The 139625-nt window shown below is 57.6% G+C and overlaps 4 protein-coding genes, 1 long non-coding RNA gene and 1 pseudogene across 11 annotated transcripts in view; 3 read left to right on the top strand and 3 right to left on the bottom strand.

Moving 5' to 3' along the window:
* LOC123566881 (uncharacterized) overlaps nt 1-8832 on the top strand; it is an 11727-nt gene extending 2895 nt beyond the window's left edge. Inside the window, exon 3 of the long non-coding RNA XR_010578141.2 lies at nt 8537-8832. This is a non-coding gene — a long non-coding RNA (uncharacterized lncRNA). The remainder of the gene's footprint in view (nt 1-8536) is intronic.
* Nucleotides 1-57011, bottom strand: part of KNDC1 (kinase non-catalytic C-lobe domain containing 1) — a 65636-nt gene extending 8625 nt beyond the window's left edge. Inside the window, exons 1-26 of one of the 7 annotated variants that reach the window (XR_012418306.1) lie at nt 56679-57011; nt 49148-49346; nt 48489-48547; nt 32787-32933; nt 32294-32411; nt 29496-30211; nt 27508-27622; nt 26034-26105; nt 25888-25949; nt 19719-19877; nt 18481-18558; nt 17862-17955; nt 17139-17301; nt 16375-17060; nt 16057-16201; nt 15185-15270; nt 13856-14238; nt 8790-8883; nt 8615-8712; nt 8218-8432; nt 5736-5849; nt 4916-5088; nt 4628-4807; nt 3289-3495; nt 2523-2605; nt 2128-2278 (exon numbers count right to left, since the gene is read on the bottom strand). Coding sequence is in view for 6 of the 7 variants with exons in the window: in XM_065521663.2 (XP_065377735.1) it covers nt 2128-2278; nt 2523-2605; nt 3289-3495; nt 4628-4807; nt 4916-5063; nt 5736-5849; nt 8218-8432; nt 8615-8712; nt 8790-8883; nt 13856-14238; nt 15185-15270; nt 16057-16201; nt 16375-17060; nt 17139-17301; nt 17862-17955; nt 18481-18558; nt 19719-19877; nt 25888-25949; nt 26034-26105; nt 27508-27622; nt 29496-30211; nt 32294-32411; nt 32787-32933; nt 48489-48547; nt 48838-49342 (4878 nt within the window). In the remaining variant the exon portion in view is untranslated. Of the gene's footprint in view, nt 1-2127; nt 2279-2522; nt 2606-3288; nt 3496-4627; nt 4808-4915; nt 5089-5735; nt 5850-8217; nt 8433-8614; nt 8713-8789; nt 8884-13855; nt 14239-15184; nt 15271-16056; nt 16202-16374; nt 17061-17138; nt 17302-17861; nt 17956-18480; nt 18559-19718; nt 19878-25887; nt 25950-26033; nt 26106-27507; nt 27623-29495; nt 30212-32293; nt 32412-32786; nt 32934-34084; nt 34231-35529; nt 37019-48488; nt 48548-48837; nt 49347-56678 lie in introns of those variants that run through there. The other 6 variants (XM_065521663.2, XM_065521660.2, XM_065521661.2 and 3 more) reach the window with 6 other exon arrangements.
* Nucleotides 57012-84858: 27847 nt separating this feature from the next.
* Nucleotides 84859-122509, bottom strand: ADGRA1 (adhesion G protein-coupled receptor A1). The gene is given in 7 exon segments (XM_074003120.1): nt 84859-88195; nt 89117-89215; nt 113311-113456; nt 117015-117138; nt 118675-118802; nt 120129-120160; nt 120163-122509. Coding segments are annotated over 7 exon segments (1905 nt in total). The 5' UTR covers nt 120356-122509; the 3' UTR covers nt 84859-87012.
* LOC135965214 (uncharacterized) lies at nt 121923-124000 on the bottom strand. The gene is made up of 2 exons (XM_065521659.2): nt 122658-124000; nt 121923-122554 (listed from the first exon to the last, which is right to left on the bottom strand). Exons 1-2 carry the CDS (start codon nt 123863-123865, stop codon nt 122527-122529), a joined length of 1236 nt encoding a protein of 411 aa, XP_065377731.1. The 5' UTR covers nt 123866-124000; the 3' UTR covers nt 121923-122526.
* A 3133-nt stretch (nt 124001-127133) lies between these two features.
* Nucleotides 127134-134202, top strand: LOC141407630 (uncharacterized). The gene is made up of 3 exons (XM_074000861.1): nt 127134-127246; nt 128237-129127; nt 132015-134202. Exons 1-3 carry the CDS (start codon nt 127134-127136, stop codon nt 132082-132084), a joined length of 1074 nt encoding a protein of 357 aa, XP_073856962.1. The 3' UTR covers nt 132085-134202.
* Nucleotides 130527-131818, top strand: LOC102143483 (uncharacterized; annotated as a pseudogene).
* Nucleotides 134203-139625: the final 5423 nt, after the last annotated feature.

Genomic DNA, 139625 nt, shown 5'->3' with positions numbered 1-139625 from the left:
TCAGATTCTGAATTTTAACAATTTTCTGGGGTCCTGAATTTACAAATGTGAAGCTCAGTGTCCTGGAACGTTCTGACAGCCCAGCCATTGATACACAATACGTCAAGACATCGTGTATCTAACACTCGTTAGATGGATGAGTGTGGTCTCACACGAGTGGGTCTCCGGCGAGGTCTGTCCCCTCCCACGTGGAGCTGAGGGGCCCGTCCTGAGTGATCCGCGGCTCCCTTTTGCTAACGGGGATGCGGCAGGAGTGCCGAGCTCTGTCCCGGCCACGCTGGGCGCCGGCAGCCCTGGGTGTGAGCCTGCACAGCTCCTGCCCACCCCACAGACCTGGACACGGGCACGTGACCAGGCGAGCGGCCATCCTGGAGACCCTCAGGCAGGGCCCCCGCAGGCTCGAGGTGGTCTCAGGTTGGGAGGGGTGGTCCTCCACCCGCTGGGGCAGCTCGGGGTGAGGGAGCGCCCAGGACGCTGCGGGTTGGCCAGGTGTCAGCCAGCTGTCCTCGTGCTCATCCTCATGAAGCCCAGCTACGCGGGCCGTGTGTGAAGGCTCTGGTTTAGGGAAATCACATTTTGATGTCCCTCATGGTACTGGGAAAACCGTGGATCAGCGCAAACGGGCAGCCAGGCTCTCTGTTCCCATGTCCCGCGCTGGTGTGCCCTGGCAATAAGTCCCCAAAGCTGGAAAATTCTCCCCAAGGGAGGAGAGAAGGTGGCGCCTCTGCCTGCCTTTACAGGCCCCGGAGTTGCCTGCGGCGTTGGGGGGGCGTGAAGGAATAACAGGAAGGGAAGCTCTGTCTACCGTGGAGGTGGCTTTGCCGCCTGGCAGGGAGGTACTGCACCTTGGTGGACTGTGAGCAGCTCCTGGTTCCCCCAGAGCCTTTGGCCCACTCTGGGACGGCAGCAGGGACAGCAGTGATGGGGTTCATGGCCGGGAGTCCTGTTCCTTGGGCCCAAGTTTGCTTTCAGAGAGCTCCGACCTAGGAGGGGGTGGGTGTCCACCCATGGGCCGAGGCTGCCTCTTCCCTGCTGTGGGGGAGGGGTCCTGTCATCCTGAGTCTTCCCCAGCCCACGACAGCCAAGCCCCAGCTGAGCTCAGGTGTGAGGAGATCAGAGGCCTCTGTCTAGGGTGTCTGTCCGCTGGGTGAAGGCATCCGCTGGGTGAAGGTGCAGACCCCTGGGGCTGGGGGACTCTGACCGCCTGAGAACCTGTGGACCCTGATGCCTCCTGGGCAGGTGGGCCCCGTGAGGGATAAGCTGGTCAAGGCAGGTGACTCTCGGGGCCGCACAGGGCCCTGCCTGACAGCAAGTGGGGCAGGTCAGATGAGGAGCCCTCAGTCCAGCCCAAGGCCCACAGGACCTAGAAGAGGCCGAGACTGGGCCCTGGCGCTAGAGCTTGACCTTGACCTTGTTCAGACCACGGAGCTGATTTGTTCCACAGACTGAGAATCCACAATGACCTTTCGGCCGGGAGGAGCCCAGGGTGGTGTCACAAACACCAGCCCAGGGGCCAGGCTCAGGCACAGAGGGGTGGGGCCCTGGGGTGGGCATGGGGTGCTGTGGCGGAGCCCAGTGCTGGGGGTGGTGCACGAGGGACCTGTGTGGTGAGCACAGGTAGGGGTGGTAGGAGTGGTGGGTGCAGCTTGCCCTGGGTCTCCAGGTGGCCCACAGCGGAGGATCACCCACCACTGAGGGGAGCCATCTGTGGCTGCAGATGGGGACATGGCTGGAGACGTGGCTGGGCACGTGGAGATGTGGCTGTGGGCGTGGCCAGGCACATGGAGATGTGGCTGTGGACGTGGCTGGGCACGTGGAGATGTGGCTGTGGGCATGGCCGGGCATGTGGAGATGTGGCTGTGGACGTGGCTGGGCACGTGGAGATGTGGCTGTGGACGTGACTCTGGACGTGGGAGGCATTGCTGGGGGAGAGCTGGGAGTGCAGCTGACCCCCTGCCCCCTGTGCCCTGCTCCCCTCAGCCTTGGGTCCGGTGTGGCTCCGAGGGACATGGAGTTGGGTTCACTGCATTGGGAAAGGGTTCAGGCCATGGCCTTACAGGAGGCACTGCCACCCCCGGGCAGGTGGGCACCACGCCCGTGTTGGCCTCGGAACTATAGGGTGCCCACCTTGGAGGTGTGGCTGGTCACAATCTCTGCAGCCACCCAGGTGCTGACGTCATCCGCGTTTCTTAGAAGCTGTAACAGATACTTGTCCTGAACGTAATTGGGCAGAAATAAGCTGCAGGTTTTGGCCGAAAGAGACTCTGAAGAGCTGGCTCTGGAAGAGAAATGTGGCCCCCGTCACCCCAGGAGATGTGCAGGTGGCCCTGCCCGGCCCCGGGCTGCTGGTGCGGGGTGGGCTGGGGTCGGGCCACGAGGCTGCTCCGACGGGCAGACACCGCTCTCTCGCATCTCCGGAGACAACAGCCATCTCCTGCTGGTCAGGAGCGCCCATGACACTCTTACAGGGAGCCCCTGAGACCCTCCACCGCCGCTCCCAGCCGAGGGCCCCGGACGCTCACTTGGGGATGGCGGTGCTCTTGTCCATGACGCCCAGGGCCCGTGAGTTCAGGAAGTGGACCGGGTGGCACTTCTGAAACAACTCCTGCCCAGACCGTGGAAACGAGGTTCAGGCTTCCATCCCTTAGGGCCTTGTGGCCAAGGCAGGGTCCCAGGGAGCCAGGGAGGGTGGGGGTTTTCTGGGGGCCATCTCTGCAATCCCAGGTTCAATGCCCACCCAACAGTCCACGGGGTCCACCACAGGGCTCCCCACGTGCTTGGCCCCCAGGGGCTCATGGCGTCCAGGGCAGCCCTCATGACAGCAGGTGGATCACTAGGTTGGCATCACTGCTACATGATGTGGGGTCCCGGGATGGCAGGGACCTGGGAAGAGGCCACCTGAGGACTGGCTGTGGCGGCGGCAGAGATGCTGGGCAGGGCCCTGGCAGCTGGGTGGGGCACAAGGAACTGGGTTGGTCCAGCTCTGGCAGAGGGACTGAGGGGAGAGACTCAGCACCCCACATGGCCCTCAGGGCGTCCTCTAGTGCCTGTGAGGCCAGAGTGCTGGGCAGAGGCAGGACAAGCCCCAGCGGGCAGTGGTCTGGAGAGGACTCACAGCTGCCTGAACCTGTGCACCTGGCCACCACCCCCAACCTGTGCACTCGGCAGCTGCCCCTTCTCTGCCCGTCTGTTCCTCTGGGAAGCAGCTGCTGAGGGCCCTGTGGGCGCCGAGTGTCTCTGGGGCCCCTACTCGCAGGTGGCCGGGGCACGGATCCTCGTCCTCCTCACCTGCTGTAGCAGCGTGAGCTGGCTGAAGAGCTGATGAGTGCTGTACTCGGTCAGGAAGTAGGGCCCCTTCTCGCTGGTCTTGGCGCAGGGGCCGTAGAAGTCCTCGAGGAAGCAGGGCTTGGGCAGGGCCGCGGCGATGGTGTAGGGACGCTCCTTGTGCGGCGGCAGCACCAGCCCGTTGCCTCGGGGCAGCCTCCAGGGGAAGCTCTGCAGGGCAGGCCAGGCACTGAGGGGCCCAAGCTCCGTGTCCCCTCCAGGTCAGGGGTCCAGGGAGGCAGGGCAGGGTGAGGACCAGGTCAGGTCCAAGTCCAGGACTCCTCAGACTGGCCCAGCCAGAGACAGACAGCAGCCTGCCCACCCATAGCTGTGCTGGCACAAGGATGCCTGTCCTGGTCACTTTGGCAGGTCCCCCAGGGGCAGGATGCTGAGGGTTAATGGAAAGGGCATTTATCTCCCCGCAATGGCTTCTTCCACCTTAGTCTCTGGCCTGAAGGTCAGAAGGTTGGGGTCAGTGAGTCACAGCAGGACCCTCCTCACCTGAGCACCTGGGACAGGGCAGGAGGTGCCAGCCCAGCAGGGCTGCCTGCGACCGGGAACATGGAGGGCATATGTGAATGTGCACGTGTGGATATGAGGCTGCATGCGTGTATGTGTGGATGTGTGAGGGTGCGTGTGTGTGGATTGTGTGAGTGCATGTGTGTGCATGTGGATGTGTGATGGTGTGTGTGTGTGGATTGTGTGAGTGCACGCAGGTGTGCCCGTGTGGATGTGTGAGATGTGCACAGGTATGTGCACACAGGTGTATGTGCACATGTCTATATGTATGCATGTATATGGGTGTGCCCATGTGCACGTGTGTATGTGTGGACTGTGTGAGTGCATGTGTGTGCATGTGGATGTGTGAAGGTGCGTGTGTGTGTATTGTGTGAGTGCACGCAGGTGTGCCCGTGTGGGTGTGAGATGTGTACAGGTATGTATGTGCACACAGGTATATGTGCACACATCTATATGTATGCACGTATATGGGTGTGCCCATGTGCACGTGTGTGTGTGTATGTGTGGACTGTGTGAGTGCATGTGTGTGCATGTGGATGTGTGAAGGTGCGTGTGTGTGTGTATTGTGTGAGTGCACGCAGGTATGCCCATGTGGGTGTGAGATGTGCACAGGTATGTATGTGCACACAGGTATATGTGCACACATCTATATGTATGCATGTATATGGGTGTGCCCATGTGCATGTGTGTGTGTGTGTGCATGCACCAGCTGTGCCCTTGAGGCTGAGCTCAGGGAGCCACATTCGCCTGTCCACGGAGGCCCTCCCCTGAGAAAGGACCCCACCTTCCTGGAGATGCCGTCCTCTGCGAGCCTCTTACAGAGGGCGTTGAAGGGTCTGGCATCCTCCTCGGCCTCCCTGGGGTTCTCCAGGTCGGTGCTGCGAGGGCTGCCCTCGGCCCGCCGGTCCATGCCCACCTCCAGGAGGCCCAGCAGGTGCTTGGCAGAGCCGTCCAGGGGTAGGATCTAGGCAGAAGCACGGTGGTGGGGGGGTCACTGCCACCTTCTGGAGGAGGGCGGCACCTCTGCTGTGGGAGCCCAGGGTGCACCTGCCCAGCTCGGCGCCACGGTCACCTTGGAGGAGATGAAGTCCTCCAGCTTCCCCAGCAGCCCGCTGTTCCGAGTGAAGTCCACGGTGTAGCAGTCCTCCACCCAGGCCTGCAGGACGCAGAGGCTCCGCCTGTAGATCTTGGTGAAGGTCGAGGTGGGGTCCTGGTGGGCCCTGGAGACGCGGGGGAGCTGCTGAGCTGCCAGGATGTGGGAGTCGGGGGCAGAGGCCCAGGGGCTGCGTGAGGTTCTCCCGGAGAGGCATTGTGGGACCAGGCTCCATGAGTGCAGGGGGCTTAGGGGGCTGGGTGTCTTCTGTGGGTCCCTCCCCCGAGGCAGGAGCTGGCTGGCTGATGGCCTAAGGTGCCCAGCCTGGGCATATGGGGGCAAGGGGGTGCATGGCATGTCCTGAGGGGGCATCAGGTCAGCCCAGAGAGAGGCAGAGCCCCTCCCCCCTTGGCCCACCACCCCTCTCCTGACCCCAGCTGCTGGCCATGGGTCCAGAGGGAGGCTGGGGGCCGGCAGGACCCTCTGCTTGGTGCTCCCCCTTCCCCCCAGCTGACCTTCTGGCTCTCACTGCCTGCCCACCTGCCCTCCGCTTTCCTCCCGGGCCAGCAGGAAGAGACCCCGACTCCCCCAGGTCCCCTCCCAGAGCTCCCAGGTGCCCAGGCCACCGCCCTCCTGCCCCAGCTGCTTTCTCAGCATCCGTGTGTGTCCCCACCTCCAGCCAGACCTCCAGCCAGGCTTCCCTGGCCCCTCACCCCTTTGGGTCGGCAGGGGCCACCTCATTCTTCATGGGGGCTAAACCAGGCCCATGGGCGCCCACCCTGCCCCAGGAGCGCGGTACCTGGTCAGCGTGCTGTTGATGCGGTCGAGGAGGAAGTGCAGGAAGTCCTGGGGTGTGCAGAAGTAGCGGAAGGTGTAGAGGAACTGCTGCACGTAGCCCTCCAGGAAGGCGTCGCTGTGAGACAGGACGGGGTGGCAGTGAGGCAGCCGGGTGGCCTCACCCCTGGGCTCAGCTAGTGTTCTGGGGGTGTGATGGCATGTGTGTGTGTGCGTTCTCTTTGTGTATCGCTGTCAGGAGAATCCCCGGAGAAATTAAAGGGGGGACATGGATAACAATTCCCAACTACTTCCAGCACCAGGGCCTTTTTTTTTTGGGCAGACTTTTGCTCGTCACCCAGGCTGGAGTGCGGTGGCGCGATCTCGGCTCACGACAGCCTCCTCCTCCTGGGTTCAAGCAATTCTTGCCTCAGCCTCCCAAGTAGCTGGGACTACAGGCACCCGCCACCACGCCCGGCTAATTTTTGTATTTCAGTAGAGACGGGGTTTCACCATGTTTCCCAGGTTGGTCTCAAACTCCTGACCTCAGGTGATCCACCTGCCTCGGCCTCCCAAAGTGCTGGGGTGACAGGTGTGAGCCACCGCGCCCGGCTGAACACCAGGGCCTTTCTGAACGCGGCCTGTGTGGGACTTTGGTGTCTCCACTTGCAGGACCCGTTAGCTCTGGAAGCTGAGGGAGCCGGTGCCTCGGGACTGGGCGCAACGCTGCATGCTCAGAGGTTCTGGCTCTTCACTGGGTGAAACTGGGCCACCCTCAGGAGACACTGGCCAGGGCCCTGCATGTGGGTCTGGGACTGTCCTGGGAGCCCAACGGCCACGATCAGGAAGCCGAGGTCCAGCAAGGCCGCCTCCCACACTGGAGGAGTCTCAGGCAGGAGACGGCGTGGCCCTGGAACAAGGGGCCTGGTCACCTGCTCACCTGGGGGCCGAAGACACAGGTGGCCACAGCTCACGCCAGGCCCTACACAGCTCCAGCCCAGGCTGCCCTGCAAAGGTGATGCCCACCAGGTCCACAGAGTAGAGAAGCCCCTCGTGACCACATGCACGGTCAGGAGACGCTCCTTTCATGGACGCACAGTGCTCACACTTACACCGTGCAAGCCACAAACTCCACAACCAGACACGCACACCACACGTGCACACAAGCCACACAGAACTCCACAACCAGACACACACACCACACCCATGCACACACACCACACTACACCCCACACCACACATACGTGCACACACGCCACACTACACCCATCACACACCACACACACACCACACTACACCCCACACCACACACCACACTACACCCCACAGCACACATACGTGCACATACACCACACTATACCCCACACCACACACACACCACACTATACCCACCACACACCACACACACACCACACTATACCCCACAACACACACCACACACACACCACACTATACCCCACACCACACACCACACACACACACACACACTATACTCCACACACCACGCACACACCACACTACCCCACACCACACACCACACACACACCACACTATACCCACCCCACACACACACCACACTATACCCCACACCACACACCACACACCACACTATACCACACACCACACACACACCACACTATACCCCACATCACACACCACACCCCACACACACACCACACTATACCCCACACCACACGCCACACACCACACACACACACTATACCCCACACCACACACCACACACACACACCATACTATACCCCACACCGCACACCACACACCACACTCACACACCACACTATACCCCACACTGCACACCACACAACACACCACACTATACCCCACACCACACACACCACACACCCCACACACACACCACACTATACCCCACACCACACACCACACACACACACACACACCACACTATACCCCACACCACACACACCACACACACCACACACACACCACACTATACCCCACACCACACACCACACACACACACACACCACACACACACCACACTACCCCACACCACAGATCACACACGTGCACACACACTATACCCCATACCGTCCCTGCAGCCAGTGTGCACACGGAGCGGGGGCTGCAGAATCACCCAGCCTCGCCAGTCCCTGGAGCTCATGACCCGGGTGTTCTGACCCGGTGAGTTGGATAGAGTCCAGGCCACATCGCTGAGCTGCCCGTGTGTGTGATTTTTGGAAGCCGTTCCGTGAGTTAATTATGTAGGGCGGGTTCCCCAGCACCTCCAGGGACCGCCAGGCGCGGTGCCCAGGTCCACAGGCGGCGGAGGCCACTCTGGCCTGGGGCTCTGCAAAGCTGCCGGCGGCATCTAGTGCACGTTGGCCTAAACCCTAAATCCCGATTAAACATTTTTCTAAACTAAAAAGCGCGAACAGCCTAGCTGAGGGGCAAGGGCACACTCCCCACCTCTCTTCAGCACCCAGGGCTACGTCTCCCTTTCGGGGTGAGCTTTTCTCCCGACGCACCTGGAGTACAGATAGGCCATGAGCCCCAGCGGCGTCCCGGCCTGCAGGATTCGGGCCTTCTGCCGGCCGCCCGGGTGCTTGTTGACGTTGTAGAAGATGAGTGAGGAGGACTCGTCCAGGGGGCTGAAGTCCAGCGTGTCGCAGGGCGCGGCCGCGATGTTCACGATCACCGGGAGGGCGCAGGGCTCCAGGCCCCAGCGCTCCGCGTATAGGACCTGCCGGGCGGGACACAGGCACTCGGTCGCTCTGCCCCTCGCCCCAGGGCTTCCTTCCGTTGGACCCTCAAATCAGGGCCCCTTTTATGATTTCACATGGACAGATTTGCCGCGTCCGACAGCGGGAGGCCCGTCTGAAGCTGCTGCCGCCCGGAGCAGAGCGGGGCCCGGAGCCCACTTGCCTGCAGATACTTCTTGACCAAGCTGAGGAACTGCACCCTGGATTTCATTTCTTCCAGCTGCCCTTTCAGCTTGGACAGCATGGTCTTGACGTCGGACCCTGTGGGCACAGCAGAGTGGGCGGGGGCCGGGCTGCCTGCGGCCGGGGTCTTGGACCTGTGCCCACGTGGGCTTTACCTTTGTTCCTCTTTTCCTTCTGTAAGAGTTTCTGGTAGAACTTGAGGGTCTTGCGGTAGTTTCTTTTCTCCATCATGAGCTGCTGTTCCAGCTCCTGGGGACGAAACACAGCGCCTAAGCCCCAGGCAGCCCCAACACACGTCAGCCACATCCAGGGCCAGGCCCTACCCCGTTGGGGCCTCCCTGGCCTTGGAGACCAGCTGCAGGGTAGGGTCCCATGGAGACAGAGGCCCACCCAGCCAGCGAGGCTGGCCCCGGCCTGGGCAGTGTGTTCTGCAGGACCCTCGGCAGTCCCCAGGCTCACAGGGCAGTGCCCAGTTGGGGCCGGCTGCCCCCTGCGTCCCTCACTCACAGGCCCTTGTGGGGACTGCCGTGTGACCACCAGCTTGGGCCCTCAGGGGAACCAGACCCCACCCAAATCAGCACCAGGCCTCCTGCCCAAGCAGGCAGGGTGGTGCCACCTCTGGACACCCAAGTGCATGTTGCGGGCTGGGTTGGGGGCGGGGGGTGGCAGTATGACCTCCCCAGCGTGCATCCCGTGTGTCTTCAGGTGTCTGCCTTTTTACTTTTTAATTTAACTTAATTTTTTTTTTTTTTTTTTGAGGCGGAGTCTTCACTCTGTCGCCCAGGCTGGAGTGCAGTGGCACCATCTCGGCTCACTGCAAGCTCCGCCTCCCGGGTTCGCGCCATTCTCCTGCCTCAGCCTCCCGAGTAGCTGGGACTACAGGTGCCCGCCACCTCGCCCGGCTAATTTTTTGTATTTTAGTAGAGACGGGGTTTCACCGTGTTAGCCAGGATGGTCTCGATCTCCTGACCTCGTGATCCGCCCGCCTCGGCCTCCCAAAGTGCAGGGATTACAGGCGTGAGCCACCACGCCCGGCCTTTTTTTTTTTTTTTTTTTTTTGAGACAGAGTCTCGCTCTGTCGCCCAGGCTGGAGTGCAGTGGTGTGATCTTGGCTCACTGCAAGCTCCGCCTCCCGGGTTCATGCCATTCTCCTGTCTCAGCCTCCCGATTAGCTGGGACTTACAGGCGCCCGCCACCACGCCCGGCTAACTTTTTTTTTGTATTTTTTAGTAGAGACGGGGTTTCACTCTGTTAGCCAGGATGGTCTCGATCTCCTGACCTCGTGATCTGGAGACGGAGTTTTTCTCTTGTTGCCCAGGTTGGGGTGCAATGGTGCGATCTCAGTTCACCAAAACCTCTGCCTCCCATGTTCAATTGATTCTCCTGCCTCAGCCTCCCGAGTAGCGGGGATTACAGGCGCCCATCACCACGCCTGGCTAATTTTGTATTTTCAGTAGAGACGAGGTTTCTCCACGTCAGGATGGTCTCAAACTCCCGACCTCAGGTGATCCACCCGCCCCGGCGCCCCAGAGTGCCGGGATTACAGGCGTGAGCCACTGCACCCAGCCGTTTTTAATTTTTATTGACTTTTTAATTTAATTATTATTATTTTTTTTGAGACGAGGTCTTGCTCTATCACTCAGGCTGGAGTGCAGTGGCCTGATTCGCTCTGTTGCCCGGTGGGAGTGCAACCTCCAACTCCCTGGGTTCAAGCAATTCTCCCATCTCAGCCTCCCAAAGTGCTGGGATTACAGGCATGAGCCACTGCACCAGCCTTGCCTTTCTTTTAAACTTAAGCCCAACGACACGGATTCCAGCTGTCCTGTGCACACGAGCCCCTGAAGCCCTCCTCCGGGAACCCACTGGCTGCGTTGCGGTGTGTTGGGCAGTGGCCGCTGGGTTTGCCCCGGCCCTTGGCTGCTCTGTAGTGTGAGCGTGAGCGTGTGAGTGTGAGCGCACGCCTGGGGTGCTTCTGAACCTGCCCGGAGTGTGAGTTATTGCCTAGAAGGTGGAGCCGGGGACCTCATCCCCAGGGCTGTCTCCGGGAGGGAAGCAGCACTGAGGCCAGGCAACAGGTCCTGACTGCAGGAGACGGGGGCAAGGGCTGCCGGGCTCTGCTTCATGCACAGACACCAGCTGGGGCTGAGCCTCCTGGGACGGGACTACATTCAGGGAGAGGGCGTCCCGTTGTCCCAGGATGCCTCCCACGCCTCACCAGGCAGCCCCTCATCTGAGCACTCCTGTCCTGTGGGACAGGCACACGGGTGTAGAGGCTGGAGGAGGGGTGCCCTGAGGATGGGCTGCCAGGTCAGTGACCCCCGAGACTGCCCTTCCCTCCAGGGGCACAGAGGCAGATACAGCCTCCTCCTGCACCCATGGGGCTTGGCCCATTACTGAGGAGGGTGGTGATTCTGGTGGTGGGGTGTCTGGGAAGCCTTGGGGGCCCATGGGAGCTGGGCCTTGAGCAGCAGGTCTTAGGGGGACTGTAAGGTGCCATGGGGCAGGGGCACCTGGCTGGGGGCAGAGGCAAGAGGCGTGGCAGCCCTTGGCCCACAGCCTCCTGTGAGGGGTTCAGGAGGCGACCGCCCCGAGGGGCTCATCTGCGAACCCATCCACCAGGTTTCCTTTTGTGAAGTGCAGTTGGCTCAGATTCACACGGCCACCCCCTCGCCGTGTCAGCCGCCAGTGATCCGCTCTGTTGATAGTGTTAATTTTTGAATGTTTTTTGCAAATAAAAAAATGCAGGCGACATTTCTGTGTAACTACTTGAGTCCGCTCTATCTGGCGGTTCATGGAGACGGGGTCCCTGTGCTGTCTTCTCCCGTGCACGGGTTCAGCGACGGCAGTGGGGGTGCCACGGAGGGCCAGGCTCCCGGCTACGGCGGTGTGGGCCGTGGTTCCAGCTGCGTAAAGACCGGGCCCTCTGCAGGACCTCGGCCACTAAGCCAGGTTCCCCAAGCCCTCTGGATCCCGCCCGCCCAGCCCAGTGCAACCCCACCTCCCACACTGGGATGCAGGCTGCCTGTGGCTGCCTAAAGTGCAGTGAAATTAAAGTATCAGGTCCTCGGTCACGTGGCCATGTTTCCAGAGCTCAGTAGCCACACATGGCTGTTGGCTACCCCGTGGACAGCATCTAGAACATTCCATCATTAAGGAAAGGACCTGCTGGGCTGGGCGGGTCGAGGTTGGTAAACGCAGGTATCCCCACGGAGCTGTGTTCTGCTGCTGGGGCACCTGGTCCTGGCTTCTGAGGATGGTGGTGGCCACATCCCCCATGGCCTGCAGCACAGGGCCTTTGTCCGGGCCCCGGAGGTCACCCGCGCCAGGCTCCATCCGGCCCCCTCACCCCCGTCCATTTGCAGAGAGGCTGATGTCGAGAAAATCTCCCGGGAAAGGTCTGTGTACCCCGAGGCGTCCGAGAACCCGGAGGTGGGTGCCTGCGAGCCCGGATGCCCACCCGGCTGGAGTGCAGCTCACGTAGACTCGTCTCGGGGCGGCACCTCCACAGCCTCCGTTCACAGTCAGACTCGACGTCCGTTAGGGGCGTCCCGCATGCGGGAACCACAGGCAGACTCCTTGAGAAGGACGGTCTTGACTGATTTTAATAAATCTACGGGAACTAAGATCCACATCACACACGGGGCGGTGAGGAGGGAAACACGAGGCCAGGCTTCACCAGTGCAGACAGATGGGGGAGGAACCCACACCAGTGCTGTTCACCCGACTCTGGGAGACACGGATGCCGGCTCCACAGCCCCAGGGCATACGGCTGGCGCTGGCAGGTGGGGGTCAGCGCTGAAAGGAGGAAACGCCCACCCACCAGCCGCTCCGGCCGCCCCAGCGAATGGCCCTGGCTGCACCGTGCGCGTTCCGGGCTGCAGACGTGAAAATTTGTCTCCAGCTTGTTTTTGCCCTTGCTGTGTTTCTGAGCCTCCTGTTTTGAAACAGACACAGTAGTTCCTCCAAGAGAAACGTGAGGCTGTGGCCACAGGCTGGACGCTGTGCATTTGGGGGCCGAGTCCTCCTCAGGACACCATGCACTTGGGGCCGAGTCCTCCCTGCTGGACACTGGGCGTTCAGGGTTCTGAGTGCTCCTCACGACGCTGGGCATTTGGGGGCCGAGTGCTCCCTGCTGGACTCCGTGAGTTTTGGGGCCAAGTGCTCCCTGGGGGACGCCGTGCGTTTGGGGCCAGGTCGTTTGGTGTCTGCTACGCAGGCCGCCCTTTCTCTCCCCAGCCCCAGGGGAGGCCTGTGTCCTCGAAGCCCCCGCAGGCCCTGTGTGGGGTGTCCGAGGTGCAGAGGCTGTAGCACCATGTGGGTCTTTCACGTGGCCCAGAAGCTGAATAGAGTGAACGCTTCACAGAGCTTAACCCCCGTCCCCTCACCTGCCCTGAAGAGACGCCGGCTCATGTTCCGGACCGTCATAGAGTGGAGGCTGGGAGGCGGCAGGGGAGGAGCAAGTAGGAGCCCCAGGAAGGGCTCTGATGCCCAGAGGCTGGGGGAGGCTTCCCATTGCGGCTCGGGGGTCGAGGCTGATGGTGGTGGGAAAGGTTCCTGGAGCTGATGGCCGCTGGGCCCCTCCTGTCACCTACCCTGGAGTCCTGGGGCTCTGGAGGCTGCGGCCCAGTCCGGGCTCTGGGTCACTGGCCCCGCCCAGAGTCCAGAGCTCTGCGGGCCTCTCCTGCACCCAGGATTCCCCGGTCTAAGACCTCCCTGCTGGCCAGGGAGGAGTTGCAGCTGCTCCTGACCCAGGATGGCACTGCTGGCCAGAAAGCCCAGGCCAGTCTGTGGTGACCAGGCCCAGCCTGGACTTGCTGGGCAGGCGTTTCTGGTATTTTCCTTCACCGCAGAGCGAGGCTGCCCAAGGGCCCGGAGATGGTGCCTGTCCCACAGGAGACACGGCCAAACGCAACCGGGTCACGAGCATGGAGGGGCCTCCTGTGAACCCGTCGCCCCGGCAACCATGAGAGAAAAACCCTTCCGTGCCCCCAGACCTGGAGCCACCAGGAGCACCCGTGCAGACGAGCCTGTCCCGACGTGGAGCTCAGCCCGAGGAGGGGGCCCTGACCATCTTGACGGCCACGGGGTGGGGGCACCAGGACCAGTGTCATCCTGGTGGGGGCTCTGGGTACACGGTGCCGTCCGTCACCTGCAGTGACCGGGAAGCCCTGCTGGAAGGAGGCCCCTGCACCACCCTGCAGTGCCGAGGCCTGGGACTCACCGGGCTCTGGGCGTCGGGCAGGGCCCCGTCCACCTGCTGCCGCCCCAGGTCCTTCACGTAGTTGTGGACGTCGGCCCCGAAGCAGTCGGCCTCGTAGAAGGCACTGCACCAGCCGGGGCTGCAGCTCTGGAATCCGGCTGGGCCAGGGGACACGGCCGGGCCGCCCCCCTTGGACCCGGCCAGTCGGGTCACCGCCTCCGCGTCCGAGGCCCCGCCAGCTGGCCGTCCGTCCTCGCCAACCTCAGGCTGCTGCGCTCTCTCGGCTTTTACGGACCTCTGAGGCCGAAACCCCACCTCAAAGTTTCCCCGGGAGAGTGCCTCCGAGTCCACATCCGACACCGAGGTCCTGCTGCTGGTCCTGGCCATGGCTGGCTTCTCTTTTCCTTGAAAGAAAGAGACACGGGTTACGTGGATAGCAGCTCCCGTGGGCGGAGCCCGGGCAGGCTTTACTGGGAGGCTGCTGGTGCCTGCGTGCCCGACGCCCTTCTCTCTTGCACCCACCACGGGCGCCCCTGAGGCACTGCCGCCTCCCAGTGCCGGGGAGATGCTGGGACCCTGAACTGCCGCACGGGCCGGGTTACAGCGAGAGGCCTCTCCCCAGGTGGAGCCCCTCTCTGGGCCCTCACTGGTTCCAAACTTACTCGCCCTGGGGTGGGGCCGGGCCCTGTCCTCGCTGGCTCCACTATCAGCACTGTGTCCCTCTGCCCCCTCACGCTCTCCTCTTTTCTTCTGGAATTTAAAAAGTGGTCCCCAGCTCTGTCCCTGGCTTTCCTGCCATCCAGGAGTGCACAGGCCTCATGCCCCAGTCTGCCTGCCTGGTCTCCGACTTGTTGGAATAGGAACTGGGTCCATCACCAAACCTGGCCACGACCATGGACAGCCTGAGGGTGACCACCGCCACCACCTTGTCCCTAACACCGAGCCTGCTGGCCGGACGCTGGGACTTCCCCAGCCCGGCATTCATGTGCCTTGGGAGCCCGGAGCTAACGAGCCAGTAGCTCAGCCCCAGGGTCTTTCGGCAGCTGCTTCTGCCTTGTTACCAAAGCCCCGGGTTCACAGGCCTGCCTCTGCTTGGAGAGGGGATCCCGCCTGGCTCCTGGCGGCTCCCACTGTCCCAGTGACTGGTGACAGAGGACCCCTCACCTCCAAGGCCCCAGGTTCCTGCTCACCCCCTGGAGAGGACGGCCTTTGGCTGGGGCACCCCTGGGGCAAAGGCAGTGCCGCCAGAGCCGCGCAGTCCGAGGCCGCCAGGACCCCGGGGTGCCCCCTGAACTGTAGAGCACAGAGAAGCCTGCAGAGCTCCTGCCGCGGGACCTGCCCAGCACTTACCCAGGGGGTGCAGCGAGGGCCTCCTGCTGGACGGGGAGCGGGGGCTCCGGCTACTCTCGAGCTGTGACTCAGCGTCCTCAACCGTGCTGACAGCAAGAATGCAGGTCAGGTGGCCGTCCCCACGTCTCCACCCCTGCCCACTGGGAGGAGGCTTCAGTCTCCACAGGGCCAGGCCCACAGGCCCACACGGCCATGCGGAGCCCTCACTGGAGGCAGCAGGAGCTCACCCTCCCGGTCACTAAGGGGGTGGCAGGAGCCAATGGGGTCCCTGGATCATTCACTGCTTGGGGTCCCTGGGGGGCTCTGGAGCAGTCTCTCAGGGCTGCGGGCCGGGGAGGCTGGGGCTGGGGTGGGTGCACTTGTTCACAGCTGTGAGTTTACGCCACACACAGGCACAGGAGCTGCCCGGGCTGCCAGCACTGCATGGAGCTGTGAGCAAGGCAATGTGGGGTGGCCGCTGCCCCACCCAACACGGCTCGGTGCCGGGCCCTGCGGGGTCTGGGGCCGCCTGTTTGGGGGTCTCCTCTCCTCCTTGGGGCCCTCACACTGGTCCCTCTGAGCAGGGAGCCCTGTGGCCAATACTGCCCAGGCCCCCTGCAGCCTCCCGGAGAGCCCCTGCCTCATATTCCCTGCAAGCCCTTTCTTCCTCCAGAAGAAACTCAGGCCCGACGGGAAAGCTGTGGGTCGGCGCCAGGCCCGGGAGGGGCTGCTGGGACGCCCCCCCAGCTCCACCAAGGGTGGCCCCCTGGATACGGCAGCCAGACAGAAGCTGAGGGTTGGGAGGGGAAGGCTGGGCCACGTCGGGACAGCAAAGCCCGAGCACAGTGGGTGTCCAGGAGGGGCGGGGATGCAGGGCCAACCTGGGCACCCACCTTGGGGAGGGCGACGCCTGCCCGTTCACCACTCTAAAGAGGTTCTGCAGCAACTTCTCATCCCAGTACAGGTCGCAGAACTTCTCAGAAATGGCGCCGCAGAAAGTGGCAAAGGTGAGATCTTTCAAGGCGAAGATGTACTCCCCTGGTTTTGCAAAACGATGGAGACAAGTGAGATGGTGGCAAGGCTGCTTGTCTGGATTCCTCGTGGCTGATCTCGGCTGCAGGGCTGGGGGGCGGGCGTGGGGCGGCCCTGAGTCCCCTGTGGGGCTCTCCCGGGCCCAGGCCTCCTCTGGGGCATCTGCAGCCCCCACGTACCCATGATCAGAGCCTCCAGCCCATTGTCTAGGTAGCCATCGAAGGCAAATTCCTCCTGGATGAGGCGCGTGGCCTCCTGCAGCGACGGGCAGGCCGTCCTCCCTGGGAGTGGTGAGGCGTCCACGCCGGGCAGACAGGGCCTCCGGTCTGCGGGCCGTGGCCTCTCTGCGACACTGTCTGGGCTCTGGTCATCACGTTCCCCGGCAGGGGTGGCCCTGGGGCCCTCTGGGTCCTGGCCCGGGCGCTCGGTGGCCTTGCTTCGGGGAGGCTTGGGCGGGTGGCGTGGGCCGTGGTGGGCTGTGGTGGGCCCCAGGGTTTCGGGCCTGAGACCCCCGGAAGTGACTCCAGGGGGGGCCTGCCCAGATGGCCCTGGCCTTTCAGGCAGCGAAGATGCCTTCATGGGCGGGGCGGGGACTGGAGAGCTGGGAGCTGCCGATGAGGCCTCCTCTGGCTGGTTTGCTGGGGCCCGGGGTGGAGGGCAGGGGCAGCCCTGGGCTGGGTCACTCTGCGCCGACTCCCCAGGAGGCTCTGGGGCTGCTCCCTGGGACCCCGGACCAGGCGCCGGCCCGTCAGGCGTCTTCAGGCTGGGGGACCCAGCGAGGGCCTCTGAGGAGAGCTTCTCACCGTCTCCCTCCCTCTGGCTGCCCCTCTTCTGGGACTCCTCCTGGGCCAAGGCAGGCTGGTCCCTAGGGGAGGAGCGGAGCTCAGGAGGGGCTGCCCGTGCCCGGGACCCAGCAGCTCACGGCTGTGGGGACGGAGCTCACCTGGCCATAACTGCGTCCTGCGCGAGGACGATGGGCTTGAAGTGTGTGGCCTCGGAGGTGAACGCTGCAGGCAGCTGGGTGGCTTCTTCACAGCAGGGGCGCTGGCTGGGCACCGGCCCTGGCACAGCCACAAGCCTGGTGCCGCTGTTCACCGGCAGGAAGCCTGGGGACCCAGGGGGCTGAGGGTGCGGGCGGGCGGAGTGGCCCCAGCACGTGCCACACCACCGGCTCATCCCACCCGGTGTGCGGCTGCCACGTCCCCTCCCTCATGTCCCCAGCGGCTTCCTCTGTGCCCGGCCTGGCCCCGGAACGGGGGGGTGGGTGTGGCTGGTGCTGGGGGGTGGGCCAGGAGGCGGGGACAGGCCAGAAAGACCAGGCCCCACCAGAAGGCTTGGAAGGGCCTGCTGAGGAGGTCTCAGTACAGGGGTGGGTGGGCTCTGTGTGGACTCTGGGAAGGTCTCCAGATGTGGGCTTGGGAGGGCCAGCTGCTGGGAGATGGGAGTGAGAACCTGAAACTGGGGCCTGAAGGATCGGGAGTTTTGGGAGAGATGGGGGCTGGCAGGGGCAGGCAGGCTGGGCTGCATTGGCCACGCTGGCCGAGCTCTAGACTTGCTGCCCGGGTTTCCAGGAGGTGCCGGCTGTGTCTGTCCATGCAAAGGTGGGGGCAGCTGTGGTGTGGGGTGCAGGGGCTAGTGGGGCAGCAGGGGCTGGTCGGGGCCCCACCTGGGCTGGGCTCTGGGGCTGGTGCCACACTTGGCTTCAGTTCAACCACTGAGAAGGCGTTTTGGAGGCTGATGGTCTCTTCCTCCTGGTACACCTGGGGAGGAGGCGACAGCCCTGGGCCAGGTGACCATGGAGCTCCGCCAGCACCAGCAACACCCACAGGGTGCCCCCCACCCGCCCGCTGGTGCGGTGGAGCTTCCCGATGGGGAGGAGCTGGGTGTGGCGGCCGCACGGCCTGAGCTCTGCCTGGAGAGGGAGCCTTTGGGGCTCCTTTGTCTCCCAATCCAACCAGGTTTCCGTGGGTTCCAGGGAGGGGGAGACGCCGGCACCATGTGAGACTCAGGGCCCTGGGGTGGGTGCTGGGCGGCCATCCTTGGGATCCTGCTCTGGTTCCTGATCCGATCCTGATCTGGTTCCCTGGGGCCACTGTGGGGCCTTCAGGAGATAGGACCCAAGTGTCCCCCGCACCCCCAGACGCACCCACCCCCAGCTCGGTGGTCAGCAGAGACCTGGGGGTGGGGCTGCCGGAGGCGGCCAGGCAGGGGCAAGCGCATGCGGGTGGGAGGAAGCTAAGAGCAGCGGGGGAGGAGGCGGCCCAGCTGTTCTAGCCCCGCCCCACCTGGCAGGTGGAAGCCCTGAGGTGGGCGAGGATTTTCCGGCTGTCCATGCCTCGCTGCAGGAGGTAGCTGCCGCACACCTGGGGGAAGGAGACGGTTCACATGTCCCGACAGGCCTCAGCTACGGCTGCGACCGTCCCCATGTCCCTGGGTCCCCATCTGAAAAAGCTCAGGGCTGCCAGGAGGGTTTCCTGTTTGTTCTCATCGACACCTGACAACAGGCCCGGGACGAGCCTTTCTTAGAGCATTTCCTGAAAAGGGCTCACAGTCGGCCACTGTCCGCCAGGCTCTCTGGGAGGCAGAATCCCAAACCCAACGTTGGCCACAGACCTGGTGGCCTCGGCGCCTGGACACTGGCAGCCCTTGGTCACGTTCACCTGAGCCCCGCACCCCCTGCCCCTGGCCACTCCTGTTCTCCCTTTATAAGCCCTGGCCTTGTGCATGTGGGAACTGAGCTCAGCTTCCTTGGCTCTCGGTAGTTACCGAATAAAATCTGCTTTCACTGCTTAGTGGACATCCAGCCGTTTCTAGATCTCATCCTCCCATGGCAGAGGAGGCCTGAGAGGCCCAGAGGGTCTGAGTGACCCGCCCAAGGCCACAGAGCAGTTGAGGCGGAGACGGCTGGGCCCAGGTCCCCAACTCCATGGCCGTCTCCGCTCCTCCAGACACGGCTCCTCCCTAGGAGGTCCTCCTCATCACCCACACACGGCTCAGCTCCACCTGCTGGGTGCAGGCGCAGGTCCCAGCAGGAGTGTGTTAGAACCCAGCCCCAAAGCCTGAGTCCAGCGGGGAGATCAGGCAGGGAGGGGCGGGGCTGGTGGGATCCTCAGAGGAGGTGGGGGTTCAGGGTGGGGGGTGGGGTGTGGAGGCCTCTCTCTGCTCCCCTCCAACAGGGCCTAAAAGCAGGGGTCTGTACGTGGCCACAGGACACCCCTTGCCCCTGCCTTGGCTTCTTGGACAAGTTGGAGAGAGCAGGCTCCACAGGAGGAATGGCCGTGGTGGGGAGCAGCAGAGACCCCCATGCTGTCCGCCCACATGGATGTGGCCATGACGCAAAACCCACTCCCTTCCCCATGCGATGGCTGGGCTGACATCTAGAAACAAGGACCTGGAAACAGAGCTGGTGGCCTCATCACCTGCACACTGGCAGCCTGTGCTCCTCCACCTCCAGCTCACTGAGGGTGGCCACTGCCCACAGTCCTTAGACCCTGGGCTGGGACTATGACAGCGGTGTGGTTACCTTGATGGCCTCGGCCGCGGACGGCCGCTCCGGGGCGCTGCGCCTGGCCATGTCCAGGAGGAGGGTCTTGAGCCTGCGTGGCAGGGCCAGCTTGTGGTTGCGGGGGACACTGAACTTGGCTGCGGTCCACAGGACAGCGGCCACACAGTACACGGAGGCCTGGGCGGGTGGGGAGAGAACAGTGGTGTTGACCGCAGGGCTGTGGGCCACTGTGCCCAGCAGACCTGCCCACGTCAGGCACCCTGAGGGGCACCCAGGCACTGCCCCCACAGAGGGCCTCTCCTCAGGAACCCTCCTCAGCATCTGTCGGGCCCCACCCTGGACCCCCACATCTGCCTCCAGGTCATGGTCCAGGAACCTGCCGGTCAAACTCTCCCCCGTGGTTCTGTCCGTGTTTTAAAGCACCTGAGGGTTGGAAGCTTCAACTGGACTTTCCCGCCTTCTGCTCTCCTCACGAAGGCAGCAGCTCGAGGGTCTGAGGAGAACTGGCCGGCACAGTTCCCACCTCACGGTCCCCGCTCCCGGGAGCCCCCCACCCGGTGCTGTGCTGCTACACGGCTAACAACCGGCTCTCCAAGCGACCGCACCACCTGTGTGCAAACTGACTTCATTCGGCACGTTGTGGACGGAAAGGACGCACAGCACACCGTTTCATGCACTTTTTGTAAGATCCACAGAGCCCGTCGATTCTCACTGAAGGCTTTCGTTGATTTTTACTGACATTCATCTGCGGTCCACCACAGTACACAGGTGCTTCTGACATGAGTGTTGGTTGATGCTTTCATTCATTTCAGTAAATGAGATGGAAGTGAAACAGGACAGACCCATGCTGGAATTCAGGGCACTGCTCTGAGCGACGTCTTTGCTGAATCAGATGATCGTGGTGGATATTGGAAGACCATGTCCTCCATCTTTTGGGCTATCCGCAATGGAGTGTCTGCAGACATGACACACTTTTAAGTTTAATCACATTATCCACGTGCTCTCCATCACTTCAGTTAAGTCCAGTCAACAGAACAAGACATTTGTAGCGTTGGCTGCTTTCCCTGGTGTAAGTACTCCCACGTGGCTGACTTCCGGCTACCAACACAGTGCCCTTGAGTGTGGAGCTGGGAAGAGGAAGCTCCCCTTTATAAAGTTCCCACCATCCAGGCACAGCGGACGCAGACAGCCCCATGAGAACAGTAACAGCCAACTAGAGTCAGATAAGTAGGAAATTACCCATTTTGAGCACTTGCTACACTTAAAAAATTAATGTTTTATTTTGCAATAACTGTCGATTGACATAGTTTTAAGAAATAATATAGAGAGAGCTCACGTACTTTGTACCCAGTTTCCTCAACAGTGGCAGCTTGCAAAACTATAGTCCAATATCTTAGCCAGCACATCGCCATTGGCACAAAAATCTTGGTACACCATCTGTTGCATTTTCATTTTCACTCCGTTCTATATGTTTTTAAAATTTCCTTGAAACTTCTTCTTTGACACATAAGAGTATTTAGAATGTGTTGTTTCGTTTCCAAGTGTTTGGAAAATTTCCCTTTTATTTTTGTTACTGTGGTCAGACAACATATTTGTATGACTTAAATTCTTTTAAATGTGTTGAGGTTTGCGTTATGGCCCAGGATTTGGTCTAGCTTGATGTAGAGTCAGTGGGCAGCTAAGAAGAATGTGGATTCTGCTGTTGTTGGGTGGAGTGTCCTTTAAATGTTGACCCAACCCTGTTGATTGCTGGTGGTGTTCAGTTCCTTCATATTTTTACTGGTTTACAGTCTGACTGTTCTATCAAGTGTTGAGAGAGGGAAACTGAAATCTCTAACCATAATTGTGGATTAATCTGTTTCTCCATTAATTCCATCAGTTTTGCTTCACATATTCTGCAGCTCTGTTATGTGGTGCATATACGTTTAGGATTGCTATGTCTTCTTGGTGGATTGACCCTTTATTGTTATAGAAAGTCCCTCTTTGTCTCTGGCAATTTTCTTTGCTCTGAAGTATACTTTACCCGATATTAATGCAGTCACTTCTGCTTTCTTTTTATCATTTTCATAATGTATCTTTTCTAACTCTTTTAACTTGAAACCTACTTACATTGTTTTATTTGAAATGAGTTTCTGGTAGACAGTACATGGTTAGGTCATGTTTCTAAACATTACTCTGTCAATCTTCTTCCTTTCTTCTTCTCCTCCTCCTCCTTCCTTCTCCTTTTTCCTTCTTCTTGCTCTTCTTCCTCCCTTCTCTTCTTTCTTCCTTCTTCCTCCTTTATTTTTTTAAGAGACAGGGTCTCACTCTTGTTGCCCTGGCTGGAGTGCAATGGCTCTATCTGGGCTCACTGCAGCCTCTGCCTCCCAGGTTCCAGTGATTCTCCTGCCTCAGCCTCCAAGTAGCTGGGATTATTACAGGCACCCACCACCATGCCCAGCTAATTTTTGTATTTTTAGTAGAGATGGGGTTTCACCATCTTGGCCAGGTTGGTCTCAAATTCCTGACCTCAGGTGATCCATCTGCCTTGGCCTCCCAAAGTGTTGGGATTACAGGCCTGAGCCACTGCGTCCAGCCTGTTTCCTTAATTTCTGAAGGATATGTTTTCTGGAAATAGGTTTCTGGGTTGAAAGTTCTTTCAGCACTTAAAAAAATGCTATGCACTTCCTCTACAATTACTGATGAGAAATCTGATCATTTGAGCTGTTTCCCCCCATATGTATATATGTAAGCTGCTGTTTCTCTCTTCTTGTTTTTTACTTTTATTGTTTTGGAGAGGGGAGGGTTAGTATTCAGAGGTTTGACTATGATATGTCCTGGTGTGGATTTCTTTGCATTGATCACGTTTGGGATTTTCTCACCTTTGTAAATCTGTAGCTTTATGAGTCTTGCCATAATTTGGAAGTTTTCAGTCATTATTTCTTTGAGTACTTTTTATGCCCCACCCTCCTTCTCTTCTCTTTCCAGGATTTTGATGACATGGATATTAGATCTTTTGTTATAGTCCCACAAGCTTCTCAGTCTCTGTTAGTTTTTTTTGTCTGTTTTCTCTTTGTTGTCCAAACTGTATAATTTCTATTGTTCTGTCTCCATTTCACCAATTCTTTCCTCTGCCCTCTCTATTCTGCTTTTAAGCCCATTCGTTGAGTTTTTTAAAAAATCAGCTCTAAAATTTCCATTAGCTTTTTCTTTTCATTTTCTATTTCTTTGTTGAAACTTTCTATTTCTTTGCTGAGACTTTTTCGCTTGTTTCAAGCATGTTTGCAATTGCCCAACGAAGCATTTTTATGATGGTTGCTTTAAAAATTTTAAAGTCATTTTTAACATTTCTGTCATCTCCAGGTTGGTATCTATTGGTTGTCTTTTTTCATTCAGTTTGACATCTTCCTGATTCTTGGTATCATGAGTCCTTTCCCCATTGCTTGATTTTGTCAGCTCTGTCAAAGATCAGATGGTTGTAGGTGTGCAGCCTTATTTCTGGGCTTTCTGTTCTCTTCCATTGGTCTATGTGTCTGTTTTTCTACCAGTGCCATGCTGTTTGCGTTACTGTGGCCTTGTAGTATAGTTTGAAGTTGGGTAACGTTATGCCTCTGGCTTTGTTCTTTTCACTTAAAATTGCTTTGGCTATTTCAGCTCTTTTTTGGTTCCATATGAATTTTAGAATAGTTTCCTCTAATTCTGTGAAAAATGACATTGGTAGTTTGATAGCAATAGCATTGACTCTACGGATTGCTTTGGGCAGTGTAGCCGCTTTACCAACACTGATCCTGCCCATCTGTGAGCATGGGATGCGTTTCCACTTGCTTGTGCAGTCTCCGATTCCTTTCAGCCATGTTTTCCAGTTGTCCTTGCAGGGTAGGCTGCAGGGAAGGAAGGTCCTGGCTCCTGCTCACTTTCTCTGAGGCCACCTGGGGCCAGGGCAGGCAATGGGCACTTCTCTGCAGTCTCACAAGGATGAGTCCAGGCTCCAGGCTCGGCCCTTGCTGGGCGGGGACACAGTGCTCCCGTGGGGTTTGGCTGGTGCACAGCAGGGAGTATAAGCGCATCCTGGTTCTCCCTGGTCCTCTGATTACAGACCCAGGCTTTTTTTGGGGCATTTATTTTATTACTTATTTTTTTGAGACTGAGTCTCGCTCTGTCACTCAGGCTGGAGTGCAGTGGCATCATTTTTGCTCACTGCAACCTCTGCCTCCTGGGTTCAAGTGATTTTCCTGCTTCAGCCTCCCAAGTAGCTGGGATTATAGGCACACACCAACACCCCTGGATAATTTTATTTTTAGTAGAGGTGTGGTTTCACCATGTTGGCCAGGGTGTCTTGAACTCCTAACGTCAGGTGATCCGCCTGTCTCGGCCTCCCAGAGTGCTGGAATTACAGGCGTGAGCCACCACACCCGGGCCTGTTGGAGTATTTTTTTTTTTGAGACAGGGTCTCGCTCTGTCATCCAGGCTGGAGTGTAGTAGCATGATCTTAGCTCACTGCAACCTCCTGGGTTCAAACAATCCTCCCACCTCAGCCTCCTGAGTAGTTGGGATTACAGGCGTGCGCCACCACACCTGGCTGGGATTACAGGCATGCGCCACCACACCTGGCTGGGATTACAGGCATGTGCCACCACACCTGGCTAATTTTTGTATTTTTAGTAGAGATGGGGTTTCGCCATGTTGCCCAGGCTGGTCTCAAACTCCTGGACTAAAGTGATCTGCCTGCCTTGGCCTCCCAAATTGCTGGAATTACAGGCATGAGTCACCGTGTCTGGCCTGTTGGGGCTTAAATTCTTTTTTATTACTCAAAAAAGCTTCATTTTTTTCTTTAGTTTTCTGACTCTGTGCTTGTGCCTCAACACTTTCCCAGCGATTTTTGTTCCTTGAAGAAGAAAGATGCTGGATCCTACAGGAACACACACCCAGAGCCACTGCAGCCTCATGGACGCGATTTTTGTTTGAAAATCTTGTAAGAGCTTCAGGTCTCACAGCACCAACCCCCTGAGGTCAGCCTGGGCCACTTGCAGATTGTGGCGCTTTCCCAGCCTTCTTGGTGTAAAGGTGAACCATCTACTGCTGGGGTTCACGACAGCCTCTTTTCATTACAGACTAGATTGCAGGAAAGCCTTCAATGGTTTGGCAAATGGTGGACCATTCCGAGTTCCTCTAGACAACATCCCCAGAAGATGAAAAAGCACAGCTTTTAGTGTGTGTGCCCACTGGTTTTTCCCAGTCGCTGGCTTCTTTACATCCAAGTCTCAATATATGAGGCAGAAAGAAAATCCAGGGCACTCACGGCTGCCTTGTTCCTTGGTCCAGAGGCCCCTTGCCAGCTGCCTTCTCCTCCTGCAGGTGGCCTGGTGCTTGTTTTTTGCACAGTGTGCAGGGTGCTTAGTGCAGGGTGGTTATTGCAAGGTGCTTACTGCAGGGTGTTTGTTTAGTGCAGGGTGCTTATTGCAGGGTGCTTAGTGCAGGGTGCTTAGTGCAGGGTGTTTAGTGTAGGGTGTTTAGTGTAGGGTGTTTAGTGCAGGGTGCTTAGTGCAGGGTGTTTAGTGCAGGGTGCTTAGTGCAGGGTATTTGTTTAGTGCAGGGTGCTTAGCGCAGGGTGTTTAGCGCAGGGTGCTTAGCGCAGGGTGTTTAGCGCAGGGTGCTTAGCGCAGGGTGCTTAGTGCAGGGTGTTTGTTTAGTGCAGGGTGTTTAGTGCAGGGTGCTTAGTGCAGGGTGTTTAGTGCAGGGTGCTTAGTGCAGGGTGTTTAGTGTAGGGTGTTTAGTGCAGGATGCTTAGTGTAGGATACTTAGTGCTCCTCCTTGGTGGGAGGAGCAGGGAAGTACACATTTCTATCCTTCCTGAGTGGAAGTTCTACCTTGATTTTGAATGTAATTTATTTAATTGTATTTAAATTTGTATAATTTAAATTTTAATAATGCTCTTGTTTCACAGGCACTTTATGCACATCCCCGGACGTTGAGCCCTCGGTTCTCGTGAGCTCTAGGGCACATGACTAGTGCTGTCCACGCCGAGCCTGGTCCTAGTGCGCCGGCCAGAGCCACGGCCCTGCTGGCAGATACTGCCTGTGGCCGCCTGGCCAGGAAGGGCTGCCCTGACTCCCTTGAGTCCTGACGAGGGGCTGCTGGACAGATGGGGGACGTGGCACCCCCGAGGGCTGGGGGCAGGGCTGGGGAAGGGTGAGGAGGCCCCAGGTACCTTTTCAGTTACCAGCCTCTCCTCTGCCAGCTCAGGAGCCAGAAAGAACGAGTCATAGGAACCTAAGAGAGAAACCCCAGCTGAGCTTTCCTCACCCCTGGTGAGCCAGTGCTGGGCTCGGCCTGAGGGGGACCCCACACACTCACCGTTGGCAGGGGGTGGCTGGAAGAGCACAGCCCCGTCCTCAGCAACCAGCACGGAGTCCAGACACAGGTAGGCTGTGGCAGAGCTTGGGTCAGGGCAGGCATGCGTGCGGCCCTGCACTTGGGGTTGGCTAGGGGGAAGGAGCTGCAGAGCCTCGGTCAGGCTGTGCAGACCCCCAGCCTCCCCATGGCACGGGCACGCACCTGCCAGTGCACGCACACGGCCTGCCCCCAGCCCCTGGGGTCCTTGGAGCTGCCTCCTCCTGGCCCTCCCCGTGGGTACCACTGTCCCAGCCCACACAGTGGCTGCAGCAGCACAACTGCAGCTGAAAGGGAGCTGGGCAGCAGGGAGAACACGGGCAACAGCTCCTCAGCCGAAGCCCCTGCATCACAGTTCCTGTCCCGGGTCAGGGCCCACGGGGCAGCCATGGGCCCACAGTGGACGGACACTGGAGCCAGGTATGTCTCCCATGGCCTCTCCCCCAGCTCTGGGCCCACAGTGGACGGACACTGGAGCCAGGTATGTCTCCCATGGCCTCTCCCCCAGCTCTGGGCCCACGGTGGACGGACACTGGAGCCAGGTATGTCTCCCATGGCCTCTCCCCCAGCTCTGGGCCCACGGTGGATGGACACTGGAGCCGGGTGTGTCTCCCATGGCCTCTCCCCCAGCTCTGGGCGCACGGTGGATGGACACTGGAGCCGGGTGTGTCTCCCATGGCCTCTCCCCCAGCTCTGGGCCCACGGTGGACGGACACTGGAGCCAGGTATATCTCCCATGGCCTCTCCCCCAGCTCTGGGCCCACGGTGGACAGACACTGGAGCCGGGTGTGTCTCCCATGGCCTCTCCCCCAGCTCTGGGCCCACGGTGGACGGACACTGGAGCCGGGTGTGTCTCGCATGGCCTCTCCCCCAGCCCTCGTAGACGCTGCCCTCGTAGACGCTGCCCTCGTAACCCTCAGGGTGTTTTTACGTCACAGACGCACCATCCGCCTGCCCTGCTGTCTGGCAGGGCTGGGCTCTGACGGGGCAGGACCAGTACAATGCTGAAGATTCCCTCCCCACTCCAAAGCCAACTGCTGCCTCCCTGGGGACAACGTCACTGTGTTGAGAATGTGTGGGCCATGGCAAGGTCCCCGTTCCTCTTTGGGACAGGGTCACCGGTTTCAAGGCCCGCCTTGCAGGCATCTGTCCCCACACCTCCCTTGGTGCTGCAACCCAGCAGGCACCTCCACGGTGCTCCAGACGGGAGCCGCCTGCTCCGTTCACCAGAGACACCGTCCTGGCTGCCCCTGGGTCCCTTGGCTCAGGTGGGGGCCAAGTACGCATGGGACGGTGGGGGGACGGGATGGCGGGGGGACAGGATGGAGGGGTGATGGGACGGTGGGGGGATGGAACGGCGGGGGGACAGGACGGAGGGGGGATGGGACGGTGGGGGGACAGGATGGAGGGGCGATGGGACGGCGAGGGGATGCGTCACCTGGGTGCTCGGGGTGCATCTGTAGTGCGCGGAGGCAGGCCAGGCACAGGGCCCACAGCTCGTACTCCCGGAAGGGCCGGCCCAGCTGGGACAGGAGGTCCTGCAGGGACACCCACTGTGGACAGGAGAGTGGTGAGGTCAGTGTGGACACCGCTTGCCGGGGCCCGCTGCCTGCAGAGACATGTCCGGGGAACAGGCCAGGGCAAGGCCCACTCCGCTCCACACCTGACAGAAGGGCTGGGGAGGTCCCAGGTCAAACCCAGCATGTGGGGGGCGTGGGGAGACTGGAGCCCTTGGCCCTGTGGATGGAAACGTCCCATGGTGCAGCCACTGCAGACCACAGTGCTGCCGTTCCTCCAAAAGCTCAACATACACCTCCCAGGTGACAGCAGTTCCACGTGGCCACATTCCCCGAGGAACTGAGGGCAGGGCTCAGGCATATGTGCACGCCCATGTTCGCAGCAGCACGGCTCGAAACAGCCAATGCGGGGAGCACCCAGGCATCCACGGACGGATGCAGGGGCAGTGTGGACGGCGCTTGGCCTCGGGACGGGGAGCGTTCTCACGCAGGCTTCCCCGGGGAGGAACTGTGCAGACAGTGGGCTCAGTGAAGAGACCAGACACAAAGCACCGTCCATCCCACCCCCACGAGGTCCCTTGGACGGAGCTCATGGAGGTGGAGGGCGGGCTGGGTGCAGTGGCCGGGCTGGGGGGTTGGGGTTTCGTGTGGGCTGGTGGGGACAGCTGTGCAACAGCGTGAACACACCCGGTGCCGCTGAGCCGGGCTCTTGCAGAGGGTGAAAGTGGTGGCTTTTGTTGGGTGCATTTTCTCACGCACACACACACCCTGACACCGGGCATGCGTTCAGCCTGGGAGGCCGCTCTCCACTCCAAGCCCCATGGACAGCTGGGACCAAAGTCCACCCTCCGACAGGTGGCTCAGCCACCCCGTGCCTCCGTGTGCCCTTCTGGAAGGTAAGCTGTTGTGTGTGGGACGGCGTGCTGCCAGGGAGAGCAGTGGGAGGGTGGTAGAGGGTGACGGGGCCCACGTGCTCAGGACATGCAGAAAAGCCCGAGCTACAGAATGGCCTGCTCTTGTCCTTCAGGTCAACAAGGCCTGGTGGGACAGGTGGCTTGAGGGCACCCCCATTCCCAGGCCGGGCGCTGCCTGGCAGACGGACTTGCGTGCGGGCCACTGGCTTCAGGTGTCCTTGCCCTGAGTTGCTCACGGGGACACAGCTGGGGGTGGCTCACCAAGGAGCCAAGGAGGGCAATGCCCTTGGCCAGGCCTTGGCCCAAGTGTCTTCAGCTGGACAGAGGGGCCAACAGGCCAGGCCCCCCAGAACACTGGCTCCAGTAGCATCCTCCATCCTCACGAAGAGCAGCTGACCAGGGGCAGCACTGGGCTGGGGAGGCCCCATCCTGCACAGATGCCACGTCCGGGCAGCTGCTTCAGATCCCAGTGTCCCTGTGGAGGCTGCGGAGGTGGCCCAGCACCAACACCACCAAGCCCCACAGATGAGCAAGCTCAGCCCACAGCTTTGGTTTCTAACTTTTAAAACCATCGGAACAGGAAGACGAGGAAGGCTGTGAGCGTCAGGACTGGGGAGACAGCCCCTGACATGACGTCCTGGAGCCGGGGCTGCTGGCCTTGCTTCCCGGAAGAAAATTAACCGTCGAGACGGCCGTGCAGGGCTGTGCGAGGAGCCTGGGCCAGGCTGAGGAGGCGGCTGCCTTCTGGGTCATCCTGAGGCAAATGTCCACCCGAGAGGCCATGCCTGGGTGACGGCATCCCCAGCCGCAGCCACAGCTTCCTTCAGAAACGGGGCAGCTCAACAAAAATGTCTTAATTATGGAGCGAGGGTGAAGGTTAATTCCCTGCGTTAAAGCGTTTGTGGCTGTGGAGAGGCTGAGCCCGGACTCACTGACCACTGACCCTCCGGCCACACACAAGACCCGGCCAGACCCGGCCAGACCCGGCCACCCACCTGCTCTGCGGCTGCACTTTCCGGCTGCCTGGCTCCTTCCGGAATTCTCTCATCGTCCCCGGGAGTCTGGGCTTCACCGCTAGCATCTCGAGGGTGTGCAGGGCAGGCTGGGGGTCCGGCCTCTGCTGGCCCCGGACTCGGGTGTGAAGTCTCGGGCCGTCCTGGACTGCCGGGTGCCCCAGGGCCCCTGTCCGCGCTGCGGCCTGCACAGGGAACCCCTCCCAGCTGGTGTTCCAGCTCCTGCTCCGGCCACAGCCTGCATTTGGGCTGAGCCTGGAAGCTAGAAAGGCCATTTTTCCTGTCCAGAAAGGCCTTCCTGGGGTCCGGAGGGAATAATTCCGATGTGGGCAGCTGGCTTTTCCCGCGGGTCAGCGGCAGGCAGGGGCTGGCCTCGGGGCTGTCGGACGGCAGCCTGGGAAATGTCTGCACCTTCCGCAGGCGGCTCCTCCTGAGGGCGTCTCTGTCCGGGTCCCCGAGGGTGCGCTCGGCATCCAGGACGAGGCTGGCCAGCTCCTCCCGGCTGTGGCTCTCGCCATTTCTCACCGGGGTGGACAGCAGAGCCTTGGTTGGGGAGGTTCTGGGGCCCCGGCTGGGCTCAGACACTGGGCCTTTGGGGGCTGGCAGAACCTCCGGGTCAGCGCTGGGGTCCCCAGGTGGCCTCCTGGGCCCAGCGTTTCCTGGGACAAGCCTCTCCCGCCAGCTGCTCTCGCTGACATCTGGGCACAAGCAAGACGTGGTCACAGCTGGGCGCCCTCCTGCCCCTCTCCTCCCACCTCTCCCCTCGCCTCCCCTCCCCTCCCCCATCACAGACCCCAGCGCAGGTTCTCACCACCGCTGGACACCCCTCCCCTCCCCTCCCCTCCCCCATCACAGACCCCAGCGCAGGCTCTCACCACGGCTGGGTGCCCCTCCCCTCCCCTCCCCTCCTCTCCCCTCCCCTCCCCTCCTCTCCCCTCCCCCATCACAGACCCCAGCGCAGGCTCTCACCGCTGCTGGGTGCCCCTCCCCTCCCCTCCCCTCCTCTCCCCTCCCCTCCCCTCCCCTCCTCTCCCCTCCCCCATCACAGACCCCAGCGCAGGCTCTCACCGCTGCTGGGTGCCCCTCCCCTCCCCTCCCCTCCTCTCCCCTCCCCTCCTCTCCCCCCCCTTCCCTCCCCCAATCATAGACCCCAGCGCAGGCTCTCACGGCTGCTGGACACCCCTCCCCTCCCCTCCCCTCCCCTCCCCTCCCCCATCACAGACCCCAGCGCAAGCTCTCACCACCGCTGGACCACCACTAGGCACTCCTCCCCTCCCTCCCCCATCACAGACCCCAGTGCAGGCTCTCACAGCTGCTGGGCGCCCCTCCCCTCCCCTCCCCTGACCACAGACCCCAGCGCAGGCTCTCACAGGAGGAGGCTCCCGCCTTCCTCACCTGCCCCACTCATCACTTCATCCTGGCTAACTAGAGGCTGGGGCTGCCTCTCCCCAGGCCAGGTGGGGCTTCCTGCTGGGGCTTCCTGCGGGATCCGGGGACTGTCTAATTATCTCACCCAAAGGCACGTCGTTTTCCACGAGGATTACACACGTGAGTCCCCACAGGAAGAACCTGATGTGGCTACAGCCGTCAGTGGCCGCCTCCCACACACGGCATCGCTCTCTCTCTGCTGTGCGTCTCTGTTCTGCCTACTCCACGCTGCACAAACTGCCTGCTCCACACTGCGCCCCTCCCGCAGCAGCACAAACCCTGAGCTGCCTCCCGCAGCAGCACAAACCCTGAGCTGCCTCCCGCAGCAGCACAAACCCTGAGCTGCCTCCCGCAGCAGCACAAACCCTGAGCTGCAAACGTGCTCACTCGGCAGGGAGGGCCCTGCTGGCCACCGTGAGGCTCCTCGGGACTGTGCCCCCGGCCACCCGCCTGAGGCCCCATAGACACGGCCTCTGTTCAAAGGCGGCCTGAGAGACGCCAGAATCCGCGTGAGCCACGAACACCCCAAATGCTGCGGCTGCAGCTCTGTAACGCACCTGCCTGGCACCCGTGGTGGGGGCAGGTGAAAATCAGCTGTGAAACATCAACGCGTCCGTTTATGTAAATGCCCATGAGACTAACACCCATGTGCCCGGCACCAATGCCACGGACTTCTGAAGCTGACCCAGAGTCACCTCTGCCTGCATGGGTGCCTGCAAGGCTGGCACAATCAATACACATGAGAGTGTGGAAACGGGTGTGTGCATAGGACCAGCATGTTCGCGTGTTTGACCACGTGTGAGACAGTGGACGTGGTAGGCATGACAGCGGGCATGTAATGTGTGCACTCTGGTGTGGGCGTGTGCAATGTGAACAGGCATGTCTGAATTTGCATGTGTGTGACTGTGAGCAAGTGTGAACATGTGTGTACGGGGCACATGTGATCTATTTGAACGCTTGTGTGTGGCTGTGTGAGTACACGAGTGCATGTGATCTGTATGAATGCATGAGTGGGTGTGTGCGTGTGTGCATGGGTGTGTATACAGTGTGTGTGTGTATGGGTGTGTATAGCGTGTGTGTGTGCATGGGTGTGTGTGCAGTATGTGTGTGTGCAGCATGTGTCTGTATGCAGGGGTATGTGCAGCGTGTGTGTGCATGGGTGTGTGTGCAGTGTGTCTGTGTGTGTAGTGTGTCTGTGCATGGGTGTGTGCATGGATGTGTGCGGCATATGTGTGTGCATGGATGTGTGCATGTGTGTGTGCATGCGTGTGCAGCATGGGCACGTGTGTATACATGGTACACAGGTATATGTGGACACACAAGGATGCATGTGTGTGGGTTCAAGAGCTCACCCTGCAGTGCTCCGAAGGACTCGATGGAGAGGACCCTCCTCCCCACGGCAGAGAGGCTCCGGCACACGCGGCAGGAGGATGTGAGCTGCAGCTTCTCTTCACACAGCGCGATGATGCTCTGGGGACGTGAGTGCCTCAGACAGGAAGGCTCGGAGGAGGGGCCATCTCCCGTGGCCACCCACCCGACAGGGCCGGATCCTTTGAAGGTGACCTGGGGACAGTCCCCACAGCCTGCCTGCGCCTGTCTTGCCCATTTTCTAGTATGAAAAGGCAGCACATCCGGGTTGCAGAGAACCAGGAGCCTTGTCACAAGCAAGACCTTTCATATCAAAAATGGACAATAAAAAACCAAGTCCTCCTTTAAGCAAAATGCCATTGGACTGTGGTCACGGAACCCAGGGGAGGCTGCCGGGCGTGTGTGGGGTGAGCACACGGTGTCTGGGCCTGTGAGGTCAGGGTCACAACCTGGGCGGCCCAGGGCAGCCTCGCTTACCTCGAGGTCCGGCCGGTCCCTGGGGTCCTCTGCCTGCATCCGGCTCAGCAGCGCCTCGAGGTCTTGGCTCAGCCTGAGTTCCAGTGTGGGCTCTGCTACGTACTCGAGGGCGGCCTTCAGTGTGGCCCCCAGGGAGTAGATGTGCGCCTGTGGGCATGACAGGCCATCAGCTCGGGGTCTGTGCGTGTGTGCCACCCCGACCGCGGCCACCGCTTTTCCGGGCCAGGAGCTCGAGTTTCAGGCATCGTGGAGATTCCCCTGAGGAGAAGCAGCACCCGCACCCATGCCACCCATGCTCTTGCCGCCGGCGCCCACGCCACCCACGCTCTTGCCGCTGGCGCCCACGCCACCCATGTCCACGCTGCCCACGCCCTCGCCACTTGTACCCACACCACCCACACCACTTGCACTCATGTCACCCACGCCCTTGCCACCTGTGCCCACACTGCCCATGGCCTCGCCACCCATGCCCACGTCACCCACACCCACACCACCTGCACCCACGCCACTCGCACCCATGCCACCCACACATTTGGGCCTGGTCTGTGCTGGCTCATGGCCCCACCCCTCTGGGCTTCCTGCCCACAGTAGCCTTGAGGGGCACAGACTCCTCCGGCTGCTGCGTCTCTCAAGGGTGGAGCCTTTCAGTGTTTAGGTCGAAAACTTCAAAACTTCAAAAACTGGATTTCAGTAGAAGCAAAGATGGGTTTTTCTTTTTGTTTGAAAGTCTGAGTTTTCCTCCCTTGCCTAAGAACGTGGGCTCTGCAAAAGGTCCGCCCTGGACACAGCCGCACCGCAGGCCTGGATGCTTCTTCCCAGGACGGCTGCGTGTGGGGCTTCACCTTCCCCACAAGCAGCAGCAAAACCCAGGGCGGCTCAGGAACCTGCCCAGGGCCACATCGCAGGTCACACAGCTCACGTGTGGAGCGGGGGACTGGCCCAGGGCCACGTCACAGGTCACACAGCTCACGTGTGGAGCGGGGGCCTGACCCAGGGCCACGTCGCAGGTCACACAGCTCACGTGTGGAGCTGGGACCCGACCCAGGGCCTGCTCTGCCCCCGCACCTGTGCTCCCCGTGGGGTCCCCAAGTGTCCCTCAGTGTCCACTCTAGTCCTGGCTGGCCGAGTGGACACACAACCGCGTCCTGGGCTGGCCGAGTGGACACGCACCCGCGTCCTGGGCTGGCCGAGTAGACACACACCCGCGTCCTGGGCTGGCCAAGTGGACACGCACCCGCGTCCTGGGCTGGCCGAGTGGACACGCACCCGCGTCCTGGGCTGGCCGACTGGACACGTACCTGCGTCCTGGGCTGGCTGAGTGGACAGGCACCTGTGTCCTGGGCTGGCTGAGTGGACATGCACCCGTGTCCTGGGCTGCCCTGGCCCCAGGCGTCTCCCTGGGTGGTCTCGAGATGTCGTCACAGAACCCTGAGACCTGCCTCTCCATTCCGTCGTGAGGTCCAGGGTGACCAGGGAGCGTCCAGTCTTCACAGAAAGCCCTGCATCCCGGGGCCCCAGGCCAGCTGGTCATCCTGGCCGACTCCCCCTCTCTGCCAGGGTCTGTCTCAGGGTCAGGCTGCAGGGACCCAGCCAGATCCCAGGGCCCCTGACTCCACCTGAGCCCAGCTCCAACCACCATCACCAAGTTCATCCAATTCTGCCTCAAACTCCTTTTTCTCCTGAGATGTCTTATTTAAGCAAGACAGAAAGTGTCACAAAGAAACCAGGAGCACGCAGCACCCCACACTTTCTTCTCTGGGGCATGAACGGCACCTCGCAGACGGCTCCACTTCCACAGTCTGGGGGGTGTGTGTGTGTGTGTTGTGGACGGTCCTGGGGCTTCCCAGTCTAGACATGGGCACACATGCAGACATATACGTGCACACCCAGCACACACAGGCAGCTGGACACGCATCTCTTCTCTTTCCCGAGCTGCACTCTGCCCTGCATCCTGGCTTTTTCACGGCATGAATCTCCTTCCAGGTCAGGAACCCAGACTGACCTTCTCTGCCCCATGCCTGGCCCTGCCTCCCCGCAGGCCGGTTTCTGCTTCTCCTCTACTCTCTCCCTCCTGCGCCCTGCCTGGTGCCCTGGGGCAGCCCACCTGGCACACCAGCCAGGCCCCCGGCCATTGGCCATCCCCACAGACTCCCTGCTGTGCACGTGCTTCTGGTAGGGGACCTGGCACCTGCCCGTCCCCTCACGGCTCGCCTGGCACTGGCCACAACCACCACCTCTGCCTTTGCACCTTGGGCCAGGAGCCCCAATGGCTGCTCCGCTGCCAACTCCTGGGGTCTCCTGTGCCATCCTGGGGGGACCTGCCACACTCTCGTGCCCGGGCTGGGATCCGCCTCCCTGGGGGACCTGTGACATGCGTGTTTGGGCACACAGGGTCCATCCCCTCCGCTCTGATGCCGCTGTGGGTGCTTCTCATGTTCTGTTGTCATGACCGACGCTTCGGTGGGGGCCCCGTGTGGCGTCGGTGGGGGCCCTGTGTGACGTTGGTGCAGCCACGTCAGGTGTGCGAAGCCTCAATTCCAGGAAGGGGGACGCTGGGTCCCAGGTCACATCCACTTACAATTCTGACAGCTGTGACAAACCCTCCTGATAAATGACTGACCGGTTTACTCAGCAGCCGCAGCCGAAGCACCAGTCTCCGCAGCTTTGCCAATCTGTTAGGGGAAACTCACTCGCCGAGTTAATTTGCATTTTTGTAATTATGAATGAGACCAAGCATCTGTTCGTATCGACTCGCAGTTTTAATTTTTCCCTCTAAATCCCCATGCAAGGACTGTGCTTTCTCCGCTGAGGTGGGGCTTCCGGGTGGCTGTGCACATCAGGGCTCGCCTCAGCCTGGTCGCTGCACATGCTCGCTGCGTCTGTTGCCGGCTTCTGACGTTGTTTATGCGTCTTCTCGCATCCCAGAGCTCTACACTCTAACGTGTGGAATCCAACCTGTTTGTGTTTGGCAGCTTTGTAGGAGGATGTTCTCCACCCCGAGGCGACAGGGTCAGCTTTCCTTTGTTTCTGATAATATTTTTATAATTTTAAAATATCCAGACCTAATCCGTTTGCAGCCTCACTCTCTGGGGTGTGAACTTGGAGAGCACCCTCCGGCTGGCACCGTGAGGAAGGACCCCTCCTGCCCCGAGACGCTGTCCTTGCAGCCGCGGAGCCTCAGATCTCCGGGTCTCTGCATGGCCGCGGGAGAGTGGCCCCTCGGAGCCCAGAGGACGCAGTCGGCCCTCAAGGTGCAGAGCCGTACGGGGCCCGCCTTGCATCGCTGCAGGGAGCTCAGCATTTCTGCCTTCTGGAAGCTTCTGGCCTGAAGGGCGGTGCGCCCTGAAGGAGGGAAACACAGCTGTGTACCACCGGCGGGGTCAGGAGATGGCGACACACAGAGAAACAGATTCCTGTGGGAAACTGTGCTGGAATCAGAAGCTGCAGTATTTGACGAAGCCGCCAGCTTTCTGTGGGAAGACTGTGCCGGAATCTGAGAAACCGCAGTATTTGAGCTGCTGGCTAAGAGCAGCTGTTTGAGTGAGTTCCCTGGGGGTTGTGTTGTCAGGGAAGGCCCCTTTCAGGAAACAAGGACATCAGAGGCCCCAGGGCAGCGGGATAAGGCTGGACCGCGGGCAGGCGTCTAGCAGAGGAAGGGAGGGTGGGGCCTGCTCTCCAGGCCTGTGGGCCAGAGAAACTGGAGGCTGTCCTGGGAGCACCAAGTGGCCCTGCCTGGCTGGGCTTGGCCGTCAGTGGAGGGGAACAGGCCAGAGGGAGGCTGATCAGGCATGAAATGATCACACCTCGGGCCACAGGGCGACGGGGAGCCGGGTCGAGGAGATGGACGTTGCAGCTTCCTGCTCCAGGCCTCAGTGTGGTCTGAGCCTGTAGCTCCCACGGCGCCTGCACTCACGATGGGCATCCCCGTGGCTCTCGCCTCAAGTGGGGACAGGGCCTGGCCACCCACGGGAAGTGGACGCAAAACCCCCCTCGAGATGCGATTCCTGAGCAAATGTGCTCAAGCCAAACGGGCTTCGGTTCAGCACTGGTTAAAGTTTTTCTCCAAATTGAAAAGGCCCCTCTCTAGCGGGTAGGAAGTAGGTTCCACTCTCCCGAGTCTCACTTCAGGAAACCCCTCCTCTGCTCTGCCGGAGATCCCTGGATCAGGGTCTGGGTCAGCCTGGGAGGCTCTTCGTGGCCCTGGGAAGCACTTCCGGTGGACCTGAGGTGACCTGTTTAGAGAAGTGCTGGCTGCAGCACTCAGCGCGGTGGGCCCGTCGCAGCCCGGGCCTCAGGAGGGCACCATGAACACGCACCGGGGGCTCCAAGGGCCGCCTGGGCCCAGACAGGGCCTCGCTGGCCAGGGCTCTGCAGACAAATGGCTGAGCAGATTTGGGACAGGAACCCCACAGAAGGGGCTGGAGCACCCTGCCACACCAGGAAGTGGGTCGGAGCCCAGCAGAGCTGGGTGCCAAGGACCGGGGTGCCTTCTGAGCTTCAGTTGGCATCAGCAGAATGGACCAAATCCCATCAAAGACGTGTGAATCTTAAATTCATAAAATCATAAAACCAAGCTCACTGGTTAGCGCTGGAGGACGCTGGATGCACTCGCTGCTTTGAAAACGGATGGATGGAGAGAAGGAGTCGAGCCTGCCACCTCCCTGTCCGCAGGGACCGTCTGCTGTGGCTGCCTGGTGTCAGTGAGGGTGGCTCTCCTGACAGTGGGAGCCCTGCTCACAAACTGAGGCAAGGACTACCGTGGTGGCTCCAAGGATTCATGGCGGCCACTGATGGCTGTCGGGGAGCAGAGGCCACACGCCCCTGATGGGCCCTGGTAGGAACCTGAGTCCGACAGCCCCTGACTACCCTGGACTTGGCCTCACAGACAAACCAGGTTTTCTTCAACAAAAACCATAAGGAAGAGAGTTGGGGGTGTGGGGTCATAAGAAACTCAGGAGGCACGAAGGCAGCCAGGTGTGTGGATCCCACTCAGATCCCGCAGGGAAATGGCTGGAAGAGCAAGATTTGGGCGGCAGAGGGGGGACCCGAACCCTCAGTCCACACCCACCCAGGCTGGGAGTGGCTGTGAACATTTCCAAGTGTGGCCGAGGCTTTGTGGTTACATGCTAAGAGGGGCCTGATCTTTTAGAGGTAAATCTGAGCCCAGTCAGTTGTGGGTCATTTCTGAGGCTGGGTGGAAAGTCTATTCCTTGAAACTTGCTGTAGTTTCGCTAATGTAGCTTCGCGTGTGCTGTTCTTATTCTCTCTTTTCTGTATGTTTAAAACATTTCATCGTGAACATTAAAAAATAAAAAGTACCACCCACCGAAAGCCTTGTTCTCACCCAAAGACTGAGAATCAATCCAGCGCTGCAGACATGCACCATGCTACACACGTGTGCCCGTGACACGTAACACACTACATGCATGCATGCATGCACACATCACATACATGCACACACCACACTGCACACACATGCATCCTACACACACACCATGATACACTCTTGTGCCCGTGACACATAACAGACTACATGCATGCACACACATACCACATACATACACACACCACACTGCACACACATGCACACACACCACACTGCACACACATGCATGCTACACACACTGTGATACACTCCTGTGCACATGACATGTAACACACTACATGCATGCACGCATACCACATTGCACACACATGCACGCTACACATACACCATGCTACACATGTGTGCCTGTGACACATACCACATGCATGCACACACCACATACATGCACACACCACACTGCACACACATGTGTGCTACACACACTCCATGCTACACACATGTGCCTATGACACATAACACACTACATGCATGCATGCACACACTATACCACAAATATGCACACACTGTAGTTCACACACAGGCATACTACACACACCACACAACACACATGTATGCACACTATGCAACACTCATGGCCACAACACACACCATACTACATGCACAGACACACCATATTACACACATCTGCCCATGACACACACCACACCACATGCATGTACACACCATGCAACACATGTGCTCATGACACACACTACGTGCATGCACACACAATACACACATGTGCCCATGATACACACCATACCACATGCATGTACACATCATGCAACATACGTGCTCATGACACACACCACACTATGTGCATGCACACACATTACACACATGTGCCCATGATACATACCATACTACATGCATGCACACACAGCATACATGTACAAGATGCATACCACAGTACATACACGCACACCATCATACACACATGTGCATGAAACACACCATACAGCATACTGCATACATGTGTGCACAACCCACTCACAGACATAGCATGCCATGCATGTGCACATGAGCACGACACACCACACTACATGCATGCACACACTATACTACATACATGCACACAGACGCCACACCACATACATGTGCACACAAACACTATATCATATTGCATGCATATGCACACACCTTGCACACACACACTGTACCACATACACATGCACATGACACACACTACACTGTATACATGTGCACAGAGACACAGACTCACAATTGGACATGGACGTGGATATATTCTCTGCCAGGCAGCAGCTGCATGGGTCCCCAGCAGAAGAGGGTGAGCAGAGGTTGGCACACAGCTGGGTGATCTACTGTGGGCTGGGTCAGCTGTCACGCAGGGCAGCAGGGAATGTAGACTCAGATGGCAGAGGCTGCATCTGAATTCTGGCCCTGCCATGGCCTGGCCAGGCCAGCTAAGGCACGTCTGCACATTTCTGAGCTGGGCTCAGCTTGATTGTGGACAGTGTTCCTTCCGAGTGGGCAGCAGCATTCTTGTCTGTGGCCAATGGCTTGAGCAGAATAACCCCAGATGGTATCTCCCTCAGCCTGGACACAGGGGTGCTGAGTAGCACCAAGCACAGCCCAGATCTCCAGGGGATCTAATACCTGAAGACCCAGAGAACATTTAGCAACACTACATCAAGTTTCAAGGAACAGGAGCAGGGCCAGCCTCTGTGGGCTACGGGTCAGGGAGGATTCCATGAAGGAGATGTGAGTGAAGCTATGAGAAGACAAGAGAGGACACTCCAGGACAAAGGAGCAACCTGGGCAAAGATGTGGAGGCAAAAGTGTGGACCAGAGGTTTGCAAACCTGGCTGAGCATCCAGATAGCCAGGGCCCACTGCACGTATGCCTACCAGGCACTGCACACACAGAGGGCAGGAGACCAGCAACAACCACTCCTGAGATCATGCTCTCAACAGTGATTCTCTCAGCCTTGAGAATAGAACTTAGCTCCATAGCACACGGAAAGCCAGGGTATTCATTCCTTCCCTCCATTCCCCTTTGTTTCCATCCAGGCACCTGGAATCCATCTGTCCACCCTCTATCCACTTATCCATTCATATGTGTGCCCATTCCCCATCCCCCATCCATCCATCCGCTTATCTATCCATCCACCCATCTAACTACATATCCACCCATCTATCAACCCATCCTCCACACATCCACCCACCCATCCATCCTCCATCAATCCACCCACCCATCATCCATCCACAAATCTACCCATCCATCCTCCTGTTCATCCACTTACCAATCCATGTATCTACCCATCCACCCATCCATCCATTCACCCATCCATTCATCCATCCATCCATCCATCCATCCATCCATCCATCCATCCATCCATCCACCCAGCCATCCATCCATCCATCCATCCATTCACCCAGCCATCCAGCCATCCACCCATCCATCCACCCATCCATTCATTCATCCATCCATCCATCCATCCATCCATCCACCCACCCATCCATTCACCCATCCATCCATCCATCCACCCATCCATCCACCCACCCATCCACCCACCCATCCACCCATCCATCCATCCATCCACCCATCCATCCACCCATCCATCCATCCATCCATCCACCCATCCATCCACCCATCCATCCACCCACCCAACCATCCACCCACCCATCCATCCATTAATCCACCCATCCATCCACTTAACTGCCCATCCACATGTCCATTCACCCATCCACCCACCCATCCATCTACATATCTGCCCATCTACCTACCCACCATCAACCCATCCTCCACCTGTCTGTCCTCTACTAATCCATACACTCATCTGTCCATTCACCCATCCATCCACACATCCATCCCTATCTGCCTGTTCATCCACCCATCCACCCACCTATCCATCCTCCACCCATCCATCCACCCATCCACCCATCCATTCATTCATTCATCCATCCATCCATCCATCCATCCATCCACCCATCCATTCACCCATCCATCCATCCATCCATCCATCCATTTACTCACCCATTCATCTACTCATCTGTCCTCCACCCAAACATCCACACACCCCATCCACCCACCCATCCATGTGCCTGTTCATCCACCCATCCATCCACTTACCCACCCATCCACCTATTCATCTACCATCCACCCACCCATCCATCCACTCATCCATTCATCTACCCATCCACCCACTTACCCATTCATCCTCCATACATTCATCCACCCACCCACCCATCCATCCACTTATCCATCCAACCACATGTCCATCTACCCATTCACCCACCCACCCATCCATCTACCCATCCATCCACATATCCACCATCCACCTGTCCACCCATCTATCCACTCACCCATCCATTCATTTGTTCATCCACTCATCCATCCATGTATCCACCATCCACCTACTCATCCATCCACATATCCACCATCTACCTTTTCATCCACCCATCCACCCACCATCCATCCACCCATCCACCTATCCATCCACATATTAACTATCCATCTGTCCATCCAACTATTCACTTACCCATCCATCCACATATCCATCATTCATCTGTCCATTCACCCACCCACCCGCCCATCCATCCACCTACCCGCCCATCCACCCACCTACCTACCTGTCCACCCACCTGTCCATCCACCAACCCATTCATCCACATATCCACCATCCATCTGTCCATCCACCCATCCACCCACCCAGCCATTTAGCCATCCATCCACATATCCACCTGTCCACCAATCTTTCCACCCACCCATCCATCCACATATCCATCATCCACCCATCCACCCACTCATCCATCCACATATCCACCACCTACCCGTTCATAATCCCATCCACCCACCCATCCACACATCCACCCATCCATTCACAAATTAACCATCCATCTATCTATCCACCCTCCATCCAACCATCCATCCATCTGTTCATCCACCCATCCATTCACATACCCACTATCCACCCATTTACCCATTCATCCATCCACATATCCACCATCTACTTGTTCATCCACCCATCCATCCACCCATCCATCCGCATATTAACCATCTATCTGCCCGTCCACCTATCCACCACCCATCCATCCACATATCCACCATCACCTATCCATTTACCCATCCACCCGCCCAACCACCCACCTATCCACCTATCCACCTACCTGTCCATCCACTCATCCATCCCTCCATTCATCCATCATCAATCATCTATGCTCCAACCATCAATCTATTTATTTAGAAAATAACTTAGCAAATAACCTTCTGGCTAGTTGTTGGTTGACACTGCCTGCTACACACCTGGTGGAATCAGCAACCTTCTCACTCACCGCCTGCCCTTCTGTGTTGGAAGCTCCCCGTCTTCATTTAGTGAACCCTACTCAACCTCAGGTCCCAGTTTAAACTCCACCTTCTCACAGTGGCCTCTGGAGGCCTCTGATGCAAACAAGAGCCTTGGAGCTCCATTCTCACATCCCAGCACTATTGGATCCCCAGCCTGTGGGTCTCACATCAAGTCTGTCACCTGTGTAGACCGGAACCAGCAAGAGGCAGGACCCCACTCACCCTGCTCTCTGTGAGCCCAGACACTCGCTAAGCCTGCATGTCGGGGATGAATGCCAAGCAAACAGGCCAGCAATGGGGGAGGAGTCTGAGTCTTCCAGGCCAGGCCACTGAGCCCACCGGTGCTCAGGGCAGCAGGGTGGAGAGGGGAGCCGCATGGGGTGGAGGCTGGAGAAGTTAAGAAGAGAATGAAAATGACACATAAAAGCCCTAGTGTGTTTGGAAGTTTAGAGACGACTGTTGGAAATAAATGCTTTCCATGGCCACACAGAATAAATCTCACACCCGGACGCTGGGCGGAGGACCAGCCACCCATGGCCACATAGAATAAATCTCACACCCGTGGTGCTGGGCGGAGGACCGGCCACCCATGGCCACATAGAATAAATCTCACACCCGTGGTGCTGGGCGGAGGACCGGCCACCCATGGTCACATAGAATAAATCTCACACCCAGACGCTGGGCGGAGGACCAGCCACTAAAGACAAGTGCTGCATGAGCCTGCCCACCCACAGGAGGCACAAAAACAGGAAAATCACAACCTCTGCTCTGTGCTGTCCGGACAGTGACCCGGGGGACAGGCAGGGGCTGCTGCCGTCCATCTGGGTGCTGCTTACACAGATGTTCAGTGTGAAAATCCATCAAGTTGTATGTTTGTGATATATACATTTTTCTGCATGTATATCTCAATAAAAAGTAAGAAAAAACCAATCTGTTCACATTGTTAAATAACTAAGGGGTAAAGAAGAACTCCCAGTGGAAATAAAAAAATTAGAAGTAAATGATAATGCAAACATTATATAGTAAAACTCACAGGATGCAACAAAACTTACATGTTGAGGAACATTCATAGCCCTAAGTGCTCTTACTGATACTGGAAAGGAAGAAAAGCTGAAAGCCAATGACCTAAATGTCCAGCTCAAGTCAGAAAAGGGATGGATCCTAAACTCAGAACAAGGAAAGGAAAGAGAGAATGAAAAACAAGAATCAATGGAAAAGAAAACACAGACGCGCCAGGAGCGCAGACGGGACACAGAGGAGGCTCTTCGGAAAAATGAATGTACTAAACAAGCCCTAGTGAGACTGAGAAGAGAAAGCACAAATTAACTGTCCAGTCAGAGAATCAGGGCAACCTGCGGCCAGCGCAGCGGCTGAAGAGGAGAGCACCTGCAGCTGAAGGCCGGATATTTTACAAACATAAAAAGTAGACCCACAGCTGACTCAGTAAGAAACACCAGAGATCAGTCCTGTAAGCCTTTTTATAAGAGGTGGGATCTCACTCTGCTGCTCAGGGTAGAGTGCACTGGTGTAATCTCGGCTCACTGCAACCTTCAACTCCTGGGCTTCTGCCTCAGCCTCCTGAGTGGCTGGGGCTACAGGTACATGCCACCATGCCCAGCTAATTTTTAAAATTTTGTGTAGGGACAGGGTCTCACTTTGTTGCCTAGGCTGGTCTCTAACTCTGGCCGTCAAGTCATCCTCCTGACTCAGCCTCCACAAATCTCCCTGTGCTGGGATTCTAGGGGTGAGCCACTGTGCCCAGCCAGTCCTGTAGCTATTAAAAACTGAGCAGTAGTTAAAAATCTTTCCTAAAGAAAACAGATGGCCCTGTAAGTGAGTTTTACCAGACTTTCAAGGAACAGATCATCCCATTCTTATAGAACAATCCTGAGGCCAACACCAGTGAAAACATCAACAGAATGGAAAATCGCCAGTCCGCTCAAACATGCACAAAAATCTGAAGCAAGCACTAGTAAGTCAAATTAAACAGTGTATAAGAAAGACAAGACACTTGGCCAATTTAGATTTTTCTATGTAAGAAAGGATGATTTAATATAAGAAAATAAAGATGTGACTATGAGAATCTTAATGAAGAAAAAATTAAAGGATCATGTCAAAGGATGCAGAAGAAACATCTTGTAAAATTGACACACACATTCACGATAAAACTCAGCATCGAGGGGACTCGTGGTGGAGGCAGGCACCATTCTGGATGAGGAAGGTGAAAAGCACTGTTTTTAGAACGGGGGATGGGGAGAGTGGCCAGTTTCTCCCTGAGATGGGACAGCTCAGCCTCACTCCGCTTCTGTTCCTTGCAGCACTGAGTAAGAGAAGGAAAGAAAAAGTGTAGCAGGACCACGGGATGGGAGGAAAGACACTTGTTTTTTTGTCAGTGATTAATCAGTTAAATAGGAAAACTGAAAGAATCTGAAAGTTATTAGAAATATTAAAAAAAACTTTAGCAAGATGGCTGGATGTAAAATAAAGATATTAAAGTGAATTGTGGCCAGACACAGTGGCTCATGCCTGTAATCCCAGCACTTTGGGAGGCCAAGGTAAGAAAATCACCTAAGCCGAGGAGTTCGAGACCAGCCTGGGCAACATAACACGAGCCTTCCTCTACAAAAATAAAAATAAAGACATTAGCTGGGCGTGGTGGCGTGTGCCTATAGTGTCAGCTACTCAGGAAGCTGAGGTGGGAGGATTGCTTGAGCTCAGAAATTTTAGGCTGCAGTGAGCTATGCCACTGGGCTCCACCCTGTCTCAAAAGAAAAAAAGTGCATTTCATTTCTGTAGACTAGCAACAAACAAACAGGAAAACGTAATTAAAAAGAGGGCAATTGGCCGGGCCCAGTGGCTCATGCCTTTATTCCCAGCACTTTGGGAGGCCAAGGAGAGAGGATCACTTGAAGGCAGGAGTTCGAGACCAGCCTGGGCAACAGAGCGAGACCCTGTCTCTACAAAAATTTTGAAAAATTAGCTGGACATGGTGGTACATAATTGTAGCCCCACCTACTTGGGAGGCTGAGGTGGGAAGATCACTTGAGCCCAGGAGGTGGAGGCTGCAGTGAGCCGTGATTGCTCCAATGCACTCCAGCCTGGGTGACAGAGCAAGACCCTGCCTCAAAACCAAACCAAAACAAAAAGAGGACAATGAATTTTAGAATAGAATCAGAAAACATCACATTCCTGAGGAAAATCTAATAAACGATATCTAAGACCCCTACAGCAAAACTTTGCAATGTTAAACTAACTTCAGGTGGATGAAATGTGAAACAAAACTTAAAACTCCTGGTAGAAAATAGTAGTGACTATCGGCTCAACCTTGAAACAGGAAAGGTTTCTTGTGAAGGTTAGACCCCAACGGAAGAAGAACCATTAAAATATTTGATGATGTTAAAATTGAGCAACCACTTTTCGGCAGAGGACACCATCAGCCAGCTTTTCTCCAAGTGTGGCTCAAGAGGTTAAGCTCTTTCTGTAACGATGCTGAGACGGCATTCGCCTCGGTCACTCCCCCTCCCTCCCGAGCGGACAGTGGAGTTAGGGTTAGGGCTGGGGTTGGGCTTGGGGTTGGGGCTGGGGCCACGCGACGTGTTATCACAGCCGACTGAATGCAGAAGCTGCCGTGAAAATCCAGGCGTTTTCCACAACCCAGACGTGAAAGATTTACAAATACGCAACCCAATGCCACTCTTCTCACTAATTTTGGAGGGAAAATATTCTTCATAAAAGTGTTATGTATGCTAACATACAATGGGCATTGTGGTTTTTAAATGAATTAATAGTTAACTTAAAATGTCTTGGTTTTAATTTATAACATCATAAATATGAAGAGACAGAACTCACATAAGCAAACAGGGGAGTCAATACATTTTAGGGTTATAAACCTTCACCAGAGAGGCACTCCTCACCACATCCCCTATGACGCAGGAAAGAGATGCAGCGCGGTGCCCTCCCATGCACGAGACCCCAGGCTCCTGCATCCTGCAGAAGCCAGACCCCAGGCCAGACCCCAGATCCCAGGTCCCTACCACGTCCACGTCCTGTGGGAGCCAGCGATCCTCACACTGTGCTCTCCAGCGTGTGGCTGGGGGAGTTCCAGGAACAGATGTACGTCCACCTGCCCCACGAGCCACACTTCCTCCTGGGCACACACCCTAGAGAAACCTCGCCCAGATCTGTTCTTGGTGTACACACCAGGAAACACCTGCACCCCTTGGTGCCCCCACAAGCGGGGATTTAAACGTGGCCTTCACCTGATGGGATAACACACAGCAGGTGGCACATTATGGCCACACACTGCTCTGCAGATGAAGTTTAACAAGAATACATAAATTAAGTCCCGGAAAATCACACATGGCCTGGACTCTTTTCAGAAAGTTAAAAACGGTGCCAATGAAACAATAGGACTTGGAGGAATGAGCAACGCAGGATAAAAACGAAGGAATGAGAGTCCCACGGGGGAACCACAGAGTGGGGGGGCCAGGCACGGGCTGGGCTGAGGTCACGTCCAGGTCTGAGCTGGATTACGATGTGACTAGGAATGCAAGCACAAAACTAAAACACCCTCACGTGCAACAGGAATCACAGCCACCAGGTCACGTGCCACATCACAGCCACGAGGCCACACCCACATCACAGCTACCAGGCCTCGTGCCACATCACAGCCACCAGGCCACACCCACATCACAGCCACCAGGCCACGTGCCACATCACAGCCACCAGGCCATACGCCACATCACAGCCACCAGGCCATGTGCCACAGGGGCTTGGGTTCTGGACACTGGGGTGCACTAAAACATAGGACTCCCGCAGCAGAGGCCCCGTGGGGCACCCTGCCCGCCTCCCAGGGCAAAGGGCACCAGGCTCACTTGTTTCAAAGTGAAAGTAAGAGGGACAAGGGGAGCCATCCCAAAACTCTTCTTTTCTTGTTTTTGAGACAAGGTCTTGCTCTGCTGGCCAGGCTGGAGTGCAGTGGTGCCATCTCGGCTCACTGCAGCCTTGACCTCCTGGGTTCAAGAGATCCTCCTGCCTCAGACTCCCGAGTAGCTCGAACCACAGGCATGCACTACTGCGTCCAGCTAATTTTTGTGTTTTCAGTAGAGATGGGGTTCGCCATGTTGGCCAGGCTGGTCTCGAACTCCTGGGCTCAAGTGATCCACCTGCCTCGGCCTCCCAGAGTGCTGGGATTACAGGAGTGAGCCCCCACGCCTGGCCCCTAGACTCTACTTTCAAGGTCAAATTTTAAGGTCATGACACAGCCGATGGGCTTTTATTGGGAAGATCTTTGAGTTCCTAGTTACTTGTTTATTTGTAAAGGATTGCGTTATTTTCTCTGCCATGGGCTTTGTGACAGTAGGAACCACCAACGCGCCACTCCCTGCCCGGGGACAGAGCCCAGCCTGATGGACGGACCAAACCTGAGGGCCGCAGGGTGACTCTGCCCCTTTCCAGCCAGCCACGCAGGTGCTGACCCCGAGCTGCTGGGCTGTTGCCCGACTCGTCCCACACAAAGGGTTCCTGAGGGGCTACACGGGGGTCTGCTCTGGGAGCAGCAGCCTCTATGACTCGGGCGATGAGGCCCCCAGGGTGGCCCACGCCCACACCCATGCCCGGAGCTGTGCTTGGAGGCCTTGTGTCTCTGCAAAGGCTGTGAGTGACCCGGCTGCTAACTCCCTCAGAGGAGCTGTGATTCCCCGCCGACCATCACTGGTCATTTTGGTCACTTTTAACGTGTTAAGTGTAGTAAGTTCGCATTCCAGAAAACATGCTATAAAACGATAATGACGACAAATGTGGCCGAAGCCGTTGCTCCCACAGTCTGTGTGGACCCGCAGAGGACACTGCAGGGGACGAAGCTGGGTGTGTCCCAGAGGCCGTCCCTACAGCCCAGTGAACCAGGCTCTGCTCCTGGCCAGAGGCCACTCACAGAGGCTGCCCCAAGGCAGGCGCGTTTCTGAGTTAATGGCAGAGGCCACCTTAGAGGTAAAGGGGGGGCGTGGCGCGTCACCCCCACCGGCACTTACCTCAAAGGTGTTCCCAGTCACGTCGAACTCCGGGGGAACGAAGGCGCCCTCAGGGTCGTCTTAGGGAGGAGAGAGAGAAGGAGAGAAGGGCTTCTAGTCACACCTGTGAACCTGAACCCGCCAGCCGGGAAGGTCCCCTCCCCGCAGACCTGGCGTCCCCAGACCATTTTAGGCTGCGAAAAAGGGAAATGAGCTCCTTAACGGTTACGGTGGGAAATGGGTTCCAAAGTGGAAGAGGGAAGGTGACATTCACCAGGGAAAAGCAGCTCCCAGGCAGGGCCCACGCAGTGGGAGCAGGTGGCCCACCGAGGCAGGGGTGTCCCACCCTCCCGGGCCGGCGTCCACTCACAGCAGGGCCTGCGGGACTGGCCCGGGGGAGACAGAAGAGGCGCACGGCCTGCCCTTAGGGGAAGTCCCGAGCGGAGCGGGGCTGGGGTGGGTTGAGTGTCCCTCTGGCGTCTGAGGGTGGGTTTGACTGCCCCGGCCCAGCAGGCACCCCACGGACCCTCGGCCACTCTCCAGCCTGAGTCCCTCCTGAGGAAGAGAAGGTCTCCACAGGAAACCCGGGTCCAGGCACACTCCCAGCGTCTGCCCCCGCAGAGCCTGTGCTCACGTCCATCCCGAAAGGCACCTCCGCCCCGTGCCCGCGGCCGCCTCACCGCTGAGCTGCTCCATGAAACACACGTTCCCGCTGGTGTTGAAGGCCAGGGTGTCCGGCGTGATGCACAGGCTCTGGAAGATGGCGGCGTGGGCCACACTCCGCATGGACAGGCTGCACTCCAGGCACACGGCCCAGGCTTCCTGCTCGCTGAGGCCGCGGTCCCGCAGGGAGAGGATGTCAGCCAGAGACACATTCTCCTGTCAAGACAGGCCCTGGCCGTGAGCCCGGCAGGACCCTCAGCCGCACCCCGGCACCCCTGCCGAGACGATTCCACGGGGAAAGGGACGGCTCGTGGCAGGGTTTCAACGCGTGGGTCAGGGAAAGGGCTTCAGGCCACGTCTCGTTTTGTTTCAAGAGTCGTCCTGCTGTTCCCTGGACGTCAGAGTCATGGAACATTTGGTGGCACCATCAGTGGGTTGCCTGGAGCAGGTGTCTGCTCCTGGAGCCTGGGCACGGGGCCTTCCTCTTGGAGGCTCGGCCAGAGCTGCTGGGTCACCTGCTCCCTGGGGCACCCCTGACCCCACAGGCTCACGGCTCGACCGGCCTGTGGAGGCTGCCAACAGATGAGGAGGTGACTGAGTCGAGATCCCCAACTGTGGACTTGTGCAGAGCTAATGGGGCGTGACGCTGACACACTCACACAACGCACAACCATACGCGCTGCCAACATTTGTTCCAGGCAGTTCACACCGAGGACACAATCACGGCGGTTCCCTCCACATGGCCCGGCCACCCCCATGTGGACCCACCTCCAAATCTGAGTGGGCTCCTGGACTCCGTGAGGGCTCAGCTGTGACCATGATGGCTGCCACCAACACCCACACCCCCATGAACATGCACACGCACAAACATCCCCACCTAGCACACGTGTGCTCACCCTCACACAGATACACACATCCCCATACATGCATCCCACACGGACACACGACAACACAGGGCACGCTCATACATCGACACTCAGATGCTGGTGCAAGGTGTGTGCACACTCAGTCTCACCACTTCAGTTCCACCACTACTCACACACACTCAGTCCCACCGCTTCTCACACATAGTCCCACCGCTACTCACACTCACACTCAGTCCTACCGCTTCTCACACTCACAGTCCCACCGCATCTCACACACACTCACAGTCCCACCATGTCTTACGCACTCACTGTCCCACCGTGTCTCACACGCACTCGGTCCCACCGCGTCTTACACGCACTCACGGTCCCATCGCTTCTCACACACACTCATGCAATGAGAACGGACAGCCTCATGCACACACAGACCTCACACTCACATACATACTACATGCCACTGCACACATGCCTAACACTGACCACTTGCAGGCACACTCAGACACATACATATACCCGCACACACGTACACACCCGTTCCCACGCTTGGTGCACACATCCTCACAGGAACACCCAAGGCTGCACAATCCACACTCGCACGTACCCGGATGTGGAGCTGAAGACCCTCTTGGGTGTGCTGCTCCCGGCCAGGGCACCCCATGTGCAGGTAGGAGGGGGTGGCTGGGGGATGCAGCCTGGATGCACGTGGGTGAGGTCAAGAAAGGCTCCAGACACGGGGCCTCAGAGGACAGGGCAGGTGAGGAGGAGGCAGAGGTCCCTTCTCCCCCATCCCTGACTTCCCCTCTCTCCCAGTGCACAGGGCAGCTCTGGCTCTACCGGTGCCACTGGGCTGAGGTCCTGAGAGGCACCTCCCACCTCTGGTCCCCCCACCATGCCCCAGCGGCTGGCACTGCAAGAGGACCTCCAGGCACAGGAAAGGGATGAAGGGCTCAAACCAAAGCAGGAGGCCAACAAGTGATGGAATCAGGGCACAGGCGCCCGGTGGGGCCTGGCCATGGGGCCGGGTCTGTGTCTGCCCATGGGGTCTTGGCACATCCCCCATCCATCTCCTTCTTGGGGTCCAGGGAGGGACTTGATGACATCATTACCCAGGCCCTTCCAGCTCTTTCTATCGCAGGAATCTCCCTGCCCTATTCCTGTGTTCGCTGATTGATCAAAGGTGTCTGATTTTCGCTCAAGCCTGCCGTCCTCTTTGCACCGCCCAGGACTCCTCAGGATTCCAGAGAGCCTGAAGCTCCCAGCGACACCTGTGGGGCTGGTTAAAGAGGCGCCTGGGCACTGCGCACACACAAACACATGCACACACGTGTGCACACCCATGCACCTGCACACACAGGCACACACGTGTGCACACCCATGCACCTGCACACACAGGCACACACATATGCACACACTCCTGTGCACTGGCACACACATGCACACAGCGCTACGTGCCCGCGCACACATGCCTGCAAACATGGGCACAGATGTGCACTAAGCGGTAAATAAGTCTGAGGACCCCATAGGTTGTGCTGCTTAGGAGGAAGGGAGCCAGCATGACACGTGTCTGAGCCGGTCCCTGTTCCCCTGCGGGGCCCTGGGGAGCCTTCTGGCTATTGCTCAGGGGTCAGGGGCCTGCTGCCAGCTCACACAGTGGTGTCGAGACCTGTGGACCTGGGAAGGGAGCCAGATCAGCCGTGCCAGCAGGGCCACTCCTCGCGCACAGCATGCCCTCCTGCTCAGACCCAGAGGGGAGACACCTGCCGGAGGGCAGCCCCCTCCTCCCCTCAGGGAAGCTGGACACCTGGAGCCCCTAGCGCCTAGAAGAGGCGGGCGTGTCTGAATTCCATAGGAGATTCTCTGGATGATTTTAGGGGTGAATTCCATGGGGTCTGTGGCTGAAGCCTCCCCTCAGGATTGTCTCAGCCCTTCTGGTGCACGCTGTCTAGAGGGTGGGCTTCCGCTCACACAGGGTCCAGAGCCACCCAGGGGGTCCTGTCACGTGCTGAGGGCTCCCAGGCCTGAACTCTGGGCCCCAGGTCACCTGCCCTCTGGGACCTGCAGACTCCGCCCTGTTCTGGCACAGGTGAGAGGAATTACTCCCGCGTGCCCGAATCCACAGTGGCTGGATGAGCGAGGAAGTGTGTCAGACAGGCCTAAGAGGCCGGAACAGGACGAGAGAGACTGGGAGAGACACAGGCGGCACTCACTAGCCTCGGGACCCCAAGTCCGCGGGGGCCCCACCCACATCCCAGCAGACACCCCCACGACCACCTCCGAGGTCAGGAGCCATTTGGGCATCCTACAGTCACCTCCAGAAGGGGCCCTTGGAGACCCTGGGGCTCTAAGCCTTGCTACCAGGTGGGTTCAAGTCCACAGCTGGGCCAGAAGGCTTTGTGCTCAAGTAAAATACGCCCAGCTGGGCTGCGGGGCTGCCGAGGTGGCCCGGACAGGAGTTTAATGGGCTGTGCAGACACTTGGGAAGGAGGTGACGTGCTGTGAATAGCAATGCCAGCCTCGGCTGGCGGACGCCTGTCTGTCTGCCCAGCGCCCCCTCCTGTGCACCTGCCTGCCCAGCACCCATGAGGGCCCCACGGCAGGCTGGGGCCTCGTGACTTTCCACACTTCAGCCTCTCCTGCCCCTGCTAACACAGTCTGACCTTGTCGTGGCTGGTCAGCCCTCAGTGACTCCGTCTGCCGGCACAGACCCAGCCTCTCAAGCAGGCCCAGAGGGTGCTTCACGACCCAGCCCAGCCCACCGACCACCCACCCTGCCCCTCGCCATCCCTAGCAAGGTGTGCCTGGGTGAGCCATGGGGTAGGTTGGAGAGCGAGGACCACCTAAGACCTGTTCCTAGCAGGGCAGGAAAGACTGGTCCCCGCTTTGCAATGGTGTGGCCACGAACTCCACCCCCATCCCAGGTGGGAGGAGGGATTTGGGAAGGCAGGTGGACATGAACCCCCAGGACTGGGCTGCTCTCCGGGACAGCAGCACATCAGCCAGTCCCTGGGTCTCAGAGGGCAGGGCACACTTCCCACCGGGGACCCTCATCTCATGAAAGTCCCCATTAGGGGCTTCTGTGCATTCAGAAAGCTCCAACACCCCCCGCCACGGCAGACTTTGAGCCAGGATAACACAGGGACGCCTGGATCATTTGGCACATTTCAAATCACTGTCTTATGACCAACTGATTCTTTCAGCCGTGGGATTCTAACGGGACCAATACAAAACTCCAGTCACCGCTGGGAGCGCTGGCTGCCAATCCCCAGAGGCTTCCTGACAGCCCTCTCCACACTGCCAGGGCCCCCCCACCACAAAACCACCTTCTCCTGACAGCCCTCTCCACACTGCCAGGGCCCCCCCCCCACAAAACCACCTTCTGGACAGTTCTCTCCACACTGCCAGGGCCCCCCCACCACAAAACCACCTTCTCCTGACAGCCCTCTCCACACTGCCAGGGCCCCCCCACCACAAAACCACCTTCTGGACAGTTCTCTCCACACTGCCAGGCCCCCCCACACACAAAACCACCTTCTGGACAGTTCTCTCCACACTGCCAGGGCCCCCCCACCACAAAACCACCTTCTCCTGACAGCTCTCTCCACACTGCCAGGACCCCCCCCCCCAACAAAACCACCTTCTGGACAGTTATCTCCACACTGCCAGGCTCCCCCCCATCCCCCACAAAACCACCTTCTGGACAGTTCTCTCCACACTGCCAGGCCCCCCCACAAAACCACCTCGGCTCCCAAGGTGCCTTCTGCTGTGAGCTCGTCCTGGCACAGATGCCATATGGACCCTGTAGAGGGAACATGCTCTTCTTTACTGGGAGCCTCCAGCTGTGTGCCCCTCCAGGCAGTAACTGCATCCTGTCCACCCTCAGATTCTGAGTGCAGCCTGACACCGGCACACAGGAGGTTCTGGGAGGCACTTGCTGAACTCCAGAAGGGTTGACAGTGCTGCCTGCCTCTCAGGGACCTGGGACACGTCCTGCTCTGGCACCCAAACTGGTGCACATGCTTTGTCTCATCTGCATCCCTGTGGGGCAGCCAGCACTGCCCATCCATCGACCCCGGCCGCCTGGCCTGTGTGCCTCTTCTGCAGCCACTGTTCTGTCTGGATCATGCTGTTCTGCCTCAGATCCCGTACTGCCATCCACAGTAGCTGAAATCTCATGGGAATCCCGGGAAGGACACTTCCTCCAGGAAGCCCTCCTTGCATCACCCCCACAGAACATCTCCTGTCTATTGTGTACTGGTGGTTCTTTGCCTGTGCTGACCCAGTGGTGCTGCCTGCAAGTGGCCAGGGATCCAATCCTCCAGGACCTGCTGGCCCACTTGCTGATGCTCTGGTGGGTTCCAGCTGACAATGTTCTCACACATGCACGGCCATGTGTCTCTGGGGCCCACACTATAGTGAAGTTGCTGGGACACAGGGCACTGGTGCCTTCTACTTTGCCAGCGAATGCTGGGCTGTTTTCCAAAGAGGCTGCTCCATTTGTCCTCCCACTGGCGCGAGGGAGAGCTGCTGCGACGTCCTTGCCAGCACACGCCGCTGTCCGCTCTTCAGTTCTTGCCAGCCTGGCGGTCTTGGGAAGGCATTCGTGGGGGTGTATTTTGCATTTCCCTGATTGCAATGAGCAAACATCTTTGCACATGTTCAGCAGCCATTTGGATTTTCTCTGGGATCATGTCAAGGGAGGGACATTCCAGGGGCTTTGGTGGGTGTCCATAAGGGTCTATTTCTTGGCCCCATCGTGGAGACAGCTGTTACAACTAGCTGTAGAATGAGTGAGCTCCTACATCTTACGCAGCCTGCATGTGTCCTGGGCCTGACGCCACCGTGCTTTCCCAGCAGCTGCCCTGCGCCCTTGGCCTTCCTGGCACTCTGGGATGATGATGCAGCCTCACCGTGCTCTCACCTCACCCAGGATGGTTTTCCAATGCAAGTCAGGTGCAGCCACGTGCCCTGATGGAGATTTCAGAACCTTCCAAGCCGAACATGTGCAGGAAGCAGAGTCTGAACGCCAGGGGAGTTCTGAGACACAGGACATGTTGGGCTCAGTGCTGGGCACAGGGTTGGGCCAGGGACCACCCCTGATGCTTTCCAGGAGTGTCTGCGATGGGCCCACCTGAACGTTCCCACTGCACGCTGCTAACCCCGCAGTGTCACCTGGAGGCCTTTGTGGCCATCACAGGATGGAGCCCCCACCCCAGCACTGTGCCAGGCGGGAGCTGTCCAGTCGACCGGAGGACACTGGTGTGTGCGTGGGGGTGGGGAGCATGCAGAAGGACAGCCTGTGGCTTCAAGTGGGCTCATGCCTGGTGCGGCATGTTCTGCATTCGGGGCACCGGCTGCTGCCTCCATGTGGAGCGGGGAGGCCCTCAAGGCTCAGGCCCCTGATCCGCAAAGGGGCTGTGGGAAGAGCTGCGTCCTCAGGGTCGCCTCAGAGTGATGAGGAGGCGGCCTCCTAACAGATACCCTGGGATGTATCCTGGGGCGTTTCTAAAGGCTGCGGGCTGCGCTTCCCTCTCGGTCAGAGCCACGGTGATCTTCAAAGCTTTACTGACTCCCCTGGCTGCTCCTCTCTACAGCCTTCAACTACACCAAATCCAGGCCATGGTGGGGGCGGGGGCAGCGCCAACCCCCGCACAGCCTCAGCAGTTTCTAGGTGGCTGAGCAGAGGGCCTCCTGGGGCTGAACCTTCCCAGAAGCACGGGGCTTCCACAGCAGAAACTCCCTATCCCTTCAGAGCCCACTGCCCTGGGGCAGCAGGTGGGGGCTGCCAGGGGGTGAGGCCCGGGGCTGCTGCACCCGGGATTCCCTGCTCCAGCCTCGCTTGGCCAGCTGTTTAAAGAGAGGGTGCCGCAGCATTCCATTAATGGCTGCAGGTGACGACGCTGTCACTGGAGACACAGGGGCCCAGCGTCTGGGCTCTTGCCTGTTGGAGGCTTGGCAGATCTCGAATCCCTGGAGGATGAGGGTCCCTTTGGGAGCTGCTGCATCCCTGGGGGGCCACCTCTCACGCTGCTGGGCCTGGCTTGTCCACTCCATCCCAGCCAAGCCAGAGCTGAGTTACAGGGTCAGACCCAGCCAAGGTGGGGTCTGGGCAGTCAGTGCTGTAGGGTGGGCGGTCCATGAGCAGAAGCGCCAGGGTATGCAGATGGCAGGCAGAGCCCCTCTGCACCTTGCGGGGTAGGGGGGTCTTGGGTGAAGGCCCGGAGACCCAGAGAGAGGGAAGCACCTCTCAGTCTGGGGGGGCGGTCGTCCAGCGCTCTCCCCAACCCCGACTCCTGAACCTCAGCTCTGAGGCCTCCTGTGCCGCGCCTGACTGGGCTCTGCTGCCCTGCGCCCCGCTGGCCTCCTGGGGCCCGGCAGGGAGTAAGCAGACCCCCTACCGTCCTCCTTGCTGCCCCCACACTGTCCCACCAGGGTTTCCACCAGGAGCCACGGCGCGCCAACTTCTGCAGGGGCTGCCCACCCGCCGCCGTCCCGTGCGCATTAGCGGGTGCTGTCCCCTCCAGGTGAAAATCCTAACGCGGGGCTGAGAACGGCGGTGGGACCCCCTCGGCCAAGGAGGGCGCCTGGGGAGGCGGGAGCTCACAGCCCCTCCCGGGTCCACCCCCCGGGCGCTCTCCGCGGAGCCCTCAGCGGCGGAAGGGGCCCCCCAGTGGGGCCGGGGGCTCACCTCGTCCTCGGGGAGGGTGGGCAGCGGCTCGAAGTCGTAGAAGTCCAGGTCTTTGCCGTCCTCCTCGTAGAGATCCGCCGCGGCTGGGTCCATGGCCTGCATCCTGCGGCCGCGCCGCGCACCGGCCCCGGGGCCTCCGGCAGGGCTGGGCTGGGCTCGGCTACGCGCACCCCGGCTCCATGGAGACGCGCCCGGCCCTCGCCCGCCCCCGCCCGCCCGCAGCTGCCGCAGTGTCTCCGGGGGACGCGGGCAGGGATACGGGGCGGGCCCCGGGGGCGCGGGGGCTGCGCGGCGCTGTCCGGACCCAGCGCCCAGGGGACGTCGCTCCTTCCTGGGGGAGGCACCGGGGGCGGAGCCAGGCGTGTGGCCTCCGTGGGGAGGCCCGGGGTCTGCGCCCCACCTGGGCCCCAACGGTCGAGAGGCGGAGTCGGCGCCCAGGAGAGCTCGGACGGGCCGACCCCCTTGCCGCCTCCCACCTCCCCCGCCCACCCCCGCTGCCGCCGGGCGGGGCTGCCGCAGTCCCGGGGTGGCCTCTGCAGAAGCGCTGGGCAGGGCAGGGCCGGGCGGGGCCGCAGGGGGCGGGGCCCGGGAGGGGCGGGGCGGTCGCTGGGCCGGGGTCCCTCCTGAGCGAGGGTCTTTCGGAGGCCCGGGGGTGTTGGGGGGGCAACAACGGTGCCTCATCCCCACCTGGAGGCGTCAGAGAGACCCCACGGGGTACCCAACCTTCCCCGGTCCCGGGGGGGCCTGGGGCTCTTGATCGACCTCTTCCTGCCCCAAAACCCCCCCAGGGCTTTCTTCAGCGCCGGGGTGGTCAGAAGAGCCAGGATAACCCCAAGCTCGGCCACGGGGCAAGGAGGGTAGAGGCGAATCTCGCCTTTCCCAGCCACCCCCAGTACTCCCACAGTAGAGGGGCGGCTTCAGGGCCAGGCTGTCAGCTCCCCCCCACCCCCTGGCCCCACCGTGTGACTGGCCAGGCACACAGTAGGCACTTAATACATACTCCTGGCTTGAAGGAGGCAGGGCTTTTGACCGAAGAATTGGAGGGTGCAGTGTGCTCAGGGACGTGAATTCCCAGCACTCTGTCTCCGGGTCGGGTCACCCGGGCTCTCAGGCCCGGCAGGGAGTGCGGGGGGCTCAGCTCCCCGGGAGCCAGGTGGGCACTGAAGCCCGAGGCTGAGAGTGGGGCAGGTGCTGGGCAGACTCTCTGCGTCCAGCCAGGCAGCCCCACCTTATTCAAAATACCCACCCTGGGGCCCTCCCTGGTCCACTGAGTCAGCAAGGCGGGTGCAGCCTCCCCCATCCTTGGGTGTTTGGAAGCTTGGGCAGCAGCCAAGGTGGGGTGGGGTGCAGCTGGAGGGGAGTTGTCTCACCGAGTGTGGCCTCAGCCAGCTGTCCCCGAGCTCTCTGTGGGCCCCACAGGGCCTACAGTGCCCCCATCCCCGCCTCGGAAGGAGGCCGACGTGGCAGGCAGACTCCGCTCCAGGAGCCTGGTCCTGCTGCACCCTGGTGCTCAGACCTGGACACTGGAGCTGAGCCCTGGGCTTCCAGGACCTCTGCTGCAAGGCTGGGGCTGCCTCCTTTGTCAGGTCTGGATGTGGCCCTGACGCCTCTGGCCACCCAGACTTGTGCCTCTGGGGGAACGCTGGGCTGATGTGACCCCAAAGGGAAGGCACCAGGGACCCCACAAACACAGGACTTTCTCACCGAGTGCTCACATCACCTCGCAGGCTTAGGAGTGAGGACATAGACACTGAATAGGGGGCAAAGGTAACCCCATAATTTGGGGGGCAGCCACACGGCAAGCACTCCTGGAAAGAAGTGCATGCGATCTGGTAAAATGCAGAACTCAGGGGCTCCTGGAGTCGGCCGCGGAAGTTTCAGTTCTTGCAGCCTAAAACCCCTCAGCAGGCATTTCCCGCACCTGGGTCACTGGGAGTGCTTCTGCTGAGGACCGGGCATCTGGGTGTGTGGGGAGGGGCCTCGGGCAGGGGCCGCAGGCTCGCTCTTTTACCCACCTGCTGCTTTCCTTTAAAGATCTGTGGGCTTTGGTCTCTGTTATTTCGGGCAGTGGTGGGAACTTCCAGATGTTTCGTGAGTCATTCCAGGTGCCCGCACCCTCGCCTGCAGTGCTAAAGCTTTGACCCAAGCGGAGGGTGTGATGTCGGTCCTGGTCCTGGCGCCTCAGTTGTGTTGGATGAGGGCACAGTTCTGGAGATCATCCAGGATCTGGATTCAATGCCCCGTGTCTTCTAGAGCTGGTGAGCAGCTTCTGGGCACCACGCAGAAACGGCCAAGAGCCCTCCGTGAGCCACAAGGAACGGCCTCCTCATCCAGCCCTCCTGCCTCTCAGTGCCAGCCCTGTGTGCCCAGCATGTGCTGGCACGGCTTCCTCCTGAGGACGCTTGCAGTGGTGTCGGAATTCTGAGGGGCTTCCCGGCTGCACGATCAGGTCTGTGGTCCAGGCCCATGACTTGGTGGCACTCTTGTCCTCTTACTTCCAACTTTTCCCTGGCCTCTACCCATCCTCTGCCGCACCTCACTGCCCTTTCCCACCAGACATTCCCCTCTGCTAGAGGCAACTGCCTGAACTGCGGCTCCGGGCTGCCCAGGCCCTGCCCATCCTCCCTCCTCCACGAGGGGCCCAGGGTAGGACACCCAGATTCTTCTCCTGAGACCTTGCTCGGAGGGGGTTGCCGGGCCCTTGTTACAGCTGGACACTGTCAGGATGGGCCTTGTCCTTCTCGCTCGGTCTCCCGCAGTGGGCGCTCAGCTGGACTGGGCTGAGGCACGTGGAGCAGGGGTCTTCAGGGCCTTGGCTCTCATTTTCCCTAAAACAATTCTGAAAAGCTGCCAGACCACTCGCACGTGTTGACGTCAACATCTACGTTTCTTTAAAAATCCAGACATGTAAATAATGGCTAATAATGTCATTTCTGGTGTGATGTAAATACTCACATTTTGATATAAAACTGTCAGTCACTCCTGTAAATGTATCTAGGAAGCTAAATGCCAAAATGGTTTTGATACCTACTGTCAGTCATTTAAAGAATCCGTAAACACAGTCTTCTTTAACGGTCCGAGATCTTCATGCTAACATTTTTCCTTAGACGCATCATAGCCATCTGGTTTTTGCCCAGATTGTATCTCATGATGAATTATTTTTATGCCCTAGTTTCTGTTAACTCCTCATCACACTTTGCAGCCAACACACATGTAATTTTCAATAAATCAGATATTTAATACAGAAAAAAGTAAATGTTGAAGTAAATGGCTGTGGACCATGACCGGCTTCTGCAGGGAGCTGCCCTGTGGCTCTGATGGCAACGCGGCCTCCTCACTTTGTCTCTGTTTGCTGGGCTGGCCCTGTCCTGCCAGGCTCACCCCACAGGGTAACCAGGGCAGCTGGGAGCAGACGGAGCCCCCCGTCCCCCTGTGTGTGAGTGTATTTGTGTGTGTGTATTTGTATTTGTGTGTGTGTGTATTTGTGTGTGTATGTATTTTTTTGTGTGTATTTGTGTTTATGTGTATTTGTGTGTGTGTATTTGTGTGTGTGTTTGTATTTGTGTGTGTGTATTTGTATGTGTGTGTATGTGTGTGTTTGTGTGTATTTGTGTGTGTGTATTTGTGTGTGTATGTGTATATTTGTGTGCACATGTATTTGTGTGTGTATTTGTGTGTGTATGTGTGTATTTGTGTGTATGGGTGTGTATTTGTGTGTGTATGTATGTGTGTATATTTGTGGGTGTATGTGTGTGTATTTGCGTATGTATGTGTGTGTATTTGTGTGTATTTGTATGTGTGTGCATGTGTGTATTTGTATGTGTGTGTATGTGTATTTGTATGTGTGTGTTTGTGTGTATTTGTGTGTGTGTATGTGTGTGTTTGTGTGTATTTGTGTGTGTATGTGTGTGTGTGTATTTGTGTGTGTGCATTTGTGTGTGTATGTGTATATTTGTGTGTACGTGTATTTGTGTGTGTATTTGTATGTGTGTATTTGTATGTATGTGTGTGTATGTGTGTATGTGTGTATGTGTGTGTATTTGTGGGTGTATCTGTGTGTATTTGTGTGTATTTGTATGTGTGTGTATGTGTATATTTGTATGTGTGTGTATGTGTGTATGTGTATTTGTGTGTGTGCATGCATTTTTCCTCACTCACTGTCTTTGAGGTTCAACCATGTTGTTATGGGCAGTAGTAATTGATTGATTATTGTTACTAGATTGTATTAAATTACATGAATATTCCACAGTCTCGGTTCTCTTTCCACTGCTGGTGGGCACTTGGGAGGCTTCTAGATTTGGGGCATCTTCTGTTCGGGTGCCCATGTTTCTGTGGGGCCTATCTTTAGAGTGGGGTTGCCGGGTCCTACGTTACACATGTGTGAAGTTCCTGTTTTCCCCGCACTGGCGATGGCTGGGCATGGGGGCGGGTGTTGGGAAGGTGCCCTTCACCCTCCGCTTTGCCAGCCTGGCTTCTACTGGGTGGAGTGTGCCCAGGTGTGAGTCTGTTTCTAGACTGTGTCCTTTCCCATCGGTCTTTCTGTCAGTTCTGCAACAGACACAGAAGTCTCCACAGAGCCCACCCTTGCCTCTTCCCCTGCCTCCTTCTTCTTCAAGAAGGTCCTGGCTGCCCGCCGTCCTCTGCATTTTGAGACCCACCTGGAAGCAGCATGTCGTGTGCCTCGGAGTATGGCTGGGGTTGTGCTGACCTGCACAGCTTCCTCATCTGTGAACGTGCATCTCCTTCCACACGTTCAGATCATCATCGTGTTCTCTCAGTGACATTTTGTAGTTTTCTGTGAAAAGGCCTTAGGCATCTTTTATTCTGTTTAGCATGAATGTCTGATATTTTGTGGTGCTACTGTAGATTCTGTCTTTGCAAAACACTTCTTTTCTGTTTAGTGCTGGCCTATAAAGATAAAGTTGGATTTTGTATAATGACCTTATATCTGGCAACTTTGCTAAACTTGCTTATTAATTCGGATCTTCACATTGCTTTGAATTTTCTATGTAAGCAGCCATATCATCTGAGAATAATGTCAGGCTGACTTCTTCATTACTAATCCTTCTCATGTGTCCTTCTTTCTCCTCCTCATTGTCCCTGCCAGGGCTTCCTGAACAATGGAATAGCAGGTGTAGTGGCCGTCCACTCTGCTGAGTTCCCCGTGGGAGAGAAGGCCAGCTTTCCATTTCACCGTTAAGTGTAACTTTGCTTCAGGTTTTTTTTAACTCCCTTTAGCAGATTAATTAAGTCTCCTTCTCTTGCTAATTTGCCAAGTGTTTTATTAAATCACAAATAGGCGCTGGATTTTATCAAATGTGTTTTCTGCATCTACTAAGATAATTTTGTGACTTTCTCTCATCTTCCAATAATGTGTTAGATTACATGGGTCGATGTTTGATGTTGAACTAATTTTGCATTCCTTCCATCTGATTGTGATATAGGCTCTTTACTGAACATGCTGGATGTGGTTGACTAATATTTTGTGTAAGAACTTTTGCATTTATTTTCATTGGCCAGTGATGTGTCTTTCTTATAACGTCCTTGTTAGCTGTAAGTCTCAAGATTATGCTTCTTCATGACATAATTGGGATGCGTTTCTTCTTTTTCTATTCTCGGAAAGAGTTCTAGTTCTAGTAAAACTACCGTTATTTTTTCCTTAAATGTTTGATGGAATTCTCTGGTGAGGCCATCACTGGATCTAAAGGCATTTGTTTTTAAATGCAAAGGTTTCAAATTATGAATTCAATTCTTTAATACTTATACAACTATTAAGATGCTTTCAGGCCAGGCACAGTGACTCATGCCTATAATCTCGACATTTTGGGAGGCTGAGGCAGTAGGATCACTTGAGGCTAGGAGTTAAAGACTGCCCAACATAGTGAGACCCCATCTCTAAAAAAAAAAAGCTTTCATATTTCCTAGGAATTTCTCTCTTTTCCACGTTATTGGCATCAACTCGCATGTATTATCTGTCTGCTCTTTACCCTTTAATTTCTGTAGGGTCTGAAGGAATAGCCCCGCTAATTCCTGACATTTCTTGCTTGTGCCTTCTTTCTTTTTTCTTGATTGGATTTGCCAGGACTATTTTGATTTTATGAACCCTTTAAAAGGATGCATATTTTTTACTTTGTTAATTTCTGCTCTTATTTATTTATTTATTTATTTATTTATTTATTTATTGTGGAGACAGAGTCTCACTCTGTTGCCCAGACTGGAGTGCAGTGGTGCAATCTCTACCTCCTGGGTTCAAGCAATTCTCCTGCCTCAGCTCCTGTGTTGCTGGGACTACAGGTGCATGCCACCATGCCCGGCTAATTTTTTTGTATTTTTAGTAGAGACAGGGTTTTACCATGTTGCCCAGGCTGGTTTTGAACTCCTGAGCTCAGGGAATCCGCCTGCCTTGGCCTCCCAAAGTGCTAGGATTATAGATGTGAGCCACCACACCTAGCCACTGTTCTTACCTTTATGATTTCATTCCCCTATTTTTCGTTAATTTGTTATTATTTTCCTAAATTCTTGAGATGATTGTATAACTCACTGATTTTCACCCTTTTTCTTATCTTTTTCTTTTCTTTCTTTCTTTCTTTCTTTCTTTCTTTCTTTCTTTCTTTCTTTCTGAGACAGAGACTCACTCTGTCACTCAGGCTTGAGTGCAGTGGCATATCTCGGCTCACTGTAGCCTCCACCTCCTGGGTTCAAGTGATTCTTCCACCTCAGCCTCCCGAGTAGCTGGGGTTACAGGCATGTGCCACCAGGCCTGGCTAATTTTTGTATTTTTAGTAGAAACCAGGTTTCGCCATATTGCCCAGGCTGGTCTTGGAACTCCTGACCTCAAGTGATCTACCTGCCTTGGCCTCCCAAAGTGCTGGGATGACAGGCGTGAGCCACTGTGCCCGGCCTAAATCTACCATTTGTTAAGTGTTTTCTGTTTTCCACTTGTTCTCTACTCCCTTTTCCTTCTGACTTATTTTGTATTAGTTATTATTGTATTGTTTCATTTCTATTTTATATTAGTTGGAAGTTTATATGTAGCAGGATGAGCCGCAGACACAACCTCTCAGACACCGAGTTGTAGAAGGAAGGGCTTTATTCAGCTGGGAGCGTCGGGAAGCTACTGCCTCAAAATCCGAGCTCCCTGAGTGCACAGTCTCTGTCCCTTTTAAGGGCTCACAACACTAAAGATTTCACGTGAAAGCGTCATGATTGATTTGAGCAAGCAAGGGGTACATGACAGGGGTTGCATACACCGGTGGTCAGAGAGAAACAAAACAGGGCCGGGAGTTTCACTGTGTTCTTTTATATAGTGCCTGGAATCTATGAATAATATCGGTTTCTAAGTCATGAGTTGATTTTTAACTACTGGGTTTAGGCCAGGCAGGCCCAGGCCTGGTTTTGGGCACTGGGCTGCCTGTCTTTGGTTTTACTTCCTTGTTTTTTTCTTAAAACAGGTACTGAGTATAAAACAATATAACACAATATGAGAGGGTCTCTCTCTGTCCTCATTCCCCCCTTTTGAGACTCTCACTTTTTATTAGTGGGAGTCCTCACTCTTATTTTTGCTACTTATGTCTTTTTGTGCAATAGATTGATAGTGATTCATGTAGTACACTTGTGCTGAAGCATTTTGGTGAACTAAGGTAGCGATGAAGTTCTTTTATCATTTGAAGAAGTACAGGTAGCAAACAAGGGAGCAGTAAGCAGGTTCTTATTACTATTATAACTTTTATTATAAGATTTTTAAATCCTCCCAGTGCTGGGAACTAATTTTTAAACATGGCTTCAGGGTCTGAGGGTTTGTGATGACCAGTTCTAAAGGGGTGCAGTCCTTACTCATGCAGGAGGGGCTGACTTTTCCCTTTTGGAGCCAAACAGGATCTTTTTTTAAAAATTTTTTTTCAAGTAGTCCAAATGACACAAGACCAGTATTGACATATTTCACATAAACAGGATTCTTGACAGATGTACTCGTTTTCTGCTGTGTAACTTTTTTTTTCTCAATCTGGAGAACCGCATCTCATCCCACGCTGCTTACTGTTTACAGTGGCACAGGCGTCAAATTTTAAGGTTACATTTTTGGGGACCCCTCTTTTTTTCTGTTCTAGCTATTACTTTACTTGTGTCACTTCGAAAAGGACCAGTCCTTAGTCTTATTTTAAAAACTGTGATCATGGGAGGCTTAAAATGAGTCATAACACGCATCAGGTTGGTTATTTCCTGGGCTACATACCTTGGATAGAATGGTATTATACAAACAAGTTTCTTTTAGAGTCTGGGTACACTTATAATAACTGTAAAATAATAGGACTGTAGCAATCTTTCGTCCTACCTCAGTGACTTGACGTATACAGTGGGAACAGCCCGCAGTCTGAGGAAGGTCAGTTGAAGTCCTTACTGTACAAGTCCAAATTTTAAGGAAAATGAGTCCTGCAATGAGCTTCCTCATGCTTCGGCCGCGTGGACCAGTCAGCTTCTGGGTGTGACTGGAGCAGGGCTTGTCGTCCTCTTCAGATTCGCTTTGCAGGGGTTGGCGAGGCTGCTCCCGTCCACATACAGCTCCCAGTCTACTGATGTTTAAGGAGGTCTCGGAGGTTGGGCCCACTCGAATAAACTGAGTGCAATACTTTTACACAGTTACGTTTAACTGGGCTCTCTGATACCAGGAGCAAAGTGGCAGGTTTAGGGTGTTGCAAACTTCAAGGGTTATGCGGGGATTTTCACAGAGCAAGATTTGGTATCTAGTTAGTCTAGCATTTATTAGCTAACGGTGTCCTTTGGTATTTATTAAAATCACCACAGCATGGGGGGGACTTCATGTTTAGGTTTTGCCCAAGAGTTAGCGTATCTGCTTCTTGTGCTAACAGGGCCGTTGCTGCCAGGGCCCTTGGACATGGGGGCCAGCCTTTGGAAACCCCGTCTGGTTGTTCTGAGAGATAGGCCACTGGCCGTGGCCAGGGTCCTACGGTCTGGGTTAAAACTCCAATTGCTATTTTTTTTTTGATTGATGAAATGCCAGGGTGAAAGGGACTAAAGCACAAGTGCCACTCCAGTTATTCGGCAGAGTGCCCAGTAAAGGTCCACCACACACCACCACGCATCCCAGTAAAGGTCCACCACACACCCCCACACATCCCAGTAAAGGTCCACCACACACCACCACACATCTGAGTAAAGGTCCACCACACAGCACCACGCATCCCAGTAAAGGTCCACCACACACCACCACGCATCCGAGTAAAGGTCCACCACACACCACCACGCATCCCAGTAAAGGTCCACCACACACCACCACGCATCCCAGTAAAGGTCCACCACACACCACCACGCATCCCAGTAAAGGTCCACCACACACCACCACGCATCCCAGTAAAGGTCCACCACACACCACCACGCATCCCAGTAAAGGTCCACCACACACCACCACGCATCCCAGTAAAGGTCCACCACACACCACCACGCATCCCAGTAAAGGTCCACCACACACCACCACGCATCCCAGTAAAGGTCCACCACACACCACCACGCATCCCAGTAAAGGTCCACCACACACCACCACGCATCCCAGTAAAGGTCCACCACACACCACCACGCATCCCAGTAAAGGTCCACCACACACCACCACGCATCCCAGTAAAGGTCCACCACACACCACCACGCATCCCAGTAAAGGTCCACCACACACCACCACGCATCCCAGTAAAGGTCCACCACACACCACCACGCATCCCAGTAAAGGTCCACCACACACCACCACGCATCCCAGTAAAGGTCCACCACACACCACCACGCATCCCAGTAAAGGTCCACCACACACCACCACGCATCCCAGTAAAGGTCCACCACACACCACCACGCATCCCAGTAAAGGTCCACCACAACACCACACATCCGAGTAAAGGTCCACCACACACCACCACAAATCCGAGTAAAGGTCCACCACACACCACCACACATCTGCTCGGGGATGAACAAGGGCTGACTGATTGATAAGCTCTTGAAAATTCTTAAGCTCACTGCATCCCTTCAGGTCTGCAAGGAATGCTAAGTTTCCTCCCTGCCATGAGAGACACGAAGTGAACTTAGTGTTGGGAGACGGAAGCTGGATGGCCCTTGGGGGCTGACCCGCAGGGACTCTGGGATATAGCAGAGAGAGAGCTTGGCACGACTTATTACTCCAGGCTGTAGAATCCTGGAGAAGAGCTACTGTGCAGCCTATGCCTGGTCGACTGGAGGACCACCTTAGTGGAAGGGGGACAGTCAGAGCCTCTGGCCTGCCATGTGCACAAGCATAACAATTGCTTTTGTTTAACGTGCAGATGGAATATTTGATCCATTTCAACAGGCATTTGCATTTTGGTGTGCTGTCTTGATTGCCAAAGTTTGTTTTAAGTCTTTAACTTCTATGATCCTCTAGTAAAATGAATGTTTCCTTTAGCACCTATTTTTATTAGTTTTTAGACCAAAAAAAAAAAGCTAAACACCATTTTATATTTAATAATTCTTTTTATATGATTTTTATACCAGATAAGCTAAACTTTACCTTTATATTAGTGTGTTATTAATTTTAATAAAACCTTGTAGACATATTCATCCAATTTTTCATGTTTGAGCGTAAGGTAAGATTTTATAGACTCTTTTTAACCTTTTATAATTTTTGTTAAAGAGCAGGTTGATGTTTTAAGAAAAACCTGTTGCGTTTTTACTTTAATGTCCAGTTCACAGAAAAACTGGATGATACCTTTTTAACTTTAGCTATTATGTTTACACACAGAATTTTCTTTACAATTAATGTTCTAAAACTTGCCTAAACTTTCAAAACAATATTTTTTTGACCTTTTAATGTAGGTAAAAATCCACATTCTTATGCCTCTTTATAATCTTTTCACTAAAGGTATATTTTACTTTTTTATACAACTTGCACATAAACTGTTTTTTCAAGAGTGCTCAGGAGGCCTTATTACTTTTAAATTATGTAACTTTTTTTGCATACAGATTTTTTATAACTTTTTTTTCTTTTACAACTTCCACAGGCAATTTTTTTGACATGCCTTAACTTTTTGACTTATTACAAACATTTTTTAAAAAAAATAACCAGTTAATTTATTTCAGGACAAGAATTTACCATATAACATTCTTTTTATATAAATTCTGCTTCCCCCACCTTTTTTTCATTTCTTAAAATTTTTCAACATGGTTCTTAGTGGGGTGGGCTTACTTTGCACCTGACCCATGTTTTCCCAAGACAAATTACCACACTCTCACCACACATACTCACCACAAAACAAAGAACGGGTACAGAGGGCACACACACTTCTATCTTTTATACCAAACCCACATCAGAATACATCAAAATTCAAAATCGAGCACCAAGAGATTTAAGCCAAGTCAAAACCAAATCCAAAGTATCCAGCAATTCAAGTCAAGACAAAACCAGAACAAAAGGGTCAATCCAGGCGCACTGTGGGTGATCAGGCCACGCTTCCACTCAGATGGAGGGGGGCAAGTTCCAAAGACTAGTCTTACCAAGTATCAGATGTCCGGACTCCAAGTGCCAGTTCCTTCCCGGTGTTCAGCCACGGCGTTAATCCTCCGCGGGGGCCTGCTACGTGCTGCTCTGATGAGGCGTTCCACTGGGACAATTGCCTATCCGGGGGCGCTCTTTGGATCACGTCACTCAGGCTGGCCGGAGTTCCCCACAGGGATGCTCCACAGGGCAGGCCTAAGCCGCCTAAGGGGCTGCCTCGGCCGTCCATCAGATACCTAGCTTCCTGGTCAGGGAACCAAGAAATGTAGCAGGACGAGCCGCAGACACAACCTCTCAGACACCGAGTTGTAGAAGGAAGGGCTTTATTCAGCTGGGAGTGTCGGGAAGCTACTGCCTCAAAATCCGAGCTCCCTGAGTGCACAATCTCTGTCCTTTTTAAGGGCTCACAACACTATAAAAAGCGTCATGATTGATTTGAGCAAGCAAGGGGTACATGACAGGGGTTGCATACACCGGTGGTCAGAGAGAAACAAAACAGGGCCGGGAGTTTCACTGTGTTCTTTTATGCAGTGCCTGAAATCTATGAATAATATCAGTTTCTAAGTCATGAGTTGATTTTTAACTACTGAGTTTAGGCCAGGCAGGCCCAGGCCTGGTTTGGGCACCGGGCTGCTTGTCCTTGGTTTTACTTCCTTGTTTTTTTCTTAAAACAGGCACTGAGTATAAAACAATATAAAACAATATGAGAGGGTCTCTCTCCCTCCTCATGTAGACCTGCTGGAATCCATGGCTTGTGTGTTTAATCAGTTTGGGAAAGTTTTCACCATTCTGTCATTAGACGCTGTTTCAGCGTTCCCTCCTGTTCTCTCTCTCTCGGCCCCCAGCTCGTCCCGGCATTTGTGGACTCCAGGGACGCATGTGTGACAGACAGTTGTGCCCAGCTCATCCCGGCGTTCATGGACTCCAGGGACACATGCGTGATGGATCTGTGCACACTGCACTGTGTGTCTTTTGCCCTCTATTCTGTAGTTTATCTTTTTTTTTTTTTTTGAGATGGAGTCTCGCTCTGTCGCCCAGGCTGGAGTGCAGTGGCTGGATCTCGGCTCACTGCAAGCTCCGCCTCCCGGGTTCACGCCATTCTCCTGCCTCAGCCTCCGGAGTAGCTGGGACTACAGGCGCCCGCCACCTCGCCCGGCTAGTTTTTTTTTTGTATTTTTTAGTAGAGATGGGGTTTCACCGTGTTAGCCAGGATGGTCTCGATCTCCTGACCTCGTGATCCACCCATCTCGGCCTCCCAAAGTGCTGGGATTACAGGCGTGAGCCACCACGCCCGGCCTGTAGTTTATCTTTTAGGTTTATTTTGGATGTTTTCAGATGGTCTATCTTCCAGTTCACAAACTCTCCTTATGTCTAATCTACCATTAAATGCATTCATTGGATTTTTTCCATTATTTCTTTTTCAGGCCTTTTATTTTAAAATTTTAATGGTTTCTGATTCTCTGCCAAAATTCTCAACCTTAGTTTCTATGTCTGTCAACTCTCAAACATCAAAAGGATCAGAATCCAGTTTAAAAGAGTATATTCAAGCGTGAAGCTGAAAATAGCCATCAGGATAACACAGACTCCAAAGAAAAAGCCGAAAAGTTAAGATCTCCCTTATATATGCAGAAAACAGAGAACTTTAAAAGGGTTACAACATTTTTCATACAAGGCTGGCTCGTGAGTGATAGCAATTTGATTAGTTATACCTTGTTTGTTTTCTGTTTTCCATTTAGAAGAGCATATTGAGCATACAGCCTTACACTATGTGGTGGTCATGAGGTCGCTGTCAGTCAGGGAAGAAAGGCGAGTTAATTCTAACAAAGATCAGGAGGGAAGAGGAAGGGTCCTCCCGGGCGCCTTCAGTTTTCTACATTTTACAAAACAATGTTGGTCAAGAAAAGGCTGATCTGCAAACAGGGAACAAAGGTTGCAGCTGCCTGTCCTGTGAGTCAGGTCCTGTTGTTGATTCCTGTAAGGACTCAAAATCATGTGGATTTCCAGGGACTTTGGTTTTGAGTGACTGATTCCCGTGTGTTGTTGAGCGTGGTGGGCAAGCGCGGGTGACCTTCACAAGCCTGTCTGAGAACTCCACGAGCTGCGGCCCCACGCGTCTCTCCTGCTGCCTGCTGTTTCTTGCTGGCTTTTATGAGTGTGATCTTTTCTCTTTGGGTGCCTGATTGTTTTAAATTGTGTGCTGGCTACTGTGTTTACAGAAGTATTCTTGGAAATTACTTGAGGCCTAGGGTTACTTTATCTTCCTCCAGAGAGAGTTTTAGTTTGCTCCTTTGGCACTATTTTTTTGTTTGTTTGTTTGTTTTGAGACGCAGTCTTGCTCTGTAGCCCAGTCTGGACTGCAGGGGCGCAATCTCGGTTCACTGCAACCTCCGCCTCCCAGGTTCAAGCGATTCTCCTGCCTCAGCTTCCTGAGTCGCTGGGACTACAGGCGTCTGCCCCCAGGCCCAGCTGATGCCCCTTGCCCCCAGGAATTCACCCCTCTTTTCTTCTTCGTTTGTGGTATTTTATGAAACACACTTGGTTTGTTGGAGTGTGTGGGATGGGGATCCCTGACCCCAGGAAGGTTCTGAGTGACGGGAGTATCTTTTGTTATTCGTGAGGAGGCCTGTGATAACTCCACGGTTATGGCAATGAGGTGGACAGGTGGGACCCCTGGAGAGACCCCAGGACGGGAGTCCTCAGGGAGACCAGCAGTGATAGGATCCAGGTGGGAACTTTCTGGGAAATGCTGCCCTCCCGGAGAGGGGTCTGGAGACCACACTCTGGAAAACCCCAAGCAACAAGATCCGATGAGCTTCCGGCTTCGAGCCTGAGAGGTGCCAGGAGGGAGGCACGGCTGGAGAGGAGGCTTGGGCCCTGGGGGCACCTTGGCCGCCACCCTTCATTGGGCTGCACATCTCTGTGGACCCAAACGAGGAAACTGAGGCACAAAACACAACTTTAGAGTTCACTTCAGCCAAGCTGGGAGCGGCCAGCCGGGACACCCTTCCAGGTTGCCTTGGCTGTGAGCTCCATTCAGCCTTTGTTATAAGCAGGTTTTTATTTATTTTTTAACTCTTATTTTAGGTTTGGGGTAACATGTGAAGGTTTATTACATAGGTAAACACATGTCACGGGGGTTGGTGGTACAGATTATTTCATCACCCAGGTACTAAGCCCAGTACCCAACAGTTACCTTTTCTGCTCCTCTCCCTCCTCCCACCCTCTCCGCTCAACGACACCCCAGTGTCTGTGGCTCCCTTCTTAGTGTTCATAAGTTCTCATCATTTCACTCCCACTTGTAAGTAAGAACATGAGGTATTTGGTGTTTTGTTCCTGTGTTAGTTTGCTAAGAATAATAGCCTCCAGCTCCATCCATTTTCCCACAAAAGACACAATCTCCTTTTTTACAGCTGCATAGTATTCCATGGTACATATGTACTGCATTTTCTTTATCCACTCTGCCATTGACGGGCATTTAGGTTGATTCCATGTCTTTGCTATTGTGAACAGTGCTGCAATGAACATTTGCGTGCTTGTGTCTTCATGGTGGAAAGATTTTTATTCCTCTGGATATAAACCCAGTAATGAGTTTTCTGGGTCAGACGGTAGTTCTGCTTTTAGCTTTTTGAGGAATCTCCATGCTGCTTTCTGCAACGGTTGAACTAATTTACACTCCCACCAACAGTTCCCTTTTCTCCGCAACTTCAACGGCATCTGTTATTTTTTGACATTTTAGTCTCAGCCATTCTGACCTGTGTGAGATGGTATCTCATTGTGGTTTTTACTTGCATTTCTCTAATGATCGGTGATACTGGGCTTTTTTTCATATACTTGTTGGCTGCGTGTATGTCTTCTTTTGAGAAGTGTCTGTTCTTGTCCTTTGGCTACTTTTTATTGGGATTGTTTGTGTTTGTCTTGTAAATTTGTTTAAGTTCCTTGTAGATGCTGGATATTCGACCTTTGTCAGACGCATAGTTTGCAAATATTGTCTCCCATTCTGTAGGTTGTCTGTTTACTCTGTTGATAATTCCTTTTGCTGTGCAGAAACCTTCAGTTTAATTAGGTCCCACTTGTCAATTTTAGCTTTTGTTGTGGTTACTTTTGGTGTCTTTGTTATGAAATATTTGCCCGTTCCTATGTCCAGGATGGTATTACCTAGGTTATCTTCCATGATTTTTACAGTTTTGGGTTTTACATTTAAGTCTTTAATCCATCTTGAGTTGAATTTTTGTATATGGTGTAAGAAAGGGGTCCAGGTTCAGTCTTCTGCAAATGGCTAGCCAGCTATCCCAGCACCATTTATTGAATATGGAGTCGTTTTCCCATTGTTTGTTTTTGTCAGCTTTGTTGAAGATCAGATGGTTGTAGATGTGTGGTCTTATTTCCGAGATCTCTTCTGTTCCATTGGTCTATGTGCCTGTTTTTGTACCAGTACCATGCTCTTTTGGTAACTGTAGACTTGCAGTATCATTTGAAGTTGGGCAACGTGATGCTTCCAGCTTTCTTCTTTTTGCTTAGGATTACCTTGACTATTTGGGCTCTTTTTTGGTTCCATATGAATTTTAAAGTAGTTTTTTTTTCTAGTTCCGTGAAGAATGTCATTGATAGTTTGATAGGAATAGCATTGAATCTGTAAGGTGCTCTGGGCAGTATGGCCATTTTAATGATACTGATTCATCCTATCCACAAGCATGGGATGTTTTTCCATTTGTTTGCATCTTCTCTGATTTCTTTGAGCAGTGTTTTATAATTCTTATTGTAGAGATCTTTCACCTCCTTGGTTAGCTCTATTCCTAGATGTTTTATTCTTTTTGTGGCAATTGTGAATGGTATTGCCTTTCTGATTTGGATCTTGATTTGGCTGTTGTTGGTGTATAGAAATGCTAGTGATTTTTGTACATTTATTTTGTATCCTGCAACTTTGGTGAAGTTGTTTATCAGCTGGAGGAGTTTTGGGGCCAACTATGGGGTTTTCTAGATATAGAATCACATTGTCTGCAAATGGGGATAGTTTGACTTCCTTTCTTCGCATTTGGGTACCTGTATTTCTTTCTCTTACCTGATTGCTTTGGCTAGGACTTCTAGTACTATGTTAAATAGAAGTGGTGAGAGAGGGCATCCTTGTCTTGTGCTGGTTTTCAAGGGGAATGCTTCCAGCTTTTGCCCATTCAGCATCATGTTGGCAGTGGGTTTGTCATAGATGGCTCTTATTATTTTGAGGTATGTTCCTTCAATACCGAGTTTATTGAGAGTTTTTAACATGAAGAGGTGTTGGATTTTATGGAAAGCCTTTTCTGCATCTAGTGAGAAAATCATGTGGTTTTTGTCTTTCGTCCTGTTTATGTGATGAATCACACTTATTTATTTGCATATGTTGAACCAACCTTGCATCCCAGGGATGAAGTTTTCTTTGTTTGTTGTGTCTCTGCCAGGTTTTGGTGTCGAGATGATGCTGGCCTCATAGAATGAGCTGGGGAGGAATTCCTCCTCCTCAATTTTTTGGAATAGTTTCTGTAGGAATTGTACCAGCTCTTCTTTGTACATCTGGTAGAATGCAGCTGTGAATCCATCAAGTCCTGAAGTTTTTTTTGGTTGGTAGGCTATTTATTATGGATTCGATTTCAGAGCTCATTATTTGTCTGTTCAGGGAATCAATTTCTTCTTGGCTCAGTCCTGGGAGGGTGTATGGGTGCAGGAATTTATTCATCTCTTCTAGCTTTTCTAGTTTGTGTGTGTAGAGGTGTTCGTAGTAGTTTCTGATGGCTGCTTTTATTTCTGTGGGTCAGTGCTAACATTCCCTTCATCATCTGTAATTATGTTTATTTGGATCTTCTCTCTTTTCTTCTATATTAGTCTAGCTAGTGGCCTATTTTATTATTATTTTTTTTTTTAAAACAGCTCCTGGATTTGTTGATCCTTTGAATGGTTTTATGTGTCTCAATTTCCTTCCATTCAGCTCTGATTTTTGTTATTTCTCGTCTACTAGCTTTGGGGTTGATTTGTTCTTTCTTCTCTATTTCTTTTACTTGTGAATTTAGGTTATTAATTGGAGATTTTTCTGACTTTTTAATATGGGCATTTAGTGCTATGAATTTCCCTCTTAACACTGCCTTAGCTGTGTCCCAGAGATTCTGGTGTGTTGTATCTTTGTTATCTTTATTTTCAAATAACTTCTTGATTTCTGCCTTAATTTTACCCAAAAGTCATTCAGGGCCATGTTGTTTAATTTCCATGTAATTGCATGGTTTTGAGTGATTTTCATAGTCTTGACTTTTTTTTTTATTGTGCTGTGGTCTGAGGGTATATTTGGTATGATTTTGGTTCTTTCATATTTATTGAGAATTGGTTTACATCCAATTATGTGATTTTAGAGTATGTGCCATGTGGCAATGAGAAGAATGTATATTCTGTTGTTTTGGGTGGAGAGTTCTATAAGTAGTTCTATTAGATCCATTTAGTCCAATGTTGAGTTTAGGTCCTGAATATCCTTGTTAATTTTCTGCCTCAATGACCTGTCTAATACTGCCAGTGGAGTGTTGAAGTCTCCCACTAGTATCGTGTGGGAGCCTATATCTCTTTGTAGGTCTTGTTTTATGAATCCGGGAGCTCCTGTGTTGAGTGCATATATATTTAGGACAGTTAGGTCTTCTTGTTAAATTGAACTCTCTACCATATATGCCTTTCTTTGTCTTTTTTGATCTTTGTTGGTTTGAAATGTTTTATCTGAAGTTAGGATTCCTACCCCAGCTTTTTGTTCTCTGTTTGCTTGGTAGATTTTCCTCCGTCCCTTTATTTTGAGCCTATGAGTATCATTATGTGTGAGATGGGTCTCTTGAAGACAGCATAGTATTGGGTCTTGGTTTTGTATCCAGCTTGCCACTCTGTGCCTTTTAAGTGGGGCATTTAGCCCATTTCTATTCAAGGTAAGTGTTGATCTGTGTGGATTTGATCCTGTCCCTGTGCTGATAGCTGCTTATTATGCTGGTGTGTTTGTGTGGTTGCTTCATAGTGCCACTAGTCTGTGTATTTAAGTGCATTTTTGTATTAGCTGGTCTTTTGTTTCTGTATTTAGTGCTCCTTTCAAGATCTTTTTTAGGCAGGGCTGGTGGTAATGAATTCCCTCAGTATTTCCTTATCTGAAAAGGATCTTATCTCTCCTTTACTTAGGAAGCTTAGTTTGGCTGAATATTGAGTTCTTGGTTGAAGACTTTTTTCTTTAGGAATGTTGAATATAGGCCCCCAATCTCTTCTTGCTTGTAGGGTTTCAGCTGAGAGGTCTGCTGTTAGGCTGATGCGGTTCCCTTTGTAGGTGACCTGCCCTTTCCCTCTAGCTGCCTTTAACATTCTTTCTTTCATTTTGACCTTGAAAAATCTGATGATTATGTCAGACATTTTGGGGATGATCTTTTTGTATAGAATCTTGCAGGGGTTCTCTGTATTTCCTGAATTTGACTGTTGGCCTCTCTAGCAAGGTTGGGGGAGTTTTCATGAACGAGATCCTGAAATAAATTTTCCAAGTTGTTTGCTTTCTCTCCTTCCCTTTCGGGGTTGCCAGTGATTCATAGATTTGGCCTCTTTACATAATTCCACACTTCTTGGAGGTTTTTTCATTCTTTTTTCTTTATTTTTGTCTGTCTTATTTCAGATAACCAGTCTTGAAGTTCTGAGATTACCTCAGTTTGGTTTATTCTGAAGTTAATACTTGTGATTGCATTGTGAAATTCTTTTTTAAAGAATTTTTTTGAGAAAGATTCTTACTCTGTCACCCAGGTTGGAGTACAGTGTCATGATCTTGCCTCACTGCAACCTCATCCTCCTGGGTTCAAGCAATTCTCCTGCCTCAACCTCCTGAGTAGCTGAGAGTACAGTCACTTGCCACCATGCCTGGCTAAATTTTGTATTTTCAGTAAATATGGGGTTTCACCATGTTGGCCAGGCTGGTCTTGAACTCCTGACCTCAGGTGATCCACCCGTCTTAGCTTCCCAAAGTGCTGTGATTACAGGTGTGAGCCACCGCGCTGGGCCTGAAATTCTTGTATTGTGTGACTTGGCTCTGCTGGGATTACAGGTGTGAGCCACCGCGCTGGGCCTGAAATTCTTGTATTGTGTGACTTGGCTCTGCTGATTACAGGTGTGAGCCACCGTGCTGGGCCTGAAATTCTTGTATTGTGTGACTTGGCTCTGCTGGGATTACAGGTGTGAGCCACCGCACCCGGCCTGAAATTCTTGTATTGTGTGACTTGGCTCTGCTGGGATTACAGGCGTGAGCCAATGAGCCCAGCCTGAAATTCTTGTATTGTGTTTACTCAGCCCTGTCAGATCCATGAGGTTGTTTTTCATGCTAGCCCTTTCGTCCTTCAGCTCCTGTATCACTTTATAGTGATTCTTATTTTCCTTGAGTTGGGCTTTGCTGTCCTCCTGAATCTCGATGATGTTTGCTCCTAGCCATATTCTGAATTCTGTTTCTGTCACTCCAGGCAGTTCACCAGCCTGGTGAAGACCTCTTCTTGGAGAGCTGGTGTGGCTGTTTCGAGGACACACAGCACTCTGGCCACTTGAGTTACTGGACTTCTTGTATTGATTCTTACAAGCAGGTTTTTAAAAGTGAAAAAAGGGACAAGAGGCTGTTCTCTGTCAAGCCGCAGATGCGGGTCTCTGTTTTGCAGGATGGGGTTTGTTAAAGTTGTTAAGAATAAGGCCTACTTTAAGAGATACCAGGTAAAATTTAGAAGACGATGAGAGGGTAAAACTGATTACTATGCTCGGAAACACTTGGTGATTCACGATAAAAATAAAGACAACACACCCAAATACAGGATGATCGTTCGTGTAACAAACAGAGAAATCATTTGTCAGATTGCTTATGCCCAGATAGAGGGGGATATGATAGTCTGTGCAGCATATGCACATGAACTGCCAAAACACCATGTGAAGGTTGTCCTGATAAATGATGCTGCAGGGTATTGTCCTGGCTGCTGCTGGCCCGCAGGCTTCTCAATGGGTCTGGCCTGGACAAGATCTAAGAAGGCGAAGTGGAGGTGACTGGTGATGAATACAATGTGGAAAGCATTGAGGATCAGCCAGGTGCCTTTACCTGCTATTTGGATGCAGGCCTTGCTGGAACTACCACTGGCAATGAATTTTTGGCACCCTGGATGGAGCTGTGGATGGAGGCTGGTCTGTCCCTCACAGCCCCAAACAATTCCCTGGTTATGATTCTGAAAACAAGGAATTTAACACAGAAGTACATGGAAGTGCATCACGGGCCAGAACGTTGCAGATTACATGCACTACTTAATGCAAGAAGATAGAGACGCTTACAAGAAACAGTTCCCTCAATACATAAAGAACAGCTTGTTGTTCCTCTTGCTCTATTCGTGGAAACGGTTTCATAAGGGGCCTTACCAGGTGATGGGAGAGGTGGCAGTCAGGCTGTGAAGCAAAGGGTGACGTGAGGTGGGTGCGTATCTGAGGGGCAGGGCCAGGTGAGACCTTCCTGGCCCTTAGATTGAGCCATTATAAACAACTGTTTATCTTTAAAACAAAATTCCAGAATAAGCTCAAACTGAATCCAAACAAGACATGTCTAGCTCATCAGCCATGCCGTTCCCAAATGCGTGAACAGCAAAACTGACTTTATACTGTAGTGTTCTGTAAATAAAACTCAAAAAGCCCATCACCTTTCCTGGATGAATGGTCGTTTCTTGGAAAATAATGGAACGCTCCTTTTCATTCTATTAAATAGGATACGTTTCTCAGAAAAAGATGAAAAGACCTGAGAAGTAGGTACGTACTTAATGCGCTCATGTTTTCTCTCTGGGGCCGTGCTCCTCAGCAGGGACACTCTGGCTCCCGCCCCCAGGGCAGCAGCAGAAACCAGGGCTGCTCGGTGTGTGGCTCTGCAGGTCCAGGTCCTGGCCTGCACGGGGTGTCTGTGGAGGCAGGACCTTCCGGGAGCGGGGTGCTCGGTCCAAGACAGAACAAGGCCACAGGGCTCCGGGATGCTGTGTAGTGCTGTGGGCCCTCGGGGTGATGGTGGCCACTCAGTGAGGCTGAGGCCTGGGGGGCGTCGGGCCCCTGGATCCCAGCACTGGTGAGGGTGTCCCGGCCTCTAGGATGTCCTCCAGTCCCGCATTTCCTCTGTGCCTCAATGGCTTCTCCGAAAACCAGCTCAGAGCAGGAGGCCTCCTCCTGGCTGAGGCCCAGACGCCATCCCCAGAGCAGGGTCAGGGTCCCAGAGCCCACTGATGCCCTGACGTGTTTATGAACAGCTGGAGGGGCCTTCCTGGGACCCAATGCTCAAGGTCCCAGCTCCACCCCTGCCCAGTGTGGGGATTTGAGCCCCGTCCTCATCTGAACACCGGAGATGGGGCCGAAACACACGTGAGAGAGCCCGGGAGGTCCCAGCCCCGACCCAGCCCCGACCCAGCCCCAGTCACCAGATCCCCTGTACGTTCCCTTAGAGCCTGGCTGGGGCGCTCCCAGGGCTCAGCTGCTGCCGGTGGCTCCTGGGCCTGGGAAGGGGACGGTACAGGACCATGCGTGTCCTTGTTGCCCATGGAGCAGAGGTGCCGTCTCCCAACCAAACTCCCCCTGGGATCTGGACCTCACTGGGTGCTCTTGGCCACAGGCCCTTCCCCGGTGGCCTTGCTTTCATACTCACAGTGGAGGCTGCTTGCCTGAGCCCTGCCACACCTCCCACAGGGGCTGCTGTCCTTCCTGATGCTGTGGCCTGAGGGGCGGGAGGCTGGGGTCCCTGGTGCTCTCCAGGCACTCCAACTGTGGACGCTGTGATATTTCACCCCTCCTTACAGGAGGGCCGCAGGCTGAGGCCGGGACACACGGTTTCCCTTGAGGCGTTCCCAGCTGTGGCCTGGACTCCACCAGCTCCCAGACACCCCTGGGGGAGGCACAAATACCGCTGATGTCAGAGGGTAGTGTCATGGATCTGGCCACAGAAGTTTCTGTGTGGGGCCTGCCTGCCCTTCTCCCCGCATCGCATCCTGCCTGCCCTTCTCCCCCGCATCCTGCCTGCCCTTCTCCCCCGCATCCTGCCTGCCCTTCTCCCCCGCATCCTCCCTGCCCTTCTCCCCCGCATCCTTCCTGCCCTTCTCCCCTGCATCCTGCCTGCCCTTCTCCCCCGCATCCTCCCTGCCCTTCTCCCCCGCATCCTCCCTGCCCTTCTCCCCCGCATCCTCCCTGCCCTTCTCCCCCGCATCCTCCCTGCCCTTCTCCCCGCATCCTGCCTGCCCTTCTCCCCCGCATCCTGCCTGCCCTTCTCCCCCGCATCCTCCCTGCCCTTCTCCCCGCATCCTCCCTGCCCTTCTCCCCCGCATCCTGCCTGCCCTTCTCCCCGCATCCTGCCTGCCCTTCTCCCCGCATCCTGCCTGCCCTTCTCCCCGCATCGCATCCTGCCTGCCCTTCTCCCCGCATCCTGCCTGCCCTTCTCCCCCGCATCCTGCCTGCCCTTCTCCCCGCATCCTGCCTGCCCTTCTCCCCTGTGACCTGGGGAGGCCCCAGCCTTGCAGGGGAGGGTCGCTGCCCTGGCATGGTGCTAAGGCGGGAGGCATGCGAAAGGAGAGGGACAGTGGCTTAGGGACCTGGCATGTGAGAGGCGTGGAGCCCACCGTGGTTCCTGAGGCCCCTGGGTCAGCACCTCCAGAGCAGGCCTGAGGCCCTGCACACACAAGACACTAACAAGGTTCTTATTTCTGCTTCCCATGGATGACCGTCCTGCCCGTGAAATCCAGCTGAGCCTGAGGCTGCTCCTTAGCGCATCCAGGAGGCTGACACCCTGCAGCTGGGCTGTCTCCTCCGGCCCTGCCCTCCGCTCTGATGTTACTCAGCCAGGCCCAGGCACCTGGCCCCTCCCCAGCGTCACCCTGCTTCTTGTTGGGTGTGTGTGAAATCCTTTTTAAGCTTTAATGACGTGTAGTGACACACAGTAAGCTAGAGTGGTTAATGTGCAGCCCCACAGGCTGGGGCCCGTGGCTATACTGTGAGGCTGTCGCTAGCACCACGTAGGGCCACGTCCACTGGTCTGCCATGCCCCTGCAGCCAGCTTGGCCCTCTCTGGCCCCGGTTTGCCTGTGGGCCGGGGGGTCCCGTGAAGGAGTGTGAATGGGCGCGAGTTCACAGCCCTGGAGGGTCAGAGGTGTCAGGGATGTGCTGGAGCTGCATCTCACTCCAGAGACCAGGCTGGATGGAGAAGCAGGTGCAAGCCAGGGAGGCAGGGTAGGGGCAGTGCTGGGGCAGGGCAGGGGCAGAGGAGGGCTGGGGCAGGGGCTGGGAAGGGGCAGGGGCAGGGAAGGGGCAGGGGCAGGGGAAGGGCAGGGGAGGGGCAGGGAAGGGGCAGGGGCAGGGCAGGGGAGGGGCAGGGGAAGGGCAGGGGAGGGGCAGGGCAGGGGCAAGACAGGGCAAGGGCAGAGGCAGGGCAGGGGCAGGGCAGAGGGGCAGGGCAGGGGCAGAGGCAGGGCAGGGACGACCCACCCAGGGCTGCCGAGGTCGGTTGTCCGACTGCGAGTCCAGCCTCAGGGTCCAGCGGGCACTTAGTTGTGCATGTTCCTTTCCCAGCTGCCGGGACCCACTCTCAGGGTCACCCTCGAAGAAGGAGGAGAAATTCCCTGCAGCCCAGGCACCAACTCCCCTTACTCCCCAGAGTGCCCCGGGGGAAGCACTGCGGAGCTGCGGCAGCTTAAGGAGCAGGCAGTGGGCCCCACCGCAGGCCTGGAGCAGCTCAAGATACAGGCGCAGCTGCGCATAGGGCTGTCCCAACCTGGCGGCCCTTCCTTGCACCCCCCAAAGGCACTGCCTGGAGCTGAGGCCCTGCTGGGGCTTCCCAGCTGCTTGCTGAGGTTGGCTGCTGCTTCTTCCTTCCTCCCCAGTTAACCAATGAGCCCACCCTGGTCCAAAGAGCAAGTCTGGGTGAGAATCCCACCACTGACTGACTATCTTGCTGCCCCCCACAGGGACCCAGAGCGCAGCCCCCCACAGGGATGCAGAGACCTCCCCCCTACAGGGACCCAGAGACCAGACCCCCTACAGAGAACAGACCCCGCCCCAGGGACCCAGAAACCAGCACCCCCACCCCCACAGGGATGCAGAGACTTGCCCCCCTTCAACAAGGACCCAGAGACCAGAACCCCCCAACAGGGACCGGGAGACCAGCTCCCCCATGGTGCTAACCCAGGCTATCTCACACCCAGGGACCCAATGGCCCTGAATGAAGTCTGCTGTGTTTTAACAAGTGTCATTGAATCATTTTTCCTTTAACGCTGCTCACCTGCAGGCCATCGGCCCCACCCCACCGAGGCACCGAAGCCACAGGTGCTGCAGTGGAGACAGGAGTCTTTACCCCGGCAGCTCAGCCCATGCCAGCGTCCTGCACGCTCTTGGTGGCACAGACCCCGGAACTCATTTTAAACAGTGTTTACCAGGAGACACAGACCACAGATACACAGCCCATGTGACACGGAACCTAGTACTCAATTCAGACGACTCAGACCACGAGAACTCAGCCTCCCAAACACACAGGACACATGGGCACAGCTTCGGCTCAGTGCATGCAAACGCACCACCACCTCCGCCACCTGGGCACACGGAGGGTGAAAGTTCAGCCCACATCAGTGGCACCAACAAAATAGCCCAGAAAATGTGTCCTCATCTTACAGCAGCACAGCTCACTACTGTCACCTCGAGTATTTCACCCAGCAACACAGCCTCACTGTGAATCCAGCATGAGCATCAACCCTTACAGGGAGGCACTGCGTGCCAGAGGTCCTCACTCCATGAAGACGTGGACCACGATACTCTCCGAACCAGGACAGATACAGGAGGACTAACCCAGGCAATCCCTCACCAGGGTACTCAGTCCATAGGACCTAGACCAAGGGTACTCTCCGAACCAGGACAGAGACACGAGTACTAACCCAGGCTATCCCTCACCAGGGTACTCAGTCCATAGGACCTAGACCAAGGGTACTCTCCGAACCAGGACAGATACAGGAGGACTAACCCAGACTATCCCTCACCAGGAGTATTCACCCCTCTAGGACCTGGACTTGGAGAAATCTCTGAACCAGGGCACAGACACGGGTACTCACCCGCTATGTCCCTGGCTGATGTCAGCCCTGTATCCCCTTGTGGCTTGTTCAGTGACCGTGTCTGGAAGAGACGGGGGGAGGCTGGCAGGGAGGGACTTGAGCTCTGGGTGCCTCTGCTGCTGCTTCTGCCGTGCAGGCCCCCCTGAAGGGCTACGCTGGGTGTGGTTGGAGTTGTGAGTATGGAGTCTGCTGTGATTACAAGGGAAGTTGTTGATATTTATGTAGAAAAGAAGTAATTAGAGTGAGTTTAAGAGTGTCCTTTTAACACTGGTTTTCCCAGTACCCACGTCCTGGGACGGGAGTGGAAAGGAAAGGCAGGCCCTGGCAGCCCCGGTCATTTCCTGGGACACGGGACAGAAGTGTGAGGTCTGAGTCCGCGCCCACTTGGGCCTGAGCTGCGCTGCTTGTGCTCTGGAATTCAGCCGTCTGCAGATCTGTGGCCGGGGGGATGCAGCCTGGGGTCCGGGGTCCGGGGTCCGTGCAGGACCGTCTGTGGGCAGCCATGTCTGTGCTCAGGCTCTGGCCCTGCAGCCCCCAGGAGGCCTGGACAGCCAGCGTTGGGTGGTGGGAGCTGCCCAGGTGGGCCCCAGCTCACCTAGCAGCCCTCCCTCTGGGCCCAGAGGAGCCGGCACGGTGGGCATGAGGGGCTTGTCTGGCCACTGAGCCCCTGCAGCCTGACCTGTCTCACTGGGAGACACTGGTCTTCTAACTGTGGCCCAAGGGACAGGCCTCTCACGTGTGCCAGGCCCTCCTATGCCCCTCCTGCTCCACCTGCCCTGAACAACCACAGCACTCGGATGCCTGCTCAGACTTGGCCCCAGGGACCCTCCAAATTGGCTTCTCTGTCCCTGTCCCCAGTAGCCTCCCCGGATGCCCACCAGGCCCCACCCCTACCCCACCACTGACCTGGTCTCACAGCACTTTGTCTGTCCTCACGGGGTGCTCACCCTGTTCTCTCCCCACCTCCTCTGTCCCCTGCCTCCCTGCGCACATGCTGCCTCTGCAGACATAGGGCCGGCCTCCACCTGCCCAAGGTACCCCCACCCCACCCGCCTCAAAGGCTACAGAACAGTCTTTGGCCTTGAGTACGGCAGGCAGGATTTCTACCCCAAGCTGCCTGTGCGGTAACGGCTCTGTGGAAGCCTCTGGGCTCGGGTGCAAACCCTGGCGGCGCAGTGGAGGGGAAGTGTGACGAGGTGAGACACAGAGGAGCAGGGTCCATGGGGGACACGGGGGAGCAGGGTCCACGTGAGACGCAGGGGAGCAGGGTCCACGTGGGACACGGGGGAGCAGGGTCCACCTGGGACACGGGGGAGCAGGGTCCACGGTCCGCACGCAGTGAACACACCCACTGTTCCACCTCAGGCCTATGCTGGTCCCAACAGCATCCCCTGAGAAATGCAAGCACCAAGGGTCAGGGGGCAAGTGGCAGGACTGGTCAGGCACCATCTGGGCACTGGGTAGGTGCGGAAGTGCCCGTTGCAGCCGGTCTCTGCATGTGGGGTGCACTCACCACATCAGGGCAGGGCCCTGAGCTCCTTCCAGGGTCCCCACACAGGCTTCCTGCAGCTGCCGTCAGTCCCGGTCAGGCAGGTGGAGCCTGTGGGCCCCGACCCAGACCCTTCCCCACAGAACCTGTGGGGGCTCCTTAGCTGCCCGAAGCCCCTGCAGGGGTAGCTCATTCAGAAACAGAGCTGCCCAGATCTGAGCCCTGTCGGGGCCCTCGCGGGAGATGCAGCAGACGCCACTGTGTGTGTGTCTCCCAGGACTGGAGGCCTCCTCAGCTAGGACAGCTCCAGAGAAGAACTGTCAGGGTCTGGAGGCACAGGCGGCCTCTGCTTCCTAGTCCTTTAGGCTGACTAAAGTCATCACGGTGTTGCTGTGTGGTAGGTGACACACCAGCACAGAGGCAGGGCAGAGGGGCCACCTCAAGCTGTTCCTCTGAAGAGCATGCACACACATGCACACTTACCCTCAAACACACGTGCATGTGCACACACAACTCCCACAGAGGGACCTGCACACCACACAGGCACACACTCTCACACACACGTCAACACCCACACAACCCACATGCCACTCACAAACATACAGGTACACAAGCACACCCACACAGGCTGGCGTGCACCCACGCTCCATCCCATCCAAGATGCAGACATACAGGCACATGGGCACACACACCCGCACAGGCTGGCGTGCACCCACACTCCATCCCATCTGACACGAGGACACACAGGCACACACACCCGCACAGGCCACCGTGCACCACTTCATTGCATCTGACACGCATACACACGAGCATACCCACACAGGTCGGCACGCACCCACGCTCCATCCCACCCGACACGCAGGCACACGGGCACACTCAAGGAAGGAAGTGGCACAAAAGTCAGATGCGAAACGTGGGTTTGGCTCTGGCTCCGTGGTCTGGTGGAAGCTGACGTTGAGCCAGGAGCCCTTTGGGGTGGTCGGGCTGTGGATGTTTATGCTCCAAAACGTTACGTGCAAATGGATATGGCCCAACACCGGTCCCAAGTGGACTCACGAGGCTAAGTCAGTATAGAAACACACAGAGGTTTAATGTTTAATGTTGACTTTCTTTGGTTGAATGATGGGAGGCCTCTCTGCTCAGCCAGGAGCACTGAGGGCAGAAAGTTCATGAGGGGCTGGAGGGGCCAGGCAGAGCAGCCTCACCCCGGGATCCAGGACACAGAAGGGGGCCACACGCTCAGGTGTCCCTCTACCCCCATCTAGGGTGAGAAAAACACACGGGGATGTTATTAACCAGCCTCACAAAGAACCAACGATGCCAAGACTGTATTTTTGTGTGGACAGTTCTGCACCTACAGTGTGTACACAGCACAGCGTGGGGATTCGGGTTCACACCAGCTACGGAAGCAGGTGAAAAGGTGAGGCGGAGGCAGAGCTGCCTGGCAGTCATCCGGTGGCCCGTCTGGTTGACCTGTAAGGACACACGGGGTTTGCTGGGAGGAGCACACTGTGGGTTACAGCGTCATGGTCAAGTTTACCAACACCCCGGGAAGTGGGGCTCCTCATACTCACATACTGAGTGCCAGCCTCCAGAGAGCCCTTCCACCGAGCAGGTGCCGGGAACACTCCCCAACACCCCTCTTTGCGGAGGTGCACGTTAGGGAGGCTCTGCGCCTGGTGAGACCTCCCGACCGGATAGCAGAGTGCACCCACGAGTCTGCTGACATTGACGTTTGCAGGGTGAAACACTCTCCAATGAAAACCCAGTGTGTGGGCGGCTGGAAAACACACCGCTACGTGTATGCACACATGTGCATGGCAGGTGCATGTGTGTGTTAACTATGTGTGCACATGTGTATGTATGTGACATGCACGTGTGTGTGCATGTATGCAATATGCACGTTTGTGTGTGTATGTGACATGCACGTTTGCGTGCATGTGTATGCATGTGATATGCACGTGTTTGTGTGTGCACATGTGTATGTGTGTGATATGCATGTGTTTGTGTGTGTGCATGTGTATGTGTGTATGATATGCACGTTTGTGTGTGTGCGTGTGTGTGATATGCACGTGTGTGCATGTGTATGTGTGTGATATGCACGTTTGTGTGTATGTATATGTGTGTGATATGCACATGTGTTTGTGTGCGTGTGTGTGTGTGGGTGAACACGTGTCACAGACAAGGAGGAGGGAGGGAGGGAAAACTGTGTACAGTTTCACACCCACGGCCCTCTGGACTCCCTTCCACCAAGGGACGGGCCACTTGCTTTCACAGAAGGTTTGTTGTCATCCACATCTGTCCTTTGAGTCAGGGCTTGGTGCCCAGATGTTCATGGAGATGAGAAAAAGGGAAGGAATTTTGTCCATGAGAATGTCCCGTCTGCCAGCCCCTCTTCTTTTTGGAATAAACCTTGTTGCCAAGTGCCTATACTGGAGTGGAATCCAGTCCCAACGGTGGCTGGTTTTGGAAGTCGAATCTTCACTAACGGATGTCTGGGCATCTTCCCAAGGCTTGGGCCCCTAAGAGCACCCCATTGGCCCTCTGAAGCCGACAGCCATCCCCAAAGTCCAGAGCGCGGCTGCAGCCCGCAGCATCCGTGGTGCTCTCAGCCCTGCAGGGCTGGGGCTGTGACAAGGACAAGGTTGACAGGGGACACTGAGTGGGCAGAGGTGTGCAGGGGTCCCGTGAAGCTGCAGGGGTGGCTCAGACACGCGACAGCAGTGGGTCCCAAGGGTTCTGCCCAGGGTGAGAATGCTGGGGACAGACCTGCCACCACCACCCCTGGAGCAGAACGCAAGACACACACATTGAACACTGGGAAAGGTCAGGGCAGCCCCCTGCTGTGATCTCGGCCCCGCCTGGCCACACCAGGGGAAGCCAGGACTCCGTGGATGGCATCTCGGGCAGGGCCATGCTGGGGTCTGGGTGGGTCCTTTGATGGAAGCCCCTGCTCTGCCTCTGGGGCGCCCCAGGACTGGAGGCCACAGGACAGAAACCAGATGACCTTGTGCAGGGACGAGCACGTGGAACTGGGATAAAAGGAGTGGGCGTGGCCCAGAGCTTTTCCCCGCTGAGGTCTTTCACAAGGAAGGGGCAGGGGTGTGAACTGCTTCCGAAAGGTGGGGTCACTTTGGTGCCCCCAGTGACCTCATGTGGCAGATGGGCCCCCCACTCTGCTCTGAAGCTCCTCCAGGAACACTGTGTCCCCTGCTCCGCCTACACAGTAGTTTCATTTTTCCAGGGTCCTGTTCGGATGTTGCCGGTCCCATCGGTGCCAAACGGCAGGTCTTCTAGCAAGTTACCCTTGGGCAGCCCGTTCTGGCTGGGGCCACCAAAGGGCAGGGACTGTGTCCTCCGCAGCATCTCCAGGTGACCAGGCCCAAGCGCTGCCTCCCTGCCCGGCCGCGTGGGGCAGCTGTAGAGGGCAGGGCTCCCATCGCTGCCCTCAGGCTGGCTGACCATGGGGAAGGGGTCACCCTGGGCGCAGCAGGCCAGCGTGTGTGCCCCTGCCGGGCCATCCAGAGAGCTGGGGGGGCTGTCTGTGCGTGAGCTTTGGGGGCTGCCGTCCAGGCTGGACGGGATGTGGTAAGCGTACTCGGGCTCCTCTGCTGGGTGCCGGCTAAAGTAGGGCGGCTTAGTTCTGCCCTGAAGGCACCCGTGCAGGTGGGGGTCGTGCCCGAAGGCACCCTCCTCCTGCGCGTGCACGTGTGCCTCGTCCGCCATCAGTGGCTCACCGTGCATCTTGGCGCAGCACGGGGTGGCAGGGGACAGACAACTGGCGTGGCCCTGTGCGGCCTGCAGGTTGGTCATCTTGCAGGGTCCCGGTGGGTGCGTGAAGCCCCGTGGCTGGCCGAGGCCCGGCGAATGCAGGCAGGCGGCACGGCCCAGCGCGGCCCCGTTGGCATCGAGTGCGGAGTGGGCATCCCTGCGGGGTGGGCAGCATGCCCACCAGCACTGCCACACGTCCTCGCGCTTGGCGCAGTGGTGGATGAGCACGAAGAGCCCCAGTGTCACGCAGAAGGCGCCGTACAGGCAGCTGAAGACCATGTCCAGGAAGTGGCCCTGGGACACCGCCAGCGCCCCAAAGGCCCACGTGGCCGTGAACAGGAACAGCGTGAAGGCGGCAGCGCGCAGCTGTGCCTGGAAGGAATGCTCGTTCTGCAGCACCGAGGCGCCAGGGGCATCGCGTGCGGGTGGGGTGCCGGGCCGGATCCCACGGCTGCCCTCGGGCGTGGCCAGCCGCCGCTGCTCCTCGGGCTGTGCGCGCATCTCGTACCTGCGCCCTGGGTGGCGCCGCAGCTGCACGTAGGTGCCCAGGAAGTACACGCAGGTGACCAGGGCAATGACGGCGGCTGGGCCGTAGAAGGCGCCCAGGCTAGGCTCCCAGGCCATCCAGCAGCTGTGGGGAGACGCACGTCAGCGTCAGCTGGGCCAGCACGGCCAGGACTCAGGACTCAGGACTCCTCCTGCAGAGCAAAGGGCGCCGCACCCGCCCGGACCAGCAAGTGGCTTTGCACAACTGCGGCTTGGGGGCCTTGGGGGCTTCTAGAGTCGCTGAGAGTGTGGATGGGAACGAGGCCCTATTGGCCCTACCAGCTTGGGAGGTCGGGGAGCCAGGAAAGTGTCCCAGGTGTGGGCGGAGGTGGAGCCGGGCGGGGGCCCAGGTGCAGGGTGGGCCTGGGTGGGCAGGAGCAGGGACAGAGCCGGGTGGGTGGGGCCGGTGTGGGGTGGGTGGGGCCAGGAAGAGGCAGAGCTAGGGGGGCGGGGCTGAGCAGAGGGCAGCGCTGGATGGGTGGGGCCAGGCAGAGGGTGGAGCCGGGTGGGCATGGCCGGCGTGAGGTGGGCGGGGTCAGGTGGAGGTGGAGGTGGAGCCGGGTGGGCGGGGCCAGGCGGAGGGCAGGCGGGCGGGCCATCCTGGGGCCGCAGAAGGAACTGAGGGCCTGAATCAGGGGTTCCCGGCTGGCTCTGGGCACCGATGGCGGGACGGCTGGGTTCGTTCTACTGTATGGGGTTTCCCTTCTCAGCTGAGTTCCATGATGCTGCCAAATCGCTATTTGTCCCCAGGCCCCTCCCATAGAAGGCTAACCAGGCCTGACTCATCCAGAGGCAAAGATTAGGTTGGGGTCCCTGGGAGAGGAGGGGGCACTGCGCACTCCTCGGGGGCGCGAGCTGGGAGGGGCGCAGCTCTGGGCGAGCCCCAGGTCCAGGCCCAGGCCTTGCTGCTTCGTCCTGGTCTCCCCCACTGCAGGTGTCCGGGAGGGACCTCGGACAGAGCCCACCCGCTGCTCCCAGCTCCCAGCTCTGGGCACCCGGTACTCACTACGCCGCGTCCTCGTCCTCTGTCCCGTAATTCCTGATGTTCGTGGCAGCCGTGACCCCACAGATGATAAAGGGGACCCCTCCACTGACGAGGTAAAACCTGCCGGAGTGGAAGGCGCTGACCCCCTTGCAGACGCTGCCTGCATCTTCCGGGGACACGCTGTCCCTCCCCCACTCCGCGGGGCAAGGGAGAGCGGCGGGCGCGGGCGGAGCAGGAGGGGACCAAGACTCCCGACCCCCGACCGCCGACCGAGCAGCCTGTGCCGGCCTCGCCTGGCCTCCCGCGGGCCTCTGCGCCTGGAGAGAGCCCTGGCCAGGTCCCGGAACAGGTGGGCCCCGGGAGAGCTCTGTTAGCCGCTGATTTCTCTGCAGCTGCAGGGAGCCCCTGGCTGCAGGCGGGACCGCTCCCCGGGTTGGCGTGGGGTCTCACAGGGAGCTGCATGTCCCACTGAGTCTCCAGGTCATGGCCCCTCCCCACGGGTAGTGCGCGTGGCCAGTGACCCGTGGTGCCCCGTTTTAAACAGCTTTAAAGCCCCGCTTAGCCTCAGGGGAAGAGGTTCAGAGGGCGGAAGTCTCTGCTCCCTGTCAGACCCAGGAACCTGCCTTGGAGGGGCAGAGTCTCATCCTGACAGGCACAGCCCAAGCCCAGGGCAGGGGCTGACCTTCCCCTCTGCAGGGCCTGGCAATCGTGCTGAGGGCACCCAGGGGTCCATGCATGATGCTGTGTGTCCCGGACCAGGTGCATTTGCTCACCGCCTCCAGCCCCTGGCCTGACCCTGGCTGCCGGCCCTATGGAGCATGCGTGACCTAGGGGCCGGCTCAGAGACCATCCCCCATGGGTGCTGTCTCCCCGGCTGCTGGGAACACCCAGGTCGGCCACGGACCCCTGCCCCACGTGTTCAGTGGGCTCCAAGGTGCAGGGGTGGGAGGGGTGGCCCTGGGTCTGGTAGTTCTCGGGGACCCCCTAGGAAACCTGTGCTCCCAGACTCTATATCCCAAGATTTCCTTCAGAAATAAAGATGAAATAAAGACACTTTCTGATAAAAATAAAACTAAGAGCACTTGCCATGTATGGACCTGTATTTCAGGAAATGCTAGCTGAAATTATTCAGGGTGGAGGGTAGTGGACCCTTCCACAGGCACCGCACCTGTGGAAAACCCTAACCAGACCGGCACGGTGGGCCTTGGGTCGGGGGTCCATGCTGTGGACTTCATCAGAACAGCAGGGAGCCCCTGGGCTGCTTGGGGGAACTTGGACTGTCCGGAAGGAAGGAGGACACCAGAAACGCTGAGGGATAAATAGAAAAGCTTTGTCTCCCCCTTCTTAATTTCCTCCCTCTTGCAATGACTGTTTCAAGAAAGAACTTGAGCACTGCCTTGTGTAGGGTACGTGGGGATGGTGCTGTGCCCAGCATCTGTGGGAGGAAAGGTGGGAGGCAGGAAACAGTCCTATACAGTTGCAAGTTTTCTATAAATGTGTTATATGAAGAGAACAATTTTACTCTACATAGGATGTGGAAAGGTTGTGGATTTTAATCCCTTAGAGAAACCATACAAAACTAGGTAAAAACTAGGCTGGACGCGGTGGCTCACGCCTGTAACCCCAACACTTTGGGAGGCCAAGGTGGGTGGATCACGAGGTCAGGAGATTGAGACCATCCTGGCTAACACGGTGAAACCTCGTCTCTACTAAAAATGCAAAAAATTAGCTGGGCGTGGTGGCGGGTGACTGTACTCCCAGCTACTAGGGAGGCTGAGGCAGGAGAATGGCGTGAACCCGGGGGGCAGAGGTTGCAGTGAGCTGAGATCGCACCACTGCACTCCAGCCTGGGCGACAGAGTGAGACTCCATCTCAAACAAACAAAAAAACTAATAGATACATTAAAACGAAATTTTAAAAAATGTTAAAATAATCCAAAAGAAGGAAGTAAAGGAGAAATGGAAGAATTCCAAAGAGCAAAACAATCACTTAAAGTGGTAAAAACAGAAAACAAAGAGTAAAATGTAGACTAAATCCAACCAAATCAAAATTCCAATTAATTTTAGCAAGCTAAAAGCTCCAATCCAAAGGCAGAGATTATCAGATAGATAGTAAGCTCATGGAACATGGTGACTAGAATAGAAACACTGAATATAAGACACAAGTAGGTTGAAAGTAACTGGATGGAAAAAGCCATGCAATGCCAACTGTGAGATTAAGAGAGCTACAGCGGTTACACCAATGCCAGGCAAAGTCGATGATAAGACAGTGAGATAGAGGGGCCCATGGGATGCAGAAGTGTCCGGGATGGACCCACGGCACACAGTTGTGGTGCAGGACGGACCCACGGCGCACAGTTGTGGTGCAGGACGGACCCACGGCGCACAGTTGTGGTGCAGGACGGACCCACGGCGCACAGTTGTGGTGCAGGACGGACCCACGGCGCACAGTTGTGGTGCAGGACGGACCCACGGCGCACAGTTGTGGTGCAGGACGGACCCACGGCGCACAGTTGTGGTGCAGGACGGACCCACGGCGCACAGTTGTGGTGCAGGACGGACCCACGGCGCACAGTTGTGGTGCAGGACGGACCCACGGCGCACAGTTGTGGTGCAGGACGGACCCACGGCGCACAGTTGTGGTGCAGGACGGACACACGGTGCACAGTTGTGGTGCAGGACAGACCAGAGACAGTCCTTTGATTTTCTGAGAAGACATCCAACCACCCCAGTGGATGGGAAGCCGGAGAAACCTGCCCGACGCTGTCACCCAGTCAGTCTGGCGGTTTGTTCCTGCCGAGCGGGGCGGGGGCCCGGGAGAAATAAAGACCAATGTCTCTCTGAAGGTGAAGACAGGGAGGAGTGAGCCGCACATGACTTTGGCAAAGAGTTGGCTGTGAAGCCCACAGGTGGCAAAACAGGACATGGAGTGGGAAAGCAGACCCAACTTCTTATAGAGGCCACGGGCACCTGGCCGGGACAGTACCATCCAGAGCTTGTTCTAGCAGGGCCTGGGCTCAGCTGTCCACACCCGGCCGGCCTGTGATGTCAGCATGGGCACCTCTGCTCTGCTCCCACAGTCAACGGTGGCACAGAAAGCCCCCCAGGGTCCTGCTGCTGCCAGGCACAAGGATCCCCTAGACCCCGCTCTGGACACACAGGAGGCCACTGTCTCCGAGCCAGCCCTCCACCCTCTGCAGGAGATGGAGCTACAGGTTCTGGCCTTGAAGTCCCCTTTGGCATCCTCAGCAGGCACAGCTGTGACAGGGATGGCTCAGGGCGTGCTTTGTGCAGCAAGGCCAGCCCGCCACGCTCCTCTGTGGCCCGTGGCCCCAGTTACCCACAAGGAGCCGGCAAGAAGGCCTGCAGCAGTGGCCTCTGCGCGTCCAAGGCTGGATGATGGAGCAGCTGACGTGTCCCAGAGGCCCTGCCTGGGTCTGGCCAGACGATGCAGCACCGTGAGCTCCCCTGCCTTCCTGTGGCTGCAGGTCTTTTCCTGAGGACCCCAGTGTCCTGCAGCGGGCGTGGAGAAGCTGCTGGCAGCTGCTCAGGGGACACGCCGCCCGCTGCAGCCTGTGGGAGGGTCTGTCTGTGCCCCGCCGGCCGTCTCCAAGCTGCCTGCCCGGCCCTGCCTGCCAGGACCACCGGCTCCGGGCTCTGTCCCGGCGCGCAGCGCAGGTCGGCCGGCAGAGGGCGCTGGAGGCCGCCGCTTTTCTCGCCGCCGCCGCTGGGCAGTGACTGCCGTGGACTCGCAGGCGCGGGGCTGGGGCTGGGGCGGGGCTGGGGCTGGGGCGGGGCGGGGGGCTCTGCTGGGTCCAGCATCCACCAACCACCGCCCGACGTGGGCCACTCACAACCGCCTCAGCCCACCTGTGTCCGGGGAGTGGTTCCTGCCCGTCTGGCAGCTGGGAACACCCTCTCCTATGGCTCTGAGCCCCAGTCAGGGTGGGGGTCCAGCTTGTCCTCCTCCTCTGGGCGCTGACGCGTCTGTCACTCAAGCGTCGTATTCTGTTACCTAGAATCCCATCTAAACCCCAGGTGGACTCTGGGCGTCGAGGAATGTCCAGCCACCCCTCTGTGCCCAGGTCCCAGCGTCGGGACAGTGGCTCGCCATGCCAGGCCACTCACTGGAACATCTCCGGGTTACATGATTTCCGGGGCTCAGGCCAACGCCTGCGTTAGATGAAGGTTTCTAGAAAGGGAGGGCGGATCTGAATCTCGATGAAATCCTAATGGCTTCCCCTTGGGAGCTGTGAACCTCACCCAGAGGTGTCCAGAGGAGCAAAGCGGGAGCTGACTTACGGCAGAGCACATTGCTCAGAGGCCGGGGAGGGTGGCCTGGCTGGGGAGGGTGCAGAGCTGGGGAGGGTGCAGAGCTGAGGAGGGTGGCCTGGATGGGGAGGGTGCAGAGCTGGGGAGGGTGCAGAGCCTGAGAGGGTGGCCTGGCCAGGGAGGGTGCAGAGCTGGGGAGGGTGGCCTGGCCGGGGAGGCTGCAGAGCCCGGGACCAGCCCTGAGTGCACCGCCACGTGACCCAGGGCCAAGTGAGGGAGGAGTGACCATCAGTGCTGGGGCAGGTAGATGAGCGTTGCACAGGAGAACAGGAGCTCCGTCCTATGTCGACTGAATAACGCCCCCAGATATCCATGTTCTCTTCCCTGAAACCAGTGAAGGTTTCACCTCACACGTCAAGAGGGACATTGCAGGTGTGGTTAAATGAGCGATGGTGAAGAGCGGAGACTGTCCTGGGTTGTTTGGCTGGACTGACAACATCACCGGGGTCCTCTTAAGAGGGAGGGCAGAGATCCCAGTGGAGAGAAGATGCAGGGCTGCTGGCTTTCAGGGTGGAGGAGGCCCCAAGCCCAGGAGTGATGGCGGCTGAGGCAGCCCCAGAAGGTGCCGGGGGAGGGAGGCAGCCCTGCCCACACCTCGATGTCGGTCCAGCGGGGCCCATGTTGGACTTACGGCTCTCAACTGTCGGATGATCCCCCTGAGTTGCTTTATCCACTGAGCTTGTGGTGCGGCCCCAGCGGTGCGTGAACCCTAGCCACTCACAGCTACAGGATGGACATGCTGCTGCTCACGGCGGGTGACTGGGGAGCCTCAGGGAGGAGCCATGGTGCGGATGTGGCATGAGGATGGGTGCCTTAAAGCATCCACAGAAGCACGTGCCCCGCCTGGGTGCTGCCGGCTCTGTGATCCCTCCTGACACACTTGCCCGCTGCTGATTGGAGCCGATGGTCAGAATCAACGCACGCTGGGACATGGGGAAATGGAGCAAGGATTCAGACCATGGGTGTGGTCCCGCCACGGCTCGGTTCCCGCCATGGCTGACACTTCACACCTCTCCCCAGGTGCAGTGGCACCATCAAAGCCCGAGTGAAAAGGTCCCGGACCCAGGTGCCACCCAGGACAGCCCCTCTGAGACCAACACTGCATCTCTGGGCTCAGGCGGGCGGCACTGCCTCTGCTTCCATGCTGCACCTCTCCTTACACCACATGCATGCTCACATGTGCACACACATTTGCTTGCATGACACTTCCATGCATACATGCCCCCCGCACTGGAACACACATACCACATGCACACTGGCACACACGCACACACACGCACACTGGCACACATCACACACACAAGCACACATACTCACGAATGCACACTCACATGTACACTGGCACACACGCACACATCACATGCACAGGCACACACATTCACATACAATGGCACACACACGCACATTCACACACACAGAGGCACACACGCACAATGGCATACACCACATGCACAGGCACACGCACAGGCACATACCACATGCACAGGCACACACATGCACACACACTCATGCACACTGGCACACACCACATGCACAGGCACACACGTACACACATCGGCACACTGGCACACATGCACACTCACACACACACTCATGCACACTGGCACACACCACATGCACAGGCACACACGTACACACATCAGCACACTGGCACACATGCACACTCACACACACACTCATGCACACTGGCACACACCACATGCACAGGCACGTACACACATCGGCACACTGGCACACATGCACACTCACACACACACTCATGCACAGGCGCACACACGTGCACACTGGCACACACCATATGCACAGGCACACACGTACATACATGCACACACGCACACTGGCACACACCACACGCACATGCACACACATTCACACTCACACACACACTGGCACACACCACGCACACACACACTCACACACACACTGGCACACTCTACATGCATAGGCCCTCCACACGCACAGGCACTCACACACGCACAGGTGCACCTGGGCTTTGCAGGTCCTGCGTTTTTCACAGGTGAAGGCTGTGGGAACCTAGCGTTGAGCAAGTCCATCAGGGCCATTTTTCCAACAGCATGTGTTCATTTGATGTCTCTGTGTCATATTTTGGTAATTCTCTAAATATTTCATATTTTACCGCTATTACTATGTCTGTCATGGTGAGCTGTGATCAGTCATCTTTGAGGTTTCCGTGGTAGCTGTCTTGGGGCACCACAAACCACGCCCGTATAAGACGGTGGACTTAGTGGGTAAATGTCCTGTGTGATCTGGTTGCTCCACGGGTTGGCTGTTCCCCATCTCCCTCCTATTCCCTGAGTCACAAAAATATTGAAATTAGGCCAATTAATAACCCTACAATGGCCTCTAAGTGTTCAGATGAGAGGAACAGTTGGATGTCTGTTGCTTTACTTATAAAGCTAGAAATCATTACGCTTAGTGAAGAAGGCATGTCGAAACAGAGATAGGCCAAAAGCTCGGCCTCTTGTGACAAACAGCTGCGTTGTGAATGCAAAGGAAAAGTATTGAAGAAAATTGCCTCCAGCAAACACACGAATGATAAGAAAGTGAAACAACCTCATGGCTGATGTGGAGCAAGTTTTAATGGTCTGGATGGAAGATCAAACCAGACACAACATTCCCTCAAGCCAAAGCCTCATCTAGAGCAAGACCCTAACTCTCTTTAACCCTATGACGGCCGAGAGAGGTGCAGCAGGAAAAACGCTCCAAGTTAGCAGAGGTTGGTTCATGAAGTTTAAGGACAGAAACCATCTTCATAACATAAAAGTGCAGGGTGAAACAGTAAGTGTTGATGGAGAAGCTGTAGCAAGTTCTCCAGAAGATCTGGCCAGGATAGCGATGAGGGAGGTTGCACTAAACAAGAGTGATTTTTCTTTTTTTGAGACAGGGTCTTGCTCTGTCACCCAGGCTGGAGTGCAGTGGCGTGATCTCGGCTCACTGCAAGCTCCACCTCCCAGGTTCAAGTGATTCTCTTGCCTCAGCCTCCCCGGGAGCTGGGATTACAGGTGCCCACCACCACGCCTGGCTAATTTTTTGTGTTTTTTTTTTTTTTTTTTTTTTTTTTGGTCCAGACTGGGCTTTGCTGTCTTGGCCAGGCTCGTCTCGAACTCCTGACCTCAGGTGATCTGCCTGCCTCGGCCTCCCAAAGTGCTGGGATTACAGGCATGAGCCACAGCGCTTAGCCTAAACAAGAGATCTGCAACGCAGATGAAACAGCCTTCTACTGGAAGAGATGCCTTCTAGGACTCTCACAGCTAGAGAGGAGACCGTGCCTGGCTTCTAAGCTTCCAGGCACAGGCGGACGCTCTTGCTAGGGGCTAACGCGGCCGGGGACTTTGAGTTGAAGCCAATCTTCATTCACCATTCTGAAAATCCCGGGGCCGTTAAGAATGATGCTCAATGTACTCTGCCTGTGCTCTGTAAGAGGACAACAAAGCCTGGTGTCAGCACATCTGTTGACAGCACGGTTTGCTGAATATTTAAAGCCCACTGTTGAGACCTATTGCTCAAAAAGATTCTTTGCAAAATATTGCTGCTAGTTGACACTGCTCCTGGCCACCCAAGAATTAGAAGTGCAGCCTGAAGATGGCACTGCATTGCTACAGTCTCGTGGTAAAACGTAACCAAAGAGGAGCTGCGTCTTATGAATGAGCAAAGAAAGAGGTTTCTTGGGATCAATCTGCTCCTGGTGAAGATGCCGTGGACGCTACTGAAATGAGAACAAAGGACTGAGAATATTTCATACACTATGTTGACAAAGCCGTGGCCGAGTTTGAGAGGATGACTCCAGTTTTGAAAGGAGTTCTGCTGCGGGTAAAATGCATCAAACGGCACTTCGTGCTACAGCGAACTCTTTTGTGAAAGGAAAAATCAATGTGGCAAACATCAGTGTTGTCTTATTTTAAGAAATTGCCGCAGCCACTCCAGCCTTCAGCCGCCACCACCCTGGTCAGCCCCAGCGGTCCACATCGAGGCGGGACCCTCTGCCCGCAGGGAGATTACGACTTGCGGAAGTCACTAGCATTTTTTTTTAGCAATAAAGAACCAGCGGCTGTATGGTCTGCGAAGGCCTCAGGTCATGTTCATGGCCTCCTCTGCCACACCCGCCTCAGTTTACGCTTAGCTGAAGTTTCACCGGTGCTGTGACTTGAGCTGTGCTCCATGTACGGCGTTTCGTGGGTGTGTGTGCAAGTGTGATGTGAGTGTGTGAGTGCATGAGTGTGTGTGCACGTGTGCAATGCAAGAGTGTATGTGTGTAGTGATTGTGCATGCATGCAAGTGCCTAAGTGTGCACGTGTGCAGTGTGTGTGTATGTGTGTAGTGAGTGTGAGTGCATGCAAATGCCTAAGTGTGCATGTGTGCAGTGCAAGTGTGTGTACGTGTGTGGTGAGTATGAGTGCATGTAAGTGCCTGAATGTGCACGTGTGCAGTGCAAGAGTGTATGTGTGTGATGTGAGTGCGTGAGTGCATGAGTGTGTGTGCACGTGTGCAATGCAAGAGTGTATGTGTGTGGTGTGAGTGCATGTAAGTGCCTAAGTGTGCATGTGTGCAGTGCAAGTGTGTGTGTTTGTGTGGTGAGTGTGAGTGCATGCAAGTGCCTAAATGTGCACGTGTGCAGTGTGTGTGTATGTGTGTGGTGAGTGTGAGTGCATGTAAGTGCCTGAATGTGCACATGTGCAGTGCAAGAGTGTATGCGTGTGATGTGAGTGCGTGTAAGTGCCTGAGTGTGCACACGTGCAGTGCAGGTGTGTGTATGTGTGGTGTGAGTGCATGGAAGTGCCAGAGTGTGCATGTGTGCAGTGCAGGTGTGTGTATGTGTGTGGTGAATGTGAGTGCGTGTAAGTGCCTGAGTATGCACGTGTTCAGTGTGTGTGTGTGATGTGAGTGCGTGTAAGTGCCTGAGTGTGCACATGTGCAGTGCAGGTGTGTGTATGTGTGTGGTGAATGTGAGTGCGTGTAAGTGCCTGAGTATGCACGTGTTCAGTGTGTGTGTGTGATGTGAGTGCGTGTAAGTGCCTGAGTGTGCACATGTGCAGTGCAAGTGTGTGTATGTGTGTGGTGAGTATGAGTGCATGTAAGTGCCTGAGTATGCATGTGTTCAGTGTGTATGTGGTGTGAGTGTGAGTGCGTGTAAGTGCCTGGGTGTGCACGTGTGCAGTGCAAGTGTGTGTATGTGTGTGTGGTGTGTGTGTGAGTGCATGTGATGTAACTGCATGGGTGTATGTGCACATGTATGCAATGCATGTGTGTGGTGTGTGAGTGCATGTGTGTGTGATGTGTGTGCACACTGAAGAGATGGTACAGGTTCAGTTCCAAACACTGCAATAAAGTGAATCATACACAGTTTTTGGTTTCCCAGTGCACATGATATGGTTTGGCTCTGTGTCCTCACCCAAATCTCATCTCAGACTGTGATCCCGTAATCCCCATGTGTTGAGGGCAGGACCTGGTGGGAGGTGGTTGGATCAGGAGGTGGCTTCCCTCATGTTGTTCTCATGATATTGAGTGAATTCTCACGAGACTGAAGGTTTTATAGGAGTCTCTTCCCCCTTTGCTCTTCCCTTCTCTCTCCTGTCTCCTTGTGAAGAAGGTGCTGCTTCTCCTTCCCCTTCCACCATGACTGTAAGTTTCCTGAGGCCTCCCAGCCATGCGGAACTGTGAGTCAATTAAACCTCTTTCCTTTATAAATTACCCACTCTTGGGTACTTCTTTATAGCAGTGTGACAGTGGACTAATACAACACATAAAAGTTGTATTTACACTGTACTGTAGCTGACTAAGTGCGATAACAATTATGCCTAAAGAAACAACGTACATACCTTAACTTAAAAATCCTGTGGGCACTGTTACCTGAGGCCTCCGTGGACCATACAGCCGCTGGTCCTCAAGGGGTTTTGCTCTCTAATGAAAAGGAAGTTTGGGAAATGAGGCAGGAAGAGGCTGGTGGGGCCGCAGTTCCTGGAGACGGTGAGACCAGAGAATCATCTGGAAGCTGGTGCCAGTGCTGACTGGGTGCAGTGGTGTCAGCCTGGGGACACGTCCAGCTCCCCACAGGGCTCACCTGGCTGGCCTGATCAGCTGGCTCATTCCCTCCCAGGCTCCACTGTCAAACACAGCTTTACCAGTCAACTGGCCACAGCCCTACCTGCTGTCCCGGACGGGACAGGAGGACGACCAGCGTGTGGGCAAAGGGACGGGTGGGGATGATTGCTGCCTGGCCACTGGTTGGAGCTGGCAACTAGGGTGACAGGGGAGCTGGGCCTGGCAGGGACTCCTCCCAGGATCCCAGAATGAAGTCACCAGATTGCAAGTGGCCTTGCAGCCAGTCTCGTGTCTCTAAGTCACTGCTGGCTGCCCGTTATTTCAGCCACTGAGGCCATGTGCGCAGAACCCAGAAACACATGGGACTCGGCTGAGGTTAGGGACACAGTCGATCCCCTTCTCCAGGCCCATTCCAGATGCTGAGCTGACCCTTGCCAATCTCCTCTCGACTGTCCATGGCCTGAGCTCCAGGGGTAAGACCAGGGAGCACCAGCCCTGAGCAGGTGCCTGGGCTAGTGAGGGCCTGATCCTGGGGCCTCCCAGCCCAGGCAATCTCTCGGGCCGTGCCCTGGCTGCGTTCACAGTGCACGGGACCTCCCAGGGGGCAGGTCTGGTGTGGCCACACTGAGCGCTTGGCCTCTGTGGGGCTCCAGGCTGGATGCACCGTCAGTTGGCTGCTCCGTGGGTGTTTGCTGGGCACCCTGGGCACTCACTCAGGCCAGGCTTTGGGCAGGTGCCTGCTCTGTGTGCACAGTTCTCGGGTCTCGGACCCAGGCAGTGGGCAGGGGTGGACTCTGGGTGCTGCCTCTGTGCCTTGGACTGTGTCCCTCTGTCCACTCGCAGGAGGGCGGCCAGCAGTCCTCACTCTGGACCAGACAGCATGTGACTCTCAGCTCCTGCCGGGCACTGACCCCTCACTTGGGGTGCTCTGACACTGGCATCCGGCTGGCTCATACCTTCACCTTCCCCCTTCTGACTGTGCCTCCACGAGAGCACCTGCGACTGAGCCCTGGACCCCACTACAGAGAGCATGACCGACCGAGGCCACATTCCACAAGCTGCTCCAGTGACTGGATGGGGACAGTGATGGTGAAAAGCATCCCCACCACCCTCTACCCTCCCCGTCCTCTGTCCCGAACCAGGGGTCAGACCTGCATCTGTCTGCTGACACTATCCTGGTGTTCCTCATTCGCCTTGGGTTCCCAGAGGAGCCTCTGCTCCAGGGGCCTGCCCACCCCTGGCCTGACTCGGAACTGACCAGAGGGTGGGGTCTGATGGGCAGGAGAGGATGCAGGAAAGAAAGAGGCGTGGCCAACAGGAAGGAAGCCTGGGGTTCCATCGGCGGTGTCCCCACCACAGAGGAAGGGGGCCCTCCTTAGGCTGCCCCATATTTCTGGTTGGGTGTCGGAGGCTCTTCATCATGAGAGGGCTGAGGGCTGCCACAGCGGAGGAAGAGGATGCCTGTGGGGGCCGAGGGCTGCCACACCGGAGGGAGAGGATGCCTGTGGGGGGTTGGGTGTGCTGCGGGGCGGCTGGGGGCGGCCTTGGGTGTGGTCTGGTGGGAGAAGGGTTTGGGCAGGGCCAGGGGACGCCCACCAGACAGGGACTGAGGGAGCTGGAGTGGCCGTGGTGGCCCTGAAGGGACCGTGTGTGGCAGCAGGGGGGCGGGGGGCACTGACAAAGCCTGGACCATGTAGGAGCTGAGAGCTTTGGGATCCCCCAAAGGCCGAGGGACTGTGCAAGGCGACAGCTGGGCTTCTAGGAGCATTTTCACCACATTTCATTACTGTGTCTTTCACCCAATCCACACTCGTCCATCATGGCCTTGCGCTGGGCAGCGGCCCAGGGTAGGGCAGCAGGGGGCCTGGGCTCCACCAGGAGTGCCCCTGCAGAGCGGCATGGGTGGGCCAGGCATGCATCTAGCCCTGGGCTTGACCTGGAGCCCATGGAAGGTGAGGAGGGGAGGGGAGGAGTCGAGGGAGGGAGAGGGGAAAGCGGAGGGAAAGGAGGGAGGGAAAGGGGGAGGGGTAAGAGGGAGGGATAAGGTAGGGAGAGGGTCTTGCTGGGTGGATGCTGGAGCAGAGCGCCAGCTCTCCCCTGGGGCAGGGTCTCTGGAAGGCAGGGAGGGGTTGGGGGCTGTAGTACACCAGGACCTGGCAGTGGTGTCTCGGGGCTGGGTCTGATGTGTGGCCCTGGCAGCTCAGAGGATGAGGGGACATGGCCATCTTGAGGACAGTGAGGGCTGGAGACTTGCAGCCCACGTGTCCAGGGTCCCAGCAGTGGGTGGTTCGAGGGGCCTGGGAGGGATGACAGCGCCATGAGCCGGTCCTTGGCTGTGCTGAGTCCTCACAGTGCCCGTGGGGTCCTGGGCTCCTTCCCGGGGAGCCACCTGTGATTATTCATTTCCCCCCGTCTTCAAGGAGGCGGCTGACCAGCGCTGCAAACCCTTCTGCCAAGCATGGGCCAGGCCTGGGGGCCACCCTTCTCAGGGTACCCCTGATCCACCATGTCCTTTGGGGTCAGGCCTCTAGGCTGAGTCCAGCTGTGGCCTCATGAGGACCGTTCTTTGGCCAGATCCAGAGCCCGGCTTTCGTGGGCACAGAGGCCTTGTCGGTTTCCCTTTACTCTGGGGTTGCCTCCTCCCTGTGCCTGCCCGTGCCTGCTGCTGACCACTGGGCAGAGCCTGTGTGCCATTGCCCTGCCGGAGATGATGTGGAGGACCCCAGCCTGTGCCAGCCCCGCCCAGGGGAAGGCTGAGGGGTGAGGAGGGCTCAGGAGCTGGGGGTGGACTTGGGACAGCCCCACTCAGGCGATGGGTGAGGCCCAGGTGCACGTTGAAGTTTGACCACTGAGCCCTTCCAGAACCCCTCGATGAAGCCCCCCAGGCTCCTAGCCGCCTCTCCACGGGAAGCGTGTCCCCAGGACAGCAGCGCTGCCCCACCAGCCAGTCACACTCATAGAGGTTGTGGCCCCCGGGGGCCTTCGATGCGCCGAGGTCATTTGTCACAGGAAAGACGGTGGATTCCATGTGTGGACCTGAGGCTGGCGCCGCCCAGGAGCAGAAGGAGCCAAGGAAATCACATGTGCAGACGCGGCCTCGGGGAGCGGGCAGTGCAGGGGCGGGTAGCAGATACCTCAGGAGACAGCCCTGGCACCCTCACCTCCCTGGGACACAGGACCCCTCTGTGAGATCGTGGTCCCTGGCCCGGTTAGCATTCTGAGTTAACTGTGACTTCTGAATTCAGAGAAATCAGGTTGAGAATTCCTGCTAGGATCCAAGAGCTATTTATGTCCATTTGTCTAAGTATCTCTGGAAAGTCACAGGCGAGCCTCAGAAGTGCATCCTGGGCTCCTCTGCATTCGATCACTGCTGAGGATGGATGGAGGAGGACGCCGTGGGCACCAGGAGAAAGGCAGGTTGGCAAGACAGCAGTCAGGTGGAGAAGGACAGCTCCACTGTCCCAGGCACCAGCCGTGCCCTGCAGATGGCACCACGATGCCCGGCTCCAGACACGAGCCGAGGATGCTTCATGACCGACAAGATGCTTTGAACGCCATAGCACTGTCGCTATGTCCACTCGTAGCGGGTACCCACGGATGGGTCTGCAGGATCACTTGTGCTGTGAAGAGCACCTGTGTTCCAGGATGTCAGGCCACGTGTGGCCTCGAGGGGCCACCACTGGACCCATCAGTGGCGGTGTGTCCTGCTCTGCCCTCGAAGCTCCAGTGTCCTCTGCTCCTGCTCAGGGGAGCTAAGCGGCTGGCACTGGGCTTGGTGCTACTCCTGGGGGTGGAGAAGGGGTTGTGCCACGTGGCCCCTCCTCCCATCCTCAACCAACGCTGCTGTCAGCAGACAACAGGACCAGCAGGAGGGGGAGGTACTCACGGTGTCTACAGAGTCAGGGGACCGCCAAAGTGTGAGATGCCAGGTCCTGGTGGCCCGGCCAGCACTCTGGGCGAGCCTCCGTGCCTCTGGGGCCTCGGTTTCCCCATCTGTAAAGCTCAGGGCTGGACCAGAGGGTCAGCTGGAAGTCCCGAGCCCTTCCTGGCCTGACGTCCAAGGGTCCACACAACTGGAAGGCCCGAGCCCTTCCTGGCCTGACGTCCAAGGGTCCACACAACTGGAAGGCCCGAGCCCTTCCTGGCCTGACGTCCAAGCGTCCACAGGGAGATGCGAAAGGGAGGGAGGGCTGCTTCGCAGAGACCTCAGAGCTGCTCCCTCCAGGGCTTTCCCGGCACAAAGTTCCCTCGGCTGCCTCCCACCCACCCCCATCCTTGCCCTCTCCGTGTGAACCCACATTCTTAGAAGTGGCAGGCGCCAGGTTGCTCACTGGCCTGTGACCTCTGCCCGCTCTTAGGCAGCTCATCCTGAGGACTGGCCTCGGGCACGCATTCCAGATGGAACAGGAGGGAGTGGACGCTTCCCACTGGCCATTCCCAGGGCCCCAGAGCCCGAGGGCCTCAGCCCTGTGGGGTCCAAGCCAGGCCCAGTGCGTGGCCACGGTCAGGTCCCAAGCCCAAGGCAGTCTCCAGAGTTTGCCCTGTGGCCTAGAGGGGGTTCCTGGCTGAGAGTCCCAGGAAAGCACTCATCCATGCAGTGGGGACGAGCGTCCCTCTGTGGCTGGCCAGCACCGGGGAGGCTGCGAGGCGGGTAAAGGTGGGAGCAGGTGTCCTCAGCAAGCCGGGCTGTGACACAGAATCCAAGTGTCTTGGTGCCAGTGGAATTCCAAACCGACACAGCCCACAGACCTCAAATAACCGACACAGCCCACAGACCTCAAATAACCGACACAGCCCTCAGACCTCAAATAACCGACACAGCCCACAGACCTCAAGTAACCGACACACCCCACAGACCTCAAATAACCGACACAGCTTGGTGCACTTGACCAGAAAGGGTGGCCAGATTGCAAAATTAGGATGTAATTACTCTTTGCTGAATGGGGAATTAGCCCCCAAGCACCTGTGAAATCATAAAAGTCCTGCTTGTTTCTGGAGTGGCTTCCCTTTGGCTGGCAGTGGGAGCAGAAAATGTGGAAAGTTCAGTCTATTTAGAGGCCCTTCCTCAAAGTGGGCTGGCCAGCAGGATTAGGAGGGAGGTGCTTGTGGCAGGCAGGTGGTCTGGAAGGATTAGGAGGGAGGTGCCCGTGGCGGGCAGGTGGTCTGGAGGGATTAGGAGGGAGGTGCCCATGGCAGGCAGGTTGTCTGGTGGGATTAGGAGGGGAGGTGCCCATGGTGGGCAAGTGGTATGGAGGGATTAAGAGAAGAGGCACCCACGGCGGGCAGGTGGCCAGCGAGATTAGGAGGGGAGGTGCCCATGGCAGGCATGTGGCTTGGCAGGATTAGGAGGGGAGGTGCCCGTGTTGGGCAGGAGGCCCAGCCTACCCAAAACCTCCCCAGTTCAGCCACATTTCCACTTAAAGGATGCAGAAACAACCCTTCAGTGGGCTCTGCTCACATCCGAGCAGGTGCTTGGGGACCGGGGATCACTGAATTATCCAGCAGCACCTGCGTCCAGGGCCCCAGGCAGACATCACTCTGTGGCAAAGAGACTGAGCAGGAAACTAAAGACAAGGAAGGGGAAGTGGCTGAATAGAGGCCAAAACGGAATTCCGGAAAATAACAAATCTGGATTGTGAGATCTGGGTGTAGAGGAAGCAGGCTAATCGTTCAGACACGGGCATCAGGCTGCTGGCCCCTGTTTTGTGTAGAAAGGATCAGCTCAGGGTACATCATATTTGCTCTTATTCTTTTTCTTCCAGTATTTCTTTATATTTCTTACCGAATCTCTCTCTCAGCCTTTCTTTCTTCTTACCCATATAGTTAGAAACGACGGATTCAAGAACATTCCACCCTGTGCAGCCCTGTGTTGCTCTGCAGAAGGGCCAGGCTCCGGGGCCGTGGCAGGGGCCTGGGTCAGTGGCTTTCAACACATTCCCCCCGTCCCTGCCTGATAAGGCTGCTCTGTGTGCAGGGACGCAGGATGTAGCACTACAGCAGCCTGGGCTGTTTGCATGAACCTTGAGACTGATGGCGGCACCTGCCTTCCCGCCGGAGTGTGAGGATCCGTAGCTGTGGCCAGTGGAGCTGGCAGAGCACACAGGAGTGACCCGTCCCAGCAAGAACCCAGAGCTTGAGCCTGAGCGGCCTCCTGGGCAGAAGTGCAGGGCGCACTTTGCTGCGTTTTGCTGCTGGGGGAAGGAGCAGGCTCTGTGTGGGTCCTCCCCACCTGCCGTCTCCCGGGAGAACTTTGGAGTCTCGGTCTCTGCCGGACGCCTTTTCCCTCGCTGACCCTGTGGTGGATCCTTCTATGGAGACAAACCACACCCAGAAACGCCGCCACTGCTGAGTCCTGGGTCCTTCCAGCCCCTCCCTGAGTGTGCAGAGGCTGTGGGGCCTGACACCGCTTGACGGGCAGTGTGCTGCTCACCCACGTGTCAGAACAAATACGAAACTGATTGCTTTCCATCGACACATCCAGCCCAGCTGAGCATGGAGGCAATTTCACACGTATTTGCTACATCCCTGCCGTTTGTCTCTTTCTGGTTTCAACATTTAACCAGGAGGGGCTGGATGCCAAGCCTGGAGAATACGAAGCAGGAGGGACCTTCCTGTCATTGTCATCTAGGGGAGGAGAGGTCAGGGGACAGTTGCTCTGCAATAGTGGGTGGGCACCAGGCAGAGGGTCAGGGGTCTCACCTAAGAGGAAGCTGAGGTGCAGGGAGGAGACTGGAGTGGAGATGGGAGGTGCCCATCCCACTGGAGGGACTGACCCTCAGTGCCCAAAGGGTAGGCGAGGCCAGGAAGGGGCAGATAGGAAGTCTCTGAGCCATAGCTGAGCAGCAATGGGGGGTCTGGGGGGTGGTCGTGGGGGCAGGCAGTCAGGCTTCCAGCTGGGGAGAAAAAGTATCCAGGTGGTGTGGAGGTGGCAGAGCAGCAGGCTGAGAAAAGGGCACGGAGGCCCGCTGGGGTCAGGGCAGTCCACAGAGCAGGAAAAATGAGGTCCAGGGAGTGGGGCTGGGAGAGGAGGAGGGACAGGAGAGGTGGGGAAGACTCCTGGGCCTGGAGGTGTGGCCTCATCTGGGAAAGCAGGTAGAAAGTTTGGCACAATGTCCAGCACCCAGACACGAATGCTGGGACAGCAGTGCCGGCTGCTGAGCTGCAAAGACATTGGGGGCATGGAGCTGGTTCCATGGAGGACGAGAGGTGAGGGGGTGGAGCTGGTTCCATGAAGGACGAGAGGTGAGGGGCTGGAGCTGGTTCCATGGAGGACGAGAGGTGAGGGGGTGGGGCTGCTTCCATGGAGGCTATGAGGGGAGGGGGTGGGGCTGGGGCCATGGAGGACATGAGGGGAAGGGTGGAGCTGGGACCAAATGGAGCTGGTTCCCTTGTGGGACTGAGGGAGGAGTGGAGCTGGGGCCACATGCACACAGTGTTGAGCTGTCTTGGGATATCTGAGGGAGGCAACAGGAGGCTGTGGCAAATGTGTGTGGTGGTCAGGACTGGTGTGCAGACTGCAAATGGTGTTTTTGGGACAGAGTATTGCAACAGAGTCTAGTGTCTAGAATCTTGAGAGTATTGGGAGGTGACAGTGGCCACCATGTTGGTCAAAGGTGAGGGTGCTTGAATCCGAGGAGGCGCCACTGCGAGGGCTTGGGTGGCTGAGCCAGTGCCTCTGTGGGCCTGGGGGGTCCTGTGTCCAAGCTGCTTCCTTCTCCCCGTCTGGCGTCCCTCCCTACTTCCTTCTCCACTGAGTCACCCTAGCCCCACTTAGCAGTGCCAAGAGTCCATGGACTCCTCGGTTGAGGCTGCATCTGTCCTTCCCCTAAAGTCCCTCCTGCAAGGCTGAGGGTGGCACTTCTGTTGGCTGAAGGCTCATGCCAGGTTCTGTGTGGTTTCTCACCCACTGGAGGCCCCAAGGCAGAGCTCTGGGGCCAGGAAACAGACTCACACTCAACCTACAACCACACTTGCACTGAAGCCACCAGCAGGGCAGCAGGCCTTGCACACTCCCAGGTGTGCTCAGAAAGGTCTGTGTGACGTCTGGTCCAGGCCTAACCTTGAGGCACTCCCTGGCCCCTCATGCCCACACCTGCTCCACTCCTCACACGTGGAGAAAGGGAAGAAGGCTGGCCTGGCCAGGGCAGGCCACACAGCAGGATGCGCAGGGTCACCCACTCCCTCCCACCCCTCTGCTGTACCCAAATCACAAGGAAGAAATGAAACAATGTTTTCATCATTGTAATGAAGATCTCCTTACAGAGACAAGCTCCCCAAAGCTATGCTGCTTTGATCGAGCGGGGATTCCCTTCATTCAGCTTGACACTAACAGTTGCAGCACAATTTTAGGGTGTTTTTTTCCCTGACTATCTAGACATCTGTGAGAATTAAACAGCATACTTTTAAACAACCAGTGGGCCAGAGAAGAAATCACCAGGAAAAGTAGAAGTGACACTGTGGAGATAAGTGAAACAAAATACCCCACAAGATAACTCAGGGATGCAGGAAAAGCAGCACACAGAGGAAAATTCATAGCCATGAACATCCACATAAGAAAAAGAAGCTCAAGTCAACCATCTGATTTTACACCATAAGAAACCTGACAAGAGAAGAGCAAGCTAAATCCAACGCTAATGGAAAAAAGGAAGTAATAAAGATCAGAGTGGAGATAAATAACATAGACAACAGAAAAAATGAAGACCATCAATGAAACTCAAACTAACTCTTTAAACAGATCAAGAAAATTGGCAAACCTTTAGCTAGACTGACAAGTAAGAAAAAGAGAGAATCACATTGTATTGGAAGTTGTAGCCAGCACAATTAGGCAAGAAAAAAATATAAAGCCCTCCAGACTGTAAGAGAAGAAGTAGAACTATCCCTGTGTACAGATGACGTGATAATTATATATACAGGAAATACTAAAGAATTAACAAAACACTAACTAGAGCCAATAAAGGAACTCAGCAAAGCTGTAGGACACAAGGTTGGCACACAGAAATCAGTTGTGTTTTGTTCACAAGCAAATGAACAATCCAAAAAGAAAATTAAGAAAAGAATCCCATTTATAATAACATCAAGAGAATAAAATCCTTGGGAGAAAATTCAGCCAAGGAGGTGCAAGATGTGTGCACTGGAAATTTCTTCCGCAAAGCTTTGCTGGAAGAAATTACAGAGTTAAACAAAAGGAAACACGTTCTGTGCTCACGGTTGGAAGACGTAGTGCTTCTTAACACGGCCTTCAGATGTAGCTGTGACTCCAGTGATGCTCAGAGCTGGCGTGGCCCCGATAAACACTGCCCAGGAGCCCGTGATAGCCACTCTGAGCCGCGGGGGTGAGACTGTGTGCAGAGACATGACCTGCCACGTTATCTGAGTGTCTTTGGCCTTGACGGCCTTCCCCCAGGAAGCGTGCTGCACATTCTGTGGGACGTCCATCCAGTCGCCCAGGCCTCACCTCAACAGGATCTGGGATAGGTGTCTGCCACGGTGCCCCCGATGTGGGGAAGCCAGCATCTGGTGGCTGGTGCCCTTCCTGGGGGCTCTCCAGTCCCCTGTGCCCTGAGGCCAGGCTGTGCCCATCCTGTGCACCCTCCTTGGCCCAGAGCCGCTGTGCTAGGGACGCCCACAGGGATCCGTGTGGGTGGATGGAGATGACCAGATCCTGGCATGGCAGGAGCTGAGGAGAGCAGAGGGACCCATCCTGGTGGGGCTGCTGGGCAGGGGCCCAGGCAGGGCCACAGCTCGGGCCTGGAAAAGGGTCTCCAAAGGTTCCTAGGAGCTGGGGCCTGCGTGTGACTCATTCAGTTGGCAGGGGCCTCACCGGCTGCGATGCTGCTGGAATTTGGAGAAAACACTGTGTGAATGGAGGGGAGCGATGGGCCTGGGACCAAAGCAGGGAAGCTGCAGCCAGCAAGGGCTCCAGCGCCCCCCAAATCCAAGGCACCCCCCTTGGGTTCCAGTCCTGCCGCCCTCGCCCTGGTGTGGGCTTCAGACCACACACCCGTCAGGCCACTGCCCCTCCGCAGGCCCAGGGCGGTTCTGAGGGCCTGACTGTGCAGTGCCTCCTAACTGGGGTGGCAGAGGGTGCCCCCAAATCTCTCCACACAGGCCCACATTCGTGGGGGGCTCATCCTGGGACCAAGGGGAGATGAGATCAGGTGAATCCCCATCTAGAAAGTGGCAGAATCCCGCGCAGAGCCCAGGCTTGTGTTGTCATAGTAACAAGGGCCACACCCCTGCGTGAGGGGAGAGGTGGACGGTGGCTGTGACCTTGGTCATGGGGCCCCTGCTGTGCCACAGAAGCTTCTGGCTTCTCGCTGCTGGGCCTCCCTGGACTGGCCCCTCCACTCCTTGACCTCACCCTGACCAGAGGGCAGGTTCCTGCCCACGGAGTCCAACCCCTGCAGAGTTGGGGGTCTTGGGGGGTGTCCGCCCCCTCTGCCAACCAGGCTGTCTTGTGGAGAGGGAAGGTCCCACGCAGAGGTGGGGCATCCCCCATGCTCACACAGAGAGGGCCTCAGGCGTGTGAAATGCTCACGGACACCAGTGTGGCAACATTTGACGTGGCTGTATCTTCCCTGGACTTTGAAGGTTTGGTTTCCACGAAGTCAAGCAGAGGCGGCCGCTGCACGTGGCAAACCCTGGCTGTGGGCCTTCAGGATGGCGAGGGCTTTCTCAAAACGTCGGCAGCTCCAGGAGCGTCCTCTGAGTTCACACAGCCGCTTCTCGGGGACGGCCGTTTTCTCGTTACTTCTTGTTAACACTTGCAGAGCTGGGCCGGCGGTGGGCGGGCGGTACACACGGCTCCTTCGTGCGCAGCAGCTGAGACTCGGCCCCTGTCGGTGTGAGTGGGAGCCGGCGGTGCCGCCCCGTCCCGGCGGGTGAGTGGGAGCCGGCGGTGCCGCCCCGTCCCGGCGGGTGAGTGGGAGCCGGCGGTGCCGCCCCGTCCCGGCGGGTGAGTGGGAGCCGGCGGTGCCGCCCCGTCCCGGCGGGTGAGTGGGAGCCGGCGGTGCCGCCCCGTCCCGGCGGGTGAGTGGGAGCCGGCGGTGCCGCCCCGTCCCGGCGGGTGAGTGGGAGCCGGCGGTGCCGCCCCGTCCCGGCGGGTGAGTGGGAGCCGGCGGTGCCGCCCCGTCCCGGCGGGTGAGTGGGAGCCGGCGGTGCCGCCCCGTCCCGGCGGGTGAGTGGGAGCCGGCGGTGCCGCCCCGTCCCGGCGGGTGAGTGGGAGCCGGCGGTGCCGCCCCGTCCCGGCGGGTGAGTGGGAGCCGGCGGTGCCGCCCCGTCCCGGCGGGTGAGTGGGAGCCGGCGGTGCCGCCCCGTCCCGGCGGGTGAGTGGGAGCCGGCGGTGCCGCCCCGTCCCGGCGGGTGAGTGGGAGCCGGCGGTGCCGCCCCGTCCCGGCGGGGGTCAGGCAGGGAGTGGTGTGGGTCTTCTTTCAGAGGGCAGGATGGGAACAGCCAGAGAGGGTGTGGGCAACATGCTGCCTGGAGAGGTGTCCACACCCTTCCCTCCCAGACTGCAAGATTCTTGGAACTCAGGAACCAAATTTCTGTTGGCGGTGATAATGTGTAGGCCAGGGAATGGGGCTGGGGAGGCAGGGCCGCTGGGAAGAGCCTCTCTGATGAGGAGGTTTCCTGGTGGAGGAGGGGGAGGTGAGAAGAGGCTCTGGGCCAGGGCCTGCAGGGCTGATCGTGAGCCCCTCTGGGGTGTGGGGAGAAAGGCTCCGCTCCAGCCTGCTGGTCTCCCTGAGGAGGTGACGCCCAGTCTCCCAGCACAGTCTCCCAGCAGCCCCAGGCCTGGCCATGGAGAGGGCAGGCCCTCAGCGAAGTCCAAGCTAACACTGCCCACCACTCCCGAGTCTGCACCTGCCTCAGGGGTGCACAGGCCGAGCCCTAACCAGGCACCTGGGGAGCGGCTGGGGAGACAGAGTGACCAGGCAGGCCAGTAACCAAGGAACACAGCTGGAACACGGCACCATGTGGACTCCCCCTGCCACAATGTCAAGACCTTTCTGTACAGAGGAAGGGGGCCCAGAGGGCAGGGGGTGGAGGATGGGGGTCTCCAGGCAGCCCCAGGAGGAACAGCAGTCGCCTCAGCGCCGTGGCCGCAAGCAGGGCCTTGCCGTCGCTGGGCCCGCCGGTCAGTGCCGAACCCCGGGCCCGCTGGCCCCCCAGCACCTGGACAGACGCACGGCTCTGTGGTGCGCACTGGCAGACGGCGGACAGAAGAGTGCCGGGGTGCTCCACGGCTGCCAGCCTGGTCTTCAAAACCAGGCAGCTCTTCCATCAATTACAGATGAGGAAATGCATTTTGAGAGTGATTTATAAACCCAGGGGACTTGGGGCCTCCCTGGCAGGAGAGGCAAGATAATGAAACCCTACCTCCCCAGCCCCCACCAGCGGCAGAAGCACCACCCAGCCCTGGTTGCTAAGTGGCAACGTGTCTGCGTGGATCTGAAAATCAAACAGCGTCAGAAAATGCTCCGGGTGGAAGGTGAGCCCTGTTTACCGAGACAACACAGGACGTGGCTGTATCTGCCTTGAAATGAATTCTTCAGACGGTTTTGGATGGGACAGTGCCAGACAGCCCTTCCGAGGAAGCAGGTGTCCCTGCACCAGCAGGAACCACATCTCACACGCAACTGGACGAATGTCCTCCAAGACCCCCGGGGACCACCGGCCTCAGAGCAGCCTCTGGCAGGGGTGCCTCACACAGGGCGCTGCTCCGGGCAAACCAAAGGTGCCCAAGGCAGGCTTTCAGGGAGCCTCAGGGAACCCCAGAGGATGGGCCAGGTAGGCACCCAAGGCCTCGAGGCCACACTCTGAGCCTGGCTGTTGCCGACTGAGTGTTTGGAATTCAGTCTCAGTTCAGAAAAGGAAACACCAAAGGCGCTGGAACTCCTTGGCGAGCTCCGCGGCCCCGTCACGGCTGCGGCCAGACCCCTGTCTAAAGCAGCTGTCCGGGCTCCCTGACCCGGCTTTTTCCTGCTGGTGCAGAGGAGCTTCTGCCACCGCCCAGACGTGGACGCCTGGGTTTCCCTGGCTCTGGACTGAGGGAGGGAGGGAGAGAGGGAGGTCTGCGCCCATGCCATCATGGGCTGTTTCCATCCCCAGGCAGGCCCATGGTTCCCACCAAGGCCACAGTGAATTCCCGGCCTGGGGATGGATGGGGACCAAGAGCTGGTGTAGGCCGCGGGTGGGGGCAAGTGTCCCATCCCAGCACCCGGGCCTCACACAGCAGAGATGGGGAGGTGCTGGGAACTGGGGGACCACACCTGCCTCCTGGTCCGAAAGGCCCAGGCCAGGGCCACCTTGAAATGAGTGCCTGAGCATGTGAGGTTTTCCCCCACCAACAGTCAGCTGCCTGATGTTACGGAGACCATGAAGCCGAAGCCAAAACCACCCAGAGCCCATTTCCCCGGCGTGGCTGCCCTGCGGGGCACAGAGGGTCTCGTGCCAGCGATTCTGCAGCACAGGAGGCTCGTCCAGCCCCAGCACATGCCAGCCCCAGACCAGCTGGGCTCCAGCCGCAGACGTGGAGGGCAGGGCACCGCCTGCCTCAGACCCCACCCGGGACCCTCCACCCTCTGGGCCCCCTCCGCCTCACCCCCAGGGACCGTCACCCCTCCCCTCCAGCACACTGCCCCACACCCAGCTCCTTCGCCTGCTCTCCACCCTCCCTGGGAACACTGACCCTCCCCCACGGACCGGATCGTCCTCAGGCCTTGGTGGCCTGGCGAGGTTTGCCAAGACCCAGAAGGCGAGCCCAGAAGGCGCATGCAGTGTCCAGGGCCCAGGTGGCAGGGCCTCGCGCCCATGTGCACTCAGTACCTGAGCAGGGGCTGCCTGGGGTACGGCGGCTGGTCTGCGTCCAGGCACAGAGGGGCCTTCTTGGTCACCTGCTTGTAGATGTTCCTGGCGGTCACTCCTATCCACAGCATGGTGGACAGCGTGGAATAGTGCAGCACGATGCCCACCTGTGGGGGAGCAGCGGTCAGCCAGGCCCTCGGTGGGCACCCACCCCCCAAAGCCCAGCAGCCCCGGCCCGGGCTTGCGGCTTCAAGAATGAGAGCAGCAGGCAGCCAGGAGCGTCTGTATCCCAGGGCAGACGGCGGCCACCCCACAGCCGCCCGGGAGTCACAGGGAGACGCTGAGCTGCAGAGACCCTTGAATGGCTCGACTTTGCTCCCCTTCCGCACAGAGACGGGAGCAGGGAGTCTGTGGGGACCAATGGTTCTGTGCACTCACACGCCCCTGCATGCACAACCCACTGTGGTCCCTGTGGCCCAGGCACGGGACCCTGTGAGCTGCAGACCAACGTCCCCTGAGCTCAGACCTGGACAGGTGTCCACCAAGGGAGAGGAGGTGAAGTCCTCCAGGGGGTCATGCCAGGATGCTTTTACTGTGAATAGGATGAGCCCCCCAAGGGGACGCATTCGTGTGACCCTGCAGGTCGCCTTTCCTCATTGCTATGGAGATTTCCTGCGTTAGTTGATTACCAGGGCCACACTGCTACCTTTGGAGTAATAACCTGACATTTTGAAATGACAGGTAAAATACTGCTATAATTGGAAAGGACATAAATGTTTAAGGAATATAGAGATTCGCCGCATAAAGCTAACGTCACACCATTATAATGATTTATCAAATCCAGAGCTCCATTTTCACTTCTGAGGAGGCTCTGCAATAATTGATGAGAATGCTGTGGGGTGGGCTGGAAAGACCGGACGGCCGCGTTTGCAGTTTCAGATGAGCTCCCTGCGTGCCGCTGGCGGCAGGAGACACAGCAGGCCCCGGGGGCGCCACCCTTTCTCCTGGCCTGGCGAGTCCCATCCCCGTGCCCAGGCCTCGTGCAGCCTGGTGGAGACAGGGAGGCCTGGAAACCGGGGCACCATGTGGAGGAGCGGGGCAGAGGCCCCGCAGCTGGGCCTCGGGTTCTTTCTTTCAAGGAAGCAGCCGCGGGGCTGTCATTGTCACTGCCTGGGGCGCTGAGGAGGATGGCAGAGCCGGCCCTGCCCCTTGTCTGTCTGGGCTGAGCCTCACCCAGGCCGTGTGCATTTGGGGATCACGAGAAGGTATAAGCGGCAGAGCTCGGAGTCCCAGACACTGACTTCAGGCTGGACAGGTGGGGAGGCTGCAGGGAAGCCATCGGCGTCCAACAGTGCTCCACGGCCGGCCTACCCCGCCAGACCCAGGGCCAGCGCCTGTCTCTGTTGACGATGTCACTCAGCCTGCGAACGGGCTTGTGGCCATCTCTCTGTCGCCATAGCAACCGTCCGTCCTCTCCAGCCATCCAGAGCCTGGGACCAGGCTTCACTCAGTGCTGGGCTGTGGCCCTGGTGGGCGGGGCAGGCGGGCAGGAAGGTGGGTGTGACAAGCGTGAGGCGGGCGGGGGGGCAGGCGGACCGGGGACCACTGGCCCACGTGTGGGCAGGTCGGGCTCCAAGTCTAGTTTTTACTAGACCCCCAGGTCTTCTTCCTCCAGCCGGTGGTGGCTGAATTTTCCTCCTTACCCAGAGGCTGCGAATGTGGAACCGGCCTGGCCTCAGTGTTAGATCAGTGAGAAAGCTTCTGTTCACGTGGCAGAGCACAGGGGAAGACAGTGCATTGGGGGCTCGGAGAACGTTGCCTTGTGAGCTTCCCGAGTGGTTCTGGGACTGCAGCCACTGCGGCCCCTGCCTCCGCTTCCCCAACCTGGCGTCACGCGTCCGGCAGGCATCTCCCACTCCCGGCTGCTCCCACGGTTCGTCTTCCACACTTGCTTCCTGTCCTGGAATGCGGCTCCACAGTGAGCCATGTGGGCTTGTCTCTGGCAGTGCCCTAGTGCCCAGAGCATGGCCTGGCACCTCATAGGCCCTCAGCACGTTTGCTGAGTGAGCGAGTGAGTGGACCGTGCTCCCTGGGAGATCAGGATGGCATCTGGAGACAGGCCACAGTCTTTTCCGCTGATTTCCTCCTGAGGACTGCAGCCTTACCAAGATGTCCTCCAAGACTGCAACCCTCCAGAACCTTCCAGACCTGCCCGCCGCAGCCCCAACACCCCAGCATCCGCCCCAAGCTGTCGCCACAGGCTCGGGCCCCGGGAGCTCCATCCAGGCAGGCGGTGGCAGGTGCTCCCGAAGGCGTGGGCAGGGTTTGCCGAGGGCCCTTGGCTGGTGGTGGTGGGGGGCCACCTGCGGATCCAGCAGGCTCTGTCTGTGTGTGGCGTGCTTGGTGGCGAAGTGCAGACGTGACGGTGATGGCCTCTCGCAGGCACTTACAGGCGGGACATCAGTGGCGTTTCCCAGGCACTTGCTGTGGTTGTTTCCAGCGTATCAGAGGAACGATTAAGGAGGCAGGAGGTGCATCCGACCTCAGCCACCTTCAGGTGCGTGCCAGCGACCCCTCCGCCTGGGGCCATGCTGGGCTCGGCCTCGGGGCAGGCTGGCATGATGTGCGGTCACACAGACAGGGCATCTCCTCTGCGTGCCGGACGCCAGGGCCCTGTGTTTGTGAGAGCGCCTGCCCAGCCCGTCCCGGCCTGGCACATGGAAGTGTGGTGCTGGGAAGGAAGGAAGCCCGTGGCCGCTGCAGGCAGGTACGGGAGCCTAGGGGGAGTCGGGGGGGTTCTGTGCACTCTGCCCGGATTCTCCCCAGACACCCCTGTGGAGCAGCCCCTGTGGGAGTCTCGACCACTGCTGTCTGCAGGTGCACGTCAGTGCCAGGTACTACAGGAGGGTCCTAGAAACCACAGGGCAGATCCCTGGCAAGTTGCCCTGCTGTCCATGGCAACCCCCTGGCTGTGTCTGGGCCCTGGAGGTGACTGTACGGGGCTGTGTGGCTGCTGAAGTGGGGTGGCCACCGGGACTGGGCTGGGTGCGCAGGGAGGAGCCGCCCCAGAGCTGTGGCTACAGAGGCTCCGGGCAGGTCCTCTCCTTGGCCATGAGCCACAGCCCAAAGTGGATGAGGACGGGGCTTAGTGTTGATGTGAGGGTCTCTACAATGAGCTCTGCCAGGAACTGAGTGTGAGGTACACGTCCCCCCTTTTAAACCAAGGTCAGGCTGGGCCCCTAGAAGTGAGGAGCCCTCCTGTGTGCTTCAAGTCTCCAGCTCTCCCTGCGACGGGGGAGGAGGGTTTCCCGAGTGACATTTCTGTTTGGCTTCCAGGGGTCTGTGTAGAGGATGCACTTGCCCTCCTGGGGACTCAGGCAGCGGCACCTGCAGGTTCCTCCCTTGACCGGAGCGTGTGTCCCTCCTCGAGCTGCCCCACCACTTTCTCTGGGAGGGGCAGGCTGTGTCCCTGCTCCCAGGGAGTGCGCCCTTTGGGGACGGTAAATGTTAGCGCAGGCCTGGAGGGGGCCGCGTGGTGGACTCAACCCTGGGGTCAAACGTGGGGCACACGGGCCTCGCACGGCGTGAAGCGAAGACGCCGACACACCGGGGCCCAACCCCTTCCCGGGAAATAGCTGAGCCAATGCTGGAATATTATTCAGTAAACAAGACAATGCTCCACACTTCCCTCTGGTAGGAGCCAGCGAAGGCGCCCCGGCACTCACCGCCTGGCACAGGATGGGGTACTTGGTGCGGTTGATGCCGCCGGCAAACACCGTGAAGGTCAGGGCCGCGTGGAAGCAGAAGTTCAGGAGCGTGTGCCGGCCCCGGCGACTGATGCGGATGGCGCTGTGGGGCAGGAAGGAGGTTTCATGTGAGCAGCGGCTCTGCACAGGGAGGTTTGGAAGGGCCCCCCTGGTGTGTAGGCTCTGTCCCCTGCACGGGGAGGCGTGGAAGGGGCCCCCTGGGGCGCAGGCTCTGTCCCTGGGAAGTCCAGGCTCTCTGTGGAGTCAGGGGCAGCTGTCTGAGGACCCGGTCAGGGGAGAGCAGACAGGCCGTCTGAGTCTGCCCTGAGTGGTGGCCACTGGAAAATTCTGCCTTACGTCACCCTGGCACACTGAGGCTGAAAGGGGTTTGCAGAAGCTTGAGCAACCTGATCTCTTGGTGGATGAAGACATTGAGGCCCTGAGACTCCAGGACTCGGCCACACACTGTCTCAGAGACAGAGGCCGCGGGCGTCCCTCGGAGCAGGCGTCAGGCACATCAGGACAAGACTGTGATTAGACTGGCTCAGCATGACCTCGGCCATAGCCTGGGGCTGAGCCCGCCGTGCCCGCCTGTGGCTGTGACCCTCTCCATGACCACCACCATGTCTGGGGCCCGACTCATCCAGGCTGTGGCCAGCACAGGTACGGCTGCACGGCGGCCACTGTGACTCTAGCCATGGCCTCGCCTCAGCCTGTCCCTGTAATCACAGCCACTCTGGTCTAAATGTATTTTATCCCACCCGACAGTTGGTAGGACGGCACTAACCACCAAGCTGATGGTATTCGGAAGCGGGGGCCTCTGGGCAGAGCCGTTGTGATGGGATCAAGGACCTCGAGAAAGAGGCCCCGAGAGGGCTTCACCCCCCACAGGCAGGGACACAGGCAGGGACACAGGCAGTGGGCGCCGTCCGTGAGCCTGGAGCCGGCCTTCTCCAGACTCTCCAGACACAGCGTCACGGGTGCCTTGATCTGGGACCTTGGCCTCCAGAACTGAGAAGTCAAGTTTCTACCATCAATGAACCATCAAGGCCCCCGTGTTCTGCCACAGCAGAGATGACAGTTTCGGACCTGCCCAAGCCTCTTCCTGTGATCACAGCCTTGTGTGCGCCCAAGTCTCCGATGAGACTGTGGCCCTGGGCGCATCCAAGCTCTGTCCGTGACCAAGGCGACCTTAGCCTCAGACATACCTGAACCCCTGCCCATGGCTGGCTGTGGACATGCCCACCCTGACTGCGGCTGGACCCCTTCATATTCTCGGTGCCTCTCCCAGGCTCTGCCGGCCATAGTGACCACCCAGGGGGACCTGAGTTTCTCAGGGCTGCACCCACTTCTGGAAGAACTTATTTCACCCAGTTAAGGACACAGGGGATGCCGTCAAGAAGACCCTGACGGAGGCCTGAGTGGACGGGCGTGACTCCCCCGAGCTCCAGCCACCCTTCGGCTGTGTGGTGGGCACCAGGCTGCCGAGCAAGTCTGAGCTGGCTGGAGACCTGAGTTGTACCTTCAGGGACTTCTTGCTACATGAGGGGGCAGCGACATTGCCCTTCAGGGACTTGCCTTTGAAGGTAAGAACAGGTTTCTCGGGCATAGTGGGCGCCCTTGCCCATGCCAGGCTTACCTCTGGTGCACGATGTAGGTGATGACGGAGGCCAGGAGGCAGAGCAGCATGACCGCCGTGCACGCGTACACCACGGGGTGCAGGAACTCCCCTGGGTAGCGGGGCAGGGAGAGCACTGTCTTCAGATCCTGAGGAGAAAGCAAAGCAGATGTGCGTGACTGACCTGGAGGGGTCTGTGGGTGGTGCTGTCCCCTGGGCATCCCCTTGGGGCTCGGCTTCCCCTGCAGCCACTCCAGGCATTTTCGTGTGGGGTCTCAGGGAAAGGGGCTGCCTGGGGCAGGACGGTCAGGCTTCGTCTGTAGATTCTCAGGGAGTGCACGGGAGGGGCCTCATGTGGCCACCAAGCGACGTCTGTCCTCACTTTCCAGCGGCTCTGCTGGCCAAAGGCATCCTTGTGTGGCTCTGAGGCCAGGTCCTGAGACGGTGTTTCGGCCGACTGATGCCTGCCTCTAGCCTCCTCTCTTCTCATCGCCTGGGGGTGGCTGGGTGGGTCTGGATGGGCCTTAAGAGAGGCAGGGAAACCCATGGGATGGCCCCCAGCCGCACTGGGAGCCCCACACTCATTGAAACCCTGCTTGTCAACATCTCCCGGGAGGATCCTGTAGGAGCTTCTGTGAGATGCAGAAAGAGTGGAGGCTGTTGGGCACCAACTCCACCTGCTTCACTGCCCAAGAAGAGGGTTCAGGGTCAGAGTTCAAAGGGGAATGTGTGTTCTCTGTGGCAGAGTAGACTGGGGGAAAATCGCCCCGGCTGGAAAGGCTTGGAGCTGATGGGGTTTCATCTTTCCTTCATCAGGTGAGCGAGGTGAGCTCACCAGGGAATCACAGAGGCGTGTGCAGGCCGGGACGGGGGCCTCGGGGCACCAGAGTCCAGAAACACACGTGTACAGGCACGGGACAGGGGCTTCGGGGCACCAGAGTCCAGAAACACACGTGTACAGGCCCGGGACGGGGGCCTCGGGGCACCAGAGTCCAGAAACACGCGTGTACAGGCCCGGGACGGGGGCCTTGGGGCACCAGAGTCCAGAAACACGCGTGTACAGGCCCGGGACGGGGGCCTTGGGGCACCAGCCTGCACTCAGCTCTGTCTCAGGCTTCCAGCCTCCAGACTGTGGGAAACACGTCTGCCTCAGGGCCCCAGGGTGTGGTGTTTCGTTGTGAACGTCAGGCAGGCGAGTGTGCCCCGCGGAGTGGGTGCCATGTTCCTGTAACAACCCTGTGGGTGGGTGCCAGCAGGGGTGAGGGCTGCAGCCACCTGGCCCCTCCCCAGCCCCCTGGTGATCGCTGCACCTGTGCCAGGCTCTGGCAGCTCTGACCATGTCGTGGGTGCTGCCCTGGGCATCGGGGCAGGAGGAGGCAGCCGGCTGGGCCTCTGGGATGGCCCCAGCTGAGTGAGGCGGGAAGTGGAGAGGGACCCTCCTGTGCCTGAAGGGCCATGGGTGGAGGTAGTGTCACCTGTGTCAGGACCCAGGCAGCCAGTGGCCCGAGAGCTCCTCCTTCCCTCCTGAGGCCACACTTCTTGTCCGTCCAGCCAAGACGAGGCCCTGGCTGGCTATAGAGTGTCCACCATAGACAGAGGGCGCTCTGGGGAGCCACGGGACTGGCTGACAAAGTCCGAAATAGGGCCCCTGTCCCAGGGTTCGAGCAGCACTGGCCAGGTGGGCACTGGAGGGGCCCTGCATCCTGGGAGGAGGAGCCTGGACCTGTGCGAGGGCGAAGGCACCTGGGAGAGGAACAGGTATCGGTGTGAGGCCGCGGAGCTGGAGTGACGGCAGACACTTTGCTTTCTGGGGAGTGTTTAGAATCTGCCCATTTCTTCCTGGACACCGGGACCCCACAGAGAGAGAGCACCCTGTGGTTCAGGCTCGGCTCTGAGGCCCACCCTGGACAGAGGCCCCTGAGGGTTTTCGGGAGGGTCAGGGCCCAGGAGAGCCCCACCCTCACTCAGCCGCTCTGTAAAGAGGTGAACTGGGCGGGCCTCTGTCCGGATTCTCCTGAGTGCCCCAGAGCCTGAAGCGTCAGTTGCCTCCTGCGACAGCTGGGGGGTGAGTGTCCGGTCCACGCTCCAGCTGGGGCTGCTGCTTCCCCAGAGAGCCCAGGGACAGCCCGGCCAGCTGTGTACGCTCTCCCACACCCCTCCTTGGTGTTCTGGCTGCTGGAGCACTCGCCATTGGGAGGCGATGCATGGGGGCCCTCACGTGGCTCGGGCAGTGCCGGGCCGGTTGTCCCACGTTTGCTGGTTTAGTAGGCGCCAGCTTTCTGCCACTTGCAAACAGCTCCAAAGTCACAGAAAAGCACGTTTTCCCGGCCACATCCCGACATCAGGTTGTCCAGTGAGTTCTCTGCTGCTGGGAGGTGGGGAATACCCCATGTGGGTAGAAGAAGTGAAGGTTTAACAGGGCGCGAGTGACGCCCGAGATTCTTGTCCCTGGGATTCTTCCACGAGAGTCAATGGCTTTTCCTCCTTGACGTTGACCCAGGGTCTAAAATAAACGTGAACACTCTACACAGTTCCCACGAGCTGCTGTTGCAAACCCAGATCCATGAGAGAAGCCCAGAGAGTGGGGTCCACTCAGTGTCCAGCACTCTCCGAGTCTAACCAGGACTCCGTGAGTTGCCTGGAACCAGAACTTCGTTCTCATCTGTGTGCTGAATATCCTGGGGTGGTCTGCCCGGGCCCTCACACGTCCCCCCATGGCCTTCCTGGGGCTGCTGTGGCCGCCTCGCACCTTCCTGCAGGGTTCAGACTCCTGCTCAGCTGCAGGGGTGGGGGCGGGGGGTGGAGCCACGGTAGACGGAGGTGCAGATGGCAGCCGGGAAAGTGTGTGCCCTGATGTGTGGTGCCTGCGAGCCGCGTCCTGTCCCGCTGCCTCCGTCCCCAGGGCCAGAAGGAGACTTTAGCCTCCCGTCTGCCGCTTTTCGTCACAGACACAAACCCGTTTGTGTTAAGCCCAGTCAGAGCTGCTTTTCATGCAGGAGGCAAACACGGCAGAGCGTGAGTCCAAGGTGCGGCTGCGCTGGGAGGACGCCGCCCAAGCTCCAGTGACAGCCGGGGCCGTGCCGCCTGGCGTGGGGCTTCTCGTCTGAAGGCCAAGCTGTGAAGCTTCACATGGACTGAGGTGGCAAGGGCAGCTGTGGACTCCCGGAGCTGCCGCGTGAGCTGGAGGCCTGGGCCACGGTCCTCACCTGTGCAATGATCCGTGGGTCAACAAAATGTTTTATAAGAAACAGACATGTGATTTGCTTTGGTTTCTTTTTTTTCTTTTCTTTTCCTCAAATTATAGTTATCAACAGTGCCTTTCTATATTTTCAGAGATGACATTTAAAATTCCAAGTGGGTCACGCGCAGTGGAGACGTGTGTTGTCTTTTAAAGTTTGCACATGCACGGGTTCCTCTTTGCAAGTGTTCCCAGGGCCTGATGGTCTGATCTGTGGCTGAACAGAGCCTGGCTGACGGGGGTGGGCTGATCAGTCCCCGTGAGGCCACAGAAGCAGAGCTCCTGGACCCTCGGCACGGAAAGCAGCCGGGCTCCTGGGGGGTGAAGAACGCGGCTCAGAGGACCCAAGGGGGCTGGGGAGGGGCGGATGAAGGTGACCCCGACCTTCTTGGCCCAGATGTAATGGCCGGAATGCCAGCTTGGTTCTGTGCCTGCAGCATGGCCCAGGTTGCTCTGGAAGCCGCCCAGAGATGTCTCTGCTTCCCCTGGGGAAGGCTGGCTTCCATCTCCCATCCACCGGCCTCGGAGCCAACAGTCCCGCCAGCCTGTGAGCCCGGTGTGCGGGGGACTCGTGTTCTGGCTTATTTGTGTCTCCTCTTTCTTGAGTCATAACTTCCTCCTCTGTTTCCTCATTTTCACTGGAGGTCTCCTCCTTGGTGTGTTCTGCAAATCAAGTGGGTCAGGGTGTTAAAGACAAAAATAAAGGAGGAAAGATGAGAAGAAAGCAGTCAGTCAAGTTACGTGTGAATTTTCTGATAAAAACAACCTTTCTGCAGCAGTGAGAGGTGGGAAAGTGACCTCTTCAAACCTGGGGAACGCCAGTGGCCTGAAGGAATCTTCCTTCCCGCGGGTGAGGCATCCGGGGCCGGGTCCGCAGCTCCGACTGGCTGAGGAACCTTCTTCCCTGCATGGTGAGGCGTCCGGGCCGGGTCCGCAGCTCCGACTGGCTGAGGAACCTTCTTCCCTGCATGGTGAGGCGTCCGGGCCGGGTCCGCAGCTCCGTGACTGAGGAACCTTCCTTCCCGCGGGTGAGGCTTCCGGGGCCGGGTCCGCAGCTCCGACTGACTGAGGAACCTTCCTCCCGGAGGGTGAGGTGTCCGGGCCGGGTCCGCAGCTCCGACTGACTGAGGAACCTTCCTTACGGAGGGTGAGGCTTCCGGGGCCGGGTCCGCAGCTCCGACTGACTGAAAAACCTTCTTCTCTGCATGGTGAGGCTTCCGGGGCCGGGTCCGCAGCTCCGACTGACTGAGGAACCTTCTTCCCAGAGGGTGAGGCGTCCGGGCCGGGTCCGCAGCTCCGTGACTGAGGAACCTTCCTTCCCGCGGGTGAGGCTTCCGGGGCCGGGTCCGCAGCTCCGACTGACTGAGGAACCTTCCTCCCGGAGGGTGAGGTGTCCGGGCCGGGTCCGCAGCTCCGACTGACTGAGGAACCTTCCTTACGGAGGGTGAGGCTTCCGGGGCCGGGTCCGCAGCTCCGACTGACTGAAAAACCTTCTTCTCTGCATGGTGAGGCTTCCGGGGCCGGGTCCGCAGCTCCGACTGACTGAGGAACCTTCTTCCCAGAGGGTGAGGCGTCCGGGCCGGGTCCGCAGCTCCGTGACTGAGGAACCTTCCTTCCCGCGGGTGAGGCTTCCGGGGCCGGGTCCGCAGCTCCGACTGACTGAGGAACCTTCCTCCCGGAGGGTGAGGTGTCCGGGCCGGGTCCGCAGCTCCGACTGACTGAGGAACCTTCCTTACGGAGGGTGAGGCTTCCGGGGCCGGGTCCGCAGCTCCGACTGACTGAAAAACCTTCTTCTCTGCATGGTGAGGCTTCCGGGGCCGGGTCCGCAGCTCCGACTGACTGAGGAACCTTCCTCCTGGAGGGTGAGGCGTCCGGGCCGGGTCCGCAGCTCCGACTGACTGAGGAACCTTCCTCCTGGAGGGTGAGGCGTCCGGGCCGGGTCCGCAGCTCCGACTGGCTGAGGAAGGAACACATATCCTCCTAGGTGCTTCGAGTCCTCCTCCTTCTCCTTTTTCCAGGTTCAAGCTCTTCCTTCCTTCTTTCCTTCCTTCCTCCCTCCCTCCCTCCCTCTTTCTCCTTCTTCATTCAGGTGCTTCTTCCTGGTTCTTCCTGGTTCTCTTTCTTGTTTTTTCGGGTTCTCTCTGTTTTACTTCCTGGTTCTGTGCCAACAAAGACTGATTTCCTGAGAGCCTGATGTATTCCCTCGTCTGCCTTTAAAATAATAACTGCCTCTACAGATCTGTCAACTTTTCACAGATGTGTTCCACGGGAAAGGCAGAAGGTAGAGAACACAGATGACCTGTAGTCGGCCTTACGTTTGTAAGGTGTGTTATGATTTTCTTCTTGGAGGGATAGATGGGCTAGTGAAGTTTTGAAGAGATTTGGAAAAAAAAGTGTTAAAATATCATAGACGCCTTCTTTCTAGACTGGTAGTTACTTGTTTAAAGTTCTTAATTTTCGGGAAGATGTGAGGTGGGATGAGAAGCTTTCCATCCGTGAGATGAAGGAAGTAGACTGTAGCCATTTTTAGTAATTTAGATATTAAACTAAAAAGCAGCCAGCTGAAAAGAACTCGGTACGGCTCTGAAATGTTCGTAAATGTTCTGAAATGTTCGACCATCCTTACGCCCTGTGACAGGCCCCTCCCATCTCCTGAACGGCCATTCCTGGTAGAGGCTGTGGGGTGAAACTGCAGCAGAGATAAACCCACCACAGGCGGGCTCACGTACTTCCTAACAGCTCAGAGCTCCGACACTCCCACAACCCGCCTGTGGGCCAGCACCTGATCCTGGTTCCCTTCAGGGTGGACTTTGCACGGGCCTGGCCTTGGGGAGCAGCTGCAGGCTCCTCCTCAGTCTCAGCTTCTGAGACTTGCCTTCCTGGGGGCACCGCCAGGAGCCTGGCCTTGACCTTGAGCCTGTCACCCTCCAGTGGGAGGTCTTCACCCTTCAGCTACCCGCCTTGTCTCCTTGGCGGTTTCGAAGGCACCTGGCCTTTCGGAAGGTGGGAAGTGAAGTGCTAGACTCAAGGGACTCCCCACACACCAGGTCTCTCGGGTCCCCCAGCCCAAGCTGGAGCAGGTCAGCCTTGGCCTCTCACTCAATTCAGGCACTGGGAACCTGCAGGATGCAGCAAACAGTGCCTCTGATGACCAAGAGTCAGCCCTGAATTGAGAGCCGGAAGGGGCTCTGTCCAGTCTCCTTTGAGAGCCTCCACCCTAATCACAGAAAGCCGGCGGCTCTCAGGTGACCACACAGGACACAGATGCTGACCAGCAGTGGTGCCACCAGCACAGGGCTGAGCACTGAGGGAGGGTGAGCTCATGCCGCCAGCTGCACCTAAATATTGCAATTGTGGAATGAAAGTAGCCACAAAGGCCAGACGACATCTTCATACCACACCCTATCCCACAGTAACCACACACCAGCCTGCACCACCCCATCCCACAAAAACCACACTATACCAGTCACACCAGCCAACCCCACAACCACCCTACACCAGCCCACACCAACCCATCCCACAGCAACCACACTATACCAGCCACACCACCCAACCCTACAACCACACTGCACCAGCCCATATCACCCCATCCCACAGCAACCACCCTACACCAGCCCACGCCACCCCATCCCACAAAAACCACACTATACCAGCCACACCACCCAACCCTACAACCACACTACACCAGCCCACACCACCCCATCCCACAGCAACCACCCTACACCAGCCCACACCACCACAAACCACAGCAACCACACTACACCAGCCCACACCATCCCATCCCACAGCAACCACCCTACACCAGCCCACACCACCACAAACCACAGCAACCACACTACACCAGCCACACTGCCCCTCCCACAGCAACCACACTGCACCAACGCACACCACCCCATCCCACAAAAACCACTCTACACCAGCCCGTATCACCCCATCCCACAGCAGCCACACTATACCAGCCACACTGCCCCCCCACAGCAACCATACTACACCAGCCCACACCACCCCATCCAACAAAAATCACCCTATACCAGCCACACCACCCAACCCTACAACCACACTACACCAGCCCACACCACCCCATCCCACAAAAACCACCCTACACCAGCCACACCACCCAACCCTACAACCACACTACACCAGCCACACCACACACCACACCACATCAGTCATGCCAATCTTATTATTCTGTTTAATTTCTGGCCACAAACAGTGTTACCAGGAGAGCGAGAGTCTGTGCTGAGTGTGAAGCCACCAGACTCACATTCTCTGAGGGAAATGGTCCCAGGGAAGGCAAAAGCTCCGCAGCTGTATCTAATTCCGAAGACTGACGGTTGGCTTTCCGCGAGAACAACTGTTCTCCGGGTTAAGTGTCAGGACTGCAGGTTACAGGGTGCAAAGGGACACCTGTTCCATTTCGCAGCCTGCTGGAACTTAAGTCCTGACGGCACCCCTTGCGGAGACAGAGGCAAGTTCACGTTTGCTTTTGCTTGTTAACGGTGGTGACGGAGACACAGCTTGTAGAAGGAGGTGCCCCAGCTTTAACCACTGGACATGTGGCCCGCAGGTCCTCCAGAGGGGAGCAAACTGTCCATCCTGTGGAGCACCATGGGCCGACAAACCAGCCTTTTGGGAGGACGGCCTGGCCCAGCCAACCTGCTGGACGGCAGCTCAGAATCCAGGGCTGGCTCATGCCTTTGTGCACGACTAGGAGCGGTGCCACCAAAGAATCTGACCCGTGACCTGTGCCCTATGCCCTTACACTTGGGAGCTCAGCAGTCAACTTGCCCCTGGCAGGGGTCAGGAGTCCCCCAGAGCGCAGCAATGGGACAGGCAGAGTCAGGGCCACCCTGCCCTGGCCACGGCCTCCAGGCTTCCTTCCCAAGACCCCACGGCCATGGGGTGAGCCTGCCCTGGTATCTACACTGTGAACTTGGAGACACATGCAGAAAAGTGCTGTACCAGATTGATGTAGCACAGGAGGGCAACACCACACACTTTCTGTCCCTTTCAGAGATTCTCTCAGGTGCAAATGTTACTTGTTGTGAATAAAAACCCAGTGAGCAGCTGAAATGCCACACTCTCCCCCACCTTCAGAAGCCCTTCTCCATTCATTGTCCTCTGTCAATGACAGCTTTCCATTTTGCAAATAAGGGCCTGAATTTGAGGCTGAAAAGCCACAGATCCTGCCAACTGGGAGGCCTGGGGCTGGGCTGGGTGTGGCACCTGTGGGACAACAGCAATGGTTCCTGAGGCTTGTGGGAGCCCGGGGGTGGGCAGGAGCCCTGGGGCCGGCCTGCTGCCCCCTGAGGTGCTGCCGGTGCTGGACACGCAACCTTGTCAGGTGTCTGCAAGGTAAGTGCGGAGGCCTCAGCCAGCCTCAGGGTGAAGCAGCCGCTGGAAGATGATACTGAATGTTGGCAAAGGCATCGCTCTTGCTTGGACATTTTGAATGGAACAAGAAGAAAATGAACAAGTGACTCAGACGGATGGCTCCTTACACAGCGAACACTGGGTCTGCTCCGAGGCACGCCAGCCGGCGTCTGTGGCAGCCGCACATTCTGGGGCCATTGGCATTCTCTGCACGTGCCCTGGGTCCCCACCGCCTGTCAGCTGCCCCTTACCAGCACACACAATGCATTGTGCACTCAGCTGTCAGCCCTTCCGGAGCCCAGATCTTCAGCAACTGCAGCAAAAGCTTGCTGGAGCCTCAGGGAGGGACTCAGGATGGGTCCCACTTGCCGCTCCAGCCAGCTGCCAGCCACGAGCCCCTTCCCGGTGAAACACCCTTCCCGTGCCTGTCGTGTGTGCGGCCGCCTTCTCTCCGCCACAGCCTCCACTGAAGCCCACCTATGTCTGTCCCCACTGCCTTTCATCAACTTTCTGATGGGAAGGGGCTGGCATGGTGGCGTGGGGGAGGCCTGGTGACCAGGCTGGAGGGGCCTGGGGTGGCAGGGACCTCAGCCCAGGCACAGACCGGGTTTTCACAGCACACGATGCCGGCTCTGCGGGAGGGACGTCACCTCCATTGATTAAATGATTCGACATTGCTGTATGCCTGCAACTCATTAGTATGACCAGCACCCAGCCACCGGGAGCAGAGGCACCAAGACATGGGCCTGTCCCCGGCCCCCACCCCATAGAGCCTCCCACCCCCGCACTGAGCCCGGACGGAAGCCCGGTCACCAGCTCACCACTCCACAACTTTTCCAGCCTGGGAGTCCCTGAACGGGTGGCGGCCCCCCCAGCGGCCCAGCCCCAGCTGCAGGACCCTCGGGACCCCCGTACTCACCATGAGCGCTGCAAAGTTACCGAAGCGTGAGCGCCGCGGGAGGAGGCGTCCAGGGGGAGGCGATCAGGTCGCGCCCTGCTCCCCGCCAGCCTCCATGGCCTCCGGAAGGTCAAAGTCCCAGACGGCGGCCAGGAGGTCGCGCTCCCGGGCCCCGGGCCTCAGGGTGACCGTGGCGGGGCGGGCGCAGTCCCGGAGCTGCTCCCATCTGCGAAGACAGCGGCGGTCAGCGGGGCGGGAGGAGGGTCCCCGCGAAGGGCAGCTCGCAGCCCCGACCCCGCCGGCGAGCAGCCGCGGCGCCTGTCGCTCCCTCCCCTCCGCGGGCGGCGTGGGGGCTGCGCCTGGGGCTGGTGGAGGCGGTGCCGGTGGGGACCGGGGGGAGGCGGGGGGCTCGGACCGAACGTGCCAGCGGCAGATGCGTCTCCTCCATGTTTAAAAATCAATCTGCGCCCCACTCCCGGCTCCGGAGCCAAACTCAACGATCTCGGGCTGCACAAAGCCAGAGGCGCGCGAGGCGTTTGCACCCGGAACGGGCACCGAGTGACCCGCCCGCCCCAGCCCGGCCGCGGCGCCTGCTCTGCCTGGATGTGGCTCGAGCTGCGGCCGGGCGCGCGGGGCGGGGGCCCTGGATTATCCGCTGCTCCTCCCGCCCCAGCGGAGCCGAAAGTTACTCGGAGCCTCTTTCCCCGCGGCCGGCGTCACCCCGGGGCGGGAGCGTTTCTGCCGAGCCACGGCCCCGCGCGTCCCTCCCGCCGCCCAGACCCGCGCCCAGACCCTCTCGTCCTTCCCACCTGCTGTGGCCTAAGCGGCTGCCGGGGCGGCCGGGCCGCGCTCCTGGAGACGGACGCGCTGCGCTCCCCCCGCCGGGGACCCGCTCTCCATTCGCGAGGGCAGCGGCCGAGCTGGGAGCCAGTTATCAACAGATTGCGGGGCTGCGGCGCCGGCCGGTGAGTCACAGCCCCGCGCACGGGCGGCCCCGGCCCGGCCAGCAGCGCCGCCGCCTCTGCGAGTAGCTCCCTGGGCGACAGGGGGGACCCAGGGCCGGAGGCAGGCGCGTAACCATGGGGACCGGGGCGGGCGATGGCGGCGGGCGGGCTCCTGCCGCAGGGTGGGGATGGCTCTTCCAGCCGGGCGGCCGCCGTCACACTGCAGAGCGCATTTAAAGAGACACCCGGCTCCGCGCTCGCGCCCCAGCACCAGACCCTCGCCTGAAAACGCCGGGGGGCGGACTGCACGACCCTGTGTTATTCCCAAAGGAGATCTCCATCCGTGGAGAAGCTGCAAGAACAGAAATATACACAAGAAAATGGATTTGGACGGAATTTTCCATCCTTTATTAACATTCTCGAGTCCAGATATGCCAGAACCGAGGTGCACCTGTCGTGAACCCGTCTGAGTGTGAGTCAGCAGGGCAGACGCAGCTGGTGTAGACAGACAGGGCCCGTGGCTGTGCTGAAAGGGTCCCTGTCCCTCCACCCCAACCCTCCTGCATCCTAGGCCACAGAGCCGGGCACCCAGAGCCAAGGTGAGTGTGGAGGCTGGGGTGCCAGGGGCCGAACAGCCCAGCCTCCCACCCGCAGCAAGGTGTGGGTTCTGTGCACAGCCCACAGGCCCCTATCCTGCCCCCAGGGGCCTCCTACCCCACAAGGTGGGTCCAAGTCCACTCCAGTTTTCGTCACAAGATCAGTTTTCTGGGGCACATGCTGGCCTGGTGGCAGCCTCAGCAAGAGTCTCAGGAACTGCCCTCGGTGTCCCACTTCTCCTCCACCTGTTCCATCCTTGGCCCTGGGTGACCCCACACCCCCTCCACTCATTCCCTCCTTGGCCCTGGATGACCCCACACCCCCTCCACCTGTTCTGTCCTTGGCCCTGGGTGACCCCACTCCCCCTCCACTCATTCCCTCCTTGGCCCTGGGTGACCCCACTCCCCCTCCACCTGTTCTGTCCTTGGCCTCCACCCTTGCATGGCTGCTTCTGCCCCAGGTTCTCTGACACTGGCACCTGTTCAGGGGATCCCCAGGCCCTGCTGCCATGGATTTTGAGGGGCCTGAAGGATGTACTAGTGGGGGGTTGTCATGAAGACTCACAGAGGTAGAATTAGATGCAGGGGTGACAGCACTCCGCTTCCCTTAGGGCCCCACTGCCCCATCTAGCTGGTGTCCCCAGAGCCCCTCTGTGGGGACACTGTGATGGGCCCTGAACTCTAGCTAAGGGACACAGGGTCCAGGCAGGCAATGGTCCAGTTCCCAGCTGGAGACACTCCAGGCACCCCAGACCCTGGCCGCCCTGACTCCCTGGACACTGTTCCCCTTGGAGCCTCAGAGCCCCCTGGTATCCCCTGGGTGATGGTCCTGGACAAGAGGGCTGGGAAGGGGAGGATTCTGCCCCCAGCGCCCCCAGGCCAGGGGTCTCCCTGGGCTCTGCCCTGATATCTTCCTCCTGCACCCAGCAGCTCCCACCACAGAGACTGCTCCAGGTGAGGGGTACCAAGTTGAGCACAGGTCAACCTGTCTTCCCGGGGGGCTCCTGGCACATCACGGTTGGGGCCCAGAGGAGGCCCCGGCTGGTGTGGGGGCCCTGGCTTGTTTCTTTCCCTGCACACAGACTCGAGCCCTGCCCCGAGTCCCATGGGGGCTTTGCGGGGGAACTTCTCAAAGGTGCTGTGGGGGCAGAGGGAGGTGGTGGAGCCAGCCAGGCTCTGGGAGGCCCTAGAGAACTCCCACTACCCCTCTCAGTCCCAGCTGGTTTTGGGCCCTGGACTGGGCCCCCACAGGCTCCAAAGGGAAAGATTGTCCAAGGGAAAGCCCTGAAGGCCGCTGGTATCTGGGTAGGACACACAGAAGGTTACCAGGTGCTGTGGGGGCCCTGGGGTCCGGCACTTGAGGCAGACAGGTCCACTGGCTTATGAATGCGCCCCTGCCCTCGCATGTGGTGGTTGGGACCCGGGAGGGCTCCCCCATTCCACACCCAGTGCTAACCCGGGTGAAGGAGAGGGATCCCGGGGGAGCTGGCACTGCCACATGTCCCAGAGCTGCCCTAGGGGAGAGTCTGTGGGGCCCAGTCTTGTGAGGGGTGGGGGTGCCGGGCGTCTCCTGCCCACTCACAGCTGCCCCCCTGGGCCCCTCCCCCGCTGCTCTGCCAGCCCCTTCCTGGAGCTGCCCTTGGAAGGCACCTGCTTCAGGCCTCATCTCTGGGGTGGTGCTGGGGACCGGGTGCTGTCTCCTGAACAGTCCCACATGGTGGCCTTGGTGGCTTGCCTGTGGATGGGGAAACTGAGGCACAGACAGTCTCGTGCCACCCTGGAGGATCATGCAGGCCTCTGGGTGGCATTCAGAAAGTGAGCTGGCGGCCATCTGCCCTGCAGCCAGGGGACGTCAGCACTTGCCCTGTCCCCAGATGTCACGGCCCCCGGCTCCCAGCCCCCGGCCCTCGGCCCTCTCTCTGCTGGCTGTTCATCAGCAAAGCCTCTACTTTCCGGACTGCAGGGTTGGCCGTGGCACTGGCTGGCCACAGGGCCCACCTTTCCAGTCCCGGCCAGAGGGAAGCGTCTTGTCCATGTTGCAGGCACATGGGTGAGGTGCCGCCTGCCTTCCTGACTCTTACCTCCCCAATAGAGGAAAACAAAAGAAAAAAGAAAAGACCAGGAAATGGAAATAAGGCAAAGAAGAATGAAATTTAAAACCCTAACAAACCCAAACAATGCTATTTCAAAATGTAAGTCCATGACGAGTCTCGTGGTGAAAAAGATGGAATTCCTAGCCAGGAAAACACCCCATGCTTGCCCCGTGGGTGTAGGTGCTCACCACGGCAGAGTCTATTTATGTGTTTATTAAGGTGTCTCACCAGGTATCGCCTGGATTCCACCAGAGTTGCAGAGCCGGAGGATACGTTCCTGTTTCCATGATGCATAGTTACATAGGTGAAGAGCTTTACTGCGAGGAATAGAGGAATCGAGGAGTCGGCTCACTCCATGAGGGACGCACGCAGGAGCTGCTGTTGCTGCCTCAGGCGTGATTCCTTCCTCCTCAGGGAGGCTCAGCTCCCCGCTGCAGCCAGGTGGGCCCACGCAGGCCTCCTTGGCCTATAGCGCAGACGGCCAAGTGCCGGTCATGGTCACCGCGTCTACACCACCCCTTTCTCAGCAGCAACTCCACGAGTGCTCGATGGAAAACTGCGGACAGCAGCCTTGCCAAGCGGACGCCCAGGGCCGGCCACTGCAGCCCCTCCAGCTGCGTCCTTCATCAGGGCAGCCTCCTCCCGGCTTCAGCACTGCAGGCAGCACACCAGCGAGGGGTGTGCCACGAAGCATCACCCACGGACGTGCCACGAAGGGTTATTCTTCTTTTGACTTTTTCTGATGGTTTAAAACTGTGAGAACACGCAGCTCACAGTCCACACGGAAGCAGGCACGTGGCTCCTGCCTCACTGTGGGAGGAAAGATGTTCTCAGAAGAAATGGCCGAGTTTGCAGAGGGTTTTTCGGAGGGCCAGGCAGTCTGAACGCAGCCCAGCTGGCCTTGGTGGAGATGGGGCTGGCACGGGGGGGGCAGTTCTTCCTGATACAAATCCTAACGCCTTCAACACTGACCTTCCAAAGAAACAGCTGCTGGACGTTGCCCTGACAGCACGGAGAACCCCACTTTTGAGGCAACTCTCGAGGGCTTTGTCATTTATTTGGCATCCGAGGCCCCAGCTCACAGGGTCTCGGGTGCACGGGACCCTCCAGCCCTTCCCACTGCTCTGCGATTCTGCCTACCTCCCGGAAAGGTCAGTTTGGGGTTCCATTAACTGGGGAACCTGGCCCCATTCACTGGGGAGGCTACTCGGACCTCCTCCGAAATGCTGGGGCCGTGGCCGAAACCTTGCCTCCTCCCAGGAGCCTTCGGCCCTCTTAGCAGTGGATGTGGGCTTCCTCCCTCTGAGGGGATCCTGCTGGACACAAGATGTGGGGTGCCCGTGGGTGGCCACCTGCTCCTGCCGCAGTCCCACCTCAGGGCCTGAGCTGCGGCTACTGCCTCTGCAGGGAAGGAACAATGGGGGCTGGGCCCACCCCTACCCAGAGAGTGGGCCGTGTTGCCTGCAAGGCCTCAGCCAGGGGACCACGCGTCTCCACATCTTGTGGCTTTGGGATCTGCAGGCTGTTTGTGGGAGAGCAGGAAACAGTCCCAGGGATGACGCTGCCTCAGGCAGGGTAACAGAGCTGGAGGTCAGGCCGACGCAGGAGGCTTAGGATGGTGATGGGTACCTTCCCTCGCCAGGGGTGAGCCCCCAGCCCCGCCTTCCCTCGCCGGGGGTGAGCCCCTCCCCAGCCCCGTCCTCCCTCACCGGGCGTGAGCCCCTCCCCAGCCCCGTCCTCCCTCGCCGGGCGTGAGCCCCCAGCCCCGTCCTCCCTCGCCAGGGGTGAGCCCCTCCCCAGCCCCGTCTTCCCTCGCCAGGCGTGAGCCCCCAGCCCCGTCCTCCCTTGCCGGGGGTGAGCCCCTCCCCAGCCCCGTCTTCCCTCGCCAGGGGTGAGCCTCCAGCACCGTCCTCCCTCGCCGGTGGTGAGCCCCTCCCCAGCCCGCGTTTGGAGGGCTGTGGCTGCTGGGGACTCGCGTGCGGAGCTCGCTGTGATCACTGAACTCTGGAGCAACAATGGCCTCATGTCACTGGTGTCTCGGGCAGGACCTGCCTCTTTTTGGAACACTTTTGAGAGTGTTCGTTTCCAGGCATTTGGTGGGGACTCTGAGAGCTTGAACTTAGAAGCCCACCGAGAGAGGAAATGGCGGCCTCCGGGGGTGGGAAGCCTGGCTGCCGAGAGCGGGACCCAGGGCCACCGTCCTCCCGAGACAGCGCGCAGCAGCCGCCACTCACCCAGCGGAATTAAAAACGGCTCTCTGGTTGCCACGGCAACCAGCCGTCTCCCCCCAGCGTCAATTTGAATTTGTGCAGACCATTCCTAGCCAAGATTCAAGCCAACAGATTCGTGCTTACCCTGAGGTGAAGCCTCGTTTGAGAACCAAATAATAAAATTAACAAACCTAAAATCTTCTCGCTGCTGCCTCTTTACTAAGCACTCAGCAGAGCCCCCGAGAGCACGCAGGGCAAGCACAGTCTCCCTCGGAGGCAGGAGGCCCTGGGGAACCTCACGTGGCTCCACTGACCACCACGTGTGGCGAACAGGCCCTTTGGCGCTTGTGGGTCCCCTGCAGAATGAGCCCCTCTGGTGGGTTTTACGTTGGAAGGCCTCACTGCACAGGGCCTGCGTCCAAGGTGCCTCGGCCAGGCCTCTGTGTCCAGTGCAAGGCCCTGGCACACGCATCAGGCTTGCAGGGTTCCATCAGCCTGTACTGTGGGGCGGACTCTGAGGGTCAGGGTTCCGGCTGTGTGAGGGGTGTGCTCTGTCTCAGCATCCTATGCCCACCTCAGGCCAAGGCTGTGGGGTCTCGTAGGCCTCTACCCGCTGGGCCTCAGGTACCTTCTCCTCTTCGGAAAAGGCATAAAGGCCTCCCCTCTCCAAGCTGTGAACCTTGGTTTTGCTGAAGGCTTGTGGAGAGTATTGAAAGAAGGCAGGAGGAGGCTCTGAGTGGGTGTTCCTGGGAAGGGAGGCCCTATGCAGAACCCCGATCCTACAAGGTCCTGGGGTCCCTGGTGTGGCCTGGGGCCCCCACAGCTCCTGTTGGCTCCTGCCGGTGGCCCTGGAGGAGTCACGTGGCCTCCTCGCTCACTGAACCCACCCAGGACCCAGGCAGAGAGCACCTGGGGCAGTCTGGGATCCGGTGGGGAGGGCTGGATGGGTGTGGGATTCTGCTCATTCTGCAGGCCAGGGGAGCCACGCAGGTGTCGGGGGTGGGGGGTGTGAGGGGCAGGTGTGCACTTGGCTGTTGGGGCAACGGCTGTGCTGCAGCTTTGCTCACACACTGGGGGCGGCACGCCCTCACCCGTTCTCCCCACGGCCCCACAGGCCCCACCCCAGACATGGCTTTCTGACGTCCTCAGCTGCGCGTTGATGGATAAAACCTCTGCAGCCCAGGAGCTCCCCCGGCCTCTGTCTGGACACCTGAGTTGGGGAAGGGAGCGGATGTGACCAGGCCACAGTAGTTGGGAACCCACAGCGTCCCTGCCTGCCAGTGGCTGTGCCAGGGACAAAATCCTCGCGTAGAGCTGCATCCAAGCGCGGCCCCTGCTGCCGGCTGCCTGGTGCCTGGGTTTGGTTGTAGCGCCTGGTGCTGCCGAGGAAGCTCTGTCTCCAGGGGGTCCTGCCAGAGGGCGTGTTGATAATGAGAACATAGCTTCTGTGGGTGGATGACCTCGGGGGGCCCACCAGCACACAGCGTGCCCTCCTGGTGCTCTCCTCCACCCCTGACGGCCCTGGACTCACAAGGGCAGCCCTGGTGAGGCCCGAGCCCTCTACAAGGAGTTGGGGTTCAGCAGACCAAGGAGGGCTTCCCATCGGTGCACCCCAAGCACTGTGGCTGCTCCAGGCAGGCTCAGGAGTGTTTGACGTGAGTCTCTGTCCACCCCTCCCAGGGCTGACACGCGGCCTGGGCACCCGGCCACAGATGTGGGGTGAGGACGCTTCCTATGAACTGCCGCAGAAACCGTCACACGCAGCCTGGAACTGTAATGAGGGCTCATCACAGGGAGCGATGAGAGACACCACAGAGCCGCGGGGCCGACCTTACCAGCAACACGCACGCGCTCCTGCCCCTTAACGTCCACAAAGTCGCATGGCGAAGCCCACAGCCACCAGACACCATCTTCGCCAAGATGCGGGAGCACGCTGAGACCCCCGATTTCATGCGGATGATTCCTTGCGGGCTCAGAAGTTAACATGGGTCCTTGGGAAGCTTTGTAAACATGGGGCTTTTACATCCAGGTCTGCGGCTCCGGCTTCCCTGCGTCAGAGCGGTGCTGCCCGCCCAGCAGGCTCCAAGACCGTCTACCCTGATCTCAACGTGGGACTTGTCTGCGGCTCTGGTTTCCCTGTGTCAGAGCCGCGCGTCCGGCCCAGCTGGCTCCCGGGTCTACCCTGATCTCAACGTGGGGTAAAGGCTGAAACAGAAACAGCCAAGTGTCCAGATGGTTTTACATTTTAGAGACAATTCCAGTTTCCAGACCTGAATAATCAGCCACACGACCTGCTTTTCACAACAGCCTCCAGCCCTGGGGGCCGGGAGCCACCTCTGGTCCCTCCAGGGCCGGGAGCCACCTCTGGTCCCTCCGGGGCCGAGGCCACCGCTGGGGTCTTCCCAGGAGTGGGGGTGACTCTGGGGCGTTTCTTGGCCCCGTCCCTGCTTTGTCGGGGCTGGGACGCCGTCCCCTTCCGGCCAGCCGTCCCTGGGCCGTGGTCACAGGAAGGACGGGGGCCCAGCCCCCACCGTGGCCCTCTGGATCCTGCTTAGGCAAAAGGGCAGGTCCAGTGAGGAGGAAGCAGGCAGCCCCATAATACTGTCCCTGAACCACCAAGGAAGGACCAAGCATGCTTTCCCTCCCAACCACACCCTCGCCTGCCTCCGGCTCACCCCCGGGCCGCACTGTCCTGACATTCGTGAAGCCCTCCCCGCCTCACCCACAGCCCTGGCGTGTCTTCAAGGGTTAGCCCAGGCGCTGTCCCCAGGGCGTCTGGCCTGGAGGACTCTGAACAGGCCCGTGGTGCAGCCAGCCCCTCCCTGGGGACCAGAGCCGGCCGCAGCTTGGGAGCTGTCCCTGGTGCTCCCCAGAGTAGGCCTGGTCCCTGCAGTCCTGCCCACCTGATGGCCCAGCCTTTGTCCAGCTCAAGCCCTGGCCCTCCCGTGGGACCTGCTCCGTCTGACCGCACCTGCCGCCTGGTGCCGCCTGGCCCTGCCTGGCTCGGCCGCGCTCTCCTCCACGGCTGGCCCAGCTGCCTTAGCCTGGCTCCTGCCAAGGCTCTGGCAACTGGGCCAAAGCAATTTTACCAAATTAGATGTGGTCGGAAGCGAGTCGTTCCACCTGGCAATTTTGTTAAAATAATTATTTGTTTGAAAATTAATATTCCCGAGTCGCTGGTTTTTCTAGGATTAGCAATTTTGGCACACCGTGGGGCAGTTTTTCAGTTCTTTGTGTCTTGAGACATTGCTTTCTCTCCTTTCAAAATATCTTTGAGCCTAAAAATAATCTTTTTATTTAAAAATTTCTGATAATCTTTGAGCCAGTGATTCCTGCTTTGAGCTGTTGGTAATAGCCGAAGCCCAGAACAAGCTAATACCAGAAGCGGGGGTCGGTTGCAGGGACTCAGGCCCTCCGTGGGGACCTTTCCCCGCGATGTGGAAGGGAGAGAAGCCGGTGACTCGCAGAGCGGTGGACAGATGGTTGCAGCACGTGCTCGGGGTCTTGAGGGCATTTGTCAGAGCCTCACAAGCCCATCTCCCCAAACAAGGCTCCCGTGCAAGCAGCGAGTGGACCTTCCCGGACTGGGCTGGGTGGGGGGCACTGCTGGGAGGCCCTGCCCTCAGGAATTGCTCTGGGGGGTGATAAGCACTTGAACCAACTGCATCCGTGGGTAGCAGCTGGTGCCACAGAGATAGGGAGACCGGGCCAGGGGCCCTGGGGGCTGGTGATGAGATGGCGGCTCCATCTGGGCTGGGCCACGGCAGCACAGACACCCTCCCTGGAAGATGCGGAGACTTTGGGAACCACATCGTCACCCGGGAGGCAGGGGAACCCCCAGGGCCTGAGACACGGGCACCGGCACACGCGGCCACAGAGCCCGGCTCCTAAAGGTGCCACCCGGAAGCAAACAGCCCTGCTGACAAGCGGTTGGTGTCAGTCGCATCCTCCCCAGAAGCTGGCATGTTTGTGTATTTTGGAAGTCTATGAATACTAAAATCCTCATTAATTTCAAAACACAGTTCACAAACTCCAAATATTTGACCAGTGCGTCCATATGCTCAGCCATCTTCACAGCCAGAGCAGCTGGCGGGAGACTCAGAGGATGAGGCGTCAGGTGGAGGCAGAGCCGGAGGCAAAGGCCTGTCCACGGTGCCCAGTTTCACCTGCCCTGCAAGGGCTGTGGGCTTGAGGACCCGGAGGGGTGAGCGAGGTGCAGGGACATGGCTGAGAGGGCGTGAGGCGTCCCCGTGTCCCTCAGATGTGGTGGATCCTGCTCAGATCCTGCCCCTGGCCCGCAGCCCACGCACCCAGCATTGCCGCGTCCTCCTCCTGGACCCCGTGGCCTGCTGTGCCTGCATCTGCAGGATCTGCGCTGTGGGGGGTCTGCTCCTGTCTGCCCCTCACCTGCCCCACGCCCTGAGGGTGCCCGGGGTGGGGGAAGAAGGGTCCAAGGCTGCCTGGCACGTCAGGAATGGTGTCCAGGCCAGGTCCAGACCTCTGGCCTGTGATGCTGGGGGAGCAAGGGGCGGGTACAGCCCTTGATGGAGAAAAGGCTGCATCTTCCCATGTGGGCCACTCCCCAGAGGACCCTGCCTGCGGCCCCATGGATGCCAGGGGCCCCGGGGCCCCCCACTGGGGCATGAGGAGCCAGCATTGCACTCACCTCATCACACAGCGCAACCCTGTCACTCCTAAACTACGGATAGAACAAGCCTTCCTCATCCGCAGGTTAAAAAAAGATTCCTGACACAGCAATTTTCTCCAAATGCATTTTGGACACAGCCAGATCCACGAAGCTGGCCTTTCAAATGGACTTTAAAATTCCTCCCCCAAATCTCCGCCCTCCCTTTTCATTCCTCAAAGAGCCAGTAGGTTTAGAGGCGGCTCCCCACGCTGGTCGTGCCACGCCCAGGACACCCCGAGGGCCACAGGACCCAGGTAGCAGGTGTGTGGCCAGCAGGGAGGACACACAGACCAGGCCCCAGCCTCCTGCCAGCCCTGCCGCCCGTGGGCCGCCTCAGCCCCAGCTGCTTCCTGGACCAGACCTGAGCGCCCACTCTTCCCAGGGCAAGGCTGCAGAGAAACGCGCTCGATGTCTGGTCCGTGGGTGCTGTCTTCCTGACCGAGGGTGCCCACATATGATTCCACATGACTCCAGCTTGCCTGCCCGGTAGACAGGGACTGTGACCGCTCCAGGCTGGGCCTGTTCCTCCCTCCATGCGGCTTGGCGTGGCCTGGGGTGGCCCTGCGACCGCCACTCTGCTCTCTCCTACCTGCCCGGTAAGGGTGCTCACCCGGAGAAAACGGCTGGTTCCTGTGTGGACTTGGGGCTCCCTGACTGGGCTGTGCTGTGTGGGAGGTGCAGTAGCTGTGTGCTCTGCAGTTTACATGGAAGTCTCAGCAGGGCTGGACATGTTACTGTCGGTCAAGCCTCGGCACAGAGGTCAGCCGCTGGGCCTCTGCTGGGGCTGCCGTGGGCTACAGAGCTCGGGGCCTGTGGCTATTCCCTGCTGTGACCACAGGCCAGGGCTGGGGCCTGAGGCTTCTGCTGTGGCCTGTGAAGAGCGGGAGCCTCTGCTCCACCCCCAGGGAACTCGTGACAGAGGTCGGAGGGGAG

Source organism: Macaca fascicularis, chromosome 9 (genome assembly GCF_037993035.2).
Source record: "Macaca fascicularis isolate 582-1 chromosome 9, T2T-MFA8v1.1".
In the NCBI taxonomy this organism is placed as follows: Eukaryota; Metazoa; Chordata; class Mammalia; order Primates; family Cercopithecidae; genus Macaca; species Macaca fascicularis.
This window is presented reverse-complemented; position numbering and strand designations above follow the sequence as displayed.

Excerpts from the sequence above, each read along its gene's own strand:
- LOC135965214 (XM_065521659.2), bottom strand. The coding sequence starts at position 123,865 with ATGTGTTCCTTCCTCAGCCAGTCGGAGCTGCGGACCCGGCCCGGACGC. Across the intron at positions 122,555-122,657 it reads CCTCTCACTGCTGCAGAAAG|AACACACCAAGGAGGAGACC; the intron begins GTTGTTTTTATC and ends CTTGATTTGCAG.
- LOC141407630 (XM_074000861.1), top strand. The coding sequence starts at position 127,134 with ATGGTTCCTGAGGCTTGTGGGAGCCCGGGGGTGGGCAGGAGCCCTGGG. Across the intron at positions 127,247-128,236 it reads CCTTGTCAGGTGTCTGCAAG|GGGGAGGCGATCAGGTCGCG; the intron begins GTAAGTGCGGAG and ends GGAGGCGTCCAG. Across the intron at positions 129,128-132,014 it reads CGGGGCTGCGGCGCCGGCCG|GTGTCTCACCAGGTATCGCC; the intron begins GTGAGTCACAGC and ends GTGTTTATTAAG.